The following is a 121,896-nucleotide window of genomic DNA, read 5'->3' as shown; positions in this document are numbered from 1 at the left end:
ATTGGTTAGCATCCCATGAAGCGGTTCCAAAACAGCTGAAACCAGCACTGCACCGAAGAACACCCTGCTGTGTGTTTGATGGACTGCTCGCGGCATCATGTACTGAGATATGTTACCAGTAGTTGAACTTCGTTCAAGAAAAAGTCAAAACTTTGGAGCCAGCACTTCTGAATCGCAAAGGAACAAGAGGACAACGCTCAACCCCACGAGGCTAGGATGATCCGGGACACCATTCTACGCCTTGGATTGGAAACCCTATTGCATCCGCCACACTGCCCGGACATTGTACCTCAGATTATTACCTATTACATTCCTTGGACAATCACCTTAGAGGACGCCAGTTCAAATTCCTAGTAGAGCTGCAAAATGCACTTGATACCTTCTTTGTTTCACGGATGGAATCCATGGTCATCCGAAACGTTGCCAAGCTCGTCGATGTTTTTGGGGTTCATTTTTGATCTTCGAGGTACGTCTTAGGTGACATATTGATGTTAGAAGGTGGTGGATGAGAAAGCGATATAAGTTTTTTGGTTTCATTTATAAAATGTGTACCCCTGAAAAGAACTTAACTCTTACCGCCTAGCGGCTTAAGCTGATAAGAACTATGTCAAATGAGTAGAAGAAGACGTAGTCACTAGCGTGAGAAAAATGTGATGAACTGGTAAGGTGGAAATTTTTAGAGTAAGTATATATTCTGATGGAAATGATATGTTACGTCTACCCCTGAAATGGGATTTACCCAGATAAACCTAAGCAAGTACCGCCGACTAGCGGTAAATCTTAAATCGCATGATTGCCAAGCAATGAGGCTATCTACTAAGCTAGTTATATTGTAGAAAATGCAGAGGTTGGCAAGCCTTATTACGCATATAGACCACAAATTTCTCAAGTCAGCAAATAGACCACCAAGATTCCGACAATAGACCACCCCAATCAGCAAATAGGCCACTTTCATAAAAGTAGATAATGGAAAGTGGTCTTTTTGCTGACAATTTTTCGCAACTAGACCACTTGCAGTTACTATCTATCTATCTATATCTATCTATCTATCTATCTATCTATCTATCTATCTATCTATCTATCTATCTATCTATCTATCTATATCTATCTATCTATCTATCTATCTATCTATATATATATATATATATATATATATATATATATATATATATATATATATATATATATATATATATATATATATATATATAGATAGATAGATAGATAGATAGATAGGTATATACGGAGGGTTGATTAATTCGTGTGTCAATTTCATTTCACTGTGCAAAAGTGGTATGAGGTAAAGCCTTGCAATTTGGTGTAACTTTAGACGGACATAAGTTTTGTTTCGCTATAGAAGCATGTCACTTGTACTAAAGATTGAAGAGATATAGGGTCAAAGGTCAAATTTCGATTTTTTCCTTATGGGATTGCAATGGTAAATTCTGAAAGAGCTTGAAAAAACAAATCGAAGTGATAACAAAGAAATAGCTGTATGGTATGATTCTATGTCGCAAGCCGACCAAATATTCGTTAATCAAGTGTCATGGTCAGAGGTCACTATGAGATCAAGGTCACAGGTAACCTTGAGAACCCATTTGAATGCACTGAAAACAACGCAATGTCCGTACCTCATTATGTCAAATGGGTTCTCAAGGTGACCTATGACCTTGATCTGACTAATATAATTTATTATTTTACTATAATTTATTATTTTACTATCTTAAAATATATATCCACTAACGCTATTTTACATTTGAATCATCAGCGATCAAAACTTAAAATAACGATGTTAAGGAAAGAGGAACAAGTCAGCCAGGGCCTATATTGGAGGCACCATCCCAGCATTCGTCTGATGGAATTAAGAAAAAATTCAATCAGGATAGCTGGTCACCAGATTCGAACCTAGAACTTCCGATTGCGAAGAACGCTAACCATTAGCCTACACTATTTCGAACTTCGGTATATTTATACTTTTGCTCAACTGTTCAAAGGTAGGATGAATTTCGAAAAGTAATTTTCAAGAAAAATACCGAAATTGAAAAAAGAGGGAGGGAAAGAGATATATTAGAAATAGTTTGTCTTTGTTTCTCTCCCTTACTTCCCACTTCTCATATCTTGTGTTTTCTCTCTTTCGCAATACTAAAGTCTACGTAATTCCCATTATTTCCGAGCCCTTTCTCACTCACACTATCTTTAATCATTCCTTATCTGTTCGTTCATTACCAATCACACTCACACACGCATCAGATTTACACAAATTTTTCAAGTACTTACAAAATCACCTTTCATTGCATTCCAAAGACCCATTTGGCTTTCAAAATTTAAAGTTCTTTTAAATGAACGTTAAGTGTTCATGCGTCTTATTGTGCGCATTCACGGAGCCATATCTTTAAACAATTAACAAATTGCATTCATGCATCTTATTGCACCGGTGTAAGGAACTTTAGATTTAAACAAGTAACAATTTTGTATTATGCTCTTTCACGCCCAAGCTCTGAACTTTACCTTTATACGTAAAGAAATTGCACATTGTATTTACGAAGCCACGTAGGGAACTTTACCTTGAAAACGTAAAATTACGGAACAGGCAACATACATGTAAGCAATGTTAGCCTTCGCTTCTTTGGTTTATGATTAGATGAAGGGGTTCAAACGTTTAGATGAAGATAAGTGCTAATTGAAAATACCTAACCTAACCTAATATTAACACAAAGTAGCGAAATTGTAACATTTTTTCGATTCAAGAAAAAGAAAAAAAGAAAAGAAAGACTGGCCTCCCTCAACTAAACATTGGCCGCTCTTTTATTACTATAAAGTCTTTGAGAGATGAATTTCTATATCCAAAAATGACAAAAATTAACTAAAAATTATCAACGTAATAACTTGTAGAAAACATCCATTTTGGTTGTGCTGTCACAGATCACATAGCCTAACGGTGCTGTGTCAAGACCACGTTTTTAATTCATACAAACAATTCAATATTAAATACATTATGCTTATCTTCTAACAATTTTTTAGTGTAATAAATGACATGGCTACTATGGCTGCCTCACACAGATTGTAAGTTAAATATAGTTGAAACCAGGAGAGATTTTAAAGGAGAAGAGGTTCAATACAGTCCGACAGTGGCTGTTACAGCGAGTGCCTCGTGTGCTGTTGTGCTATGTGAGGAAGATAGTGGAGTGGGATTCCCTACACCATACTTACACTTTCCTTTCCATTTACACGTACATACATCTTTTTTCTACTTTCCCCCATTCTACACCTCCTACTTTTCTCTAACTTTTTTGCCCTGTCCAACTGTCTTCCGTCCTCTTTCACTGTCTGAACTTCTTTCTCGATTTTGCTCTTTTACTGATTTGGCCCTTTTTTCCGATTGTGTCCTATATCTTATTCAATTTGTTCCTGAATCACAAATCCTCCTTGTGAGGTACACAATTTTGTACTCGTAGCACACATGATCTATAGCTGGTGCATCTACCTATTTGACCATAATGGTCTAGAAGACAGTGCAAGCAGCCAGAGGAAAAGAAGAAGAAGATTATACGAAAATTCTCATTGGTATCTAATTATACATGGTGCTATCCCAGTTTATGGGAACAAAATATATGGGAGAAATATATCATTTCATTAATCAATAGGAGTATGTAAGTAATGAAAATATATCAAGATCTTATCTTGTGATGATGCACGAGATTTGACCTGGTGGCGTTCGGCACCAGCTCTCGTGTCGTTTTCGATTTATTCTATCACACCAACTTTCAGTCTATTTATTACTTGTGTTGTGTTTTAGTGTTTGTGTTATTTTCACTGTGTGTAGTGTTTAGTGCTGATATATTAACCTCCTGGGGGGCACACATTCAATATGGCAGCCTAATCGGGTGGAACGCCTTTGATTTCACCGCCTGACTCTCAACCTGAAACCTTGATACCGGATTTACCTATGTCAGAATTGCATCAACCTCCAAGTCTGGCTATGGAAGTCACCATTACCACTGATCAATCCTCTTCTTCTATGGCTGCTCCGCCTTCCGTTACATATAAATAACATCATTTGGCTCCTTATGTGGTGCACATACTGCCAAAGATCATTCCAAGCCTGTGGGGAAACCTCACCCTATGGCTCTTGGGCGTGCTCTCTTTAAATCCAAAGTGACGGGAATAATCTGTTTTGATATCATAAGGCGCAATTTAATCAAGACAACGTGTGACAATGCTACACGCGCTAATGCCTTGCTTAGCAATGATATTCTCAAACAACAAGGTTGGACGGAGTACATACCTAACTATGCTGTTACTTCTATGGGAGTTATTAAAGGAGTGCCTATCGACATCTCGATGGAAGATCTACTCGCCGATATACAGTGTGCTGGATCTTCTGTTGTACATGAACGGAGGATAGAACGTTTGGTCCGCAACCCGCCCACTGAAGCTGTACAAGGGTCAGATGCTCCTAACATACCTACTGCTCAGCCGGTACAGCCAACTCGTCTTGCCACCACCACAGTCGTCCTCACTTTTGACAGCCAATTACTTCCTATTGAGTGTAAGTTATATTATTGCCGTTTCAAAGTCGCATCTTATGTACCGTTAGCGAAAATATGCCGCAAATGTTACCGATACGGCCACATCGCCAAAACTTGCAAATTCGCCGCTAGATGTCATCAGTGTGGTCAGAGACGTCCCCGATCAATGATCTAACCCTACGATTTGCCTCCATTGTGGTGCATCCCACGTGGCTGACGATCCTGCTTGTTCTGAACGCCAACATCAACAAAAACTACAGGAAATTATGGTCAAATCTAAGTTATCCTACAACGAAACACGCAAGTTACACCCAAGACAAGCCACCTACGCTCAAACGGAACAGGCTTCACCTCGTTCAGATATCACATTTAGTTTAGATACTCGTTCTTCTGGAGCACTTCCAAGTGCACAGCGCCCATCACCTACCTCGCCAAGACGCCATGCTCGATCCACGATTACTTCAAGTATACCAGCAAATCGTGACGGACAGCCTGGTATGTTGCAAGAAACTTCTTCCTTCAAGAGGCGAAAAGGTCTATTCTCTTCGGGGACTCCTCCCTTATCTGCCTCTTCACCTACCCCATCAGCTTTTTCCACTCGTGTTTACAGAGAACCGCCAAGAGATATAGTGCGCCAACATCAATCTGCATCTAAAATTAAACACTGCACACCCAAGGACCCTTCTACTAATGTTCTCAAAAATCAGTACAAAGCCATTCGAACTGTGCTGTTTCAACAAATGGTGAGTACCAACCTTCTTAACGATAGTGACCTGGAACCTACGCTTACCACAATCACACATTTTAGGTGGCAGGAACACATCTAATTACAATTTTACAGTGGAACATTCATCAAGCACAGGGTAAGCAAATGGCTTTACAACGACTATGTGCTATTTTTCAACCCACTATAATCCTGATCCAAGAAGTCTGGTCATTTCATCATTTCCAACTACGCATCCCAGGTTATCGTCTACTACAGGAAGACCGACTGGATCACTACGGAGGCATCGCTCTGGGGATTCGACAAGGACTTCCCTACAGTCTTCTTTCTCTCTGGGATACCGCCTACACCGTATCCGCACACTCAACTACAAGGAATACGTTTTGGATCTAGCAATTTCATCAACGTTTATTCACCTCCGGAATCTCCTATTCCTGCTGTCTACTGGAACCGTTTGTTTCATCACTTCCCACACTCCAATGTCATTGGAGGAGATCCGAGCACGAAGAGCCCTTTGTGGGGCAATGTAGCAACGAACGCGGTTGGTACGGACCTGCTTACGGCTCTATGCTACAGTACTTATCTAGTAGCAAATGACTGGGCTGCCTTCACTTCAGGCCAGACCCAGTGCTCCTGACATCACCATTCTTAGTCCAGAGTAGAGTTGTATATCCATCATACCTGGCGAGTTCATTGCTATACTTATGGAAGTGATCACTTTCCCATTCTATTGACTCTCCACTCATAACGAGTCGCCCGTCCGGCACCCGACTTAGAACTGGTGATCCCTCACTCTACTCCTAAAATTTCTCTCGCATCCCGACCTAGTACCTTTCATCAGCACTTCCAAGACCTTTTCCAAGAGCGCTCTAAGGAAGCGGAGGAACTTTCAGTGCAGCACCTTCAGGATACCATTGTACTCGCTGCCTGCAAAGCTGTCACATCTACGAAGCCGACTACTTCTACATCTCGCACCAGTCGCTCACCTATCAGTACTCCACCATGGTGGGACATAGAATGCCAGCGCAGTTGTAACTAACGCAGGTGATGTCAATCACGAGAACTAACGAAGCCGATCACGAGAAACTTATCTTCGATATCAGGAAGCCCACGCTAAATTTCGACGAACTCAAGCTTCCAAAAAGGCTCACTGGATACAGTTTTGCCGAACTTTGACTCTCTCGACCACACCTCGACGCTTATGGAACTACATACGGACCAAAATGCAAGGGTATATTCAGAGGCCGCCACCAACGGTACTTAACGAAGACTAGCTTACGTCGTTTCATACGATGGTTATTCCCGCCACTCCTTTACCGGCTCGTCAAAATCTGCAGCACTGCTTGGTCTCTTCTGAAGTGGATCTCCCTCTACTTCCGATCACTGCTACAGAGCTTCAACGAGTACTTCAGAGTTCTCCTGCCACCTCTCCTGATGTGGATGGTATCACGTTTCGCCACCTTCAAATGCTTCCTGCCTGCGGCTTTAACTATCTGCTGCAACTGTACAACAGCGTACTTAATACTTCACACGTGCCGTCGTCCTGGAAACATCAGCTTGTTCCAGTTCCGAAACTTAACTGCCCTCTGGAGACCCTAGCAGCTACAGACCGATCACACTATAACCGTGCATCTCAAAAATCTTTGAGAAGATCCTCCTTCAACGCCTCACGTGATGGGCGAAGTATTATGATATCTTTCCCCCAACACTTGACGGCTCCCGCTGAGCTGGAAGTACTTACGATGCTCTTACTAGCCTCTTCACGGACATATGGAGAACCTTTCAACGGAGAGAATATCTTATGGCCGTCCATATTGATCTTGCACGAGCGTATGACAGCGTACCCTTGGATGTGCACGTCCAGGAGTTATCTACACTCAAGATCCCAGCGAGATACCTGCGCTTCATCCATAATTGGCTTATACATCGCCAAGTCTCAGTGCATGTTTGGTACCGCTATACCGATCCCAAAATGGTCTCTCAAGGATTACCACAGGGTTCGGCATTTTGCCCGCTTCTTTTCAATCTATTCCCCATCACGCTTCATCGGCAGCTCAGAACCCTAGTCAGAGTTAACCAATTCGCCGGCGATTTCTTATTATATGTTCCCACTTCTACAGTACCTCATGGTGCCACTAAACTTCGCCAAGCCATCGATAACTTACAACAATGGTGCAGAGATAATGGCCTTAGTATCAACTGGAGTAAAAGCCAATACATCATCTTTACCCAGAAAAGGCGCACCATCACACCGCCACTAGTAATTCAAGATGCTCAACTCTCGCCAGTGCCTCATCTTCATTACCTCGGGTATGACTTTGGACTATAGACTACTTTGGAATGCACATCTCGACACTCTTACCACCAAAGTGCAATCTGTTCTCAACCTTATCAGTGGACGCAGCACTAAGCGATGGGGAATGGACATAAGGTCACAGTTATGTATTTTCCGTCAGTGTTTGGAATCAAGACTTTTCCACTTCCACTTCTGGGGGGAGACGCCCCCCTCCTATGTTCCAGCAGCAACGCCTTGAACATGGGATGTAGTAAGAAAGGTAAGTGCAAGGGTAAATTATGTAGAAGGTTAGCTTAGTTTAGGGAGTCATGTAGCGTAGGTAAAGATCATGGGGGCTGCTGTCAGTGATTACAGATCAAGCTTATTAAGAAGAAGAAGCTGAAGGAGATGATAAATCACTGTGGAATTGTTGATGGATAGAATAGTGTACACCGGCATGGGACCATAACCAAGTAAAGAGTGCAAGGAAGAAAGAAACACTGGTCGGTAGTGCTGGGTGTATGTACAGGCTTAGATTAGATGATTCAAGGTACCTAAATCTTCCTGGCAGTAGCAGAGTGGATTATCCCGTGGTCCCTGACGATATTTTTGCACTGGAGTCTGTGTGGTGTTGAGTCGAAGTCGGGTGAACAACACATGGTGAGCATGAGTCCATTTAGGGTGATAGATAAAAAAAACGCGTGGTAGGATTAGGTTCGATTCGCCAGTAATATTTACCTGGTCCACCTCGAGCCTGATGTTGGTAGTTCCGCCATTCGCTCTGCTGTTGTTCTCCAAGTATTGGGATAAATGATGTAGTCGGTAACTTCACCGGTACAGGCGCTAATAACGCTCCTTGTTTAGATAATTAGTCGGCCTCTTCATTACCTGGTATCATTTTATGAGCTGGTACATGGATGAAAGTTACCTGTAGTCCTTTGCTTTGTATTTGACATATCTGTTGTAGAATATTGACCAGAATCCAGTTGGAATGAGCTGGTTGGGCTGTGGGAAGAAGACGACGAAGAACACTCTGACTGTCACTACAAATACAGCCAACAGGTGATGGGAGAAATAACAGACGTTGCAATGCGGCTCGAATAGCGCTTCGGCCATGTTGATTGATGTGTGGCCAGGCAATGCCTGATGAAAGCGCCAATTGTAATGCGGTATAAATACGCCAATGCCCACCTTCGATTGTTCAGCCTTGACCTGTTTAGAAGCATCCGTGTAAATTAGTAAAGCGTCTGCATGGTGTTGGTTAATATAGTCTTCCCATAAATGCGATGTTAGAGAGCGGGGAGCGTTATTTAGCCAGTGGGGCGAAAGAGATGGAAATTCTACTTGCGTAGGAGTGATGTGCGTGGTGTATGAGGATTGGTAGAATGGGAGTTTAGGCGTGCGGTAGATAAGATTCAGCCATTGTCTTACACGAACATACGCAAAATAGGTCCAAGGCAGCTGGCGATGATAGGGTAGGGTTTTGCTTCGGTTAGTACCATATAGGAGTTGTGTTTTGGGGGTGATGGGTGACGTTGTAATTGCTATACGGTTCAAGATGTAAAGTTTAGCTACATGACAAGCTTGGATATTGTATGGAATGATACCTGATTCTTCCAGGAGTGCCCTGCTGGGTGAGTTTCGAGGTTGCCGAAGTATTGAACGGAGTCCTTGCACTTGTAATCGAACACACAGTTCACTGAGACGCCGAGGTAGTGGAGAAAGAGCTGGGCAGCCATATAGAAGCCTTGATTCCAAGCACTGACGAAATATACATAACTGTGATATGATATCCAATCCCCATCTCTTAGTACTGAGGCCGCTGATAAGGTTAAGAACGGGTTGCACTTTGGTGTTAAGTGTGTCGAGATGTGCTTTCCAAAGGAGTCGAGAATCCAATGTCACTCCGAGGTAATGGAGATGAGGAACAGGTGAGAGTTGGGCATCTTGAAGTATTAGTGGCGGAGCAATTTTGCGTCTTTTCCCAGTGAAGATGATGTACTGACACTTACGCCAGTTTACACTAAGGCCATGATCTCTACACCAGTGTTGTAGGCTGTCTATGGCTTGACAAAGTTTATTGGCACCATGGATCACTGTGGAGGTGCGAACATATAACAAAAATCATCGGCGAACTGATTTTTTCTGACCAACGCTCGAAGCTGCCTATGAAGCGAGATGGTGAATAGATTAAAAAGAAGCGGGCAAAGTGGAGAACCCTGTGGCAATACTTGAGATGCTATCCTGGGGTCTGTATAGCGGTGACCAACACGCACTGACACTTGACGGTGTATGAGTCAATTATGGATGAAGCGGAGGTATCCAACTGGAATCTTAAGTGAAAATAACTCTTGGACGAGCACATCTAAGGGTACGCTATCGTAGGCTTGTGCGAGGTCAATATGAACTGCCATAAGATATTCCCTCCGTTGAAAAGTACTCCATATGTCGGTGACGAGACTAGTAAGAGCGTCGTGTGTGCTTCGAGATCGTCGGAACCCGTCAAGGGTTGGGGGAAATATATCGTAATACTCTGCCCACCACATAAGACGTTGTAGGAGAATCTTCTCAAAAATTTTAGAGATGCACGGCAATAATGTAATCGGTCGGTAGCTGCTAGGGTCTCCAGAGGGCACATGAGGTTTTGGAACTGGCACAACAAGGTGGTATTTCCAGGACTGCGGTTCGTGTGAAATTTGAAGTACGCTGTTGTACAGCTGCAGCAGATAGTTGAAACCGCTGGCAGGAAGCAGTTGAAGGTGGCGAAACTTGATACCATCAACACCAGATGAGGTAGAAGGAGAACTCTGAAGCACTCGTTGAAGCTCTGTGGCTGTAATCGGAAGTAAAGGAGGATCCTTTTCAGAAGGGGCCAAGCAGTGCTGCAGGTTTTGCCGCGCCGGTAATGGAGTGGCCGGAGTGACCATCGCATGAAACGAAGTAAGCCAGTCTTCATTAAGTACCGTTGGTGGAGGCCTCTGAATGTACCCTTGCATTTTGGATCGGATATAGTTCCATAAACGTCGAGGTGTGGTGGAGAGAGAGTACGGCAAAACTGTATCCAGTGAGCCTTTTTCTTTGAAGCTTGTGTTCGTCGAAATTTGGCATGGGCTTCCTGATATCTAAGGTAAGTTTCTCGGGATCGACTTCGCAGGTACTCCAGTTGACAACTCCGGCGATAGTTACAACTGCGCTGACATTCTATGTCCCACCATGGTGGATTGCTGAGAGGTGAGCGACGAGTGCGAGCTGTAGAAGTAGGCGGCTGCGTATGTGTGACAGCTTTGCAGACAGCGAGTACAATGGTGTCCTGAAGATGATTCACTGAACGTTCGTCCACTGTAGTACACTCACGGAAGAGATTCTGGAAATGCTGATGAAAGATAGTAGGCTGGGATGGGAAAGGGACTTTAGGAATAGAATGAGGAAGCATCCGGTCTGACTCGTATGTGGGACGGGCGACCCGTGATGAGTGGAGTCAAAAGAATGGGGAAGTGGTCACTTCCATAAGCATAGCCATGAACTCGCCAGGTATGCTGGATATACAATTCTGCACTAAGAATGGTGATGTCAGGAGCACTGGGTCTGGCCTGAAGAAATGGCAGCCTAGTAGGAGTACCGTCATTTGCTAATAGATAAGTACATTGGCGGAGAGCCATAAGCAGGTCCGTACCAGCCGTGTTGGTAACTGCATTGCCCCAAAGAGGGCTCTTCGTGTTAGGATTTCCTTGCATGACAGTGGAGAGTAGGAATTGGTGAAACAAACGGTTCCAGTAAACGGTAGGAATAGGGTATGCCGGGGGTGAATAAACATTGATGAAATTGATGTCTCCTAAACGTATACCTTGTAGTTGCGTATGGGGAGACGATGGAGGTGGTATCCCAGTGAGGAGAGTATATGGAAATCCACGTCGAATCCCCAGAGCGATACCGCCGTATTGATCCAGTCGGTCTTCCTGTAGTATGCGATAACTTGGGATGCGTAGTCGAAAATGAAACGACCAGCCCTCTTGGAGGAGGAGTATGGTTGGTTGAAAAATAGGACACAGTCGTTGTAAAGCCATTTGCTTGCCCTGTGCTTGATGAATGTTCCACTGCAACATGGTAATTACACTTGTTCCTGCCATCCTAGGATGTCTGAGATTGTGGTAAGCGCAGGTTCCAGGTCACTATCATTAAGAAGATTGGTACTCACTAGTTGTTGAAACAACACAGTTCGAATGGCTTTGTATTGATTTTTGAGAACAGTAGTAGAAGTGTCCTTAAGTGTGCAATCTGGTATTTTAGGTTCAGAATGAAAGTGGCGCATTACATCTCGTAACGGTTCTCTGCGAGTAGAAGAAGCTGATGGGGTAGTTGAAGAGGCAGATAAGGGAGAAGTCCCCGAAGAGAATAGACCTTTGCGCCTCTTGGAGGAGGAAGGTTCTTGCAACGGACCAAGCTGTGCGTTACGATCTGCTGGTATACTGGAAGTAGTCATGGATCGAGCAGGGCGTCTCGGCGATGTAGGTGATGGGCGCTGTGCACTGGGAATTGTCCCAGTAGAACGAGTATCTAAACTAAATGTGATATCTGAACGAGGTGAAGCCTGTACCGTTTGAGCGTAGATGGCTTGCCTTGGGTGTAACTTTCGTGCTTCATCGTAAGATAACTTGGATTTAACCACAATTTCTTGTATTTTTGTTGGTGTTGGCGTTCTGGACAAGTAGGACCATCAGCCACGTAGGATGCATCACAATGAAGGCAGATTGTAGGGTTAGAGCATTGATCAGAGGTATGGCCCTGACCACACTGACAACATCAGGCGGCTGATTTGCAAGTTTTGGCGATGTGCCCGTATCGGTAACATTTGCGGCATATTTTCGCTAACGTTACATAAGGTGCAACTTTGAAACGGCAAAAATATAACTTACACTCAATAGGAAGTATTTGGCTGTCAAAAGTGAGGACGACTGTACGGGTGGGAAGACGAGTCGGCTGTACCGGTGGGTCAGTAGGTATGTTAGAAGCATCTGATCCTTGTCCTATTGTAGTGATCGGATTGCGGGCCATACGTTCTATTCTCCGTGCATCTACAACAGGAATTCTGGCACACTGTATATCAGCGAGTAGATCTTCCATCGAAATGTCAACAGGCACTCCTTTAATAATACCCATGGTAGTAACTGCATAGTTAGTTATATACGCCGTCCAACCTTGTTGTTTGAGAATATCATTGTTAAGCAAAGCATTAGCGTGGGTAGCACCGTCACAGGTTGCCTTTATTAAATTGCGCCCGATGATGTCAAAACTGGTAATTCCTGTCACTTTGGATTTAAAGAAAGCACGTCCTAAAGCCATAGGATGAGTTTTCCCCACAGGCTTGGAATGATCTTTCGCAGTGATGTGCACTACATAAGGAGCCAGATGATGAGATTTGTATGTAACGGAAGGCAGAGCAGCCACAGGAGAAGAGGATGTATCAGTGGTAATGGTGACTTCCATAGCCGGACTTGGAGGCTGCTGCAATGCTGACATAGGCAAATCCAGTATCAAGGGGTCAGGCTGAGAGCCAGATGGTGAAATCAATGGCTTTCCATCCGATTGGGCGGCCATGTTAAATAATTGCCCCCAAGGAGGCAAATACAGGAGCACTAAACATGACACACAGTGAAAATAACACAAACACTAATCACAGCACAAGTAAGAAACGGAAAGTCGGTGTAATAGGAGAATTCGAAGATTTTACGAGGACAGGTACCGATCGCCACCAGGTCAAACTCATGAATCTTACCTTAATCCAATCAAGACTTTTATATGGCTGCCCAGCTCTCTCCCCTTCCCAGACGAATCAGTGAACTGGTGTTTGATTACAAGTGCAAGGACTCCGTTCCATACTTAATCAACCTCGAAACCGAACAAGGCACTCCTGGAAGAAGCAGGTGTCATTCCTTACAATATCAGAGCATTTCATGTTGCTAAACTCTTCATCTTGAAACGAATGGCATCTACAACACCACCTATCATCCCTAAAACTCAACTGCTTTATTCTACTAATCACAGCAAAACTCTACCCTACCATCGACAACTGCCGTGGACCTACTTTGCGTATCTTCGTGTAAAACAATGGATGGCTTATTTACAGAACTCCCAAACTCACGTACTACCAATCATCTTACACCACATATATCACATCTACCCCAGCTTAATTAACATCTCTATCGCCTCACTGGCTACGCACCGCTCCCTACTCTTTAACAGCGCATCTATGGGAAGATTATATTAACCAGCATCATCCAGACACTGTACCCATATACACGGATCCCTCTAAACAGATAAAGGCTGTACGATCGAAGGTGGGCATTGTTTTTTTATACCCCATTATAATTTGCGCTTTACCCAGGCATTGCCTGGCCACACGTCGATCAACATGGCCGAAGCGCTCGCCTTTCGAACCGCTTTGCAACGTGTGTTATGCTTCAAACCACCTGTTAGTTGTATTTTGTACCCCCAGACAGTGATGCCAATTGAAGGGAAATTTCCCTTGGCGCAGGGAAATTTCGAGTAAATTTTGGATAAAAGGGAAATTGCTTGTAATCTCTCAATATTGCAGGGAAATTTGAACCTCTCTTCAATCATTTATAGATTGAACATATTTACGTAGCTGATTAATCTCATTAAAATTCAGTATAAATTCAACATCTTATTTGTTCCAAACATAATCCGTTGCACATATTTAACATAAATTCTCACAAGTTATCTTGCTTTGCTTTCGTTAATATTTATCAACATTACACATCGATCAACATATTCAGTTAAATTCGAAACATTACAACAATGCTTATTTAAAATCTTTTATCAAAATTAATCTTCCCATTGTTGAATTAAATGCAATGCAATAAGATGAAATATTTCTCAATTAAATTATCACTCCAACTATTGTAAGTTTGGTTTTCCCAATCAGAAGATGTTTTTCCCAACCAGAAAATTGATTGTGAAGAGGATTAATCGATGTAAGAGAAGAAAATCTGTGTGTGTCGTGAATGTAAATATGTATATATGGGCGAATACTGGGTCATTAGTGTATGTGTGTTTGTGTAACTTTACAAATTTTCTGGTGACTGTGCGCACAGAATTATTAATTCTTAAGAATTCCGCATCTCTAAACTTTGTATTGTGGTTACGAACATTCCTCGTGTACAGCCGAAGACAGTAGCAACTAGAGTTTTCTTTGTAACTGTTCGTATTCGTTTCAGTAAATATGGGAGTGCTGTTCTTAAGTAAGTACATACCAAATATATACCGGTACTTAATATTTTCTATGTACATTAGGTTACATTAATATTAAAATCTATCATGATGTCTAAGATAAAAATTAAATTTACATAATATTTATTTTACATTTGTTATGATTTCTTTAGGTTGTCCGACCTGACAGAGGTATTTATAGGGTTTTTCCTCAGTTACACCAGGCAAATGCACAGATTGCACCTTTAACATAGGTCCTGGCCTACACCTTTCCATATCCTTTCCCTTCCTCTATCGCGACGTCTTAGATACCTAAACAACAAATCAAGTTCAAATTCTACGTAAGCTCAAAGGAAGGTTGTCAGGTATCTGCTTGTATGTGTTTATAAGATTAGGGTGAGGGGGTAGAAGCGAAAACGATTAAAAATACGTTTACTAAGTACTTGAACGGTTTGGATGAAGGGAAATTTTGTCCGGAAAAGGGAAATTCTGAAGCTTGTGAAGGGAAAACGGCTCTGAAGGAATTGGCATCACTGACCCCAGAATAAAACTGTCGTAACTCTGAAATGTCAATTTTAAAAGTAAGCCAAAGAAATTTGTTATATCTAAAGGAACTTCATTATCTCGTCTCTTTTTGAAGATTGTAACGTTATTTTAATATGTATAGTAATAATTATTGCAGACAAAGTCTTTCTTAAATACATACACATTGCAATTATTACACGTTAAAAATTGATAACAATTAAAAAGCTATTTTGAGTTACGACAGTCTTATTCTGGGGGTGCGACAGTATTCTTCGTCGTCTTCTTTCTACAGCCCAACCGGCTTATTCCGACTGGATTCTGATAAATATTCTACAACAGGTGTATGAAATACAACGGAAAGGACTGCAGGTAACTTTCATACATGTAAGTTCCCACAAACAGATATATGGTAATGAGGAGGCCGACCGATTAAGTAAACGCGGAGCGTTATTACCGCCTATCGCACTGAAGTTACCGGCCACATAATTTATCCAAACTCGGGGAGTACAACAGCAGAGTGAATGGTGAAACTATCAACACCAGGCTCGAGGTGGAACAGGTAAATCTTACTGGTGAATAGGCTGAAGTTAGAGTTGCCCCTCCACTTTCAAACCTACAAACAAGCAGTAAAAACATTAAAACGTGCAGTTTTATTATACAGATCCATAGTATAAGTAGTAGTAGTAGTAGTAGGAACGGGTTAGAAGCCCGCAGGGGTTCGTTGGGTTCTGTTCTCGACATAAAATGGGCATGCTTCTGAATCATGAAATCTTCCGTGTCTTGCACAAATAGTACCAACTTCCACACATCTTTCCTCGTATTAAACATAACTTTACTACCAAACTTACACATCTAAACATCACGTAAGAACTGCGAATCATAATTTATTGCCTCATTTCTTCTGTAAATTTTCCTATTTTTTTTTAAATAAAAAAACGGAGGGGCAGCTCTAAACTTAACCCAGCGAATAGAACCTAATCCTACCACACTCTTTTATTTATCACCCTAAATGGACTCATGCTTACGGTCTTGTTCCGACGACTTCGACTTAACACCTCAAAACTCCAATGCAGATCAAACTCCACTCTGCTACTGTCAGGAAGATATAGGTAACTTGAATAACCTAATCTATGCCTGTCCATACCACAGCACTACTGACCAGTGTTTCTTACTTCCTTGCACTCTTTGCTTAGTTATGGTTCCATTCTAGTGTGCCCCATTCTATCCATTAAAAACTCGACAGTGATTTATCATCTCTTTCAGCTTCTTCTTCTCAATAAGCTCGATGTGTAATAGCTCACACTAGCCCCCATTATCTTCACCTGTGCTACATGACTTCCTACTCTAAGCTAACTTATTAGGAATTTACCCTTGTACTTACCTTTCCTAATACACTCCATGTTCAAGGCGTCATCGCTGGAACAGGGGAGAGGGAACGTCTCCTCCTCCAGAAGTGGAAGCGGAAGAGGAATGATGAACGAGTGCATCATAGTATAGAAATACGAGATGCAAAATGTCTTTTTTTACACGTGAAGTGAAATGCCATATCAAGGCAGTGTAGAAAATAATCATAGAAGTGTTGCAAATCGGTGTCACATGCAAGGCATGTAATTTTATATTGTGTGAAGTGGTTTTTCATTATTTTGGTTTGTGTTAATACACATCGTCGCTAACGCGCCTGCTCATTATTGACGAACGAGCCCCTATGATGTATTCATGCCATGACTAGTTTAGTTAGTATTTGTGCGTGTTAGTGTCCACTAAGCACACTGATGGTTTGCGTGATTTTTTAAAGCTTGTTTGTGTTTTATGCATTTTAGATTTTATGCCGTATGCCCGCATACTGTATTTACACTCAGCTCTTCTAAAGACAATCTGCACCCACTAATACAATTTCTTCCTGAAGAATCACTTCCTTAAGGCAGTAAGCTCATAATTTTGAAACTGGGGGGCCAAAATCAGGTAAAATCACCATCTTTACACCATGGAGAAATGGGTTGATGGTACGTAAGTGTAATTACTAAGTACTAGCCTAATCTAGCTTAAACCATCAAAAACATAAGATATAGGAAGAAAGTACGTATTTTAAGCAAAGAATATTGGTCCCGGAAAATCAAATATCCTAACCTATCAAAAAATACAGAAAATATAGCAAGAAAGTACGAAATTTAAGGAAAATATTCTGGTCCCCCAGTTCCAAAAACAAGCGAGCAGTAAGAATGAAAGAAATCTATTTTTCACGAATATGTGTTTACCCCTTAAAATGGTATGGGTTCACTCGAGCAGACGTTTCTACTGATAACAAATAGGTAAAATATGATGTGTAACACTTTTCGTAAAAGAAGAAGAGTGCGAATATAAGTAATTTCTGTCATTGAATATCATATTGAAGTACATTTTGAATGGTAGTGAACGTATTCTAAGTGTAACTATTTACTGAAGCGGAAGAACACAAGAATGCGAAGAAGGTGTTAATGAACGGCGGGAATGTTCTGTTAATGTTAGCAATGGACGTTTGCGATACAAACATACAGTTTTATTACAAAGAATTGTGATAAAGAACGTCATATTATAAAATTTGTGCAGCGTCATAGTATGTTGAAACGCAAAATGAATCGTGCGAAGTGTGGAAAAGAAGTAAGAAGCGCCTTTCACTTTTTAAAGGGGAAGTTGAGGGGGGGGGGTCCTTATATCACCCAGTATGAATTAGGTGCACTTCTGTTCATAAAATCCTAGATTGCCTCCCAGATACTAAGTCCAAAAAATTGACCCTAGATCCTTGCGAATTCTCTTTTAGGACTTTATCATTTTTCCTGGATTTTTGCGACAGTCAGGGATGGAAATTGTACGTTAAAGATGGAGTATGCATATGACAATTTCGTTGTAGGTAAACAAAATAGTTCAAATATTAGAGTTACTGTAATTTTCAGTTTCAAATTTGATATAATATTTCGATTTAAAAAGTCATGGAAGAGAGGGATATATCATAACTACAAAAAGACTACAATGATTAACCATCTGCTTTACGTGATTTGTTAATTGTTTCACCACTGTCAATTCGAGTGTCTCCAAAACATGCCTTTGTCCAGTTACCTTCCTTAGAGCCAAAACCAAAACAAACAAACAAACAAAAAAAAATATATTACCAGACTAAAAGCAAGAATGTTTCTGTTTGTTTCCTATATAACGACATGCGATTCATCCTATCTGTCTTTTACATGGGAGGTTGAGAAGAAACTGGTCTTTGAATCTTGAAATTTCAATAGTACAATCCTCATGTCACAACGAAGTTAACTTATGTTAGAATATATTGCAGTACAAAATAATAGAATATAGAGCAGCAGAATTGAATAAATTTTATAGCACATAAGACGAGTTACTTTTTCTTTCTTTCTTTTTTTTTTTTCAAGGAAAACAGATAATGACCAATTTATTTTCTGTAAAATCTTTCAGAAAGTAACTCTGTAATTAGTATTCAAAATAAACAAACATACAAATATAATGAGGATAACTCTTTAAAATTATGAATCCTTACTAAGTGAAAGAAGAAAAAAAAAAGTAATTTGTTCATTACTTGTATCCCTGGCGCGTGTGGTTCCTGGACATTGTGATAGATAAACACTGTAAGCTGGATGTTCTTTTATTTCCTCCATCATTGTCACCCATCTCATTAAGGCAGTCTCTCTTAGACACGATGCATAATTGAGGAACGTTAAAATAAACAAAAACTTCTCCTCTACTTTAAAATTAGACAAATACATGTTTTAAGTTACATTCGTAACATTTCACCAGGAAGAGGATTCTGAATTTTTTAAATGCAAGTATAATGCTGATGTTTCATTATGTGAAAATAAACCTTACACATTTTGAATTAGTAATGCCCGACGACTAGAAGAAAAGTAGTATTCTTCTAAACACATTTTTTTTTTCTTAAAATTTCAGTAGCTTATATTTATATATATTTACGTCACTTTGCGATTAAGAAAGAACCCACTGGCCCTGTTAAAAACAAATAAGAAATTCCGCACCTTTCCTTCTTCTTCCTTTTCTTTTCTGAAGCAAACCAAACTCCACAACTTCATTCATGTTCATCTTGACAGCTACCTTTATTTGTTTAATTAAGCTTCATGAGAAAATACTACGCAGTTCTGACTACTATTAATATTTTGTGGTGGACCAACCTGTGTGTGTGAGTGGAGGAGGAGGTTCCTCTGTTTTCTCTCACTTCCTTCCTTCAGCCATTTCTTTCATTCTCATCATCACTGTCTCCCTTAGCTGTAGAGTATAATCGTGAAATGCTAAAATAATAATAAGCTTATTTAAGTCCTACTCAATGGTCTAATGGTTTGGGCGTGCGACTTTGGTGCACGAGGTTCCGGGTCCCGGTGGGACAGCTTTGAAATTTTAACACATTATAGTAGTTCGGATTCCACACTCGTAGGTCTACATCTCACATGATCTCGGCGCTGGAAAATCTACGCTAAACTCCAGCTAACCAAAATAAGTGAAATCAAAAACATATCTTGTGTCACAATAATTGACAGATGATTATTTTAAACTTCTCCTTGAAAAAAAAAAATATGAATTATTTATTTGAGCGACTCGGGGGAAGAATTTGGTAACCGACATTTTTTTTATAGTTTTGAGTAAATTAAAAAAGAAAATTCAAAATTCCGCTCAAGGTATTGTTGCCACATACTAAACAAGCGTCTCCTGTCATCTGTTTTTAAACTTCAACTACCTACATACTATTATGTGTTCAGATTCCACCTAATAAAGTAATAAGTCTATTTCCATGAAGGTAACGTGCTTACCATTATTTTCTCCCAAGCCAATCACCTATTTATTGTTTTTAGTTAAAGGCTTTATACTACATCTATTATAAATGGAGCGGTATATAATAGTTTTCCTAGTATGTAATAACAGTAAGATAGTTTTCATTTTTGCCACGATAATATATACGTATCATACGGACAAATTTCACTTTAATATCCGATTACAAGCCCAATAAGTGTAAACGTCGACTGCACTGAACAACTCTATTTAATTGATAACTGAGTTAAAACCTGTTTAGATACCCCTAATAACTGAGGAATGTTTGATTGTTTTAATTGTGGCATGATTTCTTTAAGCATTGAAAAATGCATTCGATCAAGCGAAACATGTCAAAGTAACTCTTTTATATTTAAACAATTATCCTTAAGAAGTTAGGAATTTAGATTAGTTGAGCCCTATTAATGTTTTTCCTTTCGAGTTGTGAATTTAGTTCATTTTTGCAGAATAGAGAAGTGACTGCTAAGCCTATTCAGAGTATTGAATGACACATGGCAGTCAGTTTTATATGTTTTCGTATATTACATGTTTATATTTGTTTGTTAACATAGTTGCAATCATTTTACAGGAGACAAGAGTCATTTTATGTTAGAATCAGTTAACAACGAAACGTAAGGAACAAATCGGACAAGTGCATTAAAAGTACTATCCGAACATTCCTTGAAGTGACTGAGGAATAACCATTGAAAAACCTTTGTAAGAATACCTGGTTTAAGCATTTGAACCTAAAGCCTCGCAATTACGAAGCCAGAAGCTAACCGTAAGTATTTTGTATAAACTCCTTGTTTATTTAAATAAAGCAGACACTAATTCGTAGGAAAACAGTCAAAATTAGGTTTATTAATCAACCTGTACTTTTTAGTTTAACGTCTCGCGATTATGCTTCAAGGCGAAGGGCGACTGTGGTGGTGGTGATGATAAACGAAATGGTGGAATGAAAATAGGAGGAAACAGGAGAACTCGGAGATACCCCACGCATACAATGTTTGTTCGCCACAAAACCCACTAGTACTTCGTATTGAAGGGACACGGTGGCTCAGTTGTAGAGCGCTTACCTCTTGTGCGCGGGATCTCTGGTTCAGTTCCCGGCCAAGTATGTGGTGGACAACATCGAGTCCGTGGGTTTTCTGGGGATACTCCCGTTTCCTCATACTTTCTTATTCCAGCAATTCTTCCGTCATTTCGCACAAAAAAAAAAAAAAAAAATGACACTACTCAGCACCAAACCTTGAAACTTCATTCCGAAGAGCAAGGCTATCGTGCATTCAGACTTATATACGAAACGTATTGAGCTCCTTCGTGGCTAAGCGGTTCGTATACACGCCTTTGACGTGGGAGACCCGGGTTCGATTCTTGACAGGAGCTCATGTGATTCGGATTTCACATTAATCAGTAAGTCCCGTCTCATATAGCCTCCCTGCTAAAAAGGACGTTAACTCAAAATCAACTCAACGAAACATTATCAAATCTTTTCCGGTCTTTTTCTATCATAAAGACGCAACACCGATTTGTGAAGATTTTGTATCGAAATACGTGAATAGCAAACTTCTATAACTGTCTTCTTATATAACTCAGTAAATTAATCATATTGTCAAGTGACAGAAATAGTGCACTGATAAGGTAGAGAGAAAATGAAATTAATAAAGCCAAAGAGCAAATAAGAGGTTCGAATCCATCAGAGGAAAAAAAAATGAGTTAAATTTTGAAATAAGGAAGAATAACGGTTGGTAGAAAAGCTTTGCACAGATCTGAAAAGAACATCACCCACACCGAGGAACAACTGGCTTCGCGCGAAAGCATGGTTTGGACGAAACAACTACTAGTCTTTGTCAGAAGTTCAAATATAAGCAGAAAGATGTAAAGAAGTCTTGGCCCTTGAATGCGCTTCTTGTTCCTTGAAAATTTCCTTTCTTTTTTAATTGATGTTCAATTGCAGTAATTGTAAAAAATCTTCAATTAGAAGTGTAAAGTTAGAAGCTGTAACAGTTTCAAATTAATAAATAATGTCTTCGCGTATCAGTAGGAATACCTTACATGTAATGTAAGATCAGTGCGACTACGCTTATGTCGCAAGCAGAGGTCTTCTGCTCTTACGCTATCGTGTACACTTAATGCCTTAGTACATAGTAGTACATTTAATCCGAAAAGCAGAAACTACGACTGAACATAAAATTAAGGAGTCTTTTTATATTCGTAAATTAAATCCTGCTCTTAGTCTTGGCAAAGCTGAAATTAACCTTATTTGGAGTGATATTTTTACTTGATATTGCTGCCGTCTGGAAAGTAACAACAGTGAACAATGACTCGCTTCTTAAATTGCATTATGATGGTTCATGTGCCATAGCAGGGTTCGATTTGTAAATTTACCAGTAGAGGGATAGGTGGATCACAATGTGTAGTGCATTTGCATATACATTAGGGGTAGTGGGGCTTCAAAGTTGTGAGATGGGCAAAAATATTTCCTGGAGCCTCCTCTAATCAGAGTAATATTTTATGTTCAAGTTCAAAATTAGCTAAACAAAACATTTAATTATCAAAAGTAACAAAACAATAACAGAAAATGTAGTAAAGATAGTATCATCATAGGTATTCTGCCCTTATTGACAGGTCACTTGCAGCAGCTGAGAAGCTTCCATGTTCCACGGTCCTCCGCTAACCTCTTCGTCTTCACGTATAATCTTTCTGTTTTTATATCATCCATTAATTGTAGTCTCCTTCGCCCTCTGTCTCTCTTTCCCGCCACCATACCCTCTAGGACGTTCCTCATGATATAATTTCTTCTTTGGCAATGTCCCAACCAGTTTATCTTCCTCTTCTTAATAATATCTAAAAGTGTTCTTTTCTCTCCCACAATTTCTAACACTCTCTCATTCGTTTTCCGCTCGACCCAAATAATTCTTTCCATTCTTCTCCACACCTACATTTCGAATGCTTCCAGTCGATTTTCATCACTTTTACGTGATGACCACGTTTCCGCCCCATACAGTACAACACCACAAGAAGCATTTTATGAGTCTTTTTCTCGACTCTTTATTCAAGGTCCCACAAAACAAACTTTTCTTCCTCCTAAAGGCCTCTTTCGCTATTCCTATCCTTGCTTTTATTTCATGTTTGCACTTCATGTCATTACTAAGAATACTACCCAGATATCGAAAACTATTCACTTGTTCTATTTTCTCCCCTCCCACTTTTATATTTGACACGGACCTCTTAGTTCCAATCACCATGGCTTTTGTCTTTCTAACATTTATTTTCATTCCATATTCTTCAAAGCCCTTCCTCATTTTTTCTAACATTTTATTGATTTTCTTTTGAGACTCTGAAGCAAGCGCCATATCGTTTGCAAATCTTATGCATCTGATAATTCTACCTCCTACCGAAATGCCATAATCATCATATAGGCTCCTTTTCACTATCTCTTCTAGATAAACATTAAATAGTGTTGGCGAGAGGTAGCATCCTTGTCGAACTCCCCTTCCAATTGCACTCTCTTCCGTCAGTTCTTCCTCTATCCTAACATTTACTTGTTGGTTCATGTTTAAGTTTCTTACGAGTCTTCTGTCTTTCCATTCCAACCCTATCTTCGTTAGAACTCCAAACAACAATCCCCAATTCATGCGATCAAAAGCCTTTTCTAGATCAATAAATACAACATACACCTCTTTCCCTCTTTCTATAAATCTTTCACCGATCACCCTTAATAATCCAATTGCATCTCTTGTGCCCTTGCCTCTTCCGAACCCGAACTGCTCCTCCTCAACTTCACTTGTTCTTCCATATAACCTTCTGTTCAGTATTCGGAGCAGAATTTTAGCTGCATGAGATATGAGACTAATAGTTCTATAATCCTCATATCTCTTTGGGTTTGATTTCTTCGCCATCGGTATCGATCGTCTTCAGAAAGTCTTTTGGCCATTCTCCTGTTTCATATATTTCATTGCACAGTCGGAACAATACTTCTTTCCCTTGTCTGCCATATTTTTAATGAATTCGATTGGTATGTTATCTATTCCGGTTGCCTTTTCATTCCTAATCTCGGATATAGCCTTTTCAAACTCATCTCGAAGAATACTAAATCCTTTATCATCCTCGCCTACTTCATTTTATACTTCAACATTTAGGCTACACGGTCTATTCCTACTCTCATATAAGTCTTCAACGTATTCTTTTCACCTTCCTATGACCTTATTTCTCTCGCTGACTACCTTCCCATTCTTATTTTCTACTGCCATCGTAATACCCCCTTGTTTCCTCCGAAATTCCATAGATTTCACCTCCTTGTACATTTCCTCATATTTCCCAGCTCTTTCTAATTCTTCTATGTCCTCGCATTTTCTTTTGTAAAACTCTTCCCTCGCTCTGTCTGTTTCTCTTCGTAATTCATTATATAACTTTCTGTACATCTTTCTGCCCTCTTCTGTGTCAACCTGTTTCCACTTCTTCCTCTCCCTCACTTTCTGCAACATCTCCTCTGTAATCCATGGTTTCTTAGTCGTTTTGTGTTCGCGGTAACCTACTGCTTCTTCTGCAGCCTGCTGTAAGCAACGTTTAATATGTTCCCACCGTGCATTACTACCTGCGCCTACCCTTTCCTCTTTTGAACATTTTTCTTCGAATATTTCAACGAAAAGATTTCTTCTTTCCTCGTCTTTCAATTTTTCAGTATTCAACACTTTGTTGCCTACTTTTCTTCTGCCTACATTTTTCAGTTGAATATCTACTTCGGCCTGCACAAGATTATGATCAGAGAAAATATCAGCACCGGGAAAGGTCTTCGCGTTCTTTAAGCTATTCTGATACCTGTCCTGAATCATAACATAGTCTATCTGATATTTTCCGCCGTCTATTGGTGATTTCCATGTATATCTTCTTCTCGTGTGTTGATTGAACCAAGTGTTCCCAATTACTAGTGAATTCTGTCTACAGAAATTCACCAGTCCCTTTCCCGTTTCATTTCTTTAGCTTAAACCATATTTGCTTACGATACTATGTAACACGATTGGATCGTGTTGGGTTCGGTTCCAGTTCGGGGCAGCCGTTCTTATGGCCTGCAAGGGTCTAATTCTTGTTCGAGCTAACCACTTTTGTGACTGGTAGAGTCTGATCCTTACCTGATTCCATTCGGGATAACCAAATCTTATAACCTTGCTGGAAACAACTCCCGTTCAATACAGCTTACCTGTGGTGGATTTTAGCCATTGGCATGAAAAAGGCATTCGCAACAAAAATGATAATACTACAATAGAGAGTGCGCAAACCTCCAAGTTGGATCGCGAACCAAAATACTGTTTCATTGAGGTTGCAACTACGAGCGCCCACCGTCCTTGCCGCGCCTGCTAGCGATAGCGGAATGAGTACAAGTTACTAGACGAAAACATCCACCATTTTTGGGTAGTGATTGTGCAGAAATGCTGTAAAGGTAATTGTACATAAAGAAATTGATTGTATGTAAATTTTATTCAGTTAACACAGGTTATGTATAGTACTTACGTTAATGACATTACAACATTTTGTTAGTGATTTTTACTTAACATGTACCAAAATACCATGAGCCCAAAACTTTATAAATGTGTAATTTATGCGAAGAAATTATTATATATTTTTAATTTTATTCTTCCTTTCTTTAAGGAAAATGACGCACTACGAATGCCGGCTAAATTTTATATTACGCAATGCACTAGTGTTAAACACACGCCATTTCGGTATCACACTTAACCACACTATAAATTGATGGATTTTGGGGGGGGATCCTGTAGTCATTCTTACGAAGAAGATTTCTCCATGCTTCTTGTTGCTCGTTGGCCAGTCATTATTTAGCTTCCGTGGAAGTTATTACTTTTCAATTCCAAGTGGAATTCACCCTTTTACTTGTGTAGGTTTCTTAATCATGCCTCGTTGCTTACATGATTTCACATATTAAACGTTGTCTTGGTATACGAACATAGATTTTGTATTAATTTTATGTTTATATACCTGCGCAGATTTAGCTTATTCTCTTCATTATCAAACTTATTAAATCTTGAAGGATTGCGAGGAAAAACTTTGATATTCTTCTCGGGCGTCACTGTAGTAGAACCAATCAACCACCATAACCACTTAGAGTACCTTTCGCGGCTTTTTTGCCTCAGCGTCAGTATGTTTACGCTGAGCATGCCAGAAAAGATTTTATAAATATTCATAATAAATATCCTTCATCAAAAATACAAATATCAAAGGGTGTTAAATAAGTTCACCATTAAAACAAAACAATTAAAGTGTTAAAAACAGTAAAAGTATTTTACGATGGCATTTGAATTCAAGGGACTATTTTTTAGATTGTCATAACCACTATGCACCTCCTTTGTTCGGTGGACAGGAAGCACGAGTCATCACTCACAGGGTTGCCAACTTTTACAAAGATAAAACCAAAACACAGTTTGCGTCGACGAACAGTACATGAAGCCTCATTCCAATTCAGCCAACAGTAACTGGGAAATTTTAAAATGGAATGGGAGTGAGGGGGGCTACACACTCACAAATGGCGTGCGACATGGACGATGATCTTCTTTGAAGATTATCAGAACCCTGGGATCTTGAGTTTCCTCTTCTTAGAGTTATTTTTTTTTGGTTATTATTCCTCTTCTTTCTTCCGTTATTAACATTTGATCCATTATGGTTCATTAACACTTTACACAGACGTAGATGGGCTTTTTATTTCATGGGATATATACTTTAAATGGGCTCTCCTTTTGTATGTGTAACTATAAGATTACATTTGTCTTCATAATACAATATTTCAATATAAGTTGAATAATATTAATTATCTATTATATTTTCATTTTATATTATATCCTATTCATATTCTATTTATTAACATCAAACCAATATATTTCTTACATTATTACTTAAATCAAAATTTTTAATTTTTTTTTTTTTTTTTTTTTGTAAGTATCTGACTCGTGTTTTTACATCTTACACTAAATATTCTTATCGTACTAAACACATGAAATTTTCAATATTTTGAGAAAAATGACATGAAATGCAAAAATAACCTTTTCATTAATATATGCTTCCTTATAATTAATTCTCAAAATAACTCCTAATAATGTAATATTTCCATTCTTCAAACCTTTAAAATACAACATTTAAACAGCACTATTAATTAGTTAGTTAACTTTGAACACAATGCAATAATACAGTAACACGAATATATGAAATGAAATCTTTTATTCGTAAACAAATTTTTAAAACATATTACATATTGAAAACTTTATTTCACACACTATTGAGTAATATACGTTTTGTTGAGATTTAATAAAATTTATCGGCGCCTTAAAGATTCACAGCTAAATTTTTACAACGTAATAATTCAGTTATGACTCTCTCTGATCACTCGACGGGATCTGCCTGGCTAAATTTCGAAGGAACCTACCCACAATGAATAATCTGTTCTACCACCCCGAGATGAGGCCGAATTAAAGAATACAAGGTTAAAAACTTAAAATAATAAAGAATGGGATTTACCAAAATAGCTTACTCCGAGCATTAAAAACATGTTACATTACCTATTAGACATAAGGGAGGGGGGAACCTCATCTCCATGACTTGGCATATTTCTTTGCTGGTTTTTCCATTGCTTTGGAAAAGAAATATCAACGGCCATCTGGAAGTCGCATAGCTGGTCACAGATGCCTGCATATATCATATGAAACAACCTTTTTTTTTTTTTTACATTCCTTGTACTTGTTCATTTAGTGCCACATAAGGATTCTGTAGATTTACTAACGCAAATTCCAATACATCGGATGAACACAAATTTTTACAGTACAGAAAATTCAAATACTTATCAATATCTACCAATTTCTCCAATATTTTATGTATTCGTTGGTTATTACTTCTGGATTGAACACTTTGAGATAAACATACTGGTGTTGTAGTTAATGCATTGCAAAGAACAGTTTCAACACTGCTTTCTAGATCTGAATTTTTAAATTCGTTTGAAATTACATCATGGTATTTCTCAGAACTATGTTTTACTGCTAAATCTAACCAGATTTTACGAGTTTGTTTCGTAGGTTTCCACACCTTAAGTCTATCCACTGAATGTGAACCAATTGATTTACCAGTTAAAGGATCTAACAATTTACCAATCTTCTCAATTTCTAATTTCTTTACATTTTAAAAACAAAATATTTAATCTTGCATTCATCTTTTTTTTTTTGTAATATTCAAGAATCTTAAACATTGCTACGGTCAAATTTTCAAAATGTACACCATCCAGTTTTCTCGCGAGCATGTTTTTATCCAATTCCCACTCTTGGTTTTTCAAGTACAACAAGAATTTTGAATTTTATTCCAAAACGTTTAATAAACATGTCTTCGTAATTGCCTGTGTGTTTTTTGCAACAAATATTTACTTTGATACTTATTGATTTTTCATACGCGTGTGATTTTTCATTGTCAGAAGCAACAACAAATTGTATATTGACAGAAATTTTGACTTTCGACTTACCACATTGCTTCACGAACTTGCAATTTTTACGTATTTTGTAATTATGTTTACTGCACTTATTTTCGTTCAAAATTTCGTTGCGTGAAATTTTCTGCCTAATTTTGTATGAAACATTGAATCTACTTTTGTGATCAACCTGGTTTCTCATTTTCCCTGTGTGATTACGCGTATGTGTTGTTACTGAATGCTCGTGCCACCTAGCACAAGTTCGTTGGACTAACCTAACTTTTGCCTTTTTCTCGCGTTTGTTTTGAATTTTCGACGCCTGGCTACGACACGGTTTTCTCACTTGATTTCTACATTTTTGACCGACACCATCATAATTTTTAACGACTAATTCCTGCATATCGTTTCCTTTTGCATTGACTTTTGACCTTTTGAACAACTTACAACGCTTACTAGGTTTCGACTTTTCATTTCGCTTTTCACTTACATTTTCTGATTGTGCTTTTTCTGGAGTGACTACATTGCTTTTTTCATTACTACTTACCACCATACAATTGCCTTTGTGCTTACATTGGGTTTTCTTAAAATTCCTACGGACAAACTTTGACATTCTTTCAAAAGATCGCAATATTTTGTGCATTCCTTTTATTTTTCGTTTCAATTTACACAACTTTCGTTTCTTATCGGACGCGTGCTTACTACGTTGTGACCAATATTTATACTTGCTGACGGATTTACTCAAAATGTACTGCAACTTACTAAAATTATTTCGACAACTTTCAACTTGTTTGTGCCATGACATTCCACTAACATTATTCTCTTTGATGCTACTAGTGCCTGAACTGATTTCATCATTCATTACACATATTTGGGTGCATAGAAAACAATAAAACCTTATGCGCTTGAAATTTACAACATACATATTTATTACCACCAAGTGAGAACTGTTACCACTGTTTTCCTTTTTGTCAATCTGAACCCTAACTATGTTCACGAAGTACGAACATATGTCATTACTTGGAATACATGCTAACTTATCTGTTTGTGACATGCTTTGGACGCATCCTAGCTCCATTAAATTCAACATATGACTAATGAGTAAAGAGCGCATTCTCTTGCCTCCATTCATTAATATTACTACATTAGTACAATTACACGTACAAAACCTATCAGTGCACTTTCCTCCGTAACATGACAAATATTTTCTGTTCAACGCATTTACTTTCTGTTTAAACTTCGAACGAACACTAGGCCTACTTGAAGTAACAGTTTGGCTAACTAAACCTTTACATTTGTATGACACTGGCTGACTACTTGTTTCTTTACCATTGCAAGCGCTAACAAAAACTGACTCATTTACTACCTTTTGGCACCCTTGTTCTACATCTGCACAACTAGCCTTTTCAATTGGAGCTTCAATTGATTCAATTTTTTCAAGTGCTTGGACCCCCTTTTCTTCACTTTTACCCCAAATTTCTTTCTTTGCAACTTCTATTTGTGCCTGGAGTTTATCGTTGACGTGCTTTACAGTTATTTCATTGACTTCCACAAATTTACTTTCCAAAGATTTCTCAAAATTATTAATTGTACTTTCTAAAGATTCCCATACGTTACCTTGTTTACCGGTTTTTCCTATTTTTCCTCCCAAGGATTGATTTATTTCAGCTATTTTATTTTCTAATGATTCGCGTACCATATTAGTTTGTTCCCTAACCCTTTCAATTTTGTGTTCTAAAGATATATTACTTTTTTCTATTTTATTTTCTAACGATTCACGTAAATTTTGCATTTCGGTTTTATTTGCATTAAGTGCATCCAGCACTAACTTAACATTACTTTCATCCATTTTTCGCAATTACAGAAAATTTCTAAATACGAGTCAGATACTTTATACCTTTACGTTTCTACACATAAATCACTACTTTTTACATGTACGGTGAAGGAGCTCTGTCCCTGTTCGGGCGCCATTTTTGTAACACGATTGGATCGTGTTGGGTTCGGTTCCAGTTCGGGGCAGCCGTTCTTATGGCCTGCAAGGGTCTAATTCTTGTTCGAGCTAACCACTTTTGTGACTGGTAGAGTCTGATCCTTACCTGATTCCATTCGGGATAACCAAATCTTATAACCTTGCTGGAAACAACTCCCGTTCAATACAGCTTACCTGTGGTGGATTTTAGCCATTGGCATGAAAAAGGCATTCGCAACAAAAATGATAATACTACAATAGAGAGTGCGCAAACCTCCAAGTTGGATCGCGAACCAAAATACTGTTTCATTGAGGCTGCAACTACGAGCGCCCACCGTCCTTGCCGCGCCTGCTAGCGATAGCGGAATGAGTACAAGTTACTAGACGAAAACATCCACCATTTTTGGGTAGTGATTGTGCTACACACTCCCATTCCATTTTAAAATTTCCCAGTTACTGTTGGCTGAATTGGAATGAGGCTTCATGTACTGTTCGTCGACGCAAACTGTGTTTTGGTTTTATCTTTGTAAAAGTTGGCAACCCTGTGAGTGATGACTCGTGCTTCCTGTCCACCGAACAAAGGAGGTGCATAGTGGTTATGACAATCTAAAAAAATAGTCCCTTGAATTCAAATGCCATCGTAAAATACTTTTACTGTTTTTAACACTTTAATTGTTTTGTTTTAATGGTGAACTTATTTAACACCCTTTGATATTTGTATTTCTGATGAAGGATATTTATTATGAATATTTATAAAATCTTTTCTGGCATGCTCAGCGTAAACATACTGACGCTGAAGCAAAAAGGCCGCGAAAGGTACTCTAAGTGGTTATGGTGGTTGATTGGTTCTACTACAGTGACGCCCGAGAAGAATATCAAAGTTTTTCCTCGCAATCCTTCAAGATTTAATAAGTTTGATAATGAAGAGAATAAGCTAAATCTGCGCAGGTATATAAACATAAAATTAATACAAAATCTATGTTCGAATACCAAGACAACGTTTAATATGTGAAATCATGTAAGCAACGAGGCATGATTAAGAAACCTACACAAGTAAAAGGGTGAATTCCTCTTGGAATTGAAAAGTAATAACTTCCACGGAAGCTAAATAATGACTGGCCAAGGAGCAACAAGAAGCATGGAGAAATCTTCTTCGTAAGAATGACTACATGATCCCCCCCCAAAATCTATCAATTTATAGTGTGGTTAAGTGTGATACCGAAATGGCGTGTGTTTAACACTAGTGCATTGCGTAATATAAAATTTAACCGGCATTCGTAGTGCGTCATCTTCCTTAAAGAAAGAAAGAATAAAATAAAAATATATAATAATTTCTTCGCATAAATTACACATTTATAAAGTTTTGGGCTTATGGTGTGTTGGTACATGTTAAGTAAAAATCACTAACAAAATGTTGTAATGTCATTAACGTAAGTACTATACATAACCTGTGTTAACTGAATAAAATTTACATACAATCAATTTCTTTATGTACAATTACCTTTACAGCATTTCTGCACAATCACTACCCAAAAATGGTGGATGTTTTCGTCTAGTAACTTGTACTCATTCCGCTATCGCCAGCAGGCGTGGCAATGACGGTGGGCGCTCGTAGTTGCAACCTCAATGAAACAGTATTTTGGTTCGCGATCCAACTTGGAGGTTTGCGCACTCTCTATTGTAGTATTATCATTTTTATTACGAATGTCTTCTTCATGCCAATTACTAAAATCCACCACAGGTAAGCCGTATTGAACAGGAGTTGTTTCCAGCGGAATTATAAAAATTGATTATCCCGAATGGGATCAGGTAAACATCAGACTCTTCCAGTCACAAAAATGGTTAGCTCGAACAAGAATTAGACCCTGCAGGCCATAAGAACGGCTGCCCCGAACTGGAACCGAACCCAACACAATCCAATCGTGTTACAAAAATGGCGCCCGAACAGGGACAGAACTCCTTCACCGTACATGTAAAAAGTAGTGATTTATGTGTAGAAACGTAAAGGTATAAAGTATCTGACTCGTACTTAGAGATTTTCTGCAATTGTGAAAAATGTATGACAGTAATGTTCAGTTAGTGCTGGACGCACTTAAAGCAAATAAAACTGAAATGCAAAATTTACGTGAGTCTTTAGAAAGCAAAATTGAAAAAATCAACGAATCTTTAGAAAATAAAATAGAAAAAAGTAATATATCTTTAGAACACAAAATTGAAAGGGTTAGTGAACAAACTAATATGATACGCGAATCATTAGAAAATGAAATAGCTGAAATAAATGAATCTTTGGAAGGAAAAATAGAAAAAGTTGTTGAAGAAACTAATAATGTACGTGAGTTTTTAGAAAACAAAATAGTGAAAGTTTCTGAAATAACAAAAAAGCAGATTGACGATAAACTTGAGGTGCAATTAGAAATCATTAGAAAGGAATGTGTAGGTAAATATGAACAAATATCGAAAGAAATAGACGAGAAATGTGAGAAGGTAAATGATAAATGTGAGAAAATATGGGGGAAAACACTTCAGAATTATCAAGAACTTGAGAACATTACGGTCGATTTGGGTAAATGTGAAGAAAAGGTGGACCGAGCTTTTGAGAAAATTGAAGCAATCGAGGAGTCAGTAAATAAACCTTTAAAATATAACATTTAAACAACACTATATCAACTTACAAGTTAATTTTTAAATATAATGCAATAATATAGTGACATGAATATACGAAATAAGTTGTCTCATTAGTAAATAATTTTTCAAAACATATTACACATTAAAAACTTTATTTCACACAATATTGAGTAATATACGTTTTGTTGAGATTTAATAAAATTTATCGGCGCCTTAAAGATTTACAGCTAAATTTTTACAACGTAATAATTCAGTTATGACCCTCTCTGATCACTCGACGGGATCTGCCTGGCTAAATTTCGAAGAAACCTACCCACAATAAATTATTTGTTCTACCACCCCGAGATGAGGCCGAATTAAAGAATACAAGGTTAAAAACTTAAAATAATAAAGAATGGGATTTACCAAAATAGCTTACTCCGAGCATTAAAAACATGTTACATTACTCATTACACATAAGGGGGGGGGAACCTCATTTCCATGACTTGGCATATTTCTTTGCTGGTTTTTCCATTGCTTTGGAAAAGAAATATCAACGGCCATCTGGAAGTCGCATAGCGGGTCACAGATGCCTGCATATATTAAAGGAAACAACCTTTTTTTTTTACATTTTTTGTACTTGCTTATTTAGTGCCACATAAGGATTTTGTAGATTTACTAACGCAAATTTCAATACATCAGATGAGCATAAATTTTTACAGTACAGAAAGTTCAAATACTTATTAATATTTAGCAATTTCTCTAAAATTTTATGTATTCGTTGGTTATTACTTTTCGATTGAATACTTTGAGATAAACATACTGGTGTTGTAGTTAATGCATTGCAAAGAACAGTTTTAACACTGCTTTCTAGATTTGAATTTTTAAATTCGCTTGAAATTACATCATGGTATTTCTCAGTACTATGTTTTACTGCAAGATTTAACAAGATTTTACGAGTTTGTTTCGTAGGTTTCCACACCTTAAGTCTATCCACAGAATGTGAAGCAATTGATTTACCAGTTAAAGGATCTAACAATTCGAACACCTTTTTTGAATTTGATGGTTTGTTAACACAAAGATAGGGTCCCTTGAACACATTGAAAAATTTGGCGATTTTCTTGTCTGTTGCGGAACTTAAGTTTGTCTGTTTCAAGAAAACCAGATTATTCACCTGTATTTTGTGTTTACTCTCCTGTTGTGAGTTATACCTTTCATTTCGCTTTTGGATCATTTTCTTTCTTTTAAAATCTGCCATTACCAATTTATTATCCCAACTTTCATTATCGTTTTCGTTCGTATTATTCGTAAAAATGCCAAAATGTTCGAAGATAGGTTCTTTAGCCTGTATGTTCAAATGTAAACTGGCTGGACTCGCGCCAAGACTGCTAGATATAGAATAGTTCAGCAACACAACGACTTGTGGTATAAATTTTTCCCAAGAGCCATGATCATCTTTACAAAATAGTCTGAACAACCTGTTCGTCTCCCGATGGATTCTCTCCACTGCGTTCGACGCCGGATGGTAAGGCGTTGAATAAAAAATCTTAACACCATATTCTTCCATTTTCTGTTTGAAGTTTTTAGAGATAAAACAACTACCATTGTCCGCCAATATAGCTGAAGGTATTCCCAAGTGCACAAAGTACAATGTCTCCAAACATTTAACTACGCACTTCGTAGTAGCGTTCCGGATTGGATAAAGAACAAGGTAGCGAGTAAAGACATCCAAAACTGAGAGTATAAATTTACACTTTGAGGGAGATGGCACAAGAGGTCCGATAATGTTAATCGAAATTAATCTCCTGGGGCCTTTCACCTGTATGGTTTCTAAAGGTCTCGCCGGGGGTCGAGTATCGACTTTAGTTCGTTTACACTCGAGACAATCGTTAATATAATTTATCACGTCTCGCCGCATAGATTTCCAATAACAGATCTCGCTGATGAAACTTACTGTTCTTTCGCACCCGAAATGTCCACGGTTATTGTGCATTTCTTCAATTACCAGATTTACTAAAGATGGTGGGATGCAAATTCTCCAACTATTGGGAAAGTGAAAGTTCTTATACAACAATATACCATTTTCTAGTTTATAGAATTTTTCTACATTTCTGTTTTGCATCTTACTGTAGGGATCGTTTGGGTTCTCTAGAAATCTGATAATTTTATTATACTCAGGGTGTTCCTTTTGTTTTTCGGTTAACTCTCCTGATGTGAGATTTCTGAAGAAGGATGGAAGTACTTCTAAATTGTTTATGTCCAAAATTTCACTAGGAGGAGCTAAAACTATCCTGGACAATGCATCACTGGTTACATTTTTACTACCTGAAATGTGCGTTATTTCTAAATTAAATCCCTGTAGTTCAAGACTCCACCGAGCCAAACGAGAGTTCCAATGGCGAATTTTATTTAAAAACACTAATGAGTTATGGTCTGTGTAAACTTTCACGTGATGGCCATATAATAAATGTCCCCATTTACGTACGGCTGTAACGATTGCATACGCCTCTAATTCTGTGATAGTGAAATTTCGCTGTGCACTATTCGAAGTTTTACTGTAAAAACCAAGTATGTGTTTTTCACCGTTAACTTCTTGAAATAATATACTCCCCACTGCTACCAAGGAACTGTCTGTCACTAAACAAAAATCGTGATCCAACAGCGGATGATTTAACAACACTTTTTTAGCTAACGATGCTTTTAACTGAGTAAAACTTTGCTCACATTCATCAGTCCAAACCCATTTTTTATTCTTTTTCAGAAGTTCGAACAATGGATTGGCTAAATGAGCGAAATGATATACAAATTTCGAACACCACTCAAACAAACCTAACACTCGCTTAAGTTCCTTTACATTTTTCGGACGGGGCAGTGTTCGAATTGTTTCTACATACGACGGATCCTTTTTCACGCCTTCAGGTGTGACTACGAAACCAAGAAATTGAAAACTCGTATTGCAAAATGAAGATTTCTTTAAATTTACAGTCATATTGGCTTCTTCTAATTTTGTAAACAACAAGTTTAAAATTTCTAACTGTTCATCGAAAGAAAATGTTGGTACAGAAATGTCATCGATGTATGTGACTAATTTATTAAATAATGCATGACCTAAGATAACCAAAAGACAAGCCATTAATCCTACACCTCCATTTGCATATCCAAAAGGGATAGATGTAAATCTATACATTTTGCCATTCCATGAGAATGCTGTATAATCTCTACAATTTTCAGAAATTGGAACTTGTGTATAACTTCCTACTAAATCAATGTTTGATACGTATTTAGCACCCTGAAACTTTAACAACAGATCATCAATTTTATTTACCTTTAATTGTTTTATTTCTACATGCTTATTCAAGACAGTTAAATCGACTACTACTCGCATTTTACTAGTGTTTTTCTTTGGCACGCAAAAGATTGGGTGAGAATGGATTGACACACAAGATTCTATTACGCCACATTGTAACCACTCATCGATTTGCGAATCAATATGTTCTTTGAATTTATATGGTAATGTATACTGCCTTTTAACCAAAGGTTGATCGGTGTCTACCTCAATTTCATATTCAAATTTGGTACAACGTCCGGGAATATTTTTAAAAATTTTCCTATGTTTCAACAACAATTTGAACAATTTCTCTTTCTCAAAATTAGACAATTGTGCTTCCATAACCCTTTCCCGTATTTCTGAAATTGGAACAAATTCACTTTCAATTTTACTATCAAATGTATTACAAACTGCAGCTCTATCTAACGATTTACAATGCGATTTTTCGATCTCACAGTCTATTTCTGAAATTTGCTGTGAATAGTAATCAAACAAAAATTTATCTTCGTTAGCAACTTCTAGATTTAACACTTTCATTTCTTTTTCATTACTACAAGAATTACGCATTTTATTATAAGCTTGATCAGAAAGAACAACATGATTAACCCATTCCTTTTCTAAATTTTGTTTTTCACTTACCAAATTATTTACTATGGGACACTTTACATTTACTTTTCCAATCTCAAATAAAATTTCTGATTCATCATCGCTGTCGCTGGTAACATTCATTTTAGCTTCAATACCAACTTGAGATACAAAATTTACCTTCTTCTGTACATCACCTTTAGTCAGAATTTTGGTAACTTTCATGTTGTCAGCTTGACCACCTAGCATAGGCACGTTAACAATTTCTCCTTCTTTTTCAACCGTAATAGAATTATCACCAAAATCTATCTTTGCCTTGGATTGTGTGAGAAAATTTCTACCCAATAAACATTCAGTATTCAAATCAGAGACAACTAGCACACGTACGTCAAAACTAACTTTCCCTATTTCAATACACAATATTGTTTCACTTTGCACCTGTTTCTTTTTCTTACCTGAAAAATCCACTAACAAAATATGTGGAGCTGGTCGCAAGTGAGGGTGTGATATGATTGACGCTATACGTTTCCATGTCTCTAACGACAAAATACTAATCGAAGCTCCAGAGTCACACAAGGCTACTACTGGTTGATTTAAGATCTGTACTTTTATTTCAGCTGACCTAGCTTGACTATTAACTTTCTGTTCTTCATCACTACTTTCAGATGAATCAGTGTCCCAGCTTACAACATTTACTACATTCTTTCCAATTACAACAAGCTCGCATTGCGAATCATTGAGTGCATTTTGACTTTTAGTACCAGACTTACCATTTACATTACCAACTCTGCCAACCGCACTCGCGTTGGAGAGCAACTTTAGTTTAAATGTTGGTCTTTGTTTTGAGGGAACATAACTCTTGGACTATAATACGGAAATTGTGGTGCAGATTGAGTATATGTGGGTATTGGCTGTGTTCGGTTCATACCTTCATCATGGTTACTATTTACAAAGTTCACCCTTTCGCTTTGGTTTGAATTCTCATACTCGTGATCATCTTCGTAATTACTACGATTACTACCTTGACCTTCATTGCGATCATTATCTCTTCTATAATTATTCTTACCTTTGTTCCAATGGAACTTTCTCTTATTCGGATTTCCCTTCCTTCTGGGTCCGTCAAACTTACCTCTACCTGAATTTTTGCGATTTTTATTACTATAATTTCCCCTTTCATTAAAATTCTCGTAATTCCCTTGCACTTCATTTACCTGATTGACACGTACAGTTCTACCATGAAAGTTGTTTCTATCATTATCATTTCTGCTGTCATAATACAGTGATTCAAGGTTTTGTATGGCGGTTAAAAATGAACTGAAATCTAAATTTGGGAACAAAGCTAATTGTCGTCGGTAAGAAATAGGGATCAACTGTTTAATCGTATTCACAATGAAAGTATCCGGTATATTAGGTGACAAACCCCGTATCTTATTGAACCTTTTGTGAACAAAATCAGTAACAGTACCATCAGTTTTTGGGTTGAACGCTTGCGATTGCAACACTGAGAGTTTGCTTGCGATGACTTGTTCAGAACCAAATTGAGCTTTGAATTCCTTAGTGAAATCTTTAAATGAGCGAAAAGTACCTAATTTTGACTTGTACCACTCACGAGCATTACCGGTGAAAATAAACCCTAGTACATCTAAGTATTGGGATTTAGGTACGTTTACTGCGTGCGCTGCAATCTTAAACTGCTCTAAAAACGAAGTTGGTGACTCATCATCTTCTAAACCAGAAAATTTCGGGAACATTTCGATGTCACCGTGACGCAATATTCGTCGTTTAGCCCTTTTTACGTCACCCCTATCTGATTTTCTTACTTTAATACGCTTCTTTAGTTTTGTTGTCTCACTAGCTGTCGAAGAACTACAATCTGTTTGGTTGTCACTACTAATTTCTTCCTTACTGCTGTATTTTGACTTACGGCTACTCCTATCATCACCGGATGTACTTAATCTACGCCAGTTACGTTCACTCCCCTCTCTGCTAGCATATTCAGTCAATGAGGTTAACTTCGTTTGGGTTTCATCTACCTTAATTTCTAAACTTGACAACCTGTCACCTATTAAAGCAATATTTTGGCTCATATTAACGATATCAATACCAGGAGGGATAGCGTTCTGTGATAGAGTATCAACCCTACTATGCAATACAGCGACCTTTCTTTCTAACTTATGGGTCGTATCATTTAATCCCACTAACATTTTTTCTTTGTTTTCTAAATTATCTTCAATTTTATTTACTGACCCCTCGATTGCTTCAATTTTCTCAAAAGCTCGGTCCGCCTTTTTTTCGCATTTACCCAAATCAACCGTAATGTTCTCAAGTTCTTGATAATTCTGAAGTGTTTTCCCCCATATTTTCTCACATTTATCATTAACCTTTTCATATTTCTCATCTATTTCTTTGGATATTTGTTCATATCTACCTACGCATTCTTTTTTGAATATTTCTAATTGCACCTCAAGTTTATCATCGATCTGCTTTTTTGTTATTTCAGAAACTTCCACTATTTTGTTTTCTAAAGACTCCCGTACATTATTAGTTTGTTCGCTAACCCTTTCAATTTTGCTTTCTAAAGACTCGCGTAAATTTTGCATTTCTTTATTAGAAGCAGCACTTTTAGTTTCTAACGACTCGTGCAAAGTTTGCATTTCAGCTTTAATTGCCTCTAAAAGTGACTTAACGTTACTTGCATCCATTATTCACAGTTATGTAAAATTTCTAAGTACGAGTCAGATACTTTATCCCTTTACGTTTCTACACATAAATCACTACTTTTGCATGTACGGTGAGGGAGTTCTGTCCCTGTTCGGGCGCCATTCTTGTAACACGATTGGATCGTGTTGGGTTCGGTTCCAGTTTGGGGCAGCCGTTCTTATGTCCTGCAGGGACTAATTTTTGTTCGAGCTAACCATTTTTGTGACTGGAAGAGTCTGATGCTTACCTGATCCCATTTGGGATAACTAAATTTTATAACTCCGCTGGAAACAACTTCTGTTTAATACGGCTTACCTGTGGTGGATTTTAGTAATTGGCATGAAGAAGACATTTGCAATACATATGATAATACTACAATAGAGAGAGCGCAAACCTCCCAAGTTGGATCTTGAACCAGAATACTATTTCATTGAGGTTGCGACTGCGAGTGCCCACCATCCTTGTCATGCCTGCTGGTATCAGCGGAATAAGTGCAAGTCATTAGACATAATATTTAGCAACTCTGTAGTGATTGTGCAGAAATGCTGTAAAGGTAATTGCATATAAAGAAATAGATAGTATGTAAATTTTATTTGCTTAACACAGGTTTATAATACTTACGTTAACAACGTTACAACATTTTGTTAGTGATTTATTTAACATGTACCAACACACCATAAGCCCAAAACTTTATAAATGTGTAATTTATGCGAAGAAATTATTATATATTTTTATTTTATTCTTTCTTTCTTTTAGGAAGATGACGCACTACGAATGCCGGCTAAATTTTATATTACGCAATGCACTAGTGTTAAACACACGCCATTTCGGTATCACACTTAACCACACTATAAATTGATGGATTTTGGGGGGGGGGGGATCATGTAGTCATTCTTACGAAGAAGATTTCTCCAAGCTTCTTGTTGCTCGTTGGACAGTTATTATTTAGCTTCCGTGGAAGTTATTACTTTTCAATTCCAAGAGGAATTCACCCTTTTACTTGTGTAGGTTCCTTTATCATGCCTTGTTGCTTACATGATTTCACATATTAAACATTGTCTTGGTATACGAACATAGATATTGCATTAATTTTATACTTATATACCTGCGCAGATTTAGCCTATTCTCTTTATTATCAAACTTATTAAATCTTGAAGGATTACGAGGAAAAACTTTGATATTCTTCTCGGGCGTCACTGTAGTAGAACCAATTAACCGCCATAACCATTTAGAGTGCCTTTCGCGGCTTTTTTGCCTCAGCGTCCGTATGTTTACGCTGAGCATGCCAGAAAAGATTTTATAAATATTCATAATAAATATCCTTCATCAAAAATACAAATATCAAAGGGTGTTAAATAAGTTCACCATTAAAACAAAACAATTAAAGTGTTAAAAACAGTAAAAGTATTTTACGATGGCATTTGAATTCAAGGGACTATTTTTTAGATTGTCATAACCACTATGCACCTCCTTTGTTCGGTGGACAGGAAGCACGAGTCATCACTCACAGGGTTGCCAACTTTTACAAAGATAAAACCAAAACACAGTTTGCGTCGACGAACAGTACATGAAGCCTCATTCCAATTCAGCCAACAGTAACTGGGAAATTTTAAAATGGAATGGGAGTGAGGGGGGCTACACACTCACAACTACCTTCCTGTTTTTCTCCCACAACTGCATTGAAATATCCCATTAGAATTACGTATGCACCCCTCTTCTCTCCCTATCTATAATTTATTCTTTTTTCTCATAATTTTCCTCTACTTCCTCAGTTGCATGCGAAGTCGTCGGTGCATATGTCTGTATCACCACTAGATCCTTCGTTTTCTCTTTAAATTTTAACATTATAACTCTATCATCAATAAATTCTACTTTCACTACCTTGTAAAGATAGAGTAATACAAAAAGTACGTACATACAACAAACTAAAGTTATCTTTTTCAAAAGAAAAACTACTTACGTTTTAGTTGAAAAGGCGAGATGCATGTGAACATTCTTGCTTTCCCGGTAGATTGTCTGTAGCACTGTGACGCTTCAATTTTATCCACATTGTTGCATATTTTTCGGCATTAAAGAAACGCAAAGGCGGACCCTTTATAGATACAAAAAGGAGCTTGCTAAGTGTACAATCTGCATACGATTCCTCAGATCATTCAATGTTTGATTCATAGCACTAAACCCGGCATTTCCTACTCGGGTCCTAGTCTAGAGGACTTATCCACATCTAACTTACTTTGAACGACTCCTGGCCCTGCCTATTTCTTTTCTTTTTCTTTAAAGCCAAATAAAACCTATATAACTCTTCGATTGTTTGAAAATCCGAATTAACCGGAATGGTGTATTGTCAATTTAACGCCGGCCCCTATGTGGCTACGACCGATAGAAGAAAGCATCTATGTTTTCCTACGCCCAACGAGCAATAAAACTTGATGTTCCAAGGGAAGGTTTATCAACAATTTTTCATGACCTATATTCATAATGTATTTGAAAACATCAATACAATTTCTTCGTCTAATTGATTATAATTTTTAACCACATGGGAACAATATCGAATCTCAAGTTTATCTTCCATTTTATTTTCATCCTCAGAATGTTTCGGTGTGAAAAGCAACCAAAAGTTATAGCTATGCTTACAATTTTCTTCGTAGTGTTGTGCGGGTTGCATAGTCGCAGTTATAAAAATATTCAAGTCCCATGAGACAATGGAAGGGTTGACCAAAAAAAATCCAAATTTTCTATGTAGACTACCACTAACACGAGGCAACTTTTTCGGAACCCGGCCAATCGAAATTCCAAAAAAAGTTTGTTTTCGGCCCATCCTATTATTTACACTATCATTGCAAAACAGTTTCAATTTTGCATGAGTATATTTTTAATGAACTGGGCGCTCTGTTCAGTTTACCTTTAAAAACATACCACAGCAATATAAAAAGAAAAACAGTCAATACCCTGCCATTGATAATTTTAGATTTATGGCCGTTTCTGTGCGTACGCGTAAGTTATAGATGGTCATGCATGGGGCCTAATCGATGGGTGAGGGGGCACCACTAGGAATTTTGCCTTGGGGCGCCAAGGTCCATTGTTACGCCACTGTGTATAAGCATGCAAAAAATTTTTCCCTCTTTTTCTATTTAAATTATATTCTGTGTAAATCTTTCTTTCTTTACAGGCAAAGGTCAAGATGCCACTTTGTAAACAACCTCAATTGTTAAGTACACTAGCAAGAAAAGAGTTCGTTCGTGGTGTTCTAAACGGAAAAATTAAACAGAACGGATGTAGTGGACCCCTTGATCAATCACGTAAGCACAATAATTACAATTCTTTAAAGAATTGATTTTTCTTTTTAATTTCTTGATATAGGAACATCAGTAATTCTCTAATTCTAAGTAATATTGTCTTATGTACCACAAATAGATCATCTATGTAACGTGGTCATTTGTTTAATGTGGCGTATTTTTCTCTTGCATGGAATTATAAACATATTTTTGTATTATGTAATTTTGTAATACGTATTTTTTGTATTAATATCACTCAGCACGCTGAGGCTCTGAATCATTTCATTATCTGCATTATTTACTTTCCCAGTTTTTGTGATATTTTAACTATCTATGTGTAACCTTTATGAATCCGTAGTTAAGATTCAATTAGAAAAGTTTAGAAAAGATATACGGTTTCCTAAAGATTATTTATAGTGATTGAAATATGAAGAGCAATTTTATGGAAGCTTCGGTGATTGAATGAGTAAAGCGCTTACTTTCGAAAATATCAAATTTTACTCAGCAGACGAAGATAAATTTTTAACGTTTTCGTTTCGATGTTGTGAAGTTTTAAATTCTAATCTATTACTCTTCCTCGTAAAGGTTTTTTCCTCCTTAGTACCACCAGGGTAATGATGGGTTGATACCTTTAAACATAGGCTCTGGCGAACTTAATTCTAAACTCCCGTTACATGTTTTATTTATTGATTCAAAGGAAAAGTCTATATAGTTTAACTGAATCTATCAGTAAATGTGCAGTCACGGTGGATCTGTGATAGAGTAACTCACCTCTGGTGCTAGAGGTGGTGATAAAGTAACTCACTTCTGGTGCTAGAGGTGACGATAGAGCAACTCACCTCTGGTGCTAGAGGTGGTGATAGAGTAACTCACCTCTGGTGCTAGAGGTGGTGATAGAGTAACTCACGTCTGATGCTAGAGGTAGTGATAGAGTAACTCACGTCTGATGCTAGAGGTGGCGACAGAGTAACTCACCTCTGGTGATAGAGGTGTTCATAGAGTAACTCATCTCTGATGGTAGAGATTCGATCCCTGGCTAAGTGAATTTGTGGTAGACAACGTCGTATCCATGGGTTTTCTCTGGATTCTTCCGTTTCGTCCTACACTCTCATTCCATTAATTATTTCATAATCATTTCCTTGCACTTTCATTAATCATCTGTCTCCTTATCTAATCGTAGGACGTAAAATTCCAAATTTCATTTTTTTTTCTGTAGATAACTAATAAAAACTGCATTTGAATATTCCAGGAAGTTAGAGAGCCTGAATAATCATTACATCGTATCCACTTTGCAACTGTTTTAGTGTAATTAAACAGTTTAGTTGTGTAAAAATAGTGTAGCAAACATGCATCCAAAATGGGCTAAATCATAAATTTATTTTAAAATAAATTTATAATTTAGCCCATTTTGGAACTACTAGTTTTTAGCCCAGCGAAAAAAAAACTCTGACGTCTTTTCCAAAATTCCGTACTGAATGCCATCCCAACTTCGAACCTTGCTTATTCCATCTTCATAACTTAACCTGAAAGTGATTTTCTCTACCTTCACCAAAATCGTTTCACAGGAGGTTTTTGAAATTTCGCATTCTCATATGAAGACCAGGTCCTTTACAACGTCGCATACCAGTACAAGAAAACAAGCCTTTTTTCTTATAAGATATGTCGATATCGATGTCCTGTTCGACGATATATGGAATATATGCATGGGAGGGGACATCGTCCCCCAACTTTTTGATCGAAAATAAAAATGCCTTCTATAAGATGGCCAAAGAGGTCAAAAATGAGAAAAGAAATGATAAAAAAATGAGGTCTGTCCTCCCGGCAGAAAATTCGTATCTCCGCTCATGAATATAAAATGTACAATTTGCCCTGTATTCGATTTATTGTTTAACTTTTTCTTTGCTTTTTCCTTTCTCTTTTCTTTCTTCTTGCTTCCTTCGTATGAGACTTCCGGATGAATTTAAACTTCCGTAACAAACTTATAAGTTTCTTATAGCATTGTAGGCTGCTACAAAACCATTTATTCTGTTGAATTCATGAAATAAAAGTTCGACCAAATTCATAAAATTACAATTGTATTTATTATTATTATTATTATTATTATTATTATTATTATTATTATTATTATTATTATTATTATTATTATTATTATTATTATTATTACGTATTTTATTATGTTACGTAGACACTAAAGAATAAAAGCAATTTCTGTATATCACAAAAAGTATTGTAATGGATAGTAATATGATAGTAAAAAAGTACTAACTTTGTCTTCTGCAAATTAAATAAGCTGGTAGTTAGAAAAAAAACTAAATAAAGAAGTGCCGAACCCGTAATACATCAAGAAAGAAATTTAAATTCTGCACTTTGCGAAGTGAACCTTCATTTTTAAGGCAAAAATCACAGCCCAATTTGACACCTTATTCATTTCCAAACTCACATTGCACCCAAATGCCACGCCAGTCGAGTTCGTTTTTATATTTTTAAGACTGAACTGAACACTACTCTTTTGTGATTTGAATGAAAAACAAGGAGAGGATATTTCAGAGCCAATGTTGTGAAACAATTGGATATATCATTTAACTTATGTACCCATCACTAGAATTTGAAACAACTGGGAGAATGAGGGACATGAAAAGTTTCATTTATCTTAAAGTTCTGCATTTTTCCTAGTGATCTAGTTCCGGAAAGGAAAGCTGGATTCTTAAATTTCGAAATGCAATCACGAGATAGATGAACACATTAAGATACATTCTCTCGATATGCAATAAAATGTCAAGTGAAATTCTATAGCTGGTCTTCTGTAATACTGTCTCTCGCAGTGGATTGACCTGCGTTGTTAAGAAATAAAAGGCACCTAAATAACATTTATCGTTGATCTTCAACCATATATGATGTCAAAAGAGACTCATTCGCTTATGAACAAAAGACAATGTATACTGTTTAGAGCCATTCTCTTAGAAAGAGAAGACGTGTATACTATTTATAGCCATTCTCTGAGAAAGAGAAGACAGTTTATGCTGTTTAGAGCCATTCTCTCAAAGAGAGAAGACATTATATCAGGGATGCAAATAAGCAACACAATTTTACTGGCCCAAGAAAAAAGCTACTAGCCCACATCCCACAATATAAATCATTTACTTACCTTCGGTATGATATTAAATACTTGCCCGCACCGATGAACCACTCGCCCCTATTTACATCCCTGCATTATATATATATATATATATATATATATATATATATATATTAAAATTTAACGGTCTATGATTATGCTTCAGGCTAAGGGAGACGGTGAGAAAACAGGAAAGTCTCAAGAAAATCCATACGTATGTTGTTTGTTTACCATAAAATCCACATGGTAGAAATTGGGCTCAAACCAGAGATCTTACACATCGGTGACAAGCGATATATCATTGAGTCATTATTGCTCGTAAACTATTTTTGTCACAAGTTAGTGATAAATTATGGTCATGGATTTTTTGTTTTTTCGTTTATTTACATCGTATTGCTCTGATTTTGTGTAACAAACTGTGACTCGAAACCGCTTATAAGAGACAGTGATTCGGTTTCAGTTAGATCTTGCAACAGATCCCCTTAATGTTCCTTTTTTAGTATTATCTTTGACTTTTGTATTTTTCTTTGATCATAAGGTAAGGCTACCGGATCGGATCAACTTCATACATAGAAATTTTCTTTCCATGTCCCTTTTTATTAGAAGACGATCGAAGTAATAAACTCGTAAAGCCTTTTTGAAAGAAGATCAGAAATATCAAAAATTTGAGGGTTTTGTAGGTATTGGTTTATTATTTTAGAACCATTATTTTTCTAGTTCGTGGACTATTTTCTCAATGGAAGCAAGTTATATATCATGACTGATTTCCGATGACAGAAGAAACTTTATATAATGCAATTTTAGTACTTCAAGAAGCTGAATATAGCGTTGCGGCTTTCGTGTCCGATTTAGGTGAAGGTGATACTAAAGTTTGGAAGGAACTGAATGTAAATTACTGAGATCCTTGTTTTGCAAATCCCATCGACTCATCAAGCAACATTTGAGTTTTTGCTGACGTACCACATCTTCTAAAATTACTAAGGAACCACTTCGTTGATAAAGGATTTGCTTTGTTACCTGATACTGTCATAACGAAAGCAGTAATTCAATCTATTTTGGATAAAAATGACAACAAACTGTACTGGCCTCTTTCTGTATCAGACTTGCATATTTTAGTTACAGGACGTGAAAACAACGAGTTTAAATGCTACTCAGTTGTTTGTAGGAAAACAAGTGCAGCCATAAAATATGTTTTATCTGAGGAGAAAGAAGCTGCTGACTTTTTCATACTTACCAATGATTGGTTTGATGTAATGAATTCGCACGTGAAACAGAATTACATTGATAAGTGCTTTCGGTGCACATTTTGTATTGCAAAGAAATATTATTAACAAAATGAAAGATACGACTAGTTCCCTTCGTGTATGTGGTCACACAAACCTGCTGCCGTTTCAACAAGGAATCATACAGTCATCGAATGCATTTCTTGGTCTAGGGGGCGCGGTGGCTCAGTGGTAGAGCGTTCACCTCCGGTGCTTGGGGTCCCTGGTTCAATCCCAGCTCGCACCGTGTGAACTTTGCGGTGGACAAACATCGCGCTCGTGGGTTTTCTCGGGGTTCTCCCGTTTCCTCCCACTTTCTTCATTCCACCATTTCATTCATTTCTCATCATCACGGTCTCCTTTAGCCTAACCGGCATAACCGTGGGACGTAAAACTTAAAGATTTCATTTCATTTGCACTTCTTGGTCTGTTTTGATGAGATGAAGAAGTTTAGTGCAAATTTTCTTATGACGGCTAAGTTAAATCAAGTTGTTTTGGAAAATTTGTTTCCCGGTTCCATGGCATGCTAGGGTTTTATGACCACTCATTACCCATAGAGTTTAAAAATAAGGCATGCCTATTATTTCTTGGAGTAAATGCAAATAATTTACCCTTAAAAGTTCCAACGAAAGATCAATGTAGCGAGGCGTCAGTGAACGATCAATGTGCCGAGAGATTGAATGAGGAGAATACTATCACTGAACAAGAAATAATAGTATTAGTACAGTACTCTGTGACTTCATAAGCGAAAGTCAAAAGTTAAATGAATATAATTCAGATAAAATTCAGTTTCCCTGACTTGATATATGTGACACAGAAATGGTGGATTGTTCACGTGAAGGCCTGTATTATTTAGCAGTATATTTAGCGTACAAATGTTTGTAAATACTCCAAAACAGTGTAGTTTCTTGTGCGATCAAAACAGTGTTTATTTTCTTGTGCATGAAAACAGTGCTTATACTTGTGTACACAAAACAGTGTTAGTTTCTTTTGCATCTAAAACAGTGTTTATTTCCTTGTACAACCAAAAAGTGATTTGTTTTCTTTCTTGTGAACAACTTGTATTCAATCTAGGAAGTAGAATTGATCAGTTACCTCCTGTTAATGAAAGTGACAAGAGCTAGATTGATTTAGTATCACGTGGTGGATTGTATAAACCGAATGAAGCATTTTATGAAATAGTTAGGAATATGGAAATGGCATTTTCGTCATACCATCCCTCAAATAGTTTAAATATGAAACCAGGAATGATAGAAAATATGGAAAAGATTCTATGTTCCCAGATGTACACTCATGTCCAAAATCATTGTCGTATGTCTATAAATATGTTGTTGTAGGAATATAATATGATAACGAATTCGCCCGGTATTTTTTATAATGTTAGTATGTGTATAATGAGCAAAGACATGTATGTGGCAAATTTCATGTCAAAAGAGTAGTAAATAAGAACAATACAACGAAAATAATACTTTCTCGTCCATTTAGTAACATTTTGTTTAACTCATTCTAATTTTCTTATATTTTTTCCCCATGAAATTTATCACAAATATATATATTTCCCGATTATACACATAGTAGGAGTAGCAGTATTAAAAGTACCCTGCAAAATTATTATATTGTTATATTTTTACAAGAAGACATTTATAGATATGCGACAATCATTTTGGACATGAGTGTACATATTAACATTATTGCACTATTTGTAAGAATTTGCACATTCGTTAGGGTGCGATATCTAAATGTGAAACTTACAACTAAACAAACAGAAAAGAGGCAAAGCAGTGGGCAAAATCAACTGGGTGTAGAAAATCTTGGTTTGTTGTTTGTAAATACTTTAAAACAGTGTATTCTGTGTTTATATATATAGTATTTGTGCAGAAAAACAGTGCTTATAGTGTACACAAAACATTGTTTTTTTGTTGTGCATCCAAAATAGTGTTTATTTCCTCGTATAACCAAAAAAGTTTTTTTTTTTTTTTTCTCGAACAACTTGTGTTCTTGTGTTTAATCTACATGTAGTTTTAACAAAGAATTTGTAATAAGTATCTTTAGTATCCGTCAACTCAAATGCAAGGTAAGTTACCTTCTTAGTCAATAATGTGTTTATAATTTTTTTATAAAATTATTAATTTGAAAGGCTAATTTATTTTCAATACATTGAAGAGAGTTTTTTCATGCTTTTTGTGAATTATTTAATTAAATATAAAAATGACTACAAAGAATCTATGTTTTAAATTTAAAAACTAAAAACTGTAATAGCAGAGCAAGCACAAAGCAGGAGTACGAGAAAGGGAAAAGAGAGCGGAGCCTTGTACACGTAATCACGAAGGATGATGGGAACTCAGGAAACGCAGATTGATCCCCTACCTCAAACGATGATTTTTAAAAGCAGCATATTGCTAGAAAATACCACCAAAAACAGCACAGAAGATCACATCCGAATTAATATCACAACGATACATTTGGTATTTTTCATTTAAGCCAGTACATAAAGTTCAAGTATGCTCTCCTCAGAAGTATCCTGAGGACGGCACTGGCTCAACCGCCATCAAAAAATTCTTGTTGGCCAATGTTCGTATGAATTAATTCAACTTAGCTTCTCTTTCATGTAACATTTGTTTGTACGGGAGAAAGCCTGAAATTGATTCGAGGTAAGTTTGCAGCAAGAGAGAGAGTGAGAGAGAAGAATCAAAAAAGTGCTATTGGTCATTGATATCTATATTGCATTCTGAATAATCATCTTCACTTAAAATGACAACATAAATTGCGTCCAGTGAAGAGTTGCATCGTGACGTGAGTCATTGCATCTGTTTGGGGTGAGGCTATTGGGATGTGATATCTTATGATTTAATCACATACTATAATTACAAAAGATAAACAATTTCATGATTTGTTTACTTGATAGGAATTTGAGAATGAAGTGAAAATTTCTTTGTTCATAATTTATGTTACTTTGTATTCTTGAATTTTGAATGGAGAATATTAAGAGAATATAAATATTACATTACCTAATTTTACGTTATATGTATATGTATCGGGTATATCAAAAGTCTAGGGTCATAGATCAACCCCGTTATAAGTAATGATACGAAAATATCACAGTATTGCGAGCGATGATGTTTACAAAAAAAAAAAAAAAAAAATCTTGTAAGTTTAAGTAGCACTTTCGGATCCTTCTTCCATCTTCAGCTTAAATTCAATTCGAAGAGAATTTAAAACATAGGGCAGGGAGGGGGAATGTGAATAGGTAAAAAATGCTTAAAAGGATTAAAAAATGTAAAACACACGTTCCTGTCAAAAATGAACACATGAACACGTGGAAACTCACTCATCACTGTTCACTGTTATTCACTATTTTTTCCCTACGTTCCAGATAGCGGAAATATGTAGTAAAAAGACTGCTCCAGATCACATTTATTTCTCCTTTATCTAAATTGAGTGTGGGTTTCTCTTCATGAATATAACAGGATTTTTCGTTCAGCTGTGTTTGCTTTCTCTATTAAACATGAATCCGCAATTCTATGATTATAGTCTTTAATCTAATCTGGATAACTGTTGCAAGGTACGAGACTTGTATGTACGAATGTGCTGAGCTATTCTAGCACAAATATTCATTTTTGTTTGACCTATATATACTTTGTTACACTGACTGATAAACGCCACTACTTTGTTGTGGATGGCTAAAAACTACTTTAAAATTTGTTATGTATGTGTTTTAAAAAGTTTTAAATTCCTCTTCGAATTGGAATTAAGGTGAAGATGGAAGAAGGATCTTGCGAAAGCGCTACTTAAATTTAGAAGAATATTTTGTTTTTTGTGGTGAGTACTGGCCTTTTGCTTACATTTCTTTCTAATGATAGAAGAAATTGTAAAGAGAGGAATGTTACCGAAAATAGATTTTTTTCAATCTAAAATGTTAGATTGTTCCATTGCATTAGCCGTTTGGGTTCTACACCAAACTATTCCTTTCTTTATATTTTTTCGTATCTTTACTCATAACGAAGTTGGCCTATGGCTCCGGACTTTTGGTACACCCAATATGTATATATATAGAATTACAGTTATATGGACGAATGGGAGGATGATTCAATTTTTTTAAAAAAAGGTGGCTACTTACCAATGAATCCTCCCTTGGAAAGCCTAAATATTTTTCAGGCGTTTCGGAACTCAAAGCTGGTTCCGTCCTCAGTAGCAAAATGAAAAGGATTAAAACGGATAGAAGATAAAAGGTGTAAAACAAGTAATACATACCATTAAATGAATAAATGTAACGTAAAGAGTAGATTCTGAAATGTGACGAGCAGAGCAAAGTATCGTACAAAAGGAGTGAATTAAATCGAAGATAGTGCGGTGTCTATGTTATGTCACTATTGCCTGACTCAAAGTATGCATCAAAGGTAAGTAACCAAGTTCTATCAATGTTGACAGTATCCAGATTCAAAGCAGGTTTGTATTTATGAATAAAGAATGATTCTTTAATCTCTCGTTGTTTCTTTGTTTTTTTAACTTACTTTAAGATGTACTTACATACATCAACAGTCAGCTCATCCGCCACTGTACAAGGTCAATATTTGGAAGAATTTCTTTCGCAGAGCATTATTAATTTGTGATCGTCCAAAAGATCTTAATGACGAAATACAGTTTTTATACAAAATAGGACCAAAAAAAAAAAAAAAAAGTTACAAGTTATGTCCTTTACAAAAGTGGTTTAATCAAATACGTAGATTGGTGCAAATCCTAAAAACAGTTACTTCCAAAGATACAAAAACGGATAGGAATTCCTTATTTTCCACAGTTATCGACAAAAAATTCAACGTATTCTTACAAATCATAACATATCTGCTTCAAGTATACCCCCTAAAAGTCTGCAAAAACATCTCACTGGATTTAAAAGTTATTTTGTTGATCCATTAAATAAGTCATGCATTTACCGCGTTCTATGCGAATGTAACTCCTCATATATAAGCCAAACGAAACGCAATATTAACACTCGAATTAAGGAACATGTTAGACATCAAAAATGCACAAGAAGAGGGCATGTCGGGATTGGCGTTTCATTTAAAACAACATACACATAATATAAAACAGGTTTATGTGATACGGTCAGCAAAAACAAAAAAACAACGAGAGATTAAAGAATCATTCTTTATTCATAAATGAAACCTGCTCTGAATCTGGATGCTGGCAACATTGATAAAATTTTGTTACCTACCTTTGATGCATACTTTGAGTCTGGCAATAGTGACGTAACATAGACACCGCACTATCTTCGATTCATCACTCCTTTTGCACTTTGCTCTGCTCGTCATATTTCAGAATCTACTCTTTACGTTACATTTATTCATTTAGTGGTATGTATTACTTGTTTTACACCTTTTATTTCCTATCCGTTTTAATCTTTTCATTTTGCCACTGAAGACGGAGCCAGCTTTGAGTTCCGAAACGTCTGAAAAATATTTAGGCTTTCCAAGGGAGGATTCATTGGTAAGTAGCCAATTTTTTGTTAATATATATAGAATGTTTATTGTAGTAGACTGACATTTTCATATTTCATCCTATGAAAGTAGAAATGAATTGTAAATATGAAATCCACCCACACTAACAAATGCAAGAAAAGTGTTGGAGGATGAAAAATGTAAAAATTTAAAAAATCAAAACTTTCTTCCCGTTCATAATAATTATAGGAAAGTATTGGATACACCAGGAAAGATAACATTCAAGCAAGTGTTAAGGTCAACTGAATACTATTTTGACTTTAAGGAACTGTGTCTGTTCAGTTGGAGGAAAATGTAGCGAAGAATTCGAGAATGAGTTTCTTATCAGAAGACGTAAAAGAATTTGCAAAGTGAGCATACTGACATTTAAAGTAAAAGTGCTACAGAAAGCTTCTGACAGAGATGATGATTGAGCTATATGATAATAATTCGTATTTCGGACATTTTGTGCTTACTAGTAGAAGAAAGATGATAACACGAGATATCATGACCAAATTATATCAGATAGTGTGAAAAGCATAGAACCTTTTGCACACGAAATGGCATTAGTGTCGCAAACCTCAGGATATATTTATCACAGCATGTCAGGCGTAAAATCATATGACAGCTGACAGTTGAAGCTAGTACAGAATGTCTTCTAGACTGGAAAACGTGGAAATCCTGGAAAATTGAAGGAATTTGTTAATGTCTGGAAAAGCCATGAAATTTTCAAAATATTCTGAAAGTTTTAACGAAGCATTGGTATGGGAAAATATTCAGTTATTAAATTTTATAGCTAAAATACTAAAAAACAAATAATTAAAATATTTCAAATCAATGTTCATCTACAGAAGAAGTCACTATATAGCAGGAACTCGTCAAAGGAGAGTGACGTTCCCTGCACATTTGGATCTAGTGCTCACTGATCTGCTCGTTAAATACACTGATCTCCGTGTCCACAAGATTGCAACAATGCGAAAAGAATCAAAAGCACGGGATTTGGTTTAATGTTTGAATTCCCTTTATAGAATATATATATATATAACGTAATCACTAAATGAAAAGTTTGTTGTGCTTCCCTTGTGCGCAGGAGGGTGGGTAAGAGGGAATTACGACGAAATATGAAACACCAAAATTTATGTTAAAGAACGTAAAGAAAAAAAAAAAAATGTTATTCACAAACGTACAAAACTATTTAGAATCTTTGCTAATTAGAGTTTTTCCGGAGTCATTTATTGTTTTAAATGTTTACTAACAGAAAAATGTTATCTTAAGTGCTAATTAGTGTGCCACATTTCACTAAAATACAATGTAAAAAACTTTCTCAGCTGGTGTTGCAAACCTGGGAAAGTCAGGAAATTTTATTTTGTCCGAAATAGTAGACACCCTGTAGTAAATGCGCAAAAGGCTGGAATTCTTAGAAAGAGACGGAATGTATTGCGCAGTGAAGATGAGTAAACTTACCACAAAACTGCGCTCCACATTACGCAGATGGGCAAGATACGTTATCAAAAGCAATAGTCAAAACATGGCTTAGTAGCTTTTGTTCTCAAGATATTTCTCGCTGCGGACGACTAATCACTGAAAAAGTGTATAATATTCTAGCAAAAGTCAAGCAAGACCTGCCTGCATAATATCGCCAATGATCACAGTGTTAAACCATTTTGAGAAAGGTGGCTACAAAAGAAGCTCGACGTTTTGGTGCCACATGCTCTGACTCATTTTGCAACATTTTTTTGATCGAATTCCTATCTGCGAATCTCTACTGAAACGTAACGAACTCAAGTTATTTCTGAAGCGGTTGCTTACGAGAGATGAAAAGTAGATAATCTACGATAATAGTGTGCGAAAAAATATTGTGGTCGAAGCAAGAAGAAACTCCACAGTTTGTGTGACAAAGCCCACGCTGACGGCCAGTAAGGTTATATTGTGCATTTGGTGGGTTTGGAGAGGCAACGTACATCACGAGCTGCTGCCCCTAGGTAGAATGATAGACTTGGACTCGAACTGTCGACAATTCACTCAAATGCATCTAGGAATACAAAAGAAACGGCCAGAACTGGTCAATAGAAAGGGTGTCATATACCGCGCTGACAATCCCAGACCGCATGCGTTTTTAACGATCCGTCAGAAATTAAGAGAATTTGGTTGGGAGATTTTAATGAATCCACCGTATAGCTCGAATCTGGCACTGTCCCTGTAAGAACAGGTCCGAGAGACGTAAAGATCTAGGTTCGATTTTTTTTAAAACTCTGGACTCAGGAAGACTGGAAAATAGTCTAGGATGTGTGTGTATGTTTATTAGAATTTCAAGTTTCAAGCATTTTGCTCCTTGCTTGAACTAGATAAAGTTACATTTAATTCAAACTCTAACATATATTTTTTCTACGTGCTTAACGCTTACATACATATAACTTCTTTTTAATATTTGTTTGTTCAAATGAACGTTCCTTTTCAGCACAGAGGCTATATCTCATATGAACCTACAGTTTAAGGTAGAATCCGAACCATCGTAATGTGCTAAAATTTTAATGTTTCCCCACTGGGAATCGAAACCAGGCTCACGTGTCTGGACCAGCGGGGAGAATTCTTTTTTAATAAATAAATAAATGAAACTTTGTTTTTTTAAATTTTCATTATTCACTAAATTTCACACTATTATTTTAAACAACAGTATCTTCTTTACAGCATTTCTTTCCTTTTCTTTTCTTTTTCTTTTTTTTTTTTCATTTCGACATGATTGTCTTTGATTAGATCAATGCATTATGTATTTGTTCAACAAGCTTATCTTTTTCACTTTCAACTGTAGCATTTTTAGTGTCAGTATCAGGAAGGTATGGGGCTGCGGTGGCTCAGTGGTAGAGCGTTCAGCTCTGGTGCGTGGGTCCCTGGTTTGATCCCAGCTTCGGGGTTCTCCCATTTCCTTCCCCTTTCTTCATTCTATCATTTCATTCATTTCTCATCATCCCAGTCTCCTTTAGCCTACACGCCATAATTGTGGGATGTAAAACTGAAGGATTTAATTTAATTTCATTATCGGGAAGGTCAGCGTTTATATTACAAATGATTGTTCATTCACATAAACATTAATCAATAACATTCCTCAACACGAAACATTTTGTTCTTGTAAGTAATTAGTAGAGACGGGATGTTTAGGCATTAAAAACCTGAAAAATAGGTACTTAAAGTTTAAAAAAATAGGCAGTAAAATAGGCACTAAAATGTAACTCAAAATAATGAAGATAAATACTCAATACAATTAAAAAAAAAAATAAATTCAAGTCATAGATAATGTTCAAAAAATGTTGAAACGCCTGTTTGTTAATATCTTCTTTTACTGTATATATAAAAACGAAGCTTGACATGCATTCCATGTATATTTGGCAAATACATTCTATACAGCACTTTATCACTACACATAACAGTCCAAATTCTATACACTTTATCAGTACACACAACGGTCCAAAGTTTTACAGCACTTTATCAGTACACATAGCAGTCCAAAGTTTTACACTTGATCACTACAAACAGCAGTTCGTAATTTACAGCATTTGATTTGTACTCACAGGAGTTCATACCACAACACGCAACAGTCAGAAGATAAAATATTGGCAGATTTCAAACAAAAAGATAAATTGTTCTGTGTATTTTAATTCAATACATTCTGATGATTTGTCGACACGAGGAATTATTCATTCCAATTGCACATGATTACAAGATATTTTTTGATGTTTTCAACTGATAAATTATGTCTTCCGATCGGATAAATACATATTTCAAAATTGAAAAAGATAGCTCTACTTCCACGGATGTAACCGGGGCATATTTGAAACACGCAAGAATATGTGGAACAAATTCATTGGGTATATTTTCGCCTTTCAATACTTGCCCAATTGTTTTTAGTTTATTCAAATCCTTATTGACTGCAACAACACTCTCACATTTCTCACGAACCACCTGGCCCTTGGCACAGAGCAAATTATGTCCACTACAGACTGAAAATGTTGCTCAAGACTTTATTTCTCTCTTAAAGAAACGGTATCGCATCTGGCAAAATTGAATAGTGGGTAGCAATGAAAGCTAAATCATTTCGCGAACAATGTCTAAATTGCTTTACTAGGGATGAAGCTTAACCTGCACCAGCCCATAAATTAATTTCTCTTAATCTTATATTTCTCGGAAGAGGCAGAATCCTTTCTTGAAGTACGAAACTAGATATTTTTCGCAATGGAGTCTCATTTTGAAGAAAATGCATAGAATAAGCAACATTAGGCACTAGGACAATTATTTAGGCAGAAAGGGGCGAAATTGGCAAAATAGGCAAAATAAAATTGGCTTAGATTGAAACTATAACCCCCATATAAACTTTAAAACGTTATTTTTGATCATATCTTTAATATTAAAGAATAGGTATTTTGCCTAACATCCGGTCTCTAGTAATTAGCAAGTTTCTGCACATAAAATTATAAACATTCTTTTACGAGGGATTGGGGTCACGGTAGCTTAGTGATAGAGGCATACCTCTGGTATGTGGAGTCCCTGGTTCGATCCCCACCCCAGTAAGATTTTGGTGGTCAACATTGTGCCCGTGGATTTTCTTGGGGTACTTTCCTTCCACATTCTCATTCTACCAATTTTTTTTTACCATCATTTACTTACCTTAATCATTCGTCCCCTTTATCCTAAAAAGTATAATCATGGGACTTTAAACTGAAAAATTTCATTTTATTTATTTATTTTTTTCTTTTTCGAGGAATCTAGATATGTTAAATTCAGACAATATAGTAACACGTTCAGGAATTCTTTCAATGATTTTATTTACAAGTAACCTAATTCCTGAAAATATTTTACACTTCCAAGCTTTCGGCTAACTCATGGAACCGTGATCACGGAGGTTAAGAACAGGAGAAAGAATAAACCAGGACCATCATTATCGAGTCCGAATTCCAAAAGAAGATGAATTACTTGCTGGAGCTAGGTAGTATGAATTGGTATCCATCCGGCAGTCCTTAAACTGAAACTTCTGTCAATAAGTAGGTAAGTCTACCTATATTCCCCAGATTGAGAACTGCTTTACATAAGACTACAGAATATGGTTTCCGTACCGCATTAAAACTTTGGTCAAAGGACATCACTCAATTTAAAAGCTACTACACCGATTCTACTGAAAAATCAGGGTTTATGAAATAAAATGCAGTTGCCAGGAGGAATATATAGGTAGGACATAAAAGAAATTTCAAAATATGGTTAAAGAACATCATAGACAAGCCAAATCAGAACATCCAGTTTCAAGACTGTCAAAACATTTTAAAGAAACACAACATAATATTGGTGATACCACAATTTTATTCAGGGCTAAAAGTTAAATTCAGAGACTTGTTATCAAAAATTAGTTTATTTATTAAGGGAATCCGAAGTTGAATTTAGATAAGGGTGGTTGATTAATGAATGGAAGGTAGTAGTTGAAAAATACGAACAGCATTGGCATAGCAGTGAAAACATCAATTGGAGCTGACAATCTTCAACTAAAATACAATAGAATACACAAATTTAACACTCCATGTTGCATTGTGCTGCTCCACTATTTGATAAGCAACCAGAAACTTGGACAAGGTATTTTCATTCACGCACTACTCGACCCTGATGAATACGTTTATTTTACTTTTTTAATGTTTTTATTATTCTTTCTCTTGTTCCTAACTTAGGGGAGAGCCGAAAGGTTGGAAGTGCAAGGTGTTTTCTGGAATTATAGTTACTTGTAACTAGATATGTTAGTTTTCCAAAGCATGTTTCATACAAATTGGGGCTAAGCTAAGGAATCTAAATTGCGATTGTATTTGATAGTTCCTTTCTGACTAATATTAGCTATTTCTCTTCTTGATTAACTACACGCAATAGAACAAAATGTTTGACAGAAAAAGCCTTATACTTGGATCATATGTTTGGAAAAAGAGCCGTAGAAAAGAAGAACCTAAATGTGTTGATTCTTTGTAGTGTATATAAGTGTGTTGAGCTATATGTTGTAAAGAGGTGTATACATATGATCACTAAAATATATAGTCTAGTTTATGAGAGTTTTATTGTCATAGATAGTTTAGAAATCGCAGTTGCATAGAGAACAATTAAGAACTTAGGTAGTAATGGGATAATAGACATACAGTGTTATCACAGCGATAAAGGTCATATCAGAGTGTGATAATCAATTGGTCTCATTTCTTTTGCATGCAGAAGCAGCGGTTCCAGCTATAGGAAAGAAACTAGCCTTAAATATGTTTAAAGGTAAACAAGCATACTCAACTACTAACATTTTGAAAAATGCAGAGGAATCAAATATTTCTGTAACAAGTTCCATAGTAGTGAAAGTAAGTTTTCAGAACAGGACGTAACTTGCCATCTTGAAGGCCAGTCAATATTTCCCCATAATAAGCAGAGATTGACGAGATGTTTTTGTATCCGGGTGGAAATGTACATTCGGTAGTCTATTCGATGGTAGTTATGGCGATGAGCTTGACATGGCACAGGATTTTTCAATATCAAAGATGGAGTAGGATATCAAGAAAAAAGTTTAGTGTCATTTTTAAGGAATCTATTGCTCAACCAGCTAGTTCCTATAAGATGACAATTCCGATTAGGCAAGAGGTGGTACCCATATGCAGGCCCGTATTTATATATTGTGCGCCTCTGTGCTCTAAATAATTTTCCGTCCCCGCACAAACTTATGTCTCAAACAAGGAAACAAGTCGTGTCGTGATTTTGCAAACATACCACCTATTGTTGAGTAGCAGTTTAGGTATTACAAGTTACAACGTAATTTTAAATGGCCTAATTCTCTCAGTAGTGATTATGATGTGGTGTTCTGCCCGAAGGTAGGTGTTTGACCCGAAGTTTCTTGGACAAGGTGAACCCATGCTGTTTGCCATTGAGTTACCTCTTGTTTCGCAGAATGCCTTATCAATATGTAACGTTGCCAAGTTTACTTATTCCTGTTTCGCAGAATCGCATTAAAAGTTTTAATAGCACCTCAATATTAGAAATATTTGTCAAAAGGAACAAAACACTAATATGAATCTAAAGAGGTGCGCTCGTAATAGAGCCTTGTCGCACAAGTGCAATCGTGATTTGCTGCAACAAGAACAAATTACGAACACATATATACAAAAATTAAAAAGAAAAAAAATCATTTACTTTGAACGATAATGGCATGAACTTTAATAAATTTAGTACACAGGTGCAACTTCTTAATATCTCCTTGTCTTCATTGGATTGTAATTTCAACTATCCAAAGAATGCAACAAGATATGCATTAAAGTACGGAATAAGACCAACCTCCCACACCTAAACCAACCTACTCTTGAGAACCCGAGTATGACTGTTTGCAATCTTCTCCGCAAAGTTAAATTGCCTGCTTTCAGTAGTCGCATTCTCGGACTATTCTTGCTTCAAAAGTAGAGTGAATCTGTATATATAGGGATGATTTATGTCAATAAATCCAATTAAAAAAAAAAAAAAAACTTTCAAATAAGTTATTGCTGTATTTACGGGTAGAAGGCTGCATTCAGTTCGTCAACATAGGTGTCCGCCAAATGGTCTAGGAAACCTTGTACCTCCGGAATGTCGGGAGCATCGTCTTGTATATATGGAAATGCATCAGGAATGCCTTCAGGAAGAACGAGTGGAAGTGCATCTGCTCTCCTAACCGATTTCCTTATATCATCATCAGCCTTGTAAAATGGAGCCAACTCAATATCTTTACATATAGATCGTTTAAAATGAAACAAACAAATGCGTAATGTCACTTGCTGGAATGTTTCTCTTGTAGCATTTCTTGCTGCTTGTTCAAAGTCAGTCGTGAACTCTTGCACACGAAACTGAAAGCAGCAATTTTTAGTGTTTTTCTTGATACTGACTTTTGCATGCAATAAGCAGAAGAGGAGTGAAAAAAATGTCCGAAATACTTTCCATGTAATGTGTAAAGCCATGAAAATAGGTCTAGACATGGACAAATTTTAAATGTTCCTTCCATCACTATCTTTCCTTTCCTTTCAATTTACACAAATTCCCTTTCACTTTACAGTGTGCTGATATACCAGCCATCTTAATTTTCTCAATAATTTGTTCGTTACTTACAATTTGTATATGTGATTACAATATTACGATGGAATAAATTTCTCAACATGTAATACAAATATCGGCGTACTTCTGGTGCAGTATAGGCTTTCCACAAACTCGTGTGTAAAAAAAAAAAAAAAAAAAAAAAAAAAAAAAAAAAAATATATATATATATATATATATATATATATATATATATATATTAATAATAATAATAATAATAATAATAATAATCTTTCATTCTACGAAACAAGAAACAAGCATTGGATTATTTTTCTGTTCTTCGAAACATGGCAACGCTGAGCGTGAAAAACCAGTTTAAATCCCTTTCTGAGAAACAGGAACACACGTGCCATTGCCTTCCATGGGATTATGATGACATATTAAGGATGGGACCTAGAGCCTAATTTGGGATCCAAACCACTTGTGTCCCCACCGGGAATCAAACCCGGGACCCCTTGATTACAAGCCAACGAGTTTAACCACTCATCCATTAGAGTCACATTGCCTCAATACTGGTATGTAATTTACTCACGTAGGTTTTAATTTACTGTCCGTTTTTTTATACTGTTAGATTACACCCCCCCCCCAAAAAAAAAAAAACTTCCCAAAGTATTTGCAAATAACTTCTTTTAATATGTATTAAAGCTCTCAGAGAAATGATCTAAATGACATTCCAGGACCCTAGGTCACACCTGAGCTGAGATATGGGTGTACAAAGTCCCTATAGCAGTAACATGAAAGCATTTTTAAAATAATCGATAACGATTAATATTAGAGTTGAATTCATAGTGTTTAGGTCGCTGAGATGAATAGTGACAGTTTTAATCCAATTCAACTTCAAGGTCATATTCCACTCTCCAGGGAGGGGGCGAGATTTTAGAAGTAATCGAAAACGTAGTGTTGAATTCGGGTTCATAGTTTTTGAGGTCGCTGAGTTTAACGGTCGTTATCAGTTTTTATGATGCTCAAGTTCATCCTACCGTGGGGTGGGGCTGGGAGAGGATTTTAAAAAAATCCGATAAGCTAGGTAATTAGTAACGACTGTAATTAGAGCGAATTAAACAAATTAACATATTTTCTCGCGCTTGCGCGGGACTCTGCGGGCTTCTAGTTTTAAATATTACTCTAATGTAAATCCTAAAAAAAGAAATCCAAAATTTTGCCGCCCCCAAAATTCTGGCACCCTGTGCTCGAGCATAGAATAGCACTTACCTAAACACGGGCCTGCCTATATAAGAAACTATATTGGATTCCTTATGGATTAAGAGAGCAGGTCAAGGAGCAGTTGGATCATCTTTGTAAGATTGGCATACTAAAATCTACCGCTTATTCTAACTGGGCTACACTTTTAGTAGTGGTTAAAAAAAAATGGAACCTTGCGTCTATGCTTAGATTTTTAAGCATACGGAAAATTTAGTGACTAAAAAATGGCTTATCTCTTGCCTAGAATAGACGACATTTTGCAGCAATTTCAAGAAGCCAAGTTCTAATAATGTTAGATCTCCGTCAAACATACTTGCAATTAGAAGTGGAGCAACAGTGCAGAAAATTCGTGACGTAGAAGACGCCTTGGAGATTATTTGAATATACAAGGCTGTTTTTCGAATTTAACTGCTCTGCGGAGTTACTTCAAAGGTTTATGCACCAGGTGTCCTGGGTCAAGTGTTGTCAAGTGTTATTTGGATGACGTTCTCATTTGATGATCTAACTTGCAACAATGTTACAGACACACTATTGAAGTATTTTAACAAGTTTAGTTAACGTAACATACATGTGAACCTAGAGAAAGTATTTTCTTTAGGTCTTAAGTTGAAGACCTCAGCTACCACATACAAGGATCAAAAATTCCACCAGCGCCAAGCAAGATATAGAGCTGATTATACAGGCAGCAACACATCGGAACTAAGGGTCGAGCTGTAATCCTTTTTCGGTGTGCTTAACTCTTATCACAAACACACATCTCATCTATCTATATGTATTCTGTCTAGGGATGGCCACAAAGTTCAGGTTTCGAGAGGAACTGGTTCTTGGAGATCCGGTTCCAGACCTGGCTCCGAAAACCTGGAACCGGATATTGGGAACCGTTTCCAGACCTGGATCCGAAAAACCGGATCCATTCAGAGTTGAAAACCGGTTCCACGAGGAACCGGTACTGGCCATTCCTAATTCTGTCATTAGTTGGTTTATTATATTTCAAAAAAAGAGAAATGCACCAACAGGAATTTACTGCCATTAAGAAGTTATTAAGGCAGGTGGATATACTGCAGCCGTTCAGTGATGTCAGTTGGTAGTGATAACGAGTAATTCTTCCCGTGATCTTCAACGATATAGAGGGTAAATTAGTAATGATAGCTTACGTATCGACAAGCTTATCAGCGGCCGAAAGGAATTACGCTTAGTTTGAGTTTGAGAGAGAACGGTTGGCTGTTAAATTTGCTCTACATAGATTCCATAACTTTTTGTCCAGTCGAATTACACGCAACAAACTCAAACTCAATAAAAAAAAAAAAAAAAATCTTACAAGACTAGAAATGAGAGTAGAGTTAAGCAAATATTAAGTTTAGTTATTTTTGTTTCTTTTTTGTTCGTTTTTTATCTTTTATTTTATTTTATTTTATTTTATTTATTTTTTTTTTTTTTGTCCAATCCCTTGTTTTAGTTTCACGTCCTTTTTCCCTTCCCTTTCCTTCTTCAAAATTATGAAATAAATAAACCCAAAAGAGAAATCGTTCGCAATGATGATACTTCGCCGGTTTTGAATGCTCAAGGCACCGGCTGACAGTAACGCGGTTGAGTGAATGGAAAAAAAAAAAAAAAAAGTCGAATTACTGACTGACTCCAATAGCCAATTAAGTGTATCTTCGGAGTTAATGACCCGCCCTCAATATCATCATCAACTATGATATGGAGAATGTGTACCAAAAATGTAGCGATTGCAGTTTTCCTGTCATGGTTTCCTCCACCAAGTTTAAAAGGCGATCAGTTGGCTTACACAGAATATAGTAGATTAATATCTTCTTACTGCGACCGGAAGAAATTACGTAAGAATTTAAAAAGGGTTTAAGAATACAACGATTCATTAAGTGGAGTAGAGAAGGATGGGCCACGAAACTATCATATTTCATGGATAGTAGAGAGAATCAGATAATGTTTAAGGAAATACTGAGTGATCTCAGTATCTCAGTAATCTGAGTTCGTCTGAACATGGAAATACTCATGATCTTTATCCCTTAAGGGATGCCCTGTGTTACCCAAAAAGCTGAGTAGAACCTATATCGAAAAGTTACATGCTGAGCATTTAACTTTAAAGAAATCTTTGGATATTTTACTTCTGAGGTGGCCACACATATGAAGGACAGTACCTTCTCTATCCGTAATGTGATATTTGTACGGTAGTGTGGAATCTTCCTTCGAAGAAGTCCTATGGATATTGGAGACCATCGAAGTGACCACTTCAGGGGGTACACATGGAACACGTTATTTGTTGGGATGCACCATTTTGGTATTAGTGGATAATGTTTCGCAGTTACTTAAAGCTTGGCTGGTTGAGAGTATGAACGCAAAGGACACTATGACAGCATTAGACGGATTGCTTCAATTCACTGGCTTTTCGGATATTTAGTATCTGATAATGATTCTCATTTTTGGAGTGTTTTCAAGAATTATTGTAGTGAAAGAGAGATTAATCATATTTGTGCTCCTCTTTATCATCGTCAGAGCAATGAGCGTGTAGAAAAGACAGTACAAACTGCTAAAAAAAATGACTTACAAAAAGTTTTATACAAAATGCGAGAAGGATTAATAAGAATCTTTGTAAACGATGGTCGAGCAAACTGAATTACACAATTTTACATAGACCGTTCAGCAAAGATAAGCGTTCGGCAGCTCAGAAAATCTTCAACTTCAAGCCTGAGTATTGGTTTGACGTTACCATATCTGACGATATTCAATACCGAAGTTGAATTTCAGAATCACTAATTACTGGTTAAAGACAAATTGTTTTGGGTAAAAATTACGAAAGTCACAATGTCTAAATTTGTTAAGGGTTTATATATTTGATTTCCTTTATGTAGCGTGGCTCTGCAGGCTTCTCCGAGCATTTAGCCACGTGTTATTTTGTAAAAAGATAAGTAAGTATCTCTGCTTAGTAACATCCCAGGAGAAATGAAAATGGACCACAGACAGCAAATAAAATTTTTTAACAACAATAGGGTGGGGGGAAAAAGACAAGGTAGAGAGATGAGGACAAACTCGAACTTTTTCGTAAGAGGATAAAGGAGGAACAAGCTTTGCGCGAAACCAGAAGAGAGAAAGTCTCACAGGAAAGAAACGAAGAATCGAGAAGGGAACCACCACCTGATAAAGTGATACAAGAAGGTAAAAGAAAGGGTACGGAGAGCACGTGAACGTTGGGGCTATAAGACATGACTTAATTTATCTGTTTTTGTTCACTAACGGGGGAAATGTTGTTGGGCAGAAAAGGCCTTACATCTGGTTCCACGTTCTTATGTTAATGGTGATTCTTTGTACTGTATATAATTGTGAGGGACATGTTTTAAAGAAACACATGATCACCAAAATATACGGAGCGTAGTTTGAGATCGTTCTTGTAATAGTTTAGATATTCCACAGAATAGGACAGAAGACACAATAATGACTCAAACAATAATATAAGAAGCTTTTTCCTTCCACATTCACATTCCACCAGGGGTTACTTTACCGTAAAGAACATATTCACGCGACGTAAACCAGGGAGAGAGAGAGAGAGAGCGAGATAATAAAATATTTTTTAAAATAAATGATAGTAAAATAATAATAATAATAATTATTAACTCACAAATTTGATGTTCATATTTCCTCATCAAGCTCCAGTGAAAGTGACCCAAGTCCGTACTAACTGATACCCTCAATATTTAGAGCACCAACCGATAAAGATTCGAAAGAAATTAAGTTAAATAACTTACATTTAACCACAATGAAACTTCAAAACCTAGTTTGTGATGACTTTTTTTTTCAGTGTATATAGACTGCATCAAGACACTCAGATAACAAACCATTGTGACTTGAAAGCTGTTTTATTTATAAAATTAATTACTTTTAAGCCACAGTGGTTCATTGAATAAGCATCTTGACCCACCCTAATCCTTAGTGTATGTACACTCATGTCCAAAATTATTGTTGCATGTCTATAAATATGTTCTTGTAGGAATATAATTTGATAACGAATTCGACCGGTATTCCTTATAATGTCAGTATGTGTATAATCAGCAAAGACATATATGTGGCAAATTTCATGTCAAGAGAGCAGCAAATAAGAACAATAAAACGAAAATAAAATTTTATTGTCCATTTAGCAACATTTTATTTTACTCATTCTTATTTTCGTATTCATAATTCTTTCCCTATGAAGTTTACCACAAATATACATTTCCCGATTATACACATAGTATCAGTATTTAAAGTACCCTGCAAAATCATTATCAAATTATATTCTTACAAGAAGACAGTTATAGATATGCGACAATCATTTTGGATATGAGTGTACATGTAATGGTCAGGATGAAATTACTTTTGATAAAATGAATTAATTGCAAGTTTCTAGGTGACGATCAATTCGTACTTTTGCTCCTTTAGCTTATTCCGTTGTGGAAGAACTGTTCCTAGATGCGTTGTGCATGTGCATACAACAGAAAAAACGTCGGAAGATGATGCCTTTTGGAGAGGAGTATATATCTATTGATCCTGTTCTTGAATGGAGAGATGAATTTAAAATCTTTTTAACGCCTACCATAAGGTGGGCGTTCCTTAAATGGCACGAAGATCTTTTCAAATTGATCGAAGCAAAATGTAAAGTAAGTAATATTATTTTAATTTTACAATGGCGTAAACAAATTTTAAATTTTGGATTATTCCAAGTACTCAAATAGTTAGTATATACTTGCCTTTCCTGGATGTGGTTCGAAATTGAGGTTCCAATCCAAGAATTTTCTAAAATTTGAATGCTAAATAGCGTTTGGCGAGTCTTGGTATCTCGTCATTATCATTGGTAAATGTTGGTATAGTATTCTGCAAGAGACCATATTTTAATAATTTTTTTCTCTAGAATACGTCACGAAATGTGTGGGGGGCTTAGTCCGTCTGGGTGGTCTAGTGTTAGCGTCTGTTCGATTACAGGTAGGAGAGCACCTAACGCTGTACAGTTATTTAGATTCCTAAATAGCACTGCTGCTAACAGAGAACCTGAATACATATAAATCAATGTACGAGACTGAGTCCTGAAGTCTAGAATAACCTTGCAATTGTATTATTTATTTACAGAGGTTGTCGCAGAAAAAGTAAGCCTGATTCCTGTATAGGAAAACCTTGTTTCTAACCCCCGACAATCATTTTAAAAAATCCAGTATTATTGGATAGAGGTTTCGGGCGGTGACCATGATTTTATTTTAATTGTTAGATTACGTCTTACGTATTCCTTGGACATAGTCCAGCTTCGCTCTGGTCGACTGTTGAGCTTTGTCGTTGCGTTAAGTACGTGAATTGTAATTAAAGATGCGTGGCTCTAATTTTTTTCTTTCTTTTTTCTAGAAATTGCGTTGTATCTCTTTAAAAGTCACGGAAGATACAGAAGTAAGTGTGGAAAGATTAATACAGTTGAAAAATAGGTATGATGTTGTGGATTGTGGTGATGAGTTTCTAGTACGAGAAGACAAATACAGAGGAGAAAAGATGTTTCTTCTTTTTAAGTCCTACAGCAAATGGAATAATGAAGAACGTGTTAAGAGGTGCGTTAATCACTCATTTGAGTCTAAATACTAATTACGTATGTACTAGAAGTATCAGCATGTTTCTGCCCTAGCATAGGAATAACCAAGCCGAATAAATAAAAGTGTGCAGCATACTAACTCATTTTTATAATCAGCACACAAAGAGGTACACTTTTCCAAGTGATGAATGAATTTACGCAAGTCATTGTCTACGAATCTCCTATCATGGCTTGCAAATCACTAATGTGCTGTTGAAATAATCTCACCTTGTATTGAAAAACTTTAATTTTTCAGTGACACTTTCAGTTTAAGAATAATAGTAAAATTTAAGGGCGAGGTCCGGTGAACAACAGTGATGAGTGGGGCGGTTTTAAACCACACTGCCTGACAAATGCAACTGTTCGTGAATTTGTTTTCTGTGGTAATTTCTAGTTACCTGAGGTTAGATAATTGTTAAGGATCTCCGCTCACTATTTCAAAATCAAATTAAATCAAATCTTTGAGTTTTACGTCCCGCGATTATGCCGGTTAGGCTAAAGGAGACGGTGATGATGAGTAATGAATGAAATGGTGGAATGAATAAAGTGGGAGGAAACGGGAGAACCCCGAGAAAACCCACGCACACGCTGTTTGTCCACCACAGAGTTTACTTGGCGGGGGCGCTCACTATTTCAGTGTGCACAATGTGATCTTTACTTAAGGTTGAGCATATGTCGTTTTAGATTCTGATGAGTGTGTGTGCTTGCATTCAATCACCTTGTTGTCTGGTTCACTGTCATTCTGATAAACCCAGCTTTTGTTTATTTTTACTAAAAGTGAAAAAAAATCATCCTTGGATGGACACCAGTATTATTTTTTTATATGACTTTTCCCGATATGTATGGTGTAGAAGACCAATCAATAACAGTAAAATTATCACATATTAATGATATTGGTGTAAGGTAGTAGCAAATCGAGAAAAGATTCCCTTTATTCCACCCCAACCAGGAATATCGGACGCAGGGAAGACTTTGTCAATCACATGAAAGATCTAAATAACGCCACAAATCTACTAACGTTGCATGTAGTGTTGTGCATTATAGATAGTTAGACACACCAGAACTGTCAGTTTGGTAACCGATCTCACTGACCAAATTCGCCTCCATGAGATAGTACAAATGGTGACAGAAATCAGTGACCTAAACGAGCCTTTACATATTGTTTAACTTGTTGGTTGCCAGCGTTCAGACCAATGACTCCAGACCCACCTGCACATCAATAATTGTCGTTTTGAGCGCAGTATAAGCAACTAAGTCAGGCTTTTTAATTTCGTATAAGTTTGAGATGTGCACCTTTCTCCGCACAGTCCATCCCTGCCCCGTAAGATCAACCTGCAATACATCATAGATGAAATCGTGACACATTATCCGAATTCCGTGGGCTCTGACATAATTCTAGATAGTGTGGGCTGCAATATAACTGATTTCACATCAGTCCTAGCAATCAGTGGACATCCCACATCTTGAGTCTCTCGAAGCTGGAATTAAACTAGGAAGATAGTTAACTCTGACACAAATGTGATCAACATAGTCTGGAAAGAAAGACTAAGTGCATCGGTCAAAGGGAGAGTAATGCAGATGACGCAATGGTTCGGGAATTCTCGCAGCTCTAAACCGTCGGTAGAACTTTGCAACCTCAAAGCTATCTGCATCGTAACTGCGCGAGTAGTCTCACCTCTTAAACAATAGACTCGACCATTAATACAGAAGAAGCGCCATCCTGCCTCTCAATAGAAAATAGCAACTGAGGTATACACTGTGCTGTTATCTTAGATTCAGATAGTTGTGCAGTATGGTGGAAACCGAACCCTGGCTAATGTCCAATTTAGTTAAAATATGTTGAACATAATGAAGATTTCTATTAAAATATAGAATTATAATTTAAATCATTAAGATGAAATGTTCTTAAAATACTTATTCAAACACTTTTCAATATTTGGAAATATCAGGGAAAGAAGTGCCGTCAGAATTTTCCGTGGGAAAAACAGTTTTATTGGTTCACTTCAGAAGTGTCGCGTTGTGATTTGATGTACCTTTGCCTGACATAGTGTGAGGAACAGGAAAAGAACAGCTATTGATTCGTGAAAGCGAAGTCCAAAAGTTTTCCAGTTGTGAATGCTTCTATGGTTGCAGAATTCTTCACAGAAAATACAAATTGTTCCGGGACTGAAATAAAGAGAGAAAAGACGAAGAGAATGAAGTAGAATGTGTTAAAAGAGAACTTTAAATGTATGCTATATTATAGGCTTTATTCATTTTTTGATCCCTGTTATTTTTTTTTTTTTTTAATGTAAAATCAATTTTTGCTTAACTATTTTGATTTCACGAAACGTTAATAAATAAGATTTGCGCGCAGATGAAATACGGGATTACATCGATACAACATTTCTACATAACTTTCATCGATGCAATGTTTCAACATCACGTTCCTTCGTGGAAATAGTTTCCTAACATCTTCTACGCTCTTATTTTCTTGGCATCTGCTCACCAACTGTGTTCAGAATTATAGTATGCCTGGATTGCCCAAGATTACTAGAAGACAGGTTGCCTCTTATCCATAGTGCAAAGTCATAAACTGTCCCGGCACTCATGGATCCGTGAAACGCGCAGAAAATTGTCGTCAGCCCTTTCCCACTTAAAGGACAAGAAAGAGGCTTTTTGCACGAGAAATCTTATATCAAATTAAGGTTACATAGCAAAATACAATTCTGTTACTTGCATGCACAATCAAACTTAACTAACAGTTTGTATATAATTTAGTACACAGAATAATAATAAAAAGAATTATACTAACTGGGTTCTACGATAACGTTCTGTTGTTAGAAACTCTACCTCACTGGATAAGTTTCGTGATCTTTTTCTTCCATTTATCCTGGGAGCTTCCATCTCTTTTCACAGAAATCTTAAAACATGTATATTTTGTCAAACTATTCAAATACTTAATCTGGCAAATGATATCATTCGGATAAATATTATTATTTCAGAATCCAAGTTTGCATTGCTCTCACAAATAATTTTCTTCAGGCATTTCATGACATCTTTCTCCCTACTTCTATGGTACAGTCCTCGTCACAAAATGTGAGACTGACTTTCAGAGACTAAGTCCGAAAAAATGACCCTAGATCCTTACGAATTCCCTTTACGCCTGGATCGTTTACCCTACATTTTTGTAACAGTCTGGGGTGGAAACTAAACGATAATATTACAATATGTATATAATAATTTCGTTGTAGACAAACGAAATAGCTACAATACAGAAAATTACGGTAATTCTAAGTCGCAAATATGATACATTATTTATATTTTTTGGTCATTTGATTTGAGAACAAGATCCTGAGACGAATATTCAGACCCAAGAGGAACGGGAATGGGGAATGGCGGAAACTTCAAAACGAGGAACTACATAATTTATACGGTTTACCCAACATTGTTAGGGTCGTCAAGTCTAGGAGGCTTAGGTGGGCAGGTCATGTAGCTAGAATGGAAGAAAGAAGAAACGCTTTGAAAGTCTTGACTGGAAGACCAATCGGAAAACGGCCATTAGGGAGACCTAGGCGCAGATGGGAGGACAATATTAAGATGGATCTCGCAGAGATTGGAATACAAAGTAGAAACTGGATGCAGTTGGCTAAGGATAGAAGTCAGTGGAGAGCTTTTGTGAACGCAGCATTGAACCTCCGGGTTCCATAGGCCATAGAGTTAGTTAGTTATATTTTTAATCTAGAACGATTAAATAAGTGATGGAAGTAGGGAAAATATCGTAACTATCAGTACAGTGATTAACATATACTTAATTGTTTCACTGCCAATTCGAGTGTACCCAAGATATATCTTTGTTCATAAGCTAATGAACTTCTAATCAGGAATGCTGTTATAAGAATCCTACTTTCAGTCGTCGGATGCTATTAATTTCAAGTGTGTAGGGTTATTTTGAGATATTAAAACATCAGCATTATTATTGCATTTTAAACATTCCAATTTCTCTTCCTGGCAGAAGATAGAATTGCCATGATTTTTTTTTTGGGGGGGGGGTCTAATTTAACAATAGAACAATTTTGTTTAGTTTAACGTCCTACGTTTATGCATTGAGGCTAAAAGAGACGGTGATAATGAAATGAAAGATAATGGTAGAATGAAGAAAGTGAAAGGAAATGAGAGAACTCCGAGAACACCCACGCTTATGAGAGAACTCCGAGAACACCCACGCTTATGATGTTTGTCCACTACAAAGGCCGTGGACCTACGCACCAGAGATAGAAGTAACAAACAAATTATTATATGTTTTATTAAGATTCATAATTTTAAAGATTCTTTTCATCGTGTTTGTGTTTATTTTGAATAGTAAATATAGTGTTACTTGTTAAAGGACTTTAACAGAAAATAAATTACAAAAGTCTTTATCTGTTTCCCTGACAAAAATATCGTTTCAAGAACCCAACTTAAAAAAAAAAAAAAGAAAAGAAAGAAAAAAAGAAAGAAAGAAAGAAAAGAAAAAAAGAAAAAAACTCGTCTTATGCGTAGCAAAATTTATTCAGGTTTTGGTTTATTTTCTGCTAGGTTGTAATACTGACATTGCAAGTAAATGACTTTACTTTGTTTCCTGAAATATAGTTCCCCCTCTACCTGCTATGCAAAAGACGGGTGGGATGAAAACAGTAGAATGTTTTTAAATATTCTTGCTTTTACCCTGCCGACTTTAATGGGTTTTTCATAAATTACTCCTTAGTTTTGGCTCCAAGGAAGGTAACTGGACAAAGATATGTTTTAGAGACAATCGAATTGGCAGTGAAACAATTAGCAAATTGCATAAAGCAGATAGTTATTCATTGTAGTGTGTTTGTAGTTACGATATTTCTCTATTTCCATCAGGTATTTAATCGTTCTAGAGTAAAACTATAAATAAAGTATCACATTTGTGACTTAAAACTGTGGTAATTTTCTGTATTGTAGTTATTTTGTTTGTCTACAACGAAATTATCATATGCATACTGCAATATTATCATTTAGTTTGCACCCCCGACTCTGGCAAAAATGCAAGGAGAAAGAGCTACATCTAAATGGAATCCATAAAGGATCTACAATTATTTTTTATTCGCACTTAGTCTCTGGAAGGTGGTCTCACTTTTTGTGATCACAACTGTACTATGGACATAGGGAGAAAGAGGTCATGAAATGCCTGAAGAAAATTATTTGTGAGAGCAATGCAAACTTGGATTCTGAAATAATGATAACATTTATCCGAATGATATCATTGCCAAAATTATGTATTTGAAGAGTTCGACAAAATATACATGTTTTAAGGTTTCTGTGAAAAGAGACGGAAGCTCCCAGGATAAATGAAAGAAAAAGAGCACGAAACTTATCCAGTGAGGTAAAGTTTCTAACAACAGAACGTTATCGTATAACCCAATCAGTATAAATAATTCTTTTCCAATCATTATTCTATGTAGTATACAAACTGTTAGTTAAGTTTATGCACGCAAGTAACAGAATTGTATTTTGCGATGTAACCTTAATTTGATGTAGGATTTTTCATGCAAAGAGCTTCTACCTTGTCCTTTAAGTGGGAAAGGACTGACGACATTTTTCTGCGCGCTCCACGAAGCCATGAGTGCTGGGACAGCTTATGACTGTGCAGTATGGATAAGAGGCACCTTTCTTCTAGTAATCTTGGGCAATTCAGGCATGCTATAAAACCGAACACAGTTGGTGAGCAGATGCCAAGAAAATAAGAACGTAGAAAATATTAGGAAACTTTCTACGAAGAAATGTGATGCTGAAATATTGTATTGATGAAAGTTATGTTGAAATGTATCGATGCGACCCAGTATTCTTAATCTGCACTGAAATTTTATTTGTTAACGTTTCCTGAAATCAAAATAATTAAGGAAAATTGATTTGATATTAAAAATATTATTTCAACAGAAGTTAAAAATGAATAAAGCTTATAAATTAGTGTGGTAGAAGTAATGATGGTAAAGTTTAGTGTTTAGGCCATTCTGTCCTCTGCCAATTAATTAATTTTGTCTGACAGCCTTATATTCAATTTTTGGCAGTGAAATTCTCTATTTAATGCCAATTTTTGTGGACAGATGGCTCTTGAGGTGACTTTTTCTCCACCTCGGAGTTTCGCATTCTGGTTCCTTTCCTCCCGTTGTTCAAATTTACAGTTAGGCCGCGACCAAGCATTTTTTTTTTTTTTTTTTTTTTTTTTTTTGTCAGTGTGGGAGTGGAAGCCTTTTGTGTGTAACGCGCTACCGCGATCGTGCTACAGAACCAAAATTACTGTTTTCCAGTTGTTTTCCAGTTGAAATAACTATCAACCTTCTGTGTACTACATACAGTACATTAGTTGTGTAACTCTTATTATGTGTTAGTATTAAATATAACTATCAACACGTTTTTATAGTGTTTTTATGTATGTGAAAACAACAAACCGTTGTTTGGCTAAACATACCACATTTAGCATTGGAAGTCAATGAGAAACTGAATTTGATGTACACACACACGCACACATACACACATACACAAAAAAAAAGAAAAGAAAGAAAAAGAAAACTTTTTAAGAATAAGAATAAGAAGTTTACACAGTTTCAACTCATGAAAATCTGACTAACAGATCACTACCTCTGAAACTTGACAACATGCAAACAAATTCGAGTTAACATTAGTGTGATTATGTCAATATATATATATATATAATGTGTGTGTGTGTGTGTGTCTGTCTGCCTGCCTGCCTGCAACATCCTTCTGCAAGAAAATTCCTGCACTCGGTGTGTAGGTATCATTCCGTTGGTGTCTATACGGGACCTCGAAAATTGTGGATGCAATTCTCTGACTACTTCCTGAGTAAAGTTTCTGCCGGTTATAATGTACTGTGTTGTTCTTTACGCCGATTTTTTTTTTTTTTTTTTTTTTTTTACAAGATTTAAAATGCCATTCAATTTGACATGCCTTTCCATTTGAAATTTTTGAACCACCGGGAGCCACCTACGTTATCACGAGCACTTCAAATAATGGGCCCTCACAATAGCTAATCGTATGTTACTAGTGAGCAACATTGCCCGTAATATAGCCAATTATAATTAGGAATGTTTATCAGAGGAAATAATTAGTAATAGTTTCGTTGAATTATCTTCCTACAGACCAAGAAACTAAATGAAACGAAGTTTCATGGAATTCAAGAAACAAAACTTCTGCAGTACTAAACTTGACTGTAGCGTGTTGACTAAGATTACAAATCAACATGGATTCGTTTAAATGAATTTTTAAATTACGTAGTAACTACCTCGAACTGGGTTTTTGTTACTGTGATTAAAATGCGTATTCTACGAGGGAAAATGGGTTTAAAGTATTGTTTAAATACAGTATCTCACGAACTGCTCAAGTTAGGAACACATATCCCAACATTTTGAAAATTTCCTTTTATAAGAGGAGGAATTGGGGCAATTCCTAAATATCTTATTTTCGCATTGTTTAATTATAAAATTGCGAAGGTGAAAAAATAATTAAACAGCTTAAAATGAATTTTTGAACATAGTTAGTAGTTGGGTTAGCCTGGATTTTCATCATTATATTTTGATTGATAGGCGTATCCTAAGGGAGAAAGGGGATCCAAATTTTTCGCAAAGTATAACCTGCACCATTTCAAATGATTTTTGGATCATAATGGGAATGGGGTTCAAATATTTTTCATAAATCTGTTCTTCCCGTTCGAAGAACGGACATTTCAGCTAGTTCTTTATAAACCTTAATACTTTCCCCCTATCAGTGTTAAGGTAATTGTTTTACCTTAATCTTTTAATTTGATATGAAGTGGATTTCTGAAGATCGAAAATTTCTGTTTAAAAATGGATTTTTTAATGCTTCTGGTGTTCATTTGAGAGTAATCTTGTACACAAACTATATATTACTGATATGCTGTACTTTTTACAGGTTCTTACCATCAAAGTGCAACAGAGAAGTAAGTAGAAGCGGCATCTCAAGTAATAATGCATGGATGCATATGTTAAATATTTACGAAGTTAGCCTGGATAAAAGTGATATTTGTACTATCTTGATGGAGCTTCCTCATCTGCAGTTGCTGTATCATCCCAAAGTTGTTGAAGCCTTACACGAAATTTTTCATAAACATGCAGACGGCAGACCTTCAGATGTTGCAAGCAATCAACAAAGATTTCCAGAATTCAATCTAATAAATATTGAAATTTTTGAAGAATATTATATAGAACAAGTATCTACTGATAATTTGCTAATTGAAGTTGTGAATATGTGTCCTCGGCTGAGAATTGTTGATTTAGTGATTGACTACGCATTACCTTGTCAGAATTTTTTACCTTTGTTGGAACTAAAGGAACTCCAAAGTTTGTTTCTGGGGCGTAAATTTATGAGATCTCTCGAAAACTTACACACTGTAGTCCCATTTTGCATTTGCAAGAATATTATTATACCTATACTGAAACAGATTGGTGCACAAATGAAACTCCTTCATTTAAAAGGTGTTTCAGATGTTGATCTCAACGCGATTCTTCCTTTGTGCCCCAGTCTTGAGTGGTTGGGATTGGAAAATTGCATTGTAAATACCGTTACAAATGACCTGCCTGTGATGCTTGGCTTGAAATACTTACTTCTTTCGGAAAACTTATGCGTTAGATACCCACCTGCGGTATACAAGTATTTAATATCATGCCCAATGTTACAAGAAATATACTTTATAGTGTGTTCTGTGGGAAGTAATGAACTGTCCATGTGGTCAGAGCATCCTGCGTTAGAGCATTTAAAACTTTTATATTTTCTAAACTGTTTTGAAATGGATAATAGATTTATTGAAGAGACGTTATCAAGAAACAATCCTTTGAATATAGTTTATGTAGGAAATAATATTCCTCGTTCTAACAAGGTACTATTCTATTCTAGTAGTATGAATATAGTCGATTTTGCTACAAAGAAAAACTTGGACGTACGTATAATAATAGAAATGAATGGATTGTACATATGTTATCCATACATGGAAAGCTAACTTTTAAAGCACGTTTTAGTAAAAACACAACCTAACTACTAAAGAAAGGAATTATGGAAAAATGGCAAAATAAATTCCCAAAATAGCTCTAGAAGATGGCAAAATAAATTCCAAAAACGGCTCTTTATGTGGCAGAAATGAGCAAATTCGTTTTGCTCTTACTAATAATTACGCAGATTATTAAATTAACAGTAAAATAATGATTAATAATATAATCATTGCAAGTATTACTAATTTAATTCATGATCTTGAAGTTATGAAAAAAGAGGACACATCATTTTTTTTAAAGGTATATTGCACATAAATATTAGCAGTTTTTGTAGCCCAAGAAAAGCTCAACAGAAATAAGCTTATGTATGCGTACTTGAAAAACAAACGTCTAACAGATGAGCAGAAATAAGCCAACCTTCGCTCTCTGGAAAGCAGTCTTGCTACTCAGTGCGTAGTTCACTTCTTGTTGCGTGAAATAACAAGAAGTTTCTTTTTTAAATTTTCCACCGTAAAAAATTATGTCGCCTGTCTGCTAAGATTCATTTGAGACGCGAAAATGACCTTTCAGCATCTACCGATGTGAGAGGAGGATATTTGAAGCACGCGACAACAATGGGTTCCAAACCCACATCAGCTGTACTCTCACCCTCCAAAACTGTAGAAATATTTCTAATTTTCTGCAAGTCGCGGTTTTCACTAACAAGACGGCCACACTTTTTCTTCAAAACTTCAACTTTTTCACCAGGAATATTGGACATATCTTTAACCACACCATTAGTCACAGTCATAGCAGCCCCAAGTTCCACGTTTTGTTTTTCCAGGGAAATGATTGACGTTGGTATCTGCGAGAAATTTAAAAAGATGAAAGTGAGATCATTCATCATAGATAATTGTGCAAGTAACTCCTGAGTAATTCTAATTGAAGAAGCATCCTCTTCATCAAACGCATTGACAATCTCGTTGATTTTGTTAAAATGATTGGCATAGTAAAAAGCTGTTTCCACCCATTCCCCACCTCGTCAAAACTGAGGTTGGAGGCAGTGGTGTATCTGGTGCAATCTCTTTGAAGACTTTAACTCTGGAAGGTGCTTTAATAAAGATCTTCTTTACGTTTGAAATGAGCTTGTCAATGTCCGGGAACAAGGCACGAACTGTTTTTGCAACTCTATGCAAGGTATGTGCCAAACATGTCAAATGCAACATCTGGGGGAAAATAACTTTAAGTGCCTCATCTGTTCTCTTCATATGTTGCTGCATCAGTCAGGAAGAGAAGAACACGGTCATGTTTTATTCCATCAGGCCAAAGTAGATTCAGAGCACCGATAAATACTTGCGATATAGTGGAGCTGTTGGCTTTCTCCACAACGCCTGCTGTCAGAAAAAAAATCTTCGATAGTTGTGCAGGGTCATGGTCCCAATTATAACAGATGAATCTACCCACAGCATCAATGGTTTCGTCTGTGGAAATGAAATTAATATTGTCTCCAATCTCACTTCGAATATTTCCAATGGCATCAACACATTCAACCTCTAAGTATGTCTTTCTTAATGTAGATTCGCAGGGCACTTCTTGTTTTGTATAAGTTTCTAAAAACTTTCCAGAAATGGATTTTTCACTTTAGAAAGAGGAATGTCGGCCGCAACGAACGTACTACACAAATCATACGTGAACTGATTGTGGCGTGAATTGGCTGCACGAGACACTGGCGATAGTTGAGTAGCTTTACCTGCACTGCACTTCTTATCAGTTGCTGTCTTGTTCTTCGTTGTTCTTAACTGCTGTGTCACAAAATAACGTTTCTCAGCACAAACAGATTTTTCACAAGTTTTGTAAAATAACAAAGACCCATCTGTTGGAAACACGTCCGCTCCAAATTCTTTTACAAAGCTAGCAATTTTGTCTTTCAGCGAAAGTCCAAGCTTTGGCATAATGAGAGAGGAACAGTAACTCACAGAACAGCAGCATAACAAACAAGACTGAATTCCCTTAACTCAAGAAATTATTTGTCATCGCAACATCTGCAACCTTTTATTTTTTCCAGGAATTTGTGGGACTCGATTAGTCAATAATACGTGATTCAGCCCCCTGGTGCGTGCCAGCAAGAAACCTTAAATTCCTTATCTCACTGAATGACAGTGCGTTCCACTCTATCAGTTAGCAACGTGACATGCATTTCCCGTTGCAAGGAAAATTTTTAAAGAAGAAGAAGCAGACAGGAAATAGCAAATATGGCAAAATGTGTCATTTATCACATTTTGCCATAACTTCCGCTCTTTACTGATTAAAAATGTAACCTGAGACATCCTATGTTGAAAACAATGAATTATGTTTCCTAACTTAATCCTATTATCAGGTTTTATTGTAAAGTTAAATAGATTCTAAATCTTTAATAAAAGTTATAATTTTATTTTTATAGTTGATGTCATTATACGTCGTCCAGTATGTGATAAAAATGTGTCAATGCGTATATCCTTCCAACTGAAGTTGTAGTGAATCGGGGTTCGCGAAAATCTGTCGTTTAAATGTTTATATTTGTTTCAATTCGATTAGTTAAATTGTTCGCAAGGGGAAGGGGGGGAATGAGTGTGTCTGTCATACTTTTGCATTGAAATATTAATTACCTATGGAGATATTGGTACATGTCCAACAAAGAGTATTATTCTGATTTTGTACCTTGATACATGAAAGCACAAGTACAGCTTAAGGAGGAGACAAAATTTTAAGGAAATTGAAAACTTTGGTGGCGGAAAGTTTCATTGAACAAAATCAAAAACAGGGGGACGCAATGAATCAGTGGTAGAGCACTTACCTCTAGTGCGTTAGGTCCCTAGTTTAATCCTCAACCAAGTTAAATTTGTTATGGACAACATCGTATCCGTGGGTTTTGTCAGGGTACTTCCGATTTCCCTCATTCTACCAATTCTTCCTTCATTCGTTTGCCATAATCATCTGTCTTCCTTAACCTAAAGGGCATAATCGTGGAACGTTAAACTGAAAATAAAAAACAACCTGAATAATAGTACACGCGAAAATTTCCGCAGTTGTATTTTTCAATCGATGCACCTAGTGTGAAATTTTTACTGTTTCGTTTGTTTCTTTGATCCGAACTTTGAGATCAGTTATGTCAAAATGATCTATGCTCTTTTAGTTCATAGGTTATTATTTATTTCATTTATTATTGTTTCTGTTTTGAAACCTATTCAATTACGTTTTAATTTGTGTCTGGATTAGTATTCCATTTGCTTAATATTCGAAAAATATAATAATAATAATAATAAATCAGATTTTCTTGCACTAAAAATCAAGTGACGTAAGTGTACCTTTTAAAATATTTTATTAGCCAGTTAGAAATCTGTCTCAAACACTAATTAGAATTACTGTATCTCTGTACTATATCGCAACGGACCCTTTTGAATTCTGAGCTTCAGGCTGCACTTGAACTGCGCATTTGCTGACTCCTGCAAGCTGGAAAGTAAAAGGAACAAATATGAATACACAATAAAGAAAACAAGATAAAATTTCTAGAATACATAATTTCCAGAGTTAAAACTTGTAAAAAAATCGAAGAGGCACCATAATGATCTGTTATGAAATACGAACTTTCATTCTCAAGATGATAACTGTAAAATATCTAAACCCATGGTTCCTTATCTAATTGTGCTGTAGAAAAATCATTCCGAGTCGGTGTATGATATCAAACCCCTTGAGTTCAAATATCCAAACTGGAAAGTTTTATTGTTAGCAAAAATATTAACATGAGATTTTGTGTCAGATTTTATTTAAAAGAGACAGAAACACAGGTCAAGAAGCAATAAATATAGTAATTTCTACGTAATTTACTGCAGACTTACTTGCATAGTTTCAGATATACAATAAAAAAAAAAAATCCTTGTAGTATAACACTGTATGGTGTTTACAAAGGAAGACACTAAATGTTTAGAAAATGGAAACTATTTTCACATGCTTACAATAAATAAATGTTCCGATTTAAGAATGTCGAGTTTGATTAGACCCGGAAACACGAGAATTTTTCACTTAGTTCATTTCGCAGCTTTGTTGCATCTTAGTCAAGATAGAACGCTATACAACGGAACAACGAGCTTTGTTTGTGAAAACTCATTACAAGAATGGTGAGTGCTATGCACAGGCTATTAATAAACTTAATGTAATATTTGGACTAAAAAGTGCATCTGATGAAACTTGAAATAAAGAAATTTGAGGACGCTGGCTTAATAGCAGACATTAAATCATTACGTTCTCGATCTAACCAGTCTGTTGAAAACTCGCTATTGTCTGTAACAGTGTATTGCAAGTCCCAAAAAGATCTATTTGGCGTCGTTCACAATGGGTAAACATTTCAGAAAGTTCCCTACACCGTGTTACTTCACAGAAGGTCTACACATGCATGAGTATAAAATTCAGCTAACTCAGGAATTGAAATTAAATGATAATTTTGAAAGGAGAAACTTCACCGAATGGGTTTTGGAGAAAACGTGTGGATGAAGATTTTGCAAGTAATATAACGTTTAGTAACGAAGCACATTTTTATCTGAACGGTGTTCTCAACAAACAAAACTGTAGTATTTAGGAGACAGAAAATTCTCGAGAAATAGAGAAACACGATTGCATTCACAGCGAGTTACTACATGGTAAGGATTTTGAGTTGGTAGATTCTCAGGGCCTGACTTCTTTCAAGATGAGGATGGAAATGCTATTACAGTTAATGGGAAACGGTTCCTCAAATGATTACCAGTTTTTTGTGGCCACATTTGCAAGAAATTGATATTGAACGCATGTGGTTTTAAGAAGATGGCGTTACACACTACTACTTCCCGATTATATAGTTCCCAACAAAAGCGTTCTTTTTGCTGATGATACAAACATTTTAGTTGAAATTCCAAATAAAACTTGCTCCGAGGAATATATATTTAAGATCACGACAGATAAAAGTAAAAATGGTTAAAAGCAAATGAACTCTACTTAAATACAGTGAAAACAACTATAATGAATTTCAATGAAGGAAAACTAAACTCTCTAAATATACATCAAATACGTATGGATGGGGAACTCATGCAGGTATCTGATACTTGTAAATTTTTAGGGTTAAAAATAGACTCTAAGTTAACATGTGATGAATATGTAAATGATTTGTTGAGGAAACTAAGCGCGAGAGTCTTTCTTATACGTAAACTTAGTAAGATTCTAACTACGAAAACATTGAAAACAATTTATTTCGGCTTGATCCAGTCACTTCTATCGTATGGAATCATTTTCTGGGATAATACCTGTTATGCGGTGAAAGTATTTACAATGCAAAAGAAAGTGTTACGAATAATGTTATCGGTTCCGTTTCATACATCAAGTAGACCACTGTTTTAGAAACTTAAAATATTACCATTGCCGTGTATATACATTCTCGAAACATCATTATTCATACATATGAATAAAAGAAACTTCCAACTCAATTCGGACCTACACAAATACAACACTAGAACAACCAATCATATTCATATACAAAGTTTCCGTCTAACAAGAACTCAAAATTCGCTACACCACATAGGAATAAAACTTTATAATAAATTGCCAGACTTTGTCAAACAAATGCCAAACTTGCAGTTTAAAAGACACGACAAGTTGCTGTTACTTAAACATCTTTTTCATGGTTTAGATGAATATCTTCAGTGTGATCTTTCTTTGTAATGTAAATATTAAGATTTACTTGAATTTCGAAACATATAAAACAAGGTATAATTTATATATTTTTTAAAATACACTTTTAGTTTAGTTTTATTGCTACGGATATATTTTGTATTATTATATATTATTTTCTAATAATTGTATTATTAATTGTAAGAATATATCTCTTGACGAAGCCATGAACGCAGAGTTCTTATGGCGGAATATGAAATAAATAAATAAATAAACTTCATGATACAATTGCTGTGCTTAGTCCGAGTACTCGCTTGGAACGGTAATTAGAACTAGCCAGCAAGGTCATGTTACCTTACTCCTTGTGACTATTTTCTTTGGTATTCCTGAAACCTTGGGTTTAAACAAGTTCAGGACAGTGCAAGAACTTACAGAGGAAGCTGAATCTGTCATTAGCTACCTGGATAGGCGTATGAGTATAGTTCCAAAGCATGCTAAATCCAAAAATGTCCGATTTTGAATTTAATATGGAAGAGCATACTATGGAACCTCTTACGTTAAATTGTGTAATAATTTTTTTGCCAAAACACATTATTTTCTGTGGTAAATTATGTTTGAAATATCACTTTAATGTTAAAATATATAGTTCTTTGCCCTTTCTGAAGGATTCTACCAAATGAATTTAGCATGTTTTGGAAATACGCTTCTCGTATGTGTGTAAAAGTGATTATGAATTTCAACGAGAGAATGCGGTGCTACAGAACAAGTCATGTGGAGGACATATGACAGTCATTGTTCTTCATTCTTAAATTTTAATATTTAGCTGATGTACGCATGTAAAAATGTAGAAGAAGGTTTTCTTTCTAGACAAATTTCATATATATATATATATATATATATATATATATATATATATATATATATATATATATATATATATATCATGGTAATAATCTTTCTGTAAACAGTTTAAAGCAACTCTTTCTGTAATCGAGCCACAACATATTTCTAAAATTATGACGAAATTAGCTTTCACTGTTATTATAGTTGCTTTCTTGCTTGTGGAAATGAAAAATTCAAATATTCATAGAAGCTAGTAAAAATTATGGTACCATTGTAGTATGAAAAGACGACTATCGAAAGTGATTTTTGAGTCAATAAATGTTTGCGTACTCTATTTTAGGGGAACATACAGTCATGAAATATTGCATTCTCTTAGCAGGGAATGCTCTCGCACTGCCTTAGAAAGTGTTTCTTAAAGGAGGAGTTGCGTTAACGAGTACAGATTTTCTCTAGGTAAGCTAAGTATAGATGCAGCGTGTGGATAAATGGCATGAAAACTACAATACATAAAACATAAACCAACTTAAAACCAAAAGCTAACTTGTGCTAGGTGGCCACTAAAATGCACTAATATCTAACTGATTCAGGTCAGAGCGCAGCAAGGGGTCCGAGCGGGGATGCGTCAGTTGGGAGCAGACGCATCAGCGACGATGGATATGCGCATAAACGAAAACATGGTAAAGCACTTCATATGGCATTAAATAAAAACATGCTTTGCGTGTGGCACAACTTTGCGGTACTCCTATAATCACTTTGTACTCTGCCTTCACATAACCCCACTTCATCATGTCTTCCTTTTGGAGTACTATGTGGTAAAGAGCACGCTTTGCATTTTGTATTTCTATCTTATTATACATATGAGAGATATGATTCCGATTATTTTGAGTAATTTCTTCTGTACATTTTACAAATTTATGGCTTCCTAAAATAGGATAGTATCAATGATTGTAGGAAGTACTCATGAAAAGACAAGTCATTGCACAAAATGTATTCGTGATAAGGTGTGAAAGGCAGAAAGCACAGGACATATGCAGATTGGCGATTAGCGTGAAAGGTGCAAGGAGACACTACCACGAATACTTGTATTCACAAAAAGAGTAAACGCCTCTTAAAAAAAAAAAAAAAAAAAGAGAGAGAGAGAGAGAGAGAGAGAGAGAAAGAAAGAGAGGAAAAAGAAAAATGATGTACAAAAATATCTCGTCATTAATGCGAAGTGAATGTTAAGATAAAGAAGGTTTCCATACCTTAAATATTAGAGGATATGGATTTTCAAAGCCAAACTTCTATCCAAAAGATGCTGTTATATTTAAAAGGAAACTATATTTTGATATTCGTTCAAAATAATTAATAAATATAGCATAAGAATATTATCTAGTTAATTTGTTAAAGAACTCTGTTGTGCACTAGAAAAGTTCCTTTTGTACGCATTTTATAAAAGAAATCTATAGTATTGTATGATGGATCATTTTCAAAGTTTCTGTGTGAATATAACACACATGTACATTTAATTGACCATTTTAGTGAAAAAGTTACTGCTATTGTCAGTTCCATGTAAAAATATGTATAAAATAATAAAACGGTATCAATAATTTATTATTTTATTCTCTAACTATACATTTTATTGTTTGTTCATATTAATTTGTTTGCAAATTTCAAAACCTAACATTTGAGTACTTCTCATTTATATACTATTTAAACATATATTGGTAGTAGATAACACAAATCATATTCTGCACTTTAAAAAATTGATTCAGCTTTGTTATAAATAATAATCTTTGTTGCTTCAAAACATAATTGAAAACAAAACGAAATATGTACGTATATCTGAAAACTTAATTTATCTGCCTGCATATAAAATAATTAATGATCAAAGTTAAAATGAATCCTTTGACGGTTGTTTTAGAGCTTGTGAGTAAAGTTAAAACTGAGATTGCAGTAAGAAACGATTGCCACATAACTTGACCTAATCTAGTACAGTTTGAAGTTTTGTGTAATTGGAACAACACAATAAAATGATTTGCTAGAGAGTTAGTTTTCTTTCCTAAGGCCCTACCTCTTGGACATACTGCTCTTTCGGCCAAATATCACTAACTAAAATAAATTTATCGATTAATCTATAGATAGCCATTGTGAACTTTTTAGGCCTAATGCAACTAAATGGTACGTTGGTACGTATTTCTTCTAACACAAGTGTTTCTTAGTGCAACAAAGCAAAGCAGTTTCTAAAATACATTTTTGGTGATATGGTACAGTAAATAACTCAAGACATCAGATTATAGGTAGGAACGTAATTTTTACACCAAATACAAGGGTATTGATTGGATAAATTAAAAATAAAAACAAGAAAATTGAACGTTTTATTCATATCAGTCCCCCCCATATATATATATGAAGATAAGATCTCTTATTAATAAGCTTTACATTTTAAGTGTTTAAGTGTAAATATCCTAGTGATTATAAATTATTATTACACGTCTTGATATTATGATTATAAATAGTTTCAAGAGCTGTAAAACTACACAACAATGATTTCAGTATTACTGAATACGAGAGAGTTACGTTAATTTTTTAAGTAAAATCTGTGGTGGTTCGATTAATTCCTTACGACAGATTTACACTGGACGCTGTCTATTTATCTCGATCCTGTGTACTTTCTTCATTCTTAAGTGGCAGTAATTTTTTAATGAAAGAAGCCATAAAAAATGAAGTGAAACGTGCAAAAATGATTGCACGTCCATATTAAAAACAACATCCTAAAAATAGTGGAGGTAAAAAGTGTTGTTATGCTTTGATCGGACATAAAAGTTAATATTCAAATATTTTCCAAAATAACAAGCGACTTTTTTATCCGAAGAAAAGAAGCCGAAGAATCTACTTCGGTTTCATTACACTCCGTGGCTGCCACTTTGAAATTTCTACAATGTAGTGTTATTTATTTAAATCTGTTGTAAAAGATTGGTATTGGACATCATGATAATTGTGACGTATTTTACACAATATGTTAACAGTTAAATTGAAGTGTAAAATATCAGAAAATCATAAACTACATTGAACAATATTAACTTCATAGCATTCTCTGATAGCAGTCTCATTTCTCCAGGCAGGGATGTACGTATGAATCTCCTCTCTTCCTCTACGTCTGTTGCTGCAGCCATGCCCACGCAGTACGCTCACACGGTTGAGCATTTTGAAGTGAATTCGACATTTATAATGTCTTAGATATTTTCTAGGGCAACTATATTCAAAGTTGGTATACGACACCTTTTATTACCGTCCCAGATAACCGTCCAGTAGAGACCTATCCAGCCCGAATGTACCTAGGCCCAGCCCAGCCCGGACAAAAAAAAAATTGGGAGATTTTCGGCCCGATAAGTTTTTTTTAATTCTTGGCCCGGCCCGGGCCCGATAAATTTTAAAAGTTTTTGGCCCAACCCCGGCCCGATAAATTTTAAAAGTGACGATGGCAATATTGTTTAGCGACAAGCAAAACTTCCCCACCTCTTCTTGTCATATTTTGGGTTCAGTGAAGATCAAGGTCAGAGATCAATTTACCGCGCAATGCCTGCAATCCTGTATAGTGAAAGTGGAGCCGCTAAGCAACACAAACTGTAAATAGCTATTGCATTCTTTGTAACCCTATTCACGGGCACACTTCTTCAACGTTTGGCTTTATTCCAATTATCGTTTAACGAAAGTCAATAATTATTAAAGAATTGCAATTAATCGGCCCCAGTCCGGCCCAAGCCTGGCCAGGCCCAAAGTAATAACAGAGTCGGCCCGTGCAGGTCTCTACCGTCCAGTAGCTTCCTTTATAAGTATAGTGTGTCAATTTTAATGCCACGCCAGTGCTAGACATGAGGAAAAGTTCGGGATGAGTACTGACTAGTATCTGCTGATATCGAAGGAATTGGAGTCAACTTGAATTGCGCGTCTGTAAGCTGCTTAGAGGCTTTCTTTACATAAAATTGGCAAGTTGTCCAAGTTTCTGCTTTCTTTTGAACGATACAGTGATAAAAAGAAAACCTTTTCAGCATTAGCTACAGAATCAACTAATGTTTGAATGTTAATGAAAACACATATCTTGAAACTTGTGTTCGATATAGGGATATCTATCATTAAAACCAACAATCCTGTGTCTCGCCGCTCAAGACTGCTTCAACCCGTTTTGTCTTTGCGGCTACAACTACTACATCAGCCTGAAGCAGGGCCGGCGCGAGGGGGGGTCGAGCCGTGCCATCGCCCAGGGCGGCACGTCTAGTGGGCGGCAAAATTTGAAAAAGAAAAGAATACTATTAAAATATAAGGTTTCGTAATAGTCCAACATGGAAAATAAAATTGTGTTTCCTGAGAATGTAATTAAACTTACTTCATTCACATTCAGGAAAATACTCACTCAGGAAATTCAGAGCATTCTCCCTCATTTCCAATTATCAAATTACTAGCCACAGGTATCTCGTTCAAGATTTCCCTTGCAGCGGCGTAGATAAGATTGTCAATTGTCTTTTATATTTTTTCTATTCAGCAATATTCTAACGGTCCACTCCAAGTACGCAAAAGGTACACTCCCATTTGAGACAGGCCGTTCTAGCCTACAGCACCTACAGACATTTAAGTTCTAGCAGCGAGCTTTTAACCAATTTACAAATTGTTCATTATCGTATCTTATCAACAATACATATATATATATATATATATATATATATATATATATATATATATATATATATATATATATATATGTGTGTGTGTGTGTGTGTGTGTGTGTGTGTGTGTGTGTGTGTGTGTGTGTGTATGTATGTATGGTTTTTATATTTAAGCAATACAAGCTTGCCAGCGTCATGGCCGAACACATTAAAAAAGACATGGGATGACAAAATAAATACCACCATTAGTAAGGAAAAGATGTCCAAAAAAATTTTATTCCAATTCTTACAAGTAAACCTTACGTTTGGGTGAATCGAGTTGCTGACTGAGACACATATGAGAAAGTAGTACTAAATGTGGTCAGTATTTCAGTGAAGTTGTAGGTGCGAAGCTCCAGGGGTTTAGGAGATACAGCTACCAGAACATCACATGGGAGTGCAGAATAGTCTTCATACAGTTGGAGGTAAAAGCTCTGTAAGACCTCTTGTAACGACAAAAGGTGAATAACAAATATATGGGTACATATTAGGACTAGGGGGAAGCCATATAGTAAGGGTATACCTGACGGCGGCCATCTTGAAATCCGCCATTTTGAATTAAGGTTAAATTTTTAAAATAGGAATGGGGTCATGTGATACATGATTTAAGGCGCAAATTTAATCAGAAGAACAATGGTGACGTTAATTTTGATTTACGCGCAATTGGCAAAAAGTTACAGGGAAATTAAGTATTGTTGCAGCGTACGTATTAGTTCTTTACCCCACCTTGTAAATTTTGTATTAATGATAATAATTAAATTAAAAGCAGGTGGATAAATATTAGGTCTATGGTAAGAGTTGCCTTGATGGCGGCCATGTTTAAATCCGCCATTTTGAATCAGACAAAAGTTTTAAACAAAACGGATAACAGTGACACCTTATTAATAGCAAATTTTACCATAACTCCAACGGTATAACCATTTTTGCTTTATCATTAACCAGCACAAAATTAAATGGATCGCTCCTTACGACTACTGCTTTGACGAAATTGTTAACGACAAATGTGTCAAGTGTAACTCGATTGCCTTTCTCAGGTGTGCTCACTGTGAGCAGAGCATTTGTGCAAGTCATGCACTCTTTTCTGAACTACATATTGATTGTGCTAATTGAGGACTTTTCTGGAAGAAAGACCCAAGTTCAATTATGACTCGATTCCACTTTGGTCATTTTTCCTTAAATTAGCAACTTGTTTATGCGATAACAAATGCTGGTTAATGATAAAGCAAAAATGGTTATACAGTTGGATTTATGGTAAAATTTGCTATTAATAAGGTGTCAATGTTATGCGTTTTGTTTAAAACTTTTGTCTGATTCAAAATGACGGATTTGAATATGGTCGCCATCAAGGCAACTCTTACCATAGACCTAATATTTATCCACCTGCTTTTTATTTAATTATTATCATTAACGCAAAATTTACAAGGTGGAGTAAAGGACTAATACATATGCCGCAACAATATTTAATTTCCCTGTAAAATTTTACCAGTTGCGCGTAAATCAAAATTAACGTCACCATTGTTCTTCTGATTAAATTTGCGCCTTAAATCATGTATCACATGACCCCATTCCTATTTTAAAAACTTAACCTTAATTCAAAATGGCGGATTTCAAGATGGCCGCCGTCAGGTATACCCTTACTATATGACTTCCCCCTAGTCCTAATATGTACCCATATATTTGTTATTCACCTTTTGTCGTTACAAGAGGTCTTACAGAGCTTTTACCTCCAACTGTATGAAGACTATTCTGTACTTCCATGTGATGTTCTGGTAGCTGTATCTCCTAAACCCCTGGAGCTTCGCACCTACAACTTCACTGAAATACTGACCACATATAGTACTACTTTCTCATATGTGTCTCAGTCAGCAACTCAATTCACCCAAACGTAAGGTTTACTTGTTAGTAAGTAAATTGAAAGTAAAATACTGCTTTTGTTGAAAGCTGCAACATATTATACTATAATGCTAGACTGTACACCAAATATTTCTGGTACAGAGCAAAGGATCGTTCGTTTTGTACAAATTACATACAGTAATGGAGAATGGCTTGTAAAAATTTGCGAACATTTTCTTGGTTTCGTATCAGTAAAAGACATCACTGGTCTAGAACTAACAGAAGTAATAAAACAGCTAAAAGAAATGAACTTCTATCGAAGATATGAAGGGCCAAAGATGTGACAATAGTTCCAATATGAAAAGCAAAAATAAATTCCCAAGCCTTCTATGTTCCTTTACTAAATTTTGTCGTTAACGTCTCAGTCCACCGTTTCATTTTATTTTATTTATTTATTTTTTTTTTTTTTTTGTATAGTTAAAAAAAATATGACTTTTTTTTCTGCGTCAGTTCAACGTTGGGCCATACTGAAGGAACATATTAGCAGCCTCACTTTAAAACCATTCATCATCACAAGATGGGAGAGCCGAGTTGATGCTCTGACTCAACTTAGATATCAAATAGAGGTCTATGATACCTTATTTTAAATAAGTAACGACAATAGAATAGATAGAATGATCGCCCATGATGCTCTGTGTATAGCAAACCAGCTGCGTGGCTTTACTTACCTGTGCTCACTCGTTATCTGGTATGACTTTTCACTCCACATAAACATAGTAAACAAAAGTATCCATGTGTTGGATGCAGTCGGGTTTCTTCAAAATATATCTAAGTACTTTGAGAGGAGCAGAAATTATGCAAAGTTTAACTTTACTTAGTTGATGCGATGGAGTTGGCATCAGCATTAGATATGGATGACCCACAGATAGGTAATGCAGTGCAAGCTCGAAGTCGAAAGAAGAGGCGATTTCAGTACGAGCCAGAGGATGAAGCTATTGAAGATCCACATAACAAACTACAAGATCGATTTTTATTACAAACTTCTAGACGTGATTGTGTTAGCTTTAAGAAAAAGGTTTGAGCAAATTAAACATCACTGCGAGTATTTCGATTTTCTTTACGATATAAGTAATCTGAACGATATGCCACCTGAACTTTTGTCTGAAAAGTGCCTGCATTTTAATACGCGAAGAATCGAAAGATATTAACCCCAGTGATTTGAAAGACGATTTGAAACTATTAACCGCTATAAAGCCTAAAAGTTCACCAAAAGAGACTAAAATTAATTAAGAAATATGACTTTTTGCTCCCTATGTCAGTGTTGCAGTTATGATTTTGTTTACCTTACCAGTAACCGTGGCAAGTTGAGAAAGAAATTTTTCGAAACTTACTCTAAGCTTATTAAAAACTATCTACGTTCTCCCATATCTCAAACACGTTTAAGTAGTCTAGTGATAATATCAATGGAACATTAATTAGCTGAAACATAGGACTACGCGAATGTGATAAAGGAATTTGCTCATACCAAAACAAGAAAAGTTTTTTCAATTAAAGTATGTTAAATTTGTGTATTTCCATTGTGTTTTAGTACATTATAAGTCAAGCTAATTACTTACTTTTGCCGTAATATTTGATTCACTATTATCTTTTTGCTCCATGCTATATGGGAAACACCTTTTGATATAAAATAAGATTAAAAGTTAAATTTCTTAGTCGGACTAAAGCATATATTTATACTGTATGCCCTGCTGTATATCACGTACAGCGAAATCGAGCATACTGAATATTGTGACATGTATGGAGTCGTTTAAATATTACGTAAGCATTCGAGAGAGGTAGTTCAATTTTTTGTTTAAATTTGCTTTTCATATATGATTTTAAATATGGTATCTTACTTTTCTTAATACCTAAACGTCTTCTGTCAAAATAAGGTTTGCGGATTAAAGGGGCGGCATTTGAAAGTACCGCCCAGAGCGGCAAAACTGCTAGCGCCGGCCCTGGCCTGAAGTACCTTCTATTCTGCTAGCAGGCTTTCCAATGCTAATGGAAAAAAAAAGTAGGAAATCACGACGAAAAAATATAGGAGGTTTCGTGAAGATATGAAAAGGAACATATCAAAAATCCAATAAATAGAAATAAAAAAAACTAGATGTACACTAAATAGATGTTACTGAAACAGAAAATTGGATATCAGAACAGGAATGACAATGGAATACTGAAAGCGCTAAGGGAAGGACGCAGAAATACTCTCAAATGTAAAATAAAATCTAAAATATAAACATTCTGCAGCTGGCGCTTTTAAGGTAAAATTTGACTATGTGTAACATATTCTACAATTAGCGCAAAAAGTACTGACATACCTAAATAAATTATTTATAAGTCTTTAAAATCAGTACTCCATAGAACATTTTAATGAATGTGACGAAACTAGCTTATTTTTTGTTCCATTTTGTAGGTGTAGGAATATTTTTTAGCGCTAACTGTATATTTTTTCGTGTAATTATCTTTAGACAATAAGCAGGAAAGGGCGAAACACAGAAGAATCTCCATTCAACCATCCTACTGTGGAGACAAAATTCCCTCCAGACACCCACAACTTATTTCTTTATGTTATTTTCACAAGTGGAAGTAGCAATGCCGCAAAAATATAGGAAGTTTCGTTAAAATGTAGGAAATATAGGAGTTTATAGGAAAGAGACGCAAATATATAGGAAAAATAGGAAATATAGGAGCATTGCAAGGCCTGTGCTAGTTGCAAATGACTGTTCGAATGGAACATGACTGGTAGTTTGATGCTGTTTGAGAGAAATTGAGCAAGTTCTGGAGTGAAGTAAATAGAATCCTTAACTTATTTGTCCACGTAATAAATTTTCCCTAATCGATGCAGATGTTCCTCGTCTTTTGTGCTTTCACCTCCATCATAATAATTAAATACTACAATTGCATGTACATAATGGACAACAACGTATGATATATATATATATATATATTGCCGATATATATTTTAGGAATGTGGGTGCTGCCATACAACATAGTGGAGATTTCCATTATCGGCTATACATGACACGCCCTCTGTTGAGGTGCTGCGTGCTTCAATGTTAATGAAAATTTTCGACTATAGATGATTGATCTCTTCCTTATTGCACCCCGTGAGGATACACTGAAATTCAAATTTGCTGAGTATGGTAAGCAGCTTAGAGAAAAATTGCTTTTTTAAAGGTAACCAAGAAAGTTCCATCGAACTTTTTCACCTACCACCTTCGAACATCGATATGTCACATAAGACGTACCGGAAAGATCAAAAATAGTCCCCATCAGTAGAGACATTATTTTGTGGTAAATAAGAATTCGTAATTTCGTTATAAAAATATGCGTAAAGCGGGATAAAATCGGTGAAGAAAAATTCAATGTAAGAACACTATTTTCCGTGGCAATTACAACTAGTTACCTTTTGTTTCACCTTAATTTCCACTCATCATTCATCATGACATGAGCTCATGCGTGACTATATTAAACTATATTTGAGTTTTTAAGAAATAACACTAAGCATCCTCATTGAATGAAAGTATCATTTAAAGAAAACACACACAGGGAGAGAGAACGTGAATAGAAAAAAGTAACTTTAGTGTTCACAGTTTACTTAAGCAAATAACACGTAAGCTATATTTCAATGTTTTCTGGTGTTCTTTTGTCGGTAAGCATGTCGGCTGGATCCTTTTAAAGCATGTCAACCAGTTTGTCGCTGCATGCCATTCCAACTTCCTTGAACTTCTTTTCGGCACCCTTCGTTCTCTCTTCACTTTTTTTTTTCTTAAATATAAGTTGTGCCACAAGTTTATATTCAGACCAGTTCATTTAGTTTTAAAATAATTTTATGGGCCAAAGGGATGTTGGAATTTTCAAAGCACGTTATCAAGTCTGAAGTATGTATTTATTCATATAATTTCGAACCGCTGGTTTATCCCGTTTTTCCAGTGGAATGTTGGAACTCAGAAAGGCCTGAACTGTTGAAAACACAAATTCATCAGTATTCTTGGCCTTTTTGGCAATATTCAGAGACTCCTTCAATGATATTTGTCTTTTCGCACCATTTCCTCAAAACAACAGCAATCTCTTTTCGTGTTTTCGCTTTCATCGTGCTTCACACACGAATCGCGTCGCTTCCGGTCTAGTCTAATATTACAAAATTTACACATAACTATTTTTTGACGTCCATCAAAAACGTAGTAATTATGATCTCTAAATTCTTGTGCTCTATCGAAACAGATTTTCGGCATTGTACCGGTTGCTTTGCCGTTCAGAACTAATTACACGAGGCAAATCTGGGACCACACTCGTTGCAGCCAATAAAACAGTTAAACTAAGGACAAATGAAGACGCATTTACTCACGATCAAATATGCAGAAGGGAGAAATAATGGTAATAAAGAAATCATGAAAGTGTTGAAAAATTCACTTTTGCGTAAATTTCGTGGAATATCGAGACTTGTTGCAAATTTCGCTAATTCGACAGAATTTCGCGTTTAATGCCCCAACAAATAGTAATATATATATATATATATATATATATATATATATATATATATATATTAGGTACACAACAGTTTCATACAAAACTGGTACATTTCGCGTGTCACCAAAAAATCGTGTCTCTACACATCAGCATCGACGACCTCCTGCCAACGTTCTGGAAGGCCATAGATTCCATCGCGGTACAAATTGGTGGGCCGTGAAGCGAAGAAGGGATCAAGTGCATTTTCCATCTACTAGATAGTTGAACTGGCATCCTCTAAGGTGAATGCAAGTGTTTTTCATCCAAGGCATAGAATGGTGTCGCGAGTGATCCTAACCACGTAGGGCTTAGCGTTGTCCTGTAACAGGAGGACCCCTTTGCGATTCAGAAGTGCTGGCTCCACAGCTTTGAGTTTTTCTTGAACACGGCTCAACTGCTGACAGTACACAGTTATATTGATGCTCTGATCAGCAGATAAAAGTTTCCGATGCACGATGCCACGAGCAGTTCACCAAACACACAGGAGGACATTCTTGTGCTGCAGTGCTAGTTTCAGTTCTTTTGGAACCGACTCATGGGATGCTAACTAATGATGACGGCGCCGTGGAGCTTCGTACGGGACCCACTTCTCATCACATATCAACACCCTGTCCAGAAATGGCTCCTTAGACGAGACAGCAAAGAAACACAGGTGTCTGCTCGCGTTGCCTTCTGGCCCGGAGTCAAATCATGCGGGACCCATCGACCTAACTTGTAGTGTTTCCCAAGTTGATAGAGGTGTTGCCGAATGGTTTCTCCACCCACACTGAATTGTAGTCCCAGTTCCTTACACGTCTGGCCATAGTTCGCCTCAATTGCTGGCTGAAGACCATTTTGTGCGTGTGTTGGTCTTCCGGCACGTAGTGCGTCTTCGATTGTTTCGACACCGTCTTTAAACTTGTTAAACCACCACTGCACTATCCGCTGAGTCACGACACCCTACCAAAGGTCTGGCATATCTTGCGCCCCGCTGGAGCGTCATTTGACCCCAGTTTGAACTCGTACAGCATACACGTCCTTATGACTCTCTGTGAAGTCCCATGTTCACTCTATCCTTACGCAAGTTCACGGTGTAACTGAAGTGCCACATCCAGGTAGTATATTGGATATACTCACACTAACAACTGACCTTCACCTTATCTCTATTCGCATTCAACTCACAGTGTGAGGGACAATGGAACACAGACCTCCACAAAAAGCGAGAGAACTTTCTTAGTTACCTTTATAATACCCAAATGTAAACTGATGATGTATAGATCATTCTGCTGAGGTTTTCTTGCCATCATTGTGTGGTTGAAAAAGAAGCAGAAACTTGTATAACTTACCTTACCAACTTTATGTGAAGACAATCATTAAATAACTTATAAATAAAGAATTCAAGTTGACTCTACTTCCTCCGGTATCAGCAGCCTCTGATTAGCACTTACTTCAGCCGTTCATAAGTTTTCTTGCATAAATGTTATCCGGAATTGCAAAATCGAAAAGTAAAGGAGAAAGGACGTGCTCTGTATAAAGGTGACGTAATTGCAATTTATCTTAGCTGCTTTAATTTATTGTTGCGTAGAAGATCTATTGAATCTTGTCCTTTGTTTGTTAAAGATGTATGTGATCAGTGGAATAGAGGGACTGCTTTGAAGTTATTATTATTCAATATAGTTTATGATTTTCTGTATTTGATATTCGCTACTTGTTACCACTGCCGTATTTTGTTAAAATATAATATTCAAATTGTCAACTTGGTTAGTATTTAAATGCAAGATTCTAAAGTATACCAACGTTCTAAAACAATGGTTTAAGCAGATAACTAAACTTTACAAATTTCAAAATGGCAGCCACCGCGTCTAAAGAAGTCGACGCAGATTCTTCTTACGTTTAACTTTGTTTACTTGATGACAAGTAGCTTAACCATTTTAGAAAATTAGCGTACGCGCCTTTGGCGTGGGAGACCCGGGTTCGATTCCCGGCGGGAGCTCATGTGGTTCGGATTCCACGTTAATCAGTAGGTCCACGTCTCATATAGCCTCGCTGCTGAAAGGGACGTTAAACTAAAATCAACTCAACAACCATTTTAGAAAATATTTAAATATTAATTTTGCACTTTTCACCTCAACTATTTTTAGGAATGTTGTTTTATGTGTGGAAATTTGTCACACTTCATTCTTTTTCTCCATAAAAAATATATTGCCTCTAAAAAATAAAGCAAATACACAAGCCCGAAATCAATGAAGAACATCAAGTTCAAATATGTCATAACAAAGTACTGCTAAGAAAGCTATCGAAAAACTACAGATTTCAGTTTAAAACTTAACATAACTGTCTTATATTCAGTAATGTTGAAATCATCTTGGTATCGTTTTAAAGTCATTGTAACGACTTACAATCTCAATATCAAAAGTAATTACTGGAATATTTACACTTAACTTTTAAAACATACAATAAAAATGATCTTATATCCAATTTTTGTTAATATATCTCAAACCATGTGACCAGCATGAAGAAAAAGCCCGATTTTCTAAAAATCTCAATCAATTCCCTTGCATTCGGTACAGAAATGACTTTTCTACCTCTACTCTGTGAAAAGTTATATTCATTTAACACTTAAGCTAGCGAGGATTCCCCGCATTTGAAGAAAAAACTTTTCTTCCAATTTCAACATATTCGCAACAGATTCTTTTGGCGCTCGCACAAAAACAATTACGAAACTTTCTTGATGTTTTAACAAATAGATGCATAGGTTAGTATACTGTAATAAAAATGACTAGATAAAATAGCTTTAAATTAGAAATCTAAGGTCAGTTATTTTCAGAATGAGGGAATCCCCGCACCTCGTGTGGTTATGGCAGAAAATAGGAGCGTGTGCTTGAGTTTTAAAGCTTATCCTACAGCTTCCGACAGCGGTCACATTGATGACGTCATATCTCCTAAATCTGTAACTAGATTTTTTTGAAACTTTTTGTAAGCAATACCTCACAAGTAGTACTATATAACTATTTCAGTAAGTCTGGTATTTTTATTTATGTCTAGATTGATCCACAAACACCTAAATTCCTTGTACTAATACCAACAAGTAACTGAAAGTTTCAGGATGGGTTGAAGATGATCGCAGGGAATCTTAGTCCTCTGGCTCCCCGTTAGCTACCGGCCTGACTAATACTTAGAACATACCTTACAACCTAAGTAAATCTAACCTTAAAAAAAAAAGATCACCAAGCTATTTCCATGTATGAGATATGGATACACAGCGTTAGTTATCGTTACCCGGTAAGATGATAACGGTTTATTTTAATAACGAACTCGACGGAAATAATTACACTAGCTGTTTGTTCCAAAAAATTGAATTCAAAACTTCACTTATATGTATGAGATATAGATGGCCACTGATAAAGTCCATCGATTTTCGAATTGATACCATGAACGAACTCGGCTCAAGTAATTGTTCTAGTTGTCTTTTGCAAAATGAGAATTCAAAATTTCGCTTAAATACATAAGATATGGGCTATAGATACCCACCGTTGTCTTCGTTATCCGTTAACATGTTAACGGATTTACTCAAACGACGAACTCGGTCGAGATAAGCTTCCTCTTTCTGTTGCGAACAATATAATTTAAAAATTCGCTTACGTATATATATAGATAGTATAGTATTTATTTTCGTCCTTTTTTCATACATTTAGCACTGTATTTCAATGCATCTAAAGTGGACACGTCATTTATATACAAATACAGAAGTAAAAAAAAAAGTATAAAAGAAAAACGAACAATAATAATGTAAATTATACACACTAGGTTAATAATCATGCCTTACATTTTGCATGTTATCAAAATTAACAACAAAATTATAGTAAGAATTACTTTCAGTGTATGTAGAAATCCTTGCTCATATATATAATTTTAGAAACAAGTAATGACGCTGATTTACTTAGATCATTGTAAATTTTTTATGCAGTTAGCAGTTTATGTATTTCTCTACCGAGTAAAAGCAGTGTCTGGGAGTTCTTTTTTTTTTTTTTTTTTTTTTTTTTTTTTTTTTTTTAATTTAGCAACAGAGTCCTGAGTCTTTATATCTTTGGGAAGTTTATTGTAAAACATGACTTCCGCTTATTTACATCCTTTTTCATATAATACAGTTCTGTGTCCTAAAATGGAAAACATTTTGTTTGTTTCTTGTATTATGATTATGTTGTTGTTCTACTCATGTAAGGATAGATACCCTCTAGGAGTCTCTTTACAAATATCAGTAAACTTAAGGTATACAAACAGGGCACTGGAAGTAATATACGAAGTATTTTTTTTTTTTTTTTTTTTTCAATATTGGTTTGCAATGATCTTTTGGCTTAGCAGTTGCCATCATTCTTATTATTAGTTTCTGTATTGTGAAAAATTACTTTGGCTTTGTGGGTGTTTCCCCAAAATGTAATGTCATGCGTTAAATTCGACTGGAATAATCCAAAGTAAATTGCTTTTAAAGTAGAATTTTTTAAAACACGTTTTTAAGTAATACAGAAGAAATTGAGATGTGAATCTGATTTAATTTTTTACTAAGCTTAATTATGAGCATGCCCCAGGAGAGATTTTCATCAATCCAAATTCCTAAGAACATAGTCTATTTCGTTATTTTCAATTACATATTCACAGGCTGTACATATTTGTTGCGTAGGTGATGAAAATTGATTGCGTGTGTCCTTTTAATGTTTAATTTAAGCTTATTTTCTTGAATCCAGTGAGATAGTTTACAAAAACTTCATTTACACTATCTTCAACATCCTCATTTGTTTTCCCTTTTACTATAATATTAGCGTCATATGCATAATGAGATACTTCTGCAGGAGCAATATTACTTGGTAGGTCGTTAATGTATATCAAAATAATAACGGCCCTAATACGGATCCTTGTGACACTCCACATGATATTTCTTGTTTCTCCGATATGTGGTAAGTAGTTTCGTTTGTTTTTCTGTTACTGCATGTAATTTCTACTATTTGCTACCGATTTTCCAGATACGATTTAAACTAATTGGATGCAATGCCTCTTATTCCATAATCTTGTAGCTTTGAAAGAATATTCCTATGTGACACTAAGTCAAATGCTTTGGAAAGATCAAGGAAAATACTTATACATCGTTAAAGTCAACGTTATTCATTAGTATGTTAACAGATTGACTCCACTAACAAACTTGGCAATATAACCACTATTTTTAACAAAAAAAAAAAAAAAAGATTTAAAAATTCGCTTACATATATGGAATAGGGTTATAAATAGCTACTGTTAATACGTTAACAGATTGACTTTATTAACTAACCCGGCAGAGACAGTACTCTAACAATCTATTCCAAAAATAGATTCCAATATTCGTCTACATATATGGGATATGAGCTACAGATAACCATCGTTAAGGTCGACGTTATCCGTTAATACATCAACAGATTTACTCCATTAACGAACCCGACCAGAATAATAGTTCTTACTATCTGTTGCCAAAAAATCGCTTATATGTATGAGATAGATAACCATCGTTAAAATCGCCGTTATTTGTTAACATGTTAGCGGATTTACTCCACTAATAAACTCGGACTGTATAATCTCTATCGTAAAAACACAGTTAAAAAAAACATTTACATGTACTGGATATTAACCATAGCTACAGTTAACGTCGCCCTTATCCATTCCATTAACGAACTCTGTCGAGGTAATTGCTTTTGCTGCTAGAAACAGAATTCAAAGATTAGCTTATATGAACGTGGTATGGACTATAGATGGCCATATTAATCAGAATGGTTGGAAATTTTTAAAAGTCCCTTTTCCTAAGTAACCCATTGAGGTGGTCTTTACATAGGGGAACCGGGCAACCGTCCGGGGCCCGTACTTTGCAGTGCTGCCTTGGATGAAAAAAGATGTAGACAACAGATTACGCGTATTGGAATAAAATTCTGGAGTGTACAAAATAATCAAAGTGATAACAGTTCTATAAGTATCACATCTTCAGGTCAGCAACTAATACATCATGAATAAAATATTCTCGTTATTTCCTCTACCTAAATGTTTAGTATGTTAGTGAATCCCTGAGCTTAGATGGATAAAGTTGTAAAATTAAAATATTTATTTTCGAGGTTTGGCGAGGGAGAGACCCGCCTCGACGACAGAGGCTGTGTTGCCCAGCTCTACACCCCGGAAGCTTCTGAATTCGGTTCATCTCGGCTTGTATATAATTGATGTTGGAAAACAAAAATAACTTAATTTTTAATCGTTAGGAACTTTTTAAACACTTATCAATTAAAAGTCGTCATTTCTTTTAACAGATTAATTACAAGCTTATAGATTAATTTTTTGCCACTTTCGGTTGTAGTAGGGAGATAAGGTGTGATGAAACCTATTGCTGAGATACTAAAGATGTGTATATCATGGAATCTATTCTTAGGAAGCTGAAATAATATTAAAAAAAAAAATCCCTATGTTTTACCGTTGCTATGTTAACAGACAGCAGACATACAGATGGGCGGACGTAGTCACTCTATAAGGCGTCTAATACTTCAACGTTGTGTAGCTTAGAGGTCTAAAAATATATGTTTTTTTTTTTTTTTTTAAAGGAGTTCGAAATTATTAAATATGCTTCTTTTAATTTTTCGTAATATTCACAATTTTCTAAATTTCAATATCTCAGTAAATTATTTTATGTATAGTGACGTTTCTAAACTATATGGAATGGAAATCAACATCGAAAAGTCGAAAGTCATGAGAATATCCCGTGCAAACGCGCCCTTACTAGTCAGAGTAGAACAAGAACAAGAGAACTTGAAGAAGTCGATAGTTTCAAGGTTCTAGGAAGTGTTTTGACAAATGACGCTTACTGTACCAAAGAGATCAAGTCAAGAATTACCGTAGCCAAAGAAGCTTTCAACAAGAAAGATCACTCCTAACTAGCTGACAGGCCCGTGCTGGCCCACCGAGATATGTCCCAGTGCGCCCTCCGAAACTTCACATTATAAATAAAGGTACAAGTTTTTTTTTTTTTTATAATAAATTCATACAGTTGTTATTGGTAAAGAACCCGTGATAAGTACAGTGCGCCCTGAGCATAAAACGCCCTGCGAAACATCACATTATAGATAAGTGGTTCTAGTTGTTCTGTATACCAGTTCTATATAGTAAATTCATATAGTGGCTGTTGGTAAAGAACCTGTGAAGGGTACAGTGCGCCCTTATAAGAGGCAACCTGCGAAATATCACATCATAAATATATTTTTTTTTCAATTCTGATGTATACAAGATTTATATTATACATTCATACAGTTTCTATTTGCAGAGAACAGGTAAAGAGTACAACCGCTTTTCAAAAAATATGTATAAAGCCAGTAAAGCAATAAACATAAAGCTCACAGATGACGAGAAGAACCCTAAAACAGGGGAAGCGGGGAAAGGTCAACGACACGGTCAAGTCCATTTTCGGTTTTTGAGGTGTGGTCTATACTTAGATGTCGTCTGCTACTCCGGGTAGTTAGCTGTGTGCTATTCCGTGGTGTCATTTGAAACCCCCGTGCGAAAAGTGGGCGAGCCCATACCTACGTCACACTACTTCTTCTAGGGTTCTTCTCGTCATCTGTTAGCTGTACAAGTCTATTTGGTAAGATAATAAAGGAGCTTTTCGTGCTGCTACTCATTTATTGCCAAAAAAAAAAAAAAAAAAAAAACTTTCAGAAGCTAAGCGCAATCGATATAGCGCAGTTTAAACAATTCAATCTTTTTAAAATTCTTTATTTACAAATTTGGTTATTCCTGTCTGTTTAAAGAAATGTTCGAATAATAATCAGTGCCTGTTGTATGTCTAAAATATAGCTATAGAGTCTACTAATTTATTGGTACTATGTATTTGGCTTCATTTTGTTTGACAAAAAATTATTACAAGAACTAAAAGTGTTTCTCTAATAAAGACATTTTCACAGTTCAGCTATTTACGTTACTAAACAAATTTGGTGGTTTTAATACATAATATGGATCACATATGGTGCTGACACTGAGATAAAACGAAAAGTATAGACCAAGATTTCTGTAAAAATACCTTCTTTCGGCGCCTTGATTACCAGAAAATTTGTCGGAGGAATGAAAAACAGCCATAACTCAAGAACAAAACGTTGGATCGAAGTCAAATAAAGGAGAATATCCATTATTTTTAGTCGTAGATTCCATTAGTGTACAATTGGATATAGTGCAGCTGCAGCGCAAGGGTGACTCGCAAAGCAACTTGAGTATTCCTTTGAGTATTTTATAAAATGTTGAATGAGGCAAATGACCAGCAAACAAGTACAACATTTCAACAATCAAAAATAATGGTATATCGTTCAAGTTAGAAGAACACTTAGAATTCGAAAGAAAGAGAGATACACATGTATGATTGATCTACTTTGTACACAACAAACTCTCGGAAGAATTTAAATGAAACGAAGTCTTTAAGGTATCACAGTTATATCTTCTAAGCTAATGGTAACGGATGATAAATGAACGGCTTCCTGTCCAAGCTAGGAGTGTGTGAAAATGGGGAAAATAACTTTGATCCAGATTAGGTTTAAAACGTCTGTGCATAGGACGGTAGTATGTAATAATGCAAAGTTTATATGTGATGAACGAATGTACAAGGGATTCTCCACATGACAACGGGGATTCCCAAATATTGTGTGAATTGATATTGGGCAAAAATAAGCTGCAGTAAAGGGTTTCCTCCTCGTAATATATAATTCCGTGGAATATCATACTTCTATGCACAAAAGCATAAAAAATGGACGGAACACGAGATGTTATAAAGAGGTTGTTCAGTCTACATTTGGCCAATTTCGACTTACCTAAAAATTTAGAAGAATCCATGGCGCCAGGTCCGTAAGTGTTCGATGTGTTTTCCTGGGTTCCTAACAATAGCCCGACAGCGTAATTTCTACTGGAATAGGCTTCTCTGAAGAACTGGGAGGGGATTCTTGTCCCATTCCCTTTGCACAGCTTTCCAACGACCTTCCACAGTTGTCACACGCCGTTTTCCCAAAGCCCGCTTCAGCAATCCAAATCCACAATAGTCCATTCCATAGGACTTGTATCTGGAGATTTAACAGGTACCTCATTGAAAGGTATCACCTATATACCACTTGCCTCCTCCATCTCCCTGTAGAATGCGAGGGACGATCGTGAGGTATGTGATGAGGCCTTGTCCATGTGAATGCGTACCAGATTGGCATCATTTCCGTACATTATTGGAATATCATTCTCGTAGAACGGCCGCATGATCTGCTCCTGAAAATACTGCGAATTTATTTTGCAGTTCTTCGCCACCCTACGAATCTTCAGTTTACCTCGGTAATAGTAGCCAGTAACGACCATGAACCCTTTTAGGAAGGATTCTTTACGGACATGGGCCCACCTTCTGAAGTTCTTGGCGCCTTCCTCTCGATACATGATGGCTCTCAGTTTGCCGCAGATGGAAAGGTAAATCCATGCTTCATCGAGCGTTACGACGTTCATCCACTTTTGTTTTGCCATATGCCGTTCGTACAGCTTCCGGGCATTACACTTTCGTTTCTTTTGCTGGGCATCCGTGAGAAGATGGAAGGCAGCTTTCATGACTTTTTCCAGCTTGAGTTGATGCTGTAAGGTACGGCTCACAGTCCCCAAAGACACGTCAAGACGATTAGCCATACACCTTTGTGTTGGCGGGTTTTCTTGCATTGCCATTTTGCGAAGTTTGCTCTGCGTGGTGGAGGCGGCCTTGCTGCATTCCCGCTTCCTAGGCAACTTCCTTGGTGATCCAAATGGTGGAGCTTCGTTGTCCTTGTACTTTTTAATAACATTTTTTATTCCACTTAAACTGATGTTGCAATCATTCTTCTTGCACTGTTTTCTAATGACAGAAACACTAAAGTGGGCGTCATAAAGAGCCGCAACATAGCCTTCCCAAAACCGGCTTAGTTTAGGCGGCATTTTGGTCACAGAGCGGAAACCCACACACTTGGAAACAAATTTAACACTCACAACAATGGTCCTGTTTTGTGCGTTATTGTCGTCCGCGCGGAAAAACAACTCCGTTCCCAGGAAGCCACTGCACAAAACTGCAGGACATCACGATTCAGGTCGGGTGAGTCCATTCTGCCCGGGAGGGGGAAGGAACGAAATCAGCCAAACGTAGGCTGAACAATCTCTGTGTACGTTGCATAACGATACAAAAACTGCGCTAGGACAAATTACTGATAGTATCAAAAATGTCATTTTTTTTCTTTGATCATAGATGTAGCCTAGTATTTTAATGTAAACAGTCTGTATATGTCACAAATATATATGTTTATATATCTTTATGACTTGACGAGTCTTATTAATACGCACGAGTTCGTGCAAAATGTATGATTGTAAAGATGAAATGAAATGAATTATACTTGATTTATCCGTTAGATGAATCTTCTTCTAGGCATACTTTCAAGGGGCATTTCTCCTCCCTCGAAGTTGGCAAACCGCCCCTTACCCCTGAGCTACGAAAAACTACATTGTTTTTGTGAACATACCAGAATAGCGTCCTAGTCTTGCCCACATACATTTTGATTTTGTGACTGCTGAAGAAATTTTCTAGAAGCAAGCTCGGTGATATTACATAGAAAAAATGGAGGGAATTTTTTCGACGTTCTAATGTATCTTGGAGCTGGATGAAATACCTACACGAAGGAAAGAGAATGTGGTACTTTTGTGTAAACGTAGCAATACGGACGTAGCTCATAGTGCTTTCACTAAGGGCATGATGCTTTGGTCGCACATTACGAAACTATCGTCACTTGTGTGCCAATTACGAATAGCACGCAGAAGACTCTCTTGCAGTTTGTTGTGGAATGCCGTCAATTGGCATAATGTGTTGTAGTAGGCATCTACGCAACTTGTGAATGATATATATAGTCCGATGTTCAGGTGTTACATGCGGAATTGCTGTATAACAGGATAGGAAGTATTGCGTTCAACGGTAGAGGATTGTGTCCAGGTATTCACGGTCGTGTAAAAGTGTAGGCGTTTGGGTTTAAGTAAAATTGATTGTGTTAATAGGTACGTGCCAGCACAATGACAGATTATCCTGTCCACGAGCTGCCAGATATATACCTTATTTATGAAGAGGCAAGGAGTAATAACCCAGAGGTGAGGCGTTATCGTGACCGTGACCCTCAAATTAGATTAACTTTCCCTGTATTTTTTCCACGCCTCCATATTCGCCCTCGAGAGATCAGCTCTCTTGATTTTCCTCTACGTGAAATCGAAGGAAATCGCACCATGTGGTCAGTTGAATTCGAAGACAGCTTACTGGTAATGATCAGAGATCGTCCTGAAATTGGCAGTAGCCATGTGTAGGGCGTAAATCTCTCATGCAACTTTAGTGAACGATCAGCAGCAAAGATTTAGTGTGATCATGCGGGGCAATATGTTGGATAATTTTGTGGTAGGATATTATCTATTACCAGCCCGCCTGTGTGGAAGTACGTACGTATCTTTTATTTGTACGTAATACTCTCTCAAAATTGTTGGAACATGTGCCCTTGAACATAAGACAACAGATGAGATCCAAGCATGATAGTGCACCTGCGCATTTTGACAGGAACATCCAGACCTACCTAAATGAAACATTCCCAGATTGTTAGATTGGGAGAGGAGGCATGATGTTTAGGCCTTGTCGTTCACCCTACCTCACGATCCTTGATTTCTTTTTTTTGGGGGGGGGGAGGTATATGAAACTCCTTTGGTATGCAACACCAGCCACGACAGCCGAAATTTCGAATTAATATAGCTACGGCAGTTATCTCCGAAATTTCAGGTGTGTTTGAATGCATGTGGAAAGATTTGCTTCGCTGATATCATCTTTGCAATGCGGTCAACGGTCGACAATATCAGACTGTAAAGTGTTATTCTTCACAGCTGTCTCACATACTGCATTGCACAAATACTGTAAAAGGTACCTCTGAGTATTTCACAGTTATCCTGCTTTGTTCGAGAAGAGGAAATCCTTTAATGCAGCTTACTTTCAACTAAATTGTATTCACATAATTTGTGGAAATCCCTGTTGTCATGTGAAGAATCCCTTGTACTCTTTACCATACATGATCTTTGCCACGACTGTACAGTCGTTACAAAGCTAATTTGGCTCAAAGTTATTTTTTTCCATTTTCACACACTCTTAACTTGGACAGGAAGCCGTTCATTTATCATCCGTTACCATTAGCCTAGAAGATATAACTGTGATACGTTAACGATTTATTTTCATTTAAATTCTTCTTCCGAGAGTTTATTCTGTGCTGATACAAAATAGATCAACCACACATGTGCATTTCTCTTTCTTTCGAATTCTAAGTGTTCTAATTTGAACGATGTACTATTACTTTTGATTGTTGAAATCTTGTACTTGATTATTTTTCATTTTCCTCATTCAGTGTTTGATAAAATACGAAAACAAATTTTTCGGAGTCACCGTGGCACCGCCACCTACACTACATCCGATTGTACACTAACGGAATCTACGACTAAATATAATGGACATTCCGTTTTGCCCGATTTTGATCCAATATTTCGCGTTCTGGAGTATGGCTCTCTTCCATTTTTCCGAAAATTTTCGGGTGACCATAGCTCTGAGGCATTTCCACACCCAGATTGAATTCTTGGGGACAGGAATCACATCCCAACGTTTACTACATTAATTAAGTTACATCATATATATACAGTACGTATTCACATTTGTATGGGCGCCCTTTTGGTAGACTTGTCCACCGCCCTCGTTAGTATCCCAGCACGGGGCTGCTAGCAGACTCAATATTAAACTTAGGAAGAAGTTGATCAAGTGCTATATATGGAGCATTGGACTTTATGGTTCATAGACTTGGATATTACGAAGTTAGAGAAGAAATATTTAGAGAACTTCGAAATATGGTGTTGGAGGAAAATGGAGAAGATAAAATGGACAGAGATAGGAACAAACGGAGACGTTTTAAAACGGATAGGAGAGAAGAGGACACTTCTAGCCCAGGGGCGGATTAAGGTTTTTGGCGCCCTGGAGCCGACTATTTCAAGGGGGCCCTATGTTACGAATAATTCTAGCCCATATTTTTTTTGCTGCCTTCCACAGTCTCATAGGCTTATCGATAGTGATGTGAGGTGGAAAATTTTCCGCTATATTTTTCCGAAAAATTTTCCGTTCTAAAAAATATCAGTAATCAAGCAACAATTCCTCAGCAATCATAAAATTGGTTGAATTCATGTACAGAAATGTAAAAATGTGAAAGATCGTTTAAAGAATCTGAAAATTTTCATGGCTCAGACAATTGTCAACACTATGTAGGAACAAGGTAAACCATTTTTCATGAATCGAAATATTTTCTGTCTTATATGGAAAAATTAAAGAACTTTTTATGAGTCGGAAAATTTTCATCATTTTGAAGCAAAAAGTAAAACAACTTCTTGTGAATCGGAAAGTTTTATTGCTCTGTAGAAACAAGTGAAAGGAATTTTCATAGATCGGAAAATTTTCATCACGATGTAGAAACAAGTGGAAAAAACTTTTCATAAGCCAGACAATTATGGATATTTTGTATAGTGATGTTAGGTGGAAAATTTTCCACTATATTTAACTGCACATTCAGCTACAAAATTGAATTCCTGCATAGGAAAGTTAGTTAGCAACAAATTATAATTTTCCTATTAGCTATCGGAAACCGGAACATTTTCTAATATTTCAAGTTGGGAAGGAAAAATTACACAGTGTTTCTCACTCTCTCTCTCTGCGAGCGCCTTCGTTGCTAAGCGGTTAGCATACGCAACTTTGGCATGGGAGACCTGGCTTCGATTCCCAGCGGGAGCTCATGTAGTTCGGATTTCACATTAATCAGTTGGTCCCGTCTTATATAGTCTCCCTGCTGAAAGAACCGTTAAACTCAAAATCAACTCAATTCAACTCCTCTCTCTCTCTCTCTCTCTCTCTCTCTCTCTCTCTCTGTGTGTGTGTGTGTGTGTGTGTGTGTGTGTGTGTGTGTGTGTATGCAAAGTGCAGAGAACATGAGTTCGTAGAATACAAATATCCCATTCTATTATTTAAAATTTCAATTTATTAAAAGTCATGAATATTTTCCGATTCATAAAAACATACTCCACTTATACCTACATCGTAGTTTAGCCGTAAAATTTATTGATAATAAATATTATCTTTAAAAAGTTTCATGAAGTGAAAATCTAACGATTCTTCATTTCAAGAATGTTTCAAAAACTTCAATGCGTTCTTCCCTCAGAATCCACCTTTGATCTTACAATATTAGATTTCGTCAGTTTAATACGCATAAGACAGTTTTCTCATAGCTTTACTACTTTTATAGATTTACATACTGCAACATTTATAAATAAGTAGATATAATAGAGAGAGAGAGAGAGAGAGAGAGAGAGAAACACTATGTAAATTTTTACTTCACAACTTGAAATATTAGAAAATTTTCTGGTTCCCGAAATCTAATTGGAGAATTATAATTTGTTGCTGTCTAATTTTCCTCTATAAGAATTGTATATCTTAATGTGCAGTTAAATATAGTGGAAAATTTTCCCACCTAACATCACTATACATAATATCCAAAACTGTCCGGATTATGAAAAGTGTTTTCACTTGTTTCTACATCGTGATGAAAATTTTCCGATTCATAAAAATTCCTTACATTTGTTTCTACAAAGCAATAAAACTTTCCGATCCACAAAAAGTTGTTTTACTTTTTGCTTCAAAATGATGAAAATTTTCCGACTCATAAAAAGTTCTTCAATTTTCCCATACAAGACACAAAATATTTCGATTTATGAAACATTGTTTCACTTGTTCTGTATAGTACAGAAAATTGTGTGAGCCATGAAAATTTTCAGATTCTTTAAACGATCTTTCACTTTTTAACATTTTAATAAATGATTTCAATCAATTTTATGAATAGTGAGGAACTGTTACTTGATCACTGATATTTGTTAAGAACGGAAAATTTTCCGGAAAAATATAGAAGAAAATTTTCCACCTCACATCACGGCTAAACAACGATATAGGAATAAGCGGAGTATGTTTTTATGAATCGGAAAATTTTCCGTTTCAAAATTTTCCGGACAATTTTCATCACTGTACAGGACAGACAATTCTTCGATTCATTAAAATTGTTTCACTTGTTCCTACATAGTACTGAAAAGTGTCTGAGCCATGAAAATTTTCAGATTCTTTAAATAATCTTTCAGTTTTTAACATTTCTATACATGAATTTAATCAATTTATGAATACTGAGGAATTGTTATTTGATCACTGAAATTTGTTAATAACGGAAAATTTTCCGGTAAAGTATAGAAGAAAATTTTTCACCTCTCATCACGGCTATACAACGATGTAGGAATAAGTGGAATATGTTTTTATGAATCGGAAAATATTCCGGAAAATTTTCATCACTGCTTATCAAAACACCGAGAACCATGCTGTAATATTTTTAAGTGTTCCAAGTTTACAATAATTAATTTAATTACATTGATTATTAACAGTTAAATGCTCATATACTACAGTGTAACACACAAATGCCAAGTACAAGCCAAATGGTCAACCTCACAAAATAAGTATCGTGAAGATGCTGGTGTAAGAAAACTTAACTCTGGCGATACCGCGAACGTAGCAGGCGGGAAAAAAAAATTAGCATGGGTCAGAAGCCCATAACATAATAAGTTGATTGCTATGTCTTAGTATTAAAGAGAAAGATTTTTGGAGGGCCCCAGAGCCTGGGCTCCATTGCCTCCGCCCTTAATTCGCTCCTGTTCTAGCCAGCATCCAGCGTCAAATGAATTGGACACATCTTACGAAGAAATTGTCTTCTTCATGCCGCCATAAAAGGAAAGATGGGCGGAAAGCGAGAAATAAGAAGAAGAACAGAACTGATCGGTGATTTGAAAAATAGAAGAAAATATTGTGAGTTACAAGAGGAAGCAGACGATCGAAAATCGTGTAAAAAACATTTCTAGGCCTAAATATAAAATTCAAAAAAGAAACAAAAGTACCTAATTAATCCCAGAACCTACCAAAAGGCAGAATACTCAATAATAATAATAATAATAATAATAATAATAATAATAATAATAATAATAATAATAATAATAATAATAATAATAATAATAGTGACTTTTGCGCTGAGTTCTTGAACAAGAAGCACTTCAATTTCTTTTAATGTAATAATATACAAGAGTTTAATTGTCAAGTTTTTTCAACATTTATACAGCGTTCTATTGTCAATTATAAATGTAAATTCTCTACATTATACCAACATAAAACAGAATTCGTTTTCACACTCTCAACAGAAAATTAGCTTTTTCGACACGCGCCGTTGTGAAAAAAAAAGAAAAACTTATTAAAAATTAAAAAAGAACACATACAATTCATTTAAATTGTTTTAACTCCAATGTTGATACAATGTTTCTGTCCACGTAAAGCAAATCTGTAAAACAGGTTGAAAGCGAAAACAAAAATTAAAATAAAATAAAAAAAAAAAAAAAAAAAACGTGTGTTGGGCAGAGAACAGCTATTTTGGCTGTCGTGTTGAGGTTTTTAGACAGAATTGTCAACTATGCTGAACAAATATCTGTGGTTAAATGTAAAATAAAAAATTTGCTTGTTCGGTTACCCCATCACACGTTCAATACATGGATGTAGCCATGTTTTCGCTTGATGAGTAAATTAACGCTGGCAAAGCTCAAATGTTGGCAATATAAACACTCGGACTTCTTTCAAATTCTTTTCAACATTCACTAAAAGCATTTGTACAGTGAGAGCAATTAAATTTAAAACTCGAAAACGTTGTTCATTTGTTTAGCCGTTTAAATGTGTTCGTTTGTTGAACATTTTCAACACAAATAGTGTTTTTCGAAAAGTATGGAACGTTTGTGTTTCAAGTATAACGAAGTTTAGCACGAGATAAGAGGATTGATATTGTGTTATCATTTGTGAATGTAATTACGGTTTAAATGTTTGTAGGCCTACGGACGCGACTTTTGCTTCTTAAAATTTTGTAATGTGCGTTACTTGTAATGTGGAACAAAAGAGATGCCATTCTCCGTTTAGCCAATATCAAAGAACTGGAGCTTGATGGGGTGACTTGGGATGACGACGGTAGAAATGGGACAAGGGGCGATTCTCTTCGTTCACTAAGCTTATCTCCCGTCTGCCATCTCCAAATATGTTATATTTTAATGTAAGTCTAGTAATATAAAACTATTTTTCCGGTATACAACACACACACACAAAATCTGGCTCTCTGCTTGCCACCGAAAAACTTCCAGTTGACACATTGGCCCAATATACAATACATTTGATGATTGTTAGCATTTCAAAACGATTTTGTCAGCTCTAGCATACTGGTGTTAGTGCATGATTTTTATATGGGATAAAATGATAATTTTGCAGATATTGTTTTGAACTTTAAAAACAAGTAACATTGTCACGTGCAGCTTACACCACGTGAAGACGTTTGGTCTAATGGTGCGATATTTTCTCAATTATTATTGAAACAGGAAGTGGTAGTAGATTATACTGCTTCTGGTTTTATGAGAGAGATTAGAGTGAAGATGGAATATACAGTATTCTTGGGATACTTAATTGATTATAGAGAACCATTTCTCTCTAAGGTACTTGCGGCAAATGAAGCCCGGAAGGAAATAAGGCCCAGTGCAAAATTTTCTAGGTTAGAAACACTGTAGGTGAAATCTGGCAACATTGCAATTAGCGATTAGTTACACAATGCCTACTTGAGAGAGCTCGTCTTCCTATGCATGGTTAGACGGAACGCTGGCAGTCTTGAAGCATCGAGAAGCCAGCTTCCATGTGCTGATATTAATTTACGGAGGCAAGTACATTTTTTCTCTGTAGAATCAAGCTAACGTGAAATATCTTGTATATTTCTGATGCCTATAGTGTTTAGTATTTGGGATAGTAGTAACTTAGTTTTATTCTGAAACGTATTTGTAAATGATGATTCATAAAATAACGCATATATGGTCGTTAAATAAGGCCCGTCAAAACCCTATTGGCCCTGATTACCCCTACTAAATATGTATGTGTTGTTAAAAACTGAGAAACTGCCAACTTGAATGTGTGTCAGTTTGATATTCTTTCTTGGCCAGTGCCAGCCTCTGTAGTAGGGCGGTCTGTCGTGTTTGGGCCTAATTCCTTACTATAGGGGACCATAGGTTCGAGTTCTGCATTGGTCCTTTTCATAATGTTAACCTCTATTTTTAATGCATGCATACAGATCATACCCCCGAAGTATCGTTCGTGACTCGAGTGGAGGAATGAGCCCAAAAGCTTAAGTTTTGGGAATGAGCTTTGTATATTCTAAGCACATTTCCATGCAGTTCTAAACGTTAGAGGTCTCGCACATCCCTTTAAGTGCATTATCAATTAGTTAGAGCAACTGGATTTTTTTTTTTTTTTTTTTTTGATCCTACAGCAATTCCTGATTCTAAATTTGCACCTAGTTTGCCAACATCCACTAACAACGAGGACAATTTGTTACCATGTGAAGAGAGTGTTACTTCAACGGCTGACATCGAAGAGGTTGGAAGTAAACCTGATGTGTTATCTGTAGAGACCTTATCCAGTTCTCCATATTATTACTAAATATTCTTCTATTAGACTATTAATATTTGAAGTGCTGAGAAAATGTTCGGTGTTATTTGGGATTCAGTGGTCTCTCAGATGGCAAAATTTTATTTTTCAAATGGTGGGCCTTATTTACTTACAGTGCGGGTAATAAGGCCATTTTGTAGGTTTCTTTTTCAATATGCTTTTCATATATTTAAGTCAATGTTTAAGTCAAAGTAAATATATCATAAGATAGATAAAACATTGACAAATAAAATGCATGTAAATTTTTGTCTACTACATCATACATATATTTACGTAATAAAGCATTTTTACTTAGGTGGGCCTTATTTGCCGAGTACCTTATTTATTACTGATTTTACCGTGTAGCGATCACTGATCTTAATGTAATTTGGATGTGCATTACCCCGTCCCTCTCACTTGTGTTATTACTATTGAGGATCCGTTCAATTTTTTTTTTTTTTGGGGGGGATACTGTAACGTCCCTAGTTTGCAACACTGCATGACAAGCATGGTATTGTAAGTTTTCGTTTTACATCTAGATATGTAGTAACCTAACGTAGCGCGGTTTGAAAACTAAAACTTTATGTTGGGTTGGCAACACTGTTAATTTTGTCATATTGGAGCGTAGAATACGCCAATGTTTGCATGGTACACACGAAAAAGTAAGTATTTGACAGTTCACAAATTTTCTTTTCACAATAACTCGGGAACAAATGAATTGATTTGGATCTTCTTGTTGATATCCTTAGACTAGTTATAACTTGACAACTTGCCAAAGTCGGTACTCTAATAGGTTAATTTATTGTTGAGTTAGGAAAAGAAATTTTGTCAACTGAAGAATACTTTCTTTCGTGACTGTACAAGGTTTGAACGTTTTTTTGAGCATTCGTTTAGAAGCTACAAGGGTGTATCCAAATAAATGGTTCACCCTGTATAATTTAAAAATTACCTTTCATGAAGTGAGGCAGGTACATAATAAATGAATCCTTCTGGTTTGAACATATATTTTTAAAATTTAATTTATATCCATATTTTCATGCGGCAATGTGTGTGTGTGTGTTATAACGCGGCTTAGCAACTAAAATTAAGGCGCCAGGTAGAAAAAACATATGCGTATAATGTATAATACAATGATGAAGCCAATATACTTATAACGTTTGCCGCATTTTTTTGATTAAGATTGTGAATAATTTCGTTCGACAGCGCGGAAAAAAAATAGAATAATAAAGTTTTAATATATACGTGTGTACAATAACGTTTTCGAATTAGAGGTACATTTCAAAGCAAATATGATATTTTTTTAATAGTGTACGTTTTTCTTCTTCTGTTTTTTAATGTTTGAAGACTTGACTCTGTGTAGAGCATCGAGGGGATATCAGGAAAGGGGAGTGGGTTAGAAGGGAGACAAAGAGAGCGCTAACGGGAGACGGGAGGCGATTAACAAAGGTGTCAAGATCGATTTCTCGTAAAGCGGCAGGGCAACAGCGTTTTATTTAATGATTTCGTTGGTTGCAATCTAATTTCGGACACGTACTTTGTTCTCATTTAATGTTTTTAAAAAGAGCGGATATGTGTGTTTTCTGTTTCTTCTCAACCCATTCCCCTCCCTGTCTTTTTCAACTGAATTGCTGGTGTTACTCGTATAACAGCAGCGCATTAAAAAAAAAGAGAGAGAGAGAAAGAAAGGCCACATCCACTAAAAAACAGTGTTGCAAAGCTTTTCACGAATTAACTGATTGTACATTATACCTACACAAGTCGAGTGGATTTTCAGTTTAACGCCCCTTTTAGCAGCAAGGCTATATGAGACGGGACTTACTGATGAACGTGGAATATGAACCAATTGAGCTCCCTGCGGGAATTGAACCCGGGTCTCCCACGCCAAAAGTGCGTATGCTAACCGCTTAGCCACGAAGGAGCTCCTACACAAACCGAGCAAACAAAAAACCCTCTGTAAATTGTACGATTCTGTGCCAATGCAATCATTGTTATAATTACACTGGTCGGCAAAATGAAACTTTTTTCGCTCCCACGAACGAAAATAGGTGATTCCTATAGGTTTCGAGCTCCTGAGTTCGAATCCGTAACACGTTTTTCTCCAGGACGTACCAGTTTTCAGGGAGGAGGGGAGTGTTTCAATATCCGCCCAAAGATGCTATTCTTCACCCATAATAATTTGCACGTTATAATTTAAATATCAATATAAATTATGCAGATAAAATTGCATAAAAAGTTAAACACTTACGTGTCACTTGGTTTTCCTACTCCTCTTGTAATTACTACAGAGTGTCTCGCGTGTCACATTCCAACAGAAGTCTGCCAACATATTTACACTCCATTTATCACTGTAGCGCCTCTCCATGGTAGCTATTTGCTGGTGAAACCTTTCCCCGTGTTCGTCAGAGACCTCTCCCAAGCTGTACATTTCAGGGAAGAAGTCCAGGTGGCAATGCAGGAAGTGTAACTTTAGGGACATATTACATCCCATGTTACGAAATGAAGTAATTAACCTGCCCACAATGTCTTTATAATCAGGTGACTTATGATTCTCTAGAAAGTTACTTCACACTTCTCGAAAGGCCTCCCAAGCCTCGCTTTGCACTTCATTAAGCTTAGAAGAAAATGTAGTATCCTTGAAAACGTCTCTGATTTGAGGTCCCGTAAAAACACCTTCTTTCACCTTGGCCTCGCTGAGTCTTGGGAATAGTTTTCTGAGATGATTAAATGCTTCACCATCCCGGTTCAGGGCCTTGACGAAGACCTTCATGAGCCCTAATTTGATATGAAGGGGTGGTAAGAATATTTTATCCGGATCCACAAGACGTTCATTAGCCACATTCATCTCCCCTGGGACCAATTGCTTCCTTGGCGGCCATTTTGTGATGGTGTACTGATCTTTGGCTCGACTATCCCAATGACACAAGAAGCAGCAGTGCTTTGTGTAACCTCCTTGTAAACCGGTGAGGATGGCAATAACCTTAAGGTCAGCGCATACAGACCACTGGAATTGTTCGTACTTTATTTTCTGCAATAGGTTTCGCATGTTCTCGTATGTTTCTTTCATATGTACAGCATGAGCAATAGGGATGGCTGGCTTTTCATTGCCATTGTGTAGTAACACTGCCTTGAGACTTATCCTAGAGGAATCTACTAATAGCCTCCAATCTTCAGTGTTGTAGTTCAACTTCAGTTGTCCCATAAGCGATGGAATGTCACTGCAATACACCAAATCACCATCCTTTGCAAAATTAGGAACTAGGCTCACCTCTCTTTTCCTATACATCGATATATTCACATCTTGCACTGTAAAAACTGTATAGTTGGAATAACCCAGAATTCTGGGTTGAAAAAGTGACAACCACGCCGTATTGTCTTAGAAATCAGAAAATATGGTTATAATAACAATACGAGAAGTCAAAACTAGTAAAAAATAAAAACCTCTGGCATGACCTGGATTCGAACTCACACCGCGCGGCTGTTAAGCGCGTGCGTTATCCACCAGACCAACCGGAATCTTAGTTTAGGCTGTGTGATAACAAGAATTACAGCATACTTTGGAAGCAATTGTTTAGTCACTTTGAATTTAAAACAAGTCAATTAAAAAAACTAAACCAAACCAAACATCACCCGGAATATTGAATCAATGCCATTAAAAGCTAGTTTAGTACAGCAGCTATTTACCAATGTTAACGTATGTTTTGAGAGAAATTTTCTTCACTCTTGGCGAAGTGCACTGCAGTTCACTCAGTACACTTCGCCAAGAGAGAAGACAATTTCTCTCAAAACATACGTTAACATTGATAAATAGCTGCTGTACTAAACTAGCATTTAATGGCATTGATTCAATATTCCGGGTGATGTTTGGTTTGGTTTAGTTTTTTTAATTGACTTGTTTTAAATTCAAAGTGACTAAACAATTGCTTCCAAAGTATGCTGTAATTCTTGTTATCACACAGCCTAAACTAAGATTCCGGTTGGTCTGGTGGATAACGCACGCGCTTAACAGCCGCGCGGTGTGAGTTCGAATCCAGGTCATGCCAGAGGTTTTTATTTTTTACTAGTTTTGACTTCTCGTATTGTTATTATAACCATATTTTCTGATTTCTAAGACAATACGGCGTGGTTGTCACTTTTTCAACCCAGAATTCTGGGTTATTCCAACTATACAGTTTTTACAGTGTGGTTTAGTAGATTCCATTGTTGAAGTCGTGATGCAAGCAACAGGTCCTTAGACTTGGGAAGGTTTAAGTCTCTGATCAGATCATTCAGCTCTTGCTGACTTATCACATGTGGTTCATTAGTGTCAGGCACTGGAGCGTAATTGGGATCTGACTGTGTACTCGAAGATTGTGCAACATCCTCACAAGCAGCGTCGGATGAAACACTGCACAGAGTGTATGAGTCTGATGGTACGGGTACAGGCAGACGAACATTATGTTTCACAGGTCTCCTCGCGGAATCCAAGTTAAGATACTGTATTTTATGCTTCGTGTTTTTGAGAAACCTTTTATATTAGTCAGGCAGAAGTAACAGTCTGAAACATGATCACGTGACTCGCGCCAAACCATAGGTGCGGCGAACGGCATCGATTTATGTGTACCTTTCAACCATCCTGTGAGAGTACGCGCACACGAGTTACAACTTTGTTTCGGAGCCCAAACGCGATCCTGATCGCCGATTTTACACCCGAAGTACAGATGGTATTCTGTCTTCAGCAACGGTGACAATGGCCTACTTTGTCTCTTGAAAATCACTTCCCCACATATGTAGCAGAATGAATCTGTCGAATTGTTGCAAGTTCTCAGCATGTTTGTTTAACACAAACGTCAATATTTCACGCAGAAATATTTTTCACCTACGGTATACACAGACACAGCGTAACACCTCCTTCTAACACGAAGATCAACTCGAAACTGAAATATTTGTTTCACACGACAACGTGGTGTATGTCTTGGGGCCTTTATTCAACAATCTGTCTGTCGTCTAGACAAAAGGGAGCCGACGAATGATCGCAAGTTCATGACGAAACCTTTCTCCGTTAATAACGCCTAGGTTTTAGTGTATGCAGTGTGGAACGACAATAAATCTTTGCAACCCAAGGGGAGGGGGTACGTTTCCGGGGGGTCGTGAGCTAGAGAAAAGAATGTTCCTGGATATAGCCTAGTAACAGTTCTTGGATTAAGATAAAAATTCAGAACTATGCACTCCAAACACGGAAAAAACATATTAATACGAAAAACACGATTTTTCTGTCAATTATGGAAACAGCACCCCGCAAAAAAAAAAAAAAAAAAAAAAAAAAAAAAAAAAAAAAAAACTTACGTGCTGGAACTTTCTCGATGAGATATTCGTAATCAGCGTCTCGACATCTATCCGATACACCCTTTCACCCTCGTGGGAGGATTTTTATGCCGACCAGTGTTATCTACCTATCAGATGCTACTTTTACCCCTCCGGTGGTTCAGTGGTAGAACGTTCAGCTCTGGTGCGTGGGGTCCCGGGTTCGATCCCGTCTCCCGCCAAGTGAACTTTGTGGTGGACAAACACCGTGTGCGTGAGTTTTCTCTAGATTCTCTCGTTTCCTCCCACTTACTTCATTTCACAATTTCATTCATTTCTCATCATCACCGTCTCCTATAGCCTAGCCTGCATAGTAATCGTGGGACGTAAAACTCAAAGATTTCATTTTTGCATGTCCAGCTCAAACCACTGGTATCGCAGAAGCAAATTGTGGTATTTACATTTATGGTTAATAGCAAATATCCTCAAAATATCATAGAGTATCATCTGTAATCCAATATGGCTGCCAGCATGAAAAATGAATTTGTATATAAATATGCTATTTTTTTGGAATATTGTGACGAACTAACAAAGTTTAGGCAGCTCGATGCACTGAACTAATTTACGCGTGGTTTGGTACTGCTCACCAATCATGTAAATGATTTTTTTTTTTTTTTTTTTTTTGTATATTTGGTATTGCTTGAAATATTGCGATCAAACCAACGAATGGCATACAAATGTAACCATCACGAATACGTTACAATAGAGCCCCCAACCTGACTGGTGCAGCAAGTCCTTTCTGTATGAACTACGTATGACAAATTTAGAAAAATACCCGAAGCTATTCAACTTTTGTTTAGCAGCATGAGTAGGAACTTAAGAGTTGTGTGTTCATCGCATATTCGTTATATTCACGTAAGTGATCTCGGGAGAACCGTGACGAACGTGCATTAGGAACAAAACATGTATGTGTTGTTACTTAATGAAATACTAGTTGAAGTGAATCGAAATTCAATTGTTCTTTAGTTTTCCTATTGTTTCTAAATACATAAAAAAGAAAAATGGAGATTTATAGATATGTACTGGTATGAATGACATAGGTTTTAAGAGACCATTTTGGATTCAAGATGGCCATAGATTTTCAATTAAGCTTTTGTTTACATTTTGATCCGCCTCCATTTTGCACAGGTTGTCGTAGAGAGTCGACACTTGCTCCATTTTCTTTCATTTTACAACAGCTTTCAAACGATGTACTATTTAACCCCCTAGCCCAGTGGCGTATTTAGGGGGGGGATTCCGGGCTTAAGCCCCCCCCCGAAATCTTACTATAGTAAAGTATATGAAATATCTTGCAGAATTTTCACATTTTCAGGCAAAGCCCCCCCCGAAAGTCGGCAAAGCCCCTCCCGAAACAAAATCCTAAATACGCCACTGCCCTAGCCATTTGAAAATTTTGAGTTGGACCCCGTCTGGGACCCTTCGGGGGACCCTGAAGCAAACCTTTTTATCCCAAAATGTGTGTCCTTAAAAATAATGGGATACGTGTTCACCGAGCTTTCCATTTACCCAACCGTTTCCTAAAAAATGACCCATTCAAACTATTCTGCCAGCTTTGTAGCTTTTACATTACAAAATATGTTGTAACTCACGACATTCCGCCCGGTGACACGTATAACTTTGGAATTCGTCTAGTTATAATATATTAAATGCAAACACAATTGTCTCGTTCGGATCTCAGCGGAGCCACTTCATGACCCTCCCTTGTTAGTATTCTTCTGTTTACTAAATTACAGCTCGATCAGCTGAGTGCTTTTCACTACAGCGAAGTGAAGTTGTAACGTTCGTCTTCCGCTGGGAAGAGTCTCCTTGCAGTCGAATCACTACAAAAGCTATTATTTTAGTTATTGATTCATAATAAAGCAAATGATATACGTATATACTGTTCTATTAGGCGATTAATTGGTTGAATTTTTGGTCATACATTTTATATCTATACATTATTCGGCGTAAGCTCTAAACTGCGATAAACAAAGCCACGTGAAACTATACATTATTCGGCGTAAGCTCTAAACTGCGATAAACAAAGCCACGTGAAACTAAATCTCGCTGATTTGCTGTTGTCCTACCGACGCTTGTACTCCTCCGCAAAATAGTTCATGTGATTGCATTATTACTTTTACTATGAAGCTTCATATAAAACTGCTATATTATTATAAATGACAAAAATATAATACGGATTGTCTAATAATACTGCAACGAGTGTGGCTAATGAAACAATAGAAATAAACACTAAGCATGCTCAGTAATTATGGCGCCAACTCAACTGTAGACGGGTGTTCTGCTTTTAAAGTCTGAAAGATGACTGACATGAACCCCGGTTCCGCGAGTGTTGTGGTGAAACACCAACAAGGCAAACCTTTACTGACTAAGCAACAATTGTTTACAAGCGAAATTCAAATACTTTTTTTTTTTTTAAATCTTTCGAGTTTCTTTTCTTTCTTTTCTGCTGCTGCTGTATCTGGACAACACGAAACATTATTGTCAAAATGCACGTGCATAATTTGCTCCTCCCCGTGGGGAGTGGGAGTGATAAATCACTAGCCAATCGTATTTGTGACAAGCGGAAGGATACAAATATTTTGTTTATCGGAGTTTAGAGCTTACGCTGAACAATGTTTAATATCCCATGTAGGCTAATTTTGTGATTTTGAGGAAAATGGGAACAAGTCGCAATTTGCAAATTTTTAGTTATCCACAATTTCACAGTATTCAGAATGTGCATCTGAACTTGTACCTTTGTGAGCATCCCCAGTAGCATTCGAAATACTCATGATGGATGTATTCCTGTGCTCCATGCGAATGAGGATTTAGGATTTAGATTTCAGGGCTTTCGGCAGCTAAAACCATTTAGCCCGTCATGTCTGAGGGATGACGTCCTCGGCGAGCACACTATCCGGGGAAAGGGAAGGAAGAAAGGATTGGGGAAGGAAGGAAGCGGCCTGGGACCTATAAGTTAGGTACCACTCCGGCGTTTGCCTGGTATAAATGAGGAAAACCCAGGAAAACATCATTCAGGATGGCTGGCCTGGAAAAGCGTTTTACATTTTTTCCACCGAGTGCCCCCATCCCCACTGGGAATCGAACCAGGGACTGCTCGCTCGACTACGCTATCCAGAGCCACCATACGAATGACGAGTCAACAATACATAGGAAATTGCGGATAACTAAGAACTGGCAAGTTGGAACTTGTTTCCTTTTCCTAATAAACAGAATTGTAATGCTAATAGAAATAGAGGATCCTTCGGGTGTATCGCCTCAATCACCCTCCCCCGGATCCGTCACTGTGATGACAATATCATTTTAACATCACGCTCACACGATCTCATACTAACATTTTTCGGCATCACGATCACTCAACCTGACGATCAGAACATCATTTTGGCATACTCTACCTAATGCTAGTATAACGACTCTATAGACAAGCGTCGTCAACCTGGTCCGTCTGGTAAAATATATGTTACGAAGCGATAATAACTTTTCTTTATGCAAGAATCAACTCAGATATTCAAAGATCATTAGTCTCACCTTTATTGCTTGATATGTCTTAAATATTCTTTTTAAGACCGTAAAATAC

General features: G+C 36.4%; 1 protein-coding gene across 7 annotated transcripts; it reads left to right on the top strand.

Moving 5' to 3' along the window:
• Positions 1-3,549: 3,549 nt before the first annotated feature.
• Positions 3,550-81,645, top strand: LOC145666830 (uncharacterized). Of its 7 annotated transcripts, none has more exons than XM_081734404.1 (6): positions 3,550-3,650; positions 20,682-20,873; positions 42,903-43,032; positions 66,606-66,823; positions 67,557-67,753; positions 75,709-81,645. In XM_081734404.1, the coding sequence occupies exons 3-6, from the start codon at positions 42,915-42,917 to the stop codon at positions 76,790-76,792; spliced, it is 1,617 nt and encodes a 538-aa protein (XP_081590530.1). In that variant the 5' UTR covers positions 3,550-3,650; positions 20,682-20,873; positions 42,903-42,914; the 3' UTR covers positions 76,793-81,645. The 7 variants fall into 7 exon arrangements, with proteins under 7 accessions (XP_081590530.1, XP_081590528.1, XP_081590527.1 ...); XM_081734402.1 differs by lacking the exon at positions 3,550-3,650 and adding an exon at positions 15,283-15,649; XM_081734401.1 differs by lacking the exon at positions 3,550-3,650 and adding an exon at positions 15,283-15,664.
• The last annotated feature ends 40,251 nt before the right edge of the window (positions 81,646-121,896 follow it).

This window comes from Thermobia domestica, chromosome 12 (assembly GCF_964235325.1).
Source record: "Thermobia domestica chromosome 12, izTheDome1.hap1.1, whole genome shotgun sequence".
NCBI lineage: Eukaryota > Metazoa > Arthropoda > Insecta > Zygentoma > Lepismatidae > Thermobia > Thermobia domestica.
This window is presented reverse-complemented; position numbering and strand designations above follow the sequence as displayed.

Coding starts and splice junctions, on each gene's coding strand:
- LOC145666830 (XM_081734404.1), top strand. CDS start 42,915: ATGCCACTTTGTAAACAACCTCAATTGTTAAGTACACTAGCAAGAAAA. Junction 43,033..66,605: donor TGGACCCCTTGATCAATCAC/GTAAGCACAATA, acceptor TTGCTCCTTTAG/CTTATTCCGTTGTGGAAGAA. Junction 66,824..67,556: donor TGATCGAAGCAAAATGTAAA/GTAAGTAATATT, acceptor TCTTTTTTCTAG/AAATTGCGTTGTATCTCTTT.